Source organism: Poeciliopsis prolifica, unplaced genomic scaffold (assembly GCF_027474105.1).
Source record: "Poeciliopsis prolifica strain line A6 unplaced genomic scaffold, Auburn_PproV2 SCAFFOLD033, whole genome shotgun sequence".
NCBI lineage: Eukaryota > Metazoa > Chordata > Actinopteri > Cyprinodontiformes > Poeciliidae > Poeciliopsis > Poeciliopsis prolifica.
In genome coordinates, this window is record NW_026562408.1 from 5,186,380 (window position 1) to 5,316,528 (window position 130,149).

Consider the following 130,149-nt stretch of genomic DNA (forward strand, 5'->3'; position numbering starts at 1 on the left):
AATCATCATTTGATAACAATTTCTTTGTATTTATTCAGGTTGTCTTTGTCTGGTATCATATTTCATGATCAAAAACAGAAGAAATCTGTAAGGAAGCAAATAGTTTTTCTGTATGCTTGACTTTGTGATGGTTTCTCACGTAAAATCCTGAGAAAATACAATGAAGGAAAATAAAATGTGGAAAAGTTTCAAGGATAAGACACATTGCAACGCACTATGAATAAGTTTCTTCCTGCAAAGTTGCTGTAACTCCATAGTTGAAATGTTCTTTAGTCCCTGGATGAAACTCAGCCTGTGGAGAGGGTTAATGAGTTGTTTTGTTGTTGTTGCTTCTGCAGGGTGATGACACATCCTGAGGTAAACACAGTTTCCCTAACTGCACATGAAAGCCAAGGGAGAGAAGGGCTCACATTATGTAACTTAGCCAACAACAATTACTGTATTGCCCTGTGAAACAAGTAACTTTATTCCCTGAATATTTGCTGTTTGTGTGCCGTTAAAATGAAAGTCTAAGAAGAAGAATGTCAAAATCTCAAACTTTAGAGGATAAAAATGACAAACTTTGGTTTAAATATCCTCAGCATGCTCAGGTTTGAACACGACCGCAAATAATAAAGCAGTTTATGCCCTTCCTCACCTAACTCCCTGTTTCATTCATTTAATAAGAGAAAAGCATCTTATCTTATTTGATCTTGTCTCTGAGACTGGAAAATGCGTTTAATGGTCTGAAAAGCTAGACGTCAAAGCTACAGCTTCTCTTGTGCCTATAACAATTTCCAAACTGATCTCAATTGACTATTAGAGCTTCCAAGGTCAATCTGGTGCATCATGCAGAAATGTGCTATAATGCTATTGTTGCTTAATGAATTAATTGTTTGATGAAATTCCTTCATCGGGTACAAAATAAATGTTTTTCTTGTTCAAAACCTCTCCTTCTGTCTCCTGTTTAGTCCGGTTGAAATCCAATTTACAGGCATTATTCTTGACTGTTTAGTAAAATTTAGGTGGAAAAATATTTCTCTAATGTTATAATATTAAATTATTTGGTGAGATTTGAAAATAATGTTCAAACTATGCTTGGAGTATAGAAAAAAAAAAAAAAAATATATATATATATATATATATATATATATATATATATATATATGTATATATATATATATATATATGTATATATATATATATATATATATATATATATATATATATATATATATATATATATATATATATATATATATATATATATATATATATATATATATATATATATATATATATATATATATATATATATATATATATATATATATATATATATATATATATATATATATATATATATATATATATATCCTAACATTAATTTCCCATTCAGGACTTGAATAAATCTGAAATGAATCTATTGAAGGAGAAAACGTTTTCATCAGCAGCTCAGCTCATGCTGAACGACTAATCTTTTTTATTATTATTTAAGTTCTACTCATGTCAGTGCTGTAAGAAAGAGGTCATTTTCAATGTTTTTATTTGTTCAGTCACTCCAAACCAAGTCATCCCATCATTCTCAACCTGTGGATGCACCAACAAGCAGCTTTTGACTTTTCAAAAAGACGAAAAAAGTATTTGTTTCATAGAATCAGGCAAGAATCAGAGTGAGCTCTTTCTTTAACCTTTCTGTTGTTGATGTTCTGTGCAGGTTTTGCATAAAAACTCAGAGAAAAACTGCTAGTTATTTATTTTGTTGTTATTGTCTTTATAGTTAAAACCATTTCTTCTCCGGTTTTATGAAGGCCCAGTGGCTGAAGAGCCAAAGGCGGCCCTGTGAAATTGCATGTGGCCCAGTTTGCTGTGTCAAAAACCATGTCAGAGCTTATAAATCATGGCTCCTGAAGTCAAGCTGGTGTCACATCCACAGGGATTTTCTATTAGATTATTATTGAAAATTAATATAATTCCCTCTCCCGGTACAGGATGAGTATTTATCCCACAGGACATTCACTTCAAGGAATAAAGGAGAAGGACAAATTATTTTAACAAAGAAACATAAGAATGTGGAAATCAAGATGCAGTCTTGGTTATCCACCAAATTTAATGTGCTTTTGTTATTTTTCTGTAATTTAATTGTTTAATTAGATTTAAAAATATTTATCAACTGTGACTTTATGAAAATTTCCAAACACAAATTAGGTTAGCTTCATATCCGTCTGTCATGCTAAAGCCCAGAAAAAAATTGTTTTGTTAAAGAAAATTGTTTACCATTTCATTTCAGTATTATTATTAAATGGCACATTTTTTGTGAGATAATCTGTTTGCAAGTAGCTCAAATACTGTCTGACATTTTGAACAATCTGGATTATTAGAGATGTTCTGGAAAAAGACAGAAATTTTTTGATTGGACTTTCCAACTTTGTGGAGTCAAAGAAAGAGAGTCATTCGAGGTAACTTGTTGTTACTTTGCATGATCACTTATTTGAATTTTCCTCATCAGTGACACTTTTTTCGTTGCACCATAATGGAACAGTAACTTCACATTTGACCTCAGGAGAATGCTGATGTTTTTTTCCTCTTCCCACAAGCCTATTTCTTTCTCAAAGGACTGGAGTCTTACTTAAACTTGTTATGATAAACTTACTAATTGATCCTTGGAGGATATGAGTTGACATCTGCTACCTCCTTCCTGTTCTGAGATGAAAAACAGAAACCCATCCATCCTTTGTCTATACCTGATCGACCTTATGGGTTTGCATGGGGAGCTTTCCTCACATTGTCAATAATTGCATCTTTGGTCTTTGATTAGACCCAGCAGGCTGAGTTGGTTTTTAAACCAACAAATGCGCAAAAGTGTATTAAATAGTTGATGTCTGTAATCAAGAATTAGATCACAAATTGGTAAATAAATGGTATTGTGATGAAAATGGTTTAGTTTCTTATTGAGTTTTGAAACAAAAAAAACCATATGAAGAAAAAAATGATGTCTAATCAGACATTATTAAGAAACTTTAATGTGAACCAATTCAGCTTAGCAAATAAAAGGCAAATTATATATTCAGTCCAGTCAAAACACCAACAATCCCTTAATACCAGGGAATATTTTCACGATGATCCTGGGGCTGCACAGTGGCGCAGTTGGTAGCACTGCAAGAAGGTCCTGGGTTCGATTCCCGGCCCGCCGTCTTTCTGCATGTAGTTTGAATGTTCTCTGGGTACTCCGACTTCCTCCCACAGTCCAAAAACATGACTGTCAGGTTAATTGCTCTCTCTAAATTCTCCGTAGGTGTGAGTGGGTGTGTGCATGGTTGTTTGTCGTGTCTGTCTTCTCCAGATCAACTTCAAAGCCTCAATTCAGGCCTGAATTGCACAATTAAAGTACTCCCAGATCAGGAGGAAGATGTACAATTGTTTAATTTTGTTGTATTTATCTAGTTTTTGAGGCCATAGTCAGTGTTATACAATATTATTTTACTATCGAACCAATTTCTATTTCAAACTGTGGCAGAAGTTCAATGAGGTCTGAGCAGTATAGTTATCCTACATCACTCAAAATGGCAATCTGCCAAGAATGATAAAACTTCTTCCAGTTTATTCTATGAAACCAAGATTTGTGGCCCACTTTTTGGCTAAATGATTGTCCCATTAAAAGCCTAGGAAGCCACTCGATGACAATGTGTGCATGTACTTCTTTGGCTTTTTTTAGTCAATCAACTGCAGCCCTTATGTGTTAATGTTTAACACATTTTTAGCATTTCTTAAAAATATTGAATAATTATACAGGTTCTTTTGGTCAAACACATTATGTATCTTAAAAATCAGAAAAATATCTCTTAAGCACAATTTCTGCAAGAATTATTAAAATAGCGGACATGAGCTCAGTTTCTACCAGTTTGTTTATGTCACTTAAAGAATTAAAAATCTCTGTGAAAGAGTTTATGAAGGCCAAAGATTTTTTTTTTTGTTTCAGTCAGAACCTGGCAGATTAGATGGCCTCTGAAATGTTCTACCCATACTTGAGTCTGCTGAAAGTGTAGCATCTTAAAGTAGTTTCTAGGACTAAGTTGTCATTCAAAGTTTTCCTAGATAACTCCCGTCCATTCATCCAATAGTTACGTCCGTTTACCCTCACAGGGCCGCAGGGGGCCTGGTGTCTATCTCCTCCTAGACAACTTGAACGCGCTAATTATATTTTCTCTTCTGAGACAAAGTTGCATCGACACATTTCCTTTGCTGGAACATCGTAAATAAAACTCTGAGTCTTCTGGTTCTGCCCACCACACTGTTAAAACAATCACAGGGTGAGGTCTGCTCACATTTCCTGGATGTTATTCAGTTGAATACTAGTGTTGCTGTCAGACTGACAGTTTTCTCTCCCCACTCCGCTTGCAGCATGGCTCAAGTAGAAGAGAACTATACTGAAGTGTCAACGTTTATTATTGTGGGCTTTCCAGGTCTCCAGCTGGAGTATTTCCACATGATGGCGTGGTTTTTGTTCATCCTCTATGTGACCACAGTGGTGGGAAACCTGGTGTTAGTGGTGATATTTGCTCTGGAGCACAGTCTCCAGAAGCCCATGTACATCATCATGGTCAGCCTGGCTCTCTCAGACATTGGTGAATGTTGTATATTTTATATCAAACTGTATTTTGCATCTGAAATGGTTCTGATGTATGTTGTTGTTTTTCTTTAGGCTTTACCACAGTGGCTTTACCAAAACTTATTGCTCGCTATTGGTGGAATGATGCGAGTATTGGCTTTTACACATGCCATTTCCAAAGACACATGATCCACTATTTTGGGAGTCTGAACTCCCTGATTATGCTGACCATGGCTGTGGATCGGTATCTGGCCGTCATTTTTCCTCTCAGGTGGTAAAAAAACATCTGTACATTTTCCTACAAGAAAACTTTAATCATGTATATATATATTTTTCAGATATCCCATGCTGATGTCGGCCCCAACTATGACAATCCTGACAGTTTTCTCCTGGTTAGTGGCACACGTCTTCCCTAGTACTACCTCCTATGTCCTTACCCAGATATCTTTTTGTAGATCAGACCAAATCATACAGGCCTTTTGTGACACCATATCCCTTACTGCTCTGGCATGTGGGGATAAAAGTTATATTTCCAGTGCTTCATACATCTCTGCAATGTTTATTCTTCTTGTTCCTTTGGGCTTTGTGATATACTCCTACTTTTGCATCATAATCTCAGTCTTTCACATGACCAGCGGACAGGTGAGCTGCACCTTTTTGTAGTTTTTATTCTTGTTTCAGGATGACCTAACTGTGATTTGCTGCTCTCCACAGGGCAGAAGGAAGACCTTATCAACGTGTGCCACCCAGGGCTGCATCATTTCAATCTACTACGTACCACGGTTCTTCGTCTACTCCTCATCAAAGATTCCTAACATAAACATGACCCCGGGCAGCCAAATAGCCACAACCTTTTTCTACAGCTTCTTCCCTCCAGTCATAAACCCGTTTGTGTACTGTCTGAGAACCAAGGAGATCCAGGCAATATTGAGCCGCTGGGTTCAGAGATTACAGGTTTTTCAGCGCAAGTCCAACAAAACGGCCACTGTTCCCAAAGTAACATGAAAAAACTTTTATTTATTTAATGTATTTAGTGTATCTTTCCGTAATAATATATGGTTATTGTTGCCATCTTGGTTCCCCAGCATTCTATCACTTGTATCTAGAAAAGACGTTTCTTTGCTCATAATTTTTCAATTTTACAATTTTGAAAGGTGAATTCAAAGCTCAATAATCCACCCCGATTAAATGTTATCAAATAGATTGAAAAGCATTTATTTCTAATTTTAATTTCTCAAAAGTGGTTACGCTAATTGAATTTGGATGTTTAATTGTTTATATTTGAGTAAATTTATTATCCATCAATTATTCTGTCTGGATTTTCTCTTTTTTTTACTGAGACATTGTGTGTTTGGATGAAGCATGGACAGGAATATGCTTAGAAGTATGTTTAAAAAAATATCTGAAGGCATCTACAAGTACAGAAATAAATGTTTTGTGAAATTTGCACACATTGCAACGAGTCTGGTAAAATACCCATCCAATTTACAAAAAGCATATTGCAAAATCAGATTCATAAAATGTTTATTTTACCTCAGAAAAGACAAGCTTCGATGTACAAGTGCAGTTTAAAACCTTAAGCGTTTAAGGTTTCAAAGATGGTGTTAAGCCAGAAGATGGCAGCATCGTCAAACTGTTTAATCTGCAAATAAAACATAAGTGAGGTTTGTAGGATCTTAGAATGGGTATAAAGATGAACTGGTGTCTTTATTATGTGTGAGCATACTACATTATTCTTGGATAGAGACATTCTCCCAGTCTGAGTGACATGTCAGGACCAAAAGGCTTTCTTTATTTAACAATGTTGACATTGAGAACCCAGCAATGACATCAGCTGGTTTTAAAGGGTTTTTTCACAAAGCTCTTCCTTGGAGTTGCGGTTTCCACACCGAAGTTCCACCTCAGCCTCACATGCACGGCTCCTCCAGACTAGCAGCAGCACCAGTTAGCATGCACTTGCTGGAACTATGTGTCTACTGATCTCATCATACCTAGTCTTTCTCAGTCCAATGCTCCCAAGAAGGGTTATTAACGGGATAATGGAGAAACGTTTTCATGATGACATGTTAAAGGCAGAGTGTTGGAAAGAGCGGGAGCTTCTTAAAGATACAGATGCACAATTTACAAAGTGAAATTTATTTTAAATCATGTTTGATACACACTGGGTTTTTTAATTAAAACTAAAGGCAAAAGAGTCACTTGATTGTGCTATAAAATTACACTTGTATCTAGAAAATACATAATACCGCCCCTTTAACACAAACATGATCTTGACTGCTGTGTTTCTGTTACTCAAACTATATCCCAGTTTTCTCCAGTGAAGAGAGAATAGCGTCTTTCACATCTGGCACCTACTACAGCTTTGTGGACTCAGGAGGAGAGAGGGATGAGAGGAGGAAGGGAAAAGTCTACACAGGACATACAGTCATCACCTGTGAATGAATTAACCTTTGAAAGCTGCTCTCATTCTGTTTTGATACGTCAAAGATTTATTTATGGGAGCTTTGACTTTCATTTAAAACAACCCACACAGCAATGGAACCTTGTTTGTTCCCTGTGTCATTAACTTAGTACATGAGGCATTAAATGTTTGCAGAAAAGCCTGAGAGGAAGGCAGGCTGAGCTGGACCCTGTGTTCAACATAGCTCTGCTTGCTGAACCTTGACCTGCTCACTGCTGTCTAACCTGGATACACAACCTTACAGCAACACATCTGACTGATGCAACCAACATTATCTTTTTCTTGCAGTTGTACAAGATGAATTTACAGAAAAATGGGTGACGGAGTCAGTGCTCTCTTCCTCAAAAGCCTGCTGCTCATTGTCCCGTAATGGATTGGTCATAAAATGTTGTGTTCACATGACAAAGTTCAAACTTCGTCATGCCTAATGGAGATTCCAGGAATGTCAGTTCTCAAATAACTCTATAATGCACGACTGGGAATGTTACTCAAGTGTAGCATTGAAATTTTGTCAATTCATTCAACATCAAAAAGAAATGTAGAGAACAAACATTCTTTTTCTAGCATTTACAGTTTCACTACAACAAAACAAACACTTAGAAATTACTAAGTTTCAGCATCATATTTTTTGGTTTCAGCAAAAGAAAGTAACATTTTTAATAGCATTTTTATTTCTCAAAGAAGTTGCATAATGGAGTTTTGTACTATTTCCATATTCTTTCTAGCAGTCAAGCAAACAATCGCTTCTCACAGTGAATATGAATAATTTCCACAAGCAGAGGCACAAATACTTGGATGTAAATCAGGTTTCAAATCAACAGGTTTGCTGATAACAAAACACTTCCAGTTATTTTTTTATCCAAACTCATTTAATATTTTTACATAAACACGCTAATAAAATAGCAAAAGCAAAAACTGAGAATAACACATTTCCCTTTGAGGGCCTAACTAAAATATTTACACACTCGGTGGTTGATCAAAGCATCCTCTCTTGTAAATGCTGATTCTTGCAGGAGTTAATAATCTCAATGCAGACGATGTCTCTGGATTGTTTCATGGTCTTATCTGCAGTCTTCAATGTTTAAGTAGGTTAACTGTAAAGTCAAGGACAAAAGAAGCAGCAGTTTTTTCTTTTAGAATAATCTATTTAGGATTTTGATATGTCAAGAACTGCAACTTTGCAACAAAAGTTTAAAGTTTCTTCCTCTCACAGCCTTGTGACCAAGTTTGATTATTAGATAGAGGCAGTAGATTTATTTTATCTATTTCAGAAAATTATTTATTCCTTTTCTCATATTCTCCAGAACTAGAAGTTTTCAAAATACACATTTGTAAAATGTTTATTTGCAAACTTTAGTTTATTTTAGTGAGAACAAAGAAAATATCTCCTTACTTCCTCACCAAAATGACATCTGTTGTCATTATACAGATGTGTTTTCACAGTTGAACAGGGCACTCCCAACTGCAGTCTTTCTGCGTTTCCTGCATTCATTCATGATTATTTATCTAATTTTATAGCAGTTCTAAAGGTTTCCTTCCTGATTTGCGTCAGACTGACTTCTGCTGCTTATATGTCTTATTTGTCAGATGCATTACAAACTGATAAATCAGCTATAAGAGCTGAGTTATGGGTTTCCCATGTCTGGGATTTTAGAAACCCAGACACGGGAATGATGTTTCGTTACATTATTGAAATATTGAACACTGAGGAAGTATGATTGTTTTGCTTGATGTAGGAGAGCAATCAATTTAGCACCTGAACTGCAGGGAGACTTTGATATCTTTTTTCAGTGATGTCCGTCATCCAGTTTATCTCAGTTTCCATGGTAAACAGCTGTTTCACTGGACAATGGCAGAACGATTCAGTTTTTCTCGTGTTACTCATATAACTTGTTTTTTTTAGCGTTACTATTTCTGGAGATTGTGTTACCGGAGTTTTGGTTTTTGCGTCATCATCTAAAGTAAAAGTCCAAATATCATGTATATAAAAAAGACATTTCCACAGATGTCAGGAGTTAAAAGCAAAATCGGTAAGAAAAAACGAACAAACAACAAAAGGAACAATTGGGTGGATGGATGAGAAATGAAAGAAAGAATAAAGTCAGAAAATACAAATATTGTTTTAGACTACTTATCCAGATGTAAAATGAAATTTCAACAACTTTAATTCTTTTCCAGAATGAGAGGGACACCTGCGTATAACTAAGAGTTAATGGGCTGTGAAGAACGACAGAACGAAGTGCACTTCAATAACCTTTATTTAGTTTACAGATGTATTTTGAAGATTTGGAGGGGTGGGGAGAGGGAGCATTAGTGCTATTTACAACTGGTTTCAAAACATTTTTTCTCTGTACAGATTTGAACCCTGATCAATATAAACAATATTTTTAAGACCTAGTGCTGTTACAAAGCAATTCTTCAAAGCAAAAAGAAAAAAAAATTGGATTACATTAAATTACAAACAAATGAAAAAAGAGAAGAAAAGAGAATAAAAACCCATCAGTCCATGAACAATTAGGGAGGATTTGCTGCTGTTAAACACAAAGACATCGTCAGTGAGTGACTGTGAACTGGCTAGAAGCTAACCATACACACAATCATCGACTAAACACTAATATAATGGATATCACCAAGATCTAAAATCTCCATGTTCTAGATAAAGATTCATATTAAATATATTCAACAAGTGTTAACCTCAGTTTGGAACATTACTTCCATTGGAAACATAACATAAAACCCATTTCATACATTTGCTTTAATCTGATGAAAGAGCACATGCTTCTGTTGTGCAAAATAGACTCATTAATGCTGAAGGAGAGGTAAGAAGAGAGAAGTAAGACAAGGAGAGAGCATTTCCAAACTTAAGGTGACGTCTCAGAGATCCTTCACAACACTGATAGCAAAGTGATGAGATCAGGATGTCACAGGAGAAGGAGAAAAATTCACGTAATGCTTTAATAAATTACCAGTTTGATTGGTCAGTAATACTCATGGACTGCTAGAACCCAGTCTCCAAAGATGATGGACCGCCAACACTGGTTGGTTGTATACTTGTTTCTATCTGGCTAAAAACAGGATTATTTCTGCACAGCTTTGTTATTTCTGTCCTGCAACCTTTAAGGGCACAAATAGAGGAGGGCAGTTAAAAAGGACACAGATGTGTTCAGAGGGAGTGAGTCCTAGTTCGAGTTTTCTGATCAGGCACGTTTTACGCTTCCTGTGCTGCACTGAGGTGCTTTCAGACAAACACATAAGGTTTTACACCCAGCGTCACATTGAGGCTCTGATGAGCTTAGTAGTTAAAACTCTCAGCCGGTCTACATGAGAAAACAAGGCCACACACACAAACTTGGCCGCTGTGTTGCAACGAGAAGAAGCCGGAGCGAAGCTTCGGCCAGAAGTCGACTCCGCTGACCAGCTAAAGATGGCGATTAGGGGTGTGACAGTGTATGGCAGAAGGTTTAGGAAAGAAGCAAAGAGAAAGAAAAAAACACATGCAAATCCGGTTCCTTCTTCTACTTTTCAGTTAAAAACAACAAATCAAGTATAGCATAGGAATCAACTCTATTGTTAATCAACTTCCAGCTCCCCAATTCGGTCTTGGATCAGCCTGAGCCTGCTGACATCCTATTTAACCTGCAAATGTGTGAATGAAGGCGGTGAGTGGTGATAAGGAGGTGTGTATGTGTGCGTGCGTGTGTGTGTGTGTGTGTGTGTGTGTGGGGGTGGGGGTGTTTGGGGGTTAGTGGGTGCATCCGGGTGGCAGACAGGCTCCAGGACAGAGGACAAGCTCATCGGGTCCAGGACATTGACGGCATGAACGGACTAGCAGAACGGAGGGCTGGCAGCGCAGGTGTGTATTTACAGAATGACGCAGCAGTTACTCTCCCCAGTCTTCTCTCTATTCCTTTGACCTAAACACAAACACACACATAAAGCACCATCACACGGACAAACAATGACTCAGCAAAGTGTCTAATAAAAGGAATTGAGACTGCAGTTTAACTCTTTATGGTCTACTCAGGATGGCTTAATTTATCCAGGTGAGAAATGAGGCCAAATTAAATTTATGTGTTGCCTTTATCTTTGATTAATACACAACAATGTAATTTTGCATACTTAAAAATAGATTTAAATTATTTTAGAACCTGGCACATTAAAACCTGAGAGACAACAAACAATCATCTTAAATTAAACCGTTAAGTTCTACATTTCCCAACATTTTTTAATAAAGAAATATTTATAAACAAGAGTGGACAAAAATCTACTTGATTCCAACTAAAACCTGCATTTTAATTGATTTTTAAATGAGCTCAGTCATGAGTTATTGGAACCAATGTACAATAATCTACAGACAACCTGCCATCTTATGTGATTGATATCAGATCTATAATCTGCACAATAAGCTGTCGTCTTGGGAGCAAAACCTCTACCAATTATTTGTACTCCTGGCTCTTTCTCAAATAGAAACCATGTGTAGAAATAAATAATGACTGGGAGTGGAATATTTACAAGTTCTTCAGCTTTTGGAAAAGCCCTCTGAATGGAAACAGGGAAGATGGAGAGCGTATTACCTTGGGAATTTGGCTCAGGCAAAGTCTCTCTGGCAACTAAATGCATCACCGTGGTCCTCCCCGGGGCCAGCTTGAGGGCTGGTGAGAGGAAAGAAGAAGGATGTAAAGGTCATTTTCAGCCAGAGCAATGTCATCCAACATCAGTATCATTTCAGTCCTCAATAGTCTGCCAGAACTGAGAAGAAATTAAAACGAACTTGAAAGGGTTGTGCTGTATTGTGGAGAAAATTAAGCCATTTCAGGCAGGCGGGTCTGTGGCTGAATGATAAAGTCTTTCTGACTGAAAGTTACAGAAATGGATGCAATATTATAAAGACATATAACTAATAGTGCCACCTATTGACTAATTCATTTTCACTTTGGTTATTTAACTGCTCAGTTTCTTTAAAAAAGATTAACATTATTAAAAAAACACTAATAACATACAGAATTAAAAGTCATATTGAATTGATATGAGCTTTAAAGTAATATTTAAACATTTAGCATTTTTCAAAATTCTTGCCCAACTTAACCAAATCATTGGGAAACCACCAAAATGTGAAAATAAATGTTATATATTTATACATTTTCTCATTTAGTTAGTAGGCATTGTATGTCGAATCAGATTGAGACTTATCTCTGGAAAGTTTCTCATTTTAAATTACTGAGGATTTTTTTTTATTTTTATTGTACTTTAATTGGAACCTGAACACTTTCGACCTGTTTATAGCAGACTCACCAATACTTTCAAGCATTAAGCACATCTGGAAATGAGTCTGAATTTCCAATTCTCACAGCCATTGCAGGATGAAGCCAAAAGAACAATCAAATAAAAGGACAAGATGGGGGGTGGACACAAAAAAAAATGTCTAGGACAGTGAACCTGAAACTTGGATTTCAGTTAAATCCATAGTCAAGAAATGTAAGAGACATGGCAGATGTGTGACTCTGTCAAGACAGGACAGAGGACACCTCAAACAGCGTTGTAGGAGTTACGAGCTTCATCAGGGAGAGACTGAGCGTACTAAAACCATTTCCTTAGGATTTTCCGCCAGTCGAAGCTTTTTGGGAGAATTGTAATTAGAAAGCCACTGTTCATTACATTACGGCTCAACTAGAGTTTCATGTGGGAGACTCCATGGTCAAGTGGAAGAAAATTCTTTAGTCTGATGAGACCAAAGTGGAGCTTTTTGGGTATCGCGGAGGACAATTTGTTTCCATCTACTTCAGAGGACATTTATTTTACAGCAAAACAACAAGCCAAAGCATCCAGCCAAAGCTACACAGAAATGGTTTGAAGACTTTATAGTGGTATTTTTATTGGGGTAGATGTTCTGGAGACTGTGTGCTATGATTGCAACCAAAGGTGCATCTAGTAAATACTGACTTAAAGGGGGTGAATATTTATAAAGTCACTAGTTTTAGTCTTTAACCCTCCTGTTATATTGCGGGTCAAACTGACCTGTTTTAAAGTTTAAAAATGTTTAAAAAATAGTTGGAAGTATTTTTTATTTTTGCATGAAACTTTTTCTATTTGTCTTAATAGGCGCACTTTGCAAATAAACTGAAAATTAATTAATTACACATTTGTAATTCCTGCTGCATCTACTTTTTACAAAGATACAGTTTGGGTCAATTTGACCTGGCAGTCAAGTTGCAGTGCAAAAGAAGATTAAAAAATATCCAATTCTATATGTTTCCTTACAGCTATGGACCATATTTCACCACACAAACACATAAATGCACACATGAACCCACTTTCTCACTATTCTCTTTACTTAACTAGGAAGCTGCGAGAACGCAGGTGTTCACACAACTTTTGACGGGAAACTTTCCTGTTCCTGTGGGCAAACTCCACCCACACTGAGTGGACACTCAGCAGAAGTGGAGTGGAAACATAAATACTCTCTGCATGACTCATTTGTCTTGATCTTAATCAGTGGGTCAATTTGACCCTGAACAGTACGTGTCTCAAGTTCAACTATAAAGATCATAATAATAATATTTAAAAATCACAAAATAAATTATTGTTTTTTGTGTCTAGGTTGTTTTCAGATGAGTAAATGAAGAAATTGTCTTTATTGATACTTAATTTCTGAGAAATAAAAAAACAATAATACAACATTCTACAAATATTGATTGAAATGGTTAGTATTCAAGTTAATAAGATACAAAAATGTTTTGGAGGAATTTTTGGGTTTCTGACACTATTGCATGTTTCAACACTACCCACGAACATTATTGCTGTACCTCAGAAACGAACATAACAGGAGGGTTAACTGTCATTATGTTGTGTATGTAGGAAGCTGCATACACATTACAAAAAACATTATTTTTGTAATTGTTGGGACCAAAAAAAGACAGATTTTGTGGATGATGACTGACTTGTAAATGTAGTAAGAGAAAAAGCCATACCAATAAGGCACTGTATAAATGGACAACTATCTGTTTTTAATTTTTTTTAGTTATGCCCAGGAAAAGGCCCAATAAAAAAGGATGCTGGGTCCAGTATGGAGTCCCTGATTACATCAGTTGAGAATAAAAATCTTATTTTTGTTAGATATAAAAAAAACCTTGACTGAAGCCATCCCCTACACAAATGCCAACTAAATCTGTGTTTACATTTTAGAACCTCTAAATGATTTTGCTTGGAAGCAAGAGGATTTTCTATTGTCATCTTAACATCTCACACCAGCAATGAAACCAATGCGACTTCTAGGGAGAGTGTGAAAGTATTAAGGATGCTTTACTGGATTAAATTTTTTAAAATGAACAAAGGGCAGTCAAAAATAAGAAGCTTTAAGCTGAAGGGAAGCAAGGTGTGGCTGCTGCAGAAACAAGCATCCTATCTTTTTTTCTTTTCATTTTGAAGCCACCGTTTCCTCCCTCCTCCCTGTATCTTCTTTGTCCTTCCCAAGGTCTCCTCCAATGCCAGTCTACAGTGTTTTTTCAGATTTTTCTTGTTCACCGAGCTCCCCCTGCCCCTCCCTCCATCAAAGCAGGCTTGTCCAGAGCACTGAGGTACCTCTGTTCTGTGGCTCAGGAAAAAGATGAGAACAGCAAAGAAGTTTCCAGCAGCAAACTGCTGTGATTTCTGTGTGCATGTCTGTGAGCGCTCAGACGTTTTTCCCTGGGCGGCAGCAGCTCCGGTGTTTTCTCACCTCCTAGTGTTACGTTGCCGTGTAGAAAACGTCCCTGGTAGATCAGCCTCAGGATGTTTGGACTGCTGACTTGCTCCTCTTCCCAGTCTGACAGAAACAGAAGGAAACAGATGGGGGGGAAAAACGTTATAGAGACAGATGAAAGAAAATATTTGCCTGTGAGCTATATTTCTTCTCTAAATTTTTCAAAACTAAATGAAAAGTAAATGCATTTCATATCAGCTAAGATGTAAAGGTTCAGAGAACAAACCATGCAGTCAAAGGAAATCCAAAGTAAATGGAAACATGGTTTACATTGTTGTTCAGTCATGAAACAGTCCCAGGCAAAATATAATTTTACACACAAAAGTAAAATATTTGTCTTTGTGAGAGGTGCTGCAGGATTGTGGAAATAAATGCAGTAAAATAAGAACCAAAGGTGTGGATTTGAACAAGAAAAAAAAAAACTGCAAGAGAGAAAAACAGTGGAGGGAGTTTCACAGCAGCAGAGTCTGGCCACCAGATGTTTGTCTCTCGCTGAGTCGAGAGTGTTGTTGCTAACCGACTAATCTGTTGTCTGGGAGGAACATGGGGCGCTTCCCAAACAGAAGACTCTGGTTGTTGAGGAGAACTCAACATCATGTGGGAAATTTGTGGTATTTTTTCCCCTTTTTTGTATTTAGCGTTCTAGAAAAGCAGGACGCTCCCAGCTCCGTGGGAAAATGCCACATTTGGCTAAGTTCAGGATCAGGAGTATCAAATGCTTCTATCTCTGGCGCAGCAGCAGCATTTAAGAGGGTGGATGTTATTACTGAGAGCCCACATTCCTGGATGCAATGATAATCAAGGGAAAAGGAGTTCACTTCTGTTACTTAACACCAAAAATCTACATGGATTCTCACTTACCTAGAGACGGACATTTAAAAATAGTTTTTGCTTATACAACAGTGTACCTAATTGATAAAAATGACACTGCATTAGCAACTTGCAGGCTTTATGAAAACATCAGCATAAAGCCTAATTTCCGCAATAAAAACTTAGTTCTATGGTCTTCAAAAATATATCTGTGATATAAATGTGAGAACAGAAACTCATCATCAAACACTTCAATCATTCTTGACCTTTGCCTATTTGCAGAATATCTGTTATTTGAGGATTTCTTTTGTAGAGCATAATTTAAAATATTCAAAAGACAATGCGGCTTGTAAATTTTAAATACCCAGGTAGAATGCTACTTGACGTGTTATTAGCCAATCCAGGAGATTGGCTATAATCCCAAGAGCAGAGATGAGAAAAACCTAAAATTAGCTTCTGGAATAGCAGTAACAGAGTTTCCACGTTTTATTTAATGTGTATTATCATGTATTTGGTGTTTAAACAATTAAAATAAGAATAAGAAATATAGTTTTCCAAAGAAAAGACCAGAATATGTGAGGGAAGGTTATGTTTGGGAACAGCAAAGACAGATCAAAAGTAAGTACTGCCTGTATGCTTTTTAATTTTTTCATCTGCAACAAACAAGCTTCGGCTGTTTAAATGATTTCTAATGGTAGCAGAGGAACTCATGCAGGGTGTTGAACATTAAAAATATCAAAACATGCTAGATGAATGTAACCGTCTTCTCTGAAACCATGTAAAAGCAGGTGATTTCATCACAGCTCAGCCTGATGCTTCACATACACTGCAGTTTATTTCTTTATATTTTGGTTTGTTTGAACTGGGACCTTTAATTAAAAAAATTAGCAGTTCCTGCTTCAACACATCTGATTTAAATCATGGGTCGTTAACAGGCCTTTAGAGAACTTGCTGCCGTGATTAAGAGGTGATTCCCATGTTTAAATCTGGTATGTTGCAGCAGAGAAGCATCTCAAACACGCAGGACAAAGACACCTAAGGGCTGGAATTAAACACCACTCAGTTAAGATTTACTTCACAGAAATGGGAATTATAGTGATCTATAGTTTACTGTTTATTAAGAGGCTTTACTGTGGCATTTTAAGTCATTTTAAAATCCAGTTGTAATAACTAAGCATTTTTAAACCATTTTATTATTAAATGTATCAGTCAAGCAAAAAGTAACCAGATATACCAATCCAACACTATTAGCAACAACAGATATTATGGCAAGAAACCAATTTTACATGAGATTTTTTGCTAGTTTGTCCCTCACTGTCTGTTATAAAGTTGGTTCTTCTTTCTTTGCTTGTTTCCATATGAAGATAAAGGACAACCTAAATTTACAGGCATCAAAATGCTACTTTTGCATCATTGATGTAGAAGATGTCATATAAAGCTGCTGAAACATTGTTAGAAGAGATCAAACCAAAAGACAACAGAAATATCACATCTAAAAAAAAAAACAATTAAATGAATTTAATTAAATAAAATCAGTGATTAATAAATGGCTTCATAGTTCATAGTTAGAATTGAAGCAAGTGAAAAACTGAATATTGGCAGGGATGACCATTTAAAATATTATTTTTCTAGAACATTTATAGATGGTACAGTTTGCTGCTTCAAATATACTCTAAAGCCATAATAACAGAGTGAAATATATTATGTGGCAAATGTATCAATACAAAAATATAATTATGGTAATAAATAAAGGGAAAAGAAGGGGCTACTCACCCATCGGCCAGTGGTCATAAACATGTTTCGCAATGTCTGCAGCCGAGCTCATAGGAGAGAAGAGGAACTCTTTTGTCTTTCCACTGACCAGAATAAGCCGCAGATTTATCTGCAACACAGAGCAAAAGACACAACGTTTTAGAAATGAGTGTAGGGTTCAATAATGCAAATGTTAAAAATGAGCACCACAGTGGAAAACAGATATCTTATACTTAATGTTGAATCGGCAGGCATACAGGTTCAAGCAAAGTAATTTAATAGGAAACAGGAGGAGGATATGGAAACCCTGTGGAGCATCCTTCCGCTGAATCAACTCCAATCTGTCTCCCAAACTTCCTCCTCCCTACTGTAACTATATATATTTTTTATACTTTCGTTTCCCAGCTTTGTCTCTTACTGGCAGTTCAACAAGTTCCCACGAAAAGCAGGAATAAGAGGCCCTGCAATAACATGTCTGTTAGAAGATGAACATTAAAAAGTGCAGTAAGAATTTAGCATCATCTTAAGGTATTAAAGTTGCATTTATTTTGTTCTTTTAATGATTTCTTATCATTGGCGATCCAACTTCAGCGATTCCTATTACATACTTTTAAGCAAAAAACTGAATCCACAAAGTCTTAAACTCACATACAGGCTCAGATATCCAAGTACACAACCCCTTAATCTTTGGTTAAATGTATTTTAGCAAGTTGTATCAAGGCATCAACAAGCTGCTGATACTGCTTTAATTTTCAAGGCTACTAATACTGCAGTCCTTTTATAAAGAAAGGTTAGAGTTTCAAGTCAAATTCTGTGGAGCAACACTGGGTGTTTCATAGTGACCCATTGTGCAGTAGTCAGTACAATTTAGCTTTCTTAACAGAATTTTAAAATTATTTAGTCTGAATAACTTCACCATAAATATGCATAACCCAGTAAATATGCTAAAATGTCCCTAAATGCCTCATGCTTTCACATTTTTCATCAAAAATGCAGGTGTTAACTGGGATTTCTTATATTTTGCATCATTTATGTGCAGCATTGAAGCAGTATACAGCCGCAACAGGAGTATTATTCAGTGCTGTGTGTGCGTGTTTGCCCTTTGCTTATGTCTATATGTGCGTCTGGCCTGCGGTGCACACATGGAGAAAGCACGTGTGTCATTGTCGGCAGTGTGTTTCCATGTGCTGCGGCCTGGACGCCACACACCCCTGCCCGCTTCACGCACACACGTGTGCGTACAGAAATCATATACAACTTCTCCCGCACGGTGATGTAACAGGGCTAACACCAATGGATTGAAACCGAGATCTCGGTAAACACGTTGCCAAATCAGCTTATGAACTGAATCTCAGACGAGGCAAACAGACGTAAACAAACCCACGCACACACAAAACAGATTAAAACACAGCCTCTTACTCTCCATCTACACTCTGCAGTGGACAATCAACATATAGAGCCGCCACTGATTATCGTTTTTTGTCACTATCAAGAAATGAGCTTATCTTATAATGAAAATATATTTGAGATAATTCAACAAAGTCTGATTGGCTAATTATGAGAGAAAAGTGGAAGTTTGGGTTCAGACAGAAAATGAACAATAGAGTCCATTTAAGTTTGAAGCAAACAGCTTTTTTATGTATATGAGTAAAAACCTCATGCAGGCAAATATAGGCATTTAAGTAAACAGAGTTGCTCAAAAGCAACATGTGTAATGTACAGCCATCTTTAATTATCTCATTGGATTATCAGAAATAGCTGAAAAAGATTTTTTTTAAAAGATGCATTAACAATAAAAATACACCACTGTTCCTGCTATGGGAAATAAAACAACAAAAGGAAAGAAAAATCAACCAGAAAGATAAAGCAGGATATTTATAGTGCTAAAAAGTTGAAGGGGTATGAATAACTTGCACTTTGTTTGCCTACTAAGCTGTAAAAAGTCACTATGGTTATATTAAAAATTAGGCAAAATTAATAAACCCTCCTTTGCTCGATGCTGTAGTTTGTGAAGAAAAGCTTCAACTACTAAGATGACAAAGTCGATCTTCTAAGTAACAGCTGAATGTCTCAGTTGAACTATTGCCCACACTGGCACGCAGAACAAAGAAAGTCACTGAAGAAGCTCTTTCACACAAAGACGCGCTCGCTTCCTCCTGACAACACCTGGTCGTAACCATGGCATCACCATGGCGACAGTCAGTCGTGGGTGGCTTAACCTGATAACACCTACAAGATAGCTTCGCCAGCCCCCCGCCCCCAGGCCCAACACCCTCTGCTCACTTTCCTCGTCACATGGTTCTTGCTTCCTCTCCTCGCAGCGATCTTCGCATCCTTTCGCTCGCTCCGTCTCCCTGCTTCACTCTGAAACTCACTCTGCCTCACTCCGTCAGGCTCCGAGTCTGCACAGCGTACAGTAGGGCGATGTGCAAGACTAGAATATCAAGAGGCACAGAGCTGGGCTCAGACACTTTACTCTGTCCTCAAAGCAGACTGCACAGCACAAACATGTGTAACTAAGAATATCATCTTTGCTGTCAGTCATTCCTCAATGTTTTCTCTTCTAAACAGCCCGTTAAATAAAAACATAAATGTACGTAAAGGTTTAAATCGTAATAGTGAAGGAGGATGCGAGGAAGGTTTGGACTTCGGTTGCGTGGACACATGATGCAAACTGGGAGTCAGTTCTGCTGTTTTTTTCTAGATGTGATTTTTGTTTTCACCAGGTTGTGTCTGAAAGTGAGAGCTCCTCTCTTCCACATTTATTATTGTGTCCTGAACTGAATGTACCGACCTTTGTAAGGCAACATTTTAAACCTTTTACGTTATGACAGGTTACAGGCATAAACTTTATTGTATTTTATTAGGATTTTGTGTTATAGCCAGAGAATGGTAATATTACTTAATGTTTTGCATATTTTGACACTCTTGAGACTAAAAATGATTATGACTGCCTATTTTAATACTTAAAACACCAAAATATACTTTAATCTGCATTATAATGCACACTGGTAGAAACTAACATTGACCTTTTCCTTTTCTTGGCTCTTTGGGTTTTAGCCTTGCATCCAGGAAAATGAATGGTGCTCTGGATTAGCAAACACCAGTAGGTAGCGCGTCAAGTACCATTGTACCAGGATATTCCAGGTTCCCAAGCTGCTTTTTCTTTTGATTATTTTATTATTTGCTTGATGAAAAAAAAGAAAACTTTTGTCAGCAAATAATTTGTAGTCACTGGCGGCTCTCTGCTGCATTTCTATAAAAATTCAATAAACTACAGGTTTTAAGTTGTAACATGACAAAGTGAAGTGATCAGTGTATTAATACCTTTGCCTGGCATTGTGCTTCACTTAAGCTACTCTTCCTTTCCTTCCTCCAGCTCTCCCTCAGGGTCACTGCGCCTTCTTCCTGGATTCTCCTCAGTAAACGGGCCGGTAATGAGGTTTCAAAGCAGCCGAAGGAAGGATATTCAATTAGAATCTATTTTCTCCAACAAATATACAAGCTTCGAGTATTGGGTAGGGCACCACTTCATGCTTCAACACAAGCATATCTACAGACAAAATGCTAATTGCCCATGAATGCCAGGCATATGTCAAGTGCACGCTCCACTGCTTTGCAGAGTTCGTGGAGGGTTTTAAAGAAGGGGGAACAGAGTGTGTACTTCTCTGTTGCAATGTGAGGATGTGAAAGTTTCTGCAGCTGTAAAATGTCAGAATGCTGAAACTTTGTGTTGTTCTCCATTCTTGATTCTGAAACCATAAGACTAAAAAGACACGTAGTCTGCACCAGAAAAGCTGATGACGCGGCTCAAAAGATCTGCAGACCCCTCACTGTGTAGCATTTAGATACAACGCAACGATGTCTCAGGGAGCACCACACCGTGTGAACATGGAAAGCAAGCAAGCCCCTCTTCTGCTAAACACTGTTTGCAAAAAGAGGAGAGCAGGAAATTCAATGCTGCCTGTAATTATTGCAGCCCGACTACAGCTCTCAAGTCTTTCTCGAGGCAACAGATTGTGTGTATCTGTGAGCCTCTGTTTACAAGTGCATTAAGGAGTATTGCTGCTCTTTAGACACTCTGCAGCAGTCAACAAATTATAGAGTGGGAAGCCTTCCTGTGGGAATATATTAGAGCGGCCTAAGCAGTGAGCTTGGATGGCTAACTGTATGAATGAACTTAAGAGCGAAGGAGTTGTTATAAGTGAGTAGCTGGATTCACTTGCACATCAGATTTGGAGACTATTAGGCAGTAAACTTAAAAGCAGCATGATGTAGGTAAACCTGTGCATATAATTGGCACTTTTGTTGTCTGGCACTGACGTAAAACTGTTAGCACTGCTTAATAACAGTGCTAAATTAAGCTTAATTAAGCTGCTTATGTGACAAAGTGTGAACAAAATGTGTTGAAAGAAAAGAGCATCCAGGTTGGCATTCTGTATTTTGTAATAAGTTGCCACCATTCACGAGTAAAAGTGATGAAGGGAATCTTTTCTTTAATTAAAAACACATTAGAAGGCACATTATTATCTCAAAAGACTTATTGTAAAACCTCAGAATCAGCAGCCTCGCTTCCTCAGAAGTTAAAATTGTAAGCATCCTTAAGGGAAAAAGACTTTTGATTAGTTTTAATTAAATAATAGGCTCTTTTTTTGTTTATGTTCTCTTCCTTCTGCACACGTACGTACAGAGGAGTTATGCAACAGCAGCTGAATGATAAAATAGAAGAAACAAAGCTTCAGGCAAGGATTTGTACTCTCGGAGCCTCTCTGGGTAGGAGTGTGTGGGGAATGCGTTGCTCCATCAGTTTTTAAATTAGCTTCACAAGGCTCATCTTTGTTTCTCCATTAAAAATGATGCCTTTATTTGTTATTTGAGGTCTAAAACATGACTGAGTGCAGCTGAGGACACATATCAAACATTTATGATCTACACAGGGTCAAACCTGCCAAAAAACATTTGAAAGTATTGATTTATAAACTGCAAATTTTACCATAAGAATTCAAACAGCTCCTGTCCTGTTTTTAAGCATTTCTCTACAAGTTGCAACAGCTATAAAGTTGAGCTAAAACTTCTTCACAGCTGTCATAATGTTGAGTAAACTCTGAGCTGCCAAAAAATTTCACCATTTTCAATTTTACTTACAAAGAATATAACACAAAGACTAAAAACTATGCAGAAGCAAATTCGACTAGGTATTAGACTGAATCCAACAGAAATTCAAACCATATTTTGTCCTTAAGTGAATTTTATTACATTTTTAAAAAGAACAGCAAAGCAGATGCAATAATCTGATATATTTCTACACCATCAATAGTGGCAGTTCCCAAAAAGCAGAACTTGTACCAAACAATGGTGTCGAATCAGAGATTGTGATTCACAAACACATAAAGGTTTGAGACCACATTTTTTATTTCTTTTACATCATTAACTTCTTCAGCTTACATTTTAAGATTAATATTTGCTGCGACTTGACAAATATTCATTCTTCTATCACCATTCTAGCAAAAAAAGAAAGTAAAGTCAGAAATACCAATGCAGCACCAGCAGGTGGCAATAAAGCTGACATCACTAATATAAAAGTTCAAAAGAAGAGTAATCATCAACTTCTTCAGTGTATATTTTGAAGATTGGTAATGACAGTCAGGATAAAATAGGATAAATGTGGAGAAAAGTGACATGATCATTTCTCATTTTTTGGTTTTTCTCACCAAAATCTGTTTGCACACAGAGCACACAATTTCTCTTTCACAAATATCAAATCACAACCCTCATCCTATTAGCAACATGTTTATTGTCACAATCACAAAGGTCTGCTTGGACGCAGTTTTTATAAGGCTATCATATTTTAAGTGCTATGCGTTCACAGCCTGATTGCCAATATTATATCTGGCAACTTGAATGAACACCAACAGCTCTTGATGCCTACAAATGACTCAGATTTTGCTGAGGTGCAAAAATAGTGATAAATAGCATCTCTTCCTTATTGTGTTTTTTCCCACTAGAGAATGGATGAAATATAAACTCATCTGAACGATAAAGTGGAAACATGATGGGGAAAAGTGACTATTTTTAATGAATGTTGAAATGCTTGCTAAAAATGGTGTGACGAAGTCAAAAGTGAAGAGAGCAAAGCTGGAAGGATTATTAAAGCTATTTTGATACTGCACCAGCCTCATTGTAGTGTGAGGACAGGTGCATCTAACAGAGTCAGAACCTTGACCTACCTAGTTTGTTTATTTATAACTTCACTGTTTATAAGGTACGCATATGTGATGTACTTTCAAACTTTGAGTTCTTTTTTTTTTAACCAAAGTATAGTAGTTTCAAGAAATTCCAAAATGTTTTCTTCCAAATTTCAGCACTTTGAAACTTCACAAAAATTTTGAAAGTGGATTTTTCCATTTTGAAGCGCAGGAAAAACAGATTTTTCCTGCACTTTTGGTACCAAAATGAACCGTGAGATACTGAAATAGAAGAACCTAAAATGTGGCTATAGAAATAGCAATAAGTGATTGATCATTTTCATGAACTTAAAAAAATAAGTGCTTGACTTCGAGGAAATAAACTTTATATCTTTGAACAAACTGTAACTTTAAAACGGCACACGGTGAAAAGACGGATCCAGACAAACAGTCAGATCCAGGCTTTAGTTTTTCCTTCCAATACCGACAGTCATGCTCTGCTGGTGATAACCATGAAGCTAGTTAGTCATCTGTACCATTTTGTCCTGTTTTTCTCCATGCTCACTGTGTTCTGTCAGAACTCCTGGAAGCAGGAAAAGCAATTTTGCAACAAAAAATGTTTTGAACTGTGGCAAATTTGCTGATTCTTCATTTTCTGACTGTTGTTTGAGACTCTTGCACAAAATGCATCACAGAGACCAAGGGGCAAAAGTTTTAAATGTTTATCTTTAGAAATTTGTGATAACAGGTAAACAATTACACGACTTAGGCAAAGTAAGTGAGCTGTGGAAAAAAAATCTAATCTGAGCTCCATTTGTGGATTTGTCACTCCAATATGCTAATGGGATTTCTCTAAAGGTTATGCTGCAGCTGTCATTCAGAGCCACTCAAGCAAAACTTTTGTCCTCATATCTGCAGAAGCACGCTTGACTCCATTTTGATTTTCCTAGAAAAATTCAAACTAAGCGAAACCCATAACCAAATCATTTTCGAAGAATTTATATTAAGTGTTTAATAATCCATTTCAGGTTTGATCAATTAAAAGCTCCTGTCACAAGGTCATTTTGTTTTATAAGTTGGTGCTTTGAACAAGTTACTCAGATCTAAGTATGAGGAAGTAAAGTGGATTATCAAATAGTCTCATGGTAAAATTATTTTTGCCATTTTTGAAGTCCTCCTAGATTGAATGTTTTGTCAGAAGATTGAACAACAAAAAACAAACAAGTGAACTAAAATTTATGACATCTGCAACATTTTTATCTTCACCAGAATGATGTCATGTTGATCTGCATTACTCTGTACTTTCCTATTTCTTATGCGGTCAGTATTTTCTTCAGTGACCATAAAACACCAACCTGTCCTCCTGTTAAGCATTCTACCAGAGGTATTAATAATTAAAGAGATGATCTACTTCAAGAGTAATGGAAAAAAACAACACCACAGCGCTTTATCAGATGCTCTTTCTGAAGCTCCCTGAGTTTCCTGTTGCACAAGAAGCTAATAGCCACACTGCACTTCTAATAGTTTTAAATATGTTCTCTTATCTTCAGAAAGGTTTCAGATAATCTGAGGCATTTTAATTAAAGTAAAGAAACACTCCTCTAAAAGTTCATCTGTAAAGACTGAAATTTTTCAAATTATTTTGTAATGCTTCTCTTTCAGATGTTTTTGTGAAAGTGCCTGGCTTGCAAAGATCCAGGTTTTCATTTTAAACTTGTGGAAGAAACAATCAGGACTTGTCACAACTATCAACCTCATGTCTCATTATTTTGTTGCACCTCTCAGTTCTCCCTCCAGGCCCTTTTCTTTATACAGTCATTCAGATAGACACATCCTTTGATACAACATCCGCATCCCATCCAGCATCTCTTTCTGTCACAAACAGCATCAGCATCAGCTGCAGCTCTCTCGTCATCCTTCCCCTTCTACCTGTTAACATACCAATAACCCTTTAATCCATCAGCTGCTCCACCTCTCTCCACAGAGGCAAATAGTGATGCCAGTCATCTCTCTCCTTGAGGACTCACACGTCCATACGATGACTAGCGCAGACGCCAGGTAGCTGCCTTTGATCAGGCCTTCCACACACTGCTTCCTGCGAGTGATCACAGCTGTCAGAACGACTCGAGGCAGGTTCCCCTTCACAGCTGCCTCTTGCCTCATCCTCAATGTTCAGTTCAGATCGAGACTTCACACTTTAAAAAAGGCTTTTCAACCCCCATCGGGCCAAATGAATTAGCATGCCAAATGGGAGCTGAGCCATAACAAGAAAAGTCCTCTTTAAACCTTCGCACTAAAAGGACACAGAGTGTAGATGCAGAAAGATGAACTGGATCTCCATCTACTGTAAATTTGTGTTATTAACAGATGAAATGATGTGAAGATGATGGCGTTGGACAGCTCCAAACACTAATCTGTTTACAAATGTGAAAAATGATGGCAGCCTGAGAACTACTTCAATTAGAGCAGTTGTGTTTTATTTGCTCCGTCGGAGTCCATTTTGTTCTCTCTCCATTCACACAAACCTCCACACAGACTTTCCCAAGCGGCTAAATCTCTGCTGTTTATTTAATAAGGGGTGGGTTTGATAAGATAAGGCTGAACAGAAGAGTGCCACCAGGGCAATCTGTTCCCTGAACTGCTGCACATCTCGTTGCTCGAGTCGGTTGCTGCGTCTTTTCTTTTGCCTTTAGAAGCAGAGAGAACATTTTTATCACTCTAAGAGTTCAAATTGTATATTTTTTTTTTCCAAATCTTGACGTATTCACTTTCCTGTTGCTTGGGAGAAAAAAACTAAAAAGAAAATGTGATTCCTTACTAAATTTGTTGAACATTAAGGTGACTTTCTGTAATGATGCAGATATATGTGAATTAAAAATATTTTAGCATCCCTTTAATTCCTTTTATTGAAATCGCTTCACATAAAGTAAGTTTTTACTGCTTTCAACAAGAAGCCAATATCTATCTTGGACAGTTAACGTTCCAGTTGGCTAGTGCTGTCAATTGATTAAAAAATAAATCATATTTATCACACAGTAGCATTATGATTAATCGTGATTGATTACTATGCTTAACTTTGTAAGCTTGAAATAGAAGTATGCACACAGTTCTAGTTATTGCAGAAACCTTCTTCCCTTCACTCAATTTTCTTTTTTTTTGTAGCACAAAGTAAGTAATGTAGTCTCCCAATACTCAACAACCTCTAATGGTAACTTACTCAATTGCAAATGAAGACATGTAGTAGTAAACAACTGACAGATAAAATGCATTTTATTTTTTAGTTCTTGGGTGTCACCCCTTTCTAATGCCGCCCTGAGTAACTGCCCATATCTCCCATACCAAAACGACCACTGTATTCACATTTTCAAAAAGATGTTTAAGAAAATGTTTAATTGTCTCAAACCATCCATGTCTGGCAATTCCCAGTTTCCCAGAATTTTCAAGATGGTTCAATTCTGTTTTGACAAAAATACAAAATTTTAAAAAAGAAAATTAGTTTGGGTGACATCTGGCTACAACGCACCTCACCACCACATCCGTGAATGGCTGAATGACTGAATGCAGTGTGAAGAGCTTTAGGATTCTCCAGACAAAACAAGAGGATTCAGGATGTTACAAAGAGAAAACACAACCAAACACAACAACTTTTAGACACCAAATCCCAAGTCACTGAAAAATGATAGAAAAAAAAATCAACTGAGTGAAAATTGATGATAAAAAAGTGAAAACAAAACTGCAGAGTCCAACAATGACACCAAACTGCTGACACTGTTCAACTGCACACTGAAAACATTGCAAAGATGATGAGTTCTGATGTTTTGTAAGGACAGAGGAAACACAGACTACCGGAGGCGAGCAAGAGGGACCAGTGTAAAAAAAAAAAGAAAAAGCATGAAAGGAAACAGACTCAAAGAAGAACACAGCAAAGGTCAATGAGAGGCAAAAAAGAGGAAGGGTGACGTCAAAACAAGGCATTAAAATTCAGAAAGTCCTTATCTGTAATGTGCTGAGTAGTTGGTGTTTACATTCACACAAAATGAGAAAACAATTTTATTTTTTTGCTTGCTGGAGATTGCTGCTGAGGCTCTGTTTTTGAATCCATGGGCCAAGACGTGAAATTGCTTTTGTATGCTTCAATCGATTCCTTTCATCCTTTGTCAGCGTCTAGACTGTCCTTCTCTCCCTGCTAGTTTTAAAGCCAGAAATGAGACAAAGCATGAATACCAAGATGCTAATCAGTGGGATAGGCCGCATCAGTGACCATTAGTTGCAGCTAAGAATAAAACAATGGTGGAGAATAAAATAGATACTAAACGTTTGCTTTCCCTGCTTCACCATGAAGTCAGAAAGGTGACCTAAGAAAGCACATCTGGATCTGATCTGGATTTCTGTAAAACGTTAAACCTACATGGTCACTTAAAATGACCTCCCATTTATCACTTTTTCTCCAAGAGTTCCTGCTGTGAAACATTATGTATGGTGGTGATGTTAGGGGATAATGTTGCAACCTGTAGGTTAAGAAAATTTGAATTTTAAGTAATTTTAAAAGGCTATAAGACAAAGTTATAGAATACTAACTAGGGCTTTATATATATTTGTAATCAAACATTATCCCAGAAATGATCTGGTCAGATTTTCCACTTGTTCGACCCCATCTGGACCGAGCTGTCCAAAACACAAAACTTCAATATTTTTCAAATCAGTGAATGCAATCTATCCAAACTAAATGCTACCAGATCATGCTGACAACAGCACTCTTCAGTGTGAATGCTGTTACTGATGGACAAAGACAAAGACAACAATTTTGAGTGAAGCACAGAGACATAAATTGTAATTTAAATCATCCAACTAAGATATAACCTTTGGCAGTGTATTATACTTAAATTGCCTTTCATCGCTTTCATAATCAAACATGATAGATGTTATTAGTGGCTTTGATGGCAAATCTCATTGGTGGGGACAGTTTAATAAATATAAAGAATCTAGTCTGACTATATGGTCAATAATCAGCACTAATTTTGTAATTCTGTTTTCCTTCTTCCATGCAGCTGTACATCATAGCTATTTTCAGAAGGTATTTCCAAGTAAAGTTGCATTTTTATTTTTATTTTTTGCACAAAAAATAATTTTTAACATGTTTCAGCTCATGCAAATGTTAATTTTAATCCCTTGTTTTCTTTATCAAGGTAGGTATACCTCGTCTGAAGTACAAATTTCAGCCACTTCACAGTATTATTTAAGAACAGGAGAATGGGGAAAAAAATCACTACAGAATATGTCTTTGACATTATACTGAAGAAACACCAAGGCAGTTTCTCATTTACAGGAATAATATAGAGAATGTTGAAACTACTCCTGTGGTTGGCTGTTTGAACGTTTCCAAATTAATGAAACCAGTGTAGTGAACTCTTGTTTTGGTTTAAAAAAAAATAATAATCAAAAGTTCCACCTGATTGTTTGAGTCTGTTCAGTTAACCATCATAATGACAACCAGCCACTAGCAAAAACACAAACTCAAAGGCCACCATCCCACATAACAGCATGCTGCCAGTGTGAAGGGGCCACACAGAGGGTTGATGATCGCACTAAATAAAAGGCCCTCCTGTCCTTCCTCTCACCCGTCCTACCATTTGCTCCCTCCCTCCCCCATGTTACTCTCCTTCACTTCCATCATTGGGTGTCTCATCAATGTGACTTCCTCCTCTGTGCTTTCCTGCACCCCTGCTATGTGAAAACCCTGGAGTCATGTAAAGCATTCCCGTGCACAGTAACGGGTGACCTCTTCTCTCCCCTCACCACCCCATCCTTCTTCCCGCCGACGTTTCCAAAAACCCCCACGTGTCCTCTTTCCTAGGTGGTCTCTCCCCAGCAATCTGTAGTCAATTCCCCGCTGTCAGGATTAGCTTGTTTGTAACCTTTTAGGTTGTCCTTTTAAAGCACAAGATCATCTCCTTACCAAAGGTGAACAATTTTTGTCTCAGGGTTAATATTGCAGTTTATAGTTATTTTTATGGGGAAAGTCTTTTATAAAGAAGCTTGTTTTCAATAGATTTTAAAACTAGAAACTAAAACGTGCACCTTTAGGTCTTATTTTAACAAAATTTTGCAAAGTAACACGACAGAGGAGACATCTGTGATGAGGACAGGAATGGCTGCAAGACAGCAGTTATATCCACAACACTGCATTTTCCTTTCTCCTTCAGAAAAGAGCACTGCCCTGCAGTCACAACTCACGTGATGATGAGTGTGTGCAGAAAAGAGAAAATGTGTGTGTGTATACATGTGAGAGCATTATTGGATGTCAGATTGTGCAATACACACACACACAGATAACTGGCAAGCTAAATTGCCCTCAGTGCTGGAATTTACCAGATGGCACTGGACACAAACCAGGACTATTACTCATGAGCTCAAGCATAAGCAGAGGCGGAAAGCTAAATGGCCTACTGCTTTTTCAAGTTCAACCTGATACTTTACTATGTCTTTCAACATCTTATAACCAAACTAGTAAAAAACAATGAAAGAAATCATAAAACGTGACAGTGTCTGGTTCAGCCGGACGTTAGCTTGTGTCTGGTATCCGCCTGTTTCAGTGTGGTTCATGTGAGCTGAAAATTTCTCTGAACACATGGAAATATTTAACTGCAGCATACCTTTGCTCTACTTAGGCACCTGCTGTCCAAAGAGTATTTTTTTAGTAATATTATTATCCCTAACATTTACTCTAAGTGGTTTTTCAGGCCTGCTTAACTTGTTCCTCATGGTGATTAAGCTTAATGTTTAGTGATGTTTTCAAATCAGTAGAAGACAGACTTGAACATGTTAAAAATATATTTTTTTGACTCTCAGATTTCAGACATTACAGTATTTCAATAATTTGGAAAATCCAGAGGATGATGATGACACTCGAGAAGAAGAACATCTGTGAATGCTTCCTGGTGTGACATCATGAAAAAGCTATGATATCAGGAAGAAAAATTTGAGCCTCCACAAGTCCAAGTTATCATTCGGTGGGTAAAATTTATCCAAAAGTCAACTAAGAACAGGAGCATTTTATTATTATAGCAGTTATTATTCACAGTGAAATTCCTTTAGTGATGCAGCCTGAAAGGACTTTAAGAGCAAGAAGAAAATAACAGAACATTGTCTGTAAATACCCACAGCACCAAAGATCTTGCTGGCCCTAGCTGTGGTTTGATTAATCTAAAACAAAACTGCTAGGCAAAAATTACCATTGTTACATGGATGCAAGAGGGACTAGTGCACTTCCAATGAATAAAATAGATGGTGTCACGAGAAATCATTATGTTGAAATACTGGAGTGAAATCTGTCATAAGGCAGGAAATTAAATTTAAGGCACATATGAGTCACAAGCATATTGCCAAATTAGCAAATAAGTGGCTTAAGGACAACAAAGTCAATGTTTTCAAGCGAAAACCTAGCTTAGTCTTAGTTCTAAACTTTACCTTAGTCCTAAGATAAAGCTTGGTCCTAAGCTTTATCTTAGTCCTACGAAAAGTTGTGTGCAAATTTGTGAATGAGTAAAGTAGCCTATCACCCAAAATTTAACCAAACTATTGTGAGAGGCTTGTGGAAGGATGGTGTTAATGTTTCTCAACAGTTTGACATTTTAAAAAGAAAATAGCAAGGAAATGTACATAAACTTCTTAATCTTGAGAAAGTTAAAAGGAAAAAAAAAAACAAGTAAGAAAATATTTTGCTAAAATCTTGCTTGTAGTGATCCATTTTTTTTATCAGAATTAAATAATATGTGAAAAATATAAAGAAGGTAAAAGATCAATTGTTATCTTTATTTACACAGGAAATCTCACTAACACAGGACAATCCCTAATATCTACAAGCAGATGGTATGTTACACAAAGAACATTAGATGTATTATATGTAGAGACAGCCAAAATGTGATAAAGAAATAAAAAAAAATTTGCTGCTGCTACTTAAAAAACAATTTAGTATTTTATTTGCTGCAGGTCAAACTAATTCTTCACAGACATTAGGATTTTCTTCCCCATTTATTTTTGCGTGAAAACATGGAAAACAGGAATGCTTATAGGCTGAGGTTTGGTGTGTCTTACAGAATCTTAATATAAACCTTTAAGAGTTCCCTATTGGTTTTGAGTTTCTGGTAATCATGTATTGTACACTACAGGAAAAGGGAAGCTCTGTGTGGCTACAGTAGAGGCTTCAAGATAACGAGGCAACAACAGGAAGAATCAGAGCAGTGATGAAAGGGGGAGCAGAGCAGTGGAGCTCTGTGGTGGTGTTCCATTACAAGGCAGCTAAAAGTATGGAAACATACAGGATGAAATTAGCCTGGAGCTAAATCTGGTACAATGCATGTTCTGTGCATGTACTCTCAAATAAACAAATCCACCAGCCATGTTGTGTCCAGCATATGGAGGCTGTCTTTTACTTCTTGATAACTGAGGCATTTAAAAAGTATGCAAAAATATTGCACTCAGTATATAAAAATTAGAAACTGAACACAAGATATATGCAGAAATGTCTTTGCAGGTTTGCAGTTGTACTGTGCTCTTTCCATATTAATGATGATTTGAACTAGGCTTTGTACGTTACTTAAAGCTTAGGATATTGTTTGTTTGTTTTTTTCATCTAACTCTGTTTTAAACTTCTCTACATCTTTATCTCTGACCTGTCTGCTGTTAACTAACAAACATCTGAGGTTGCCACAGAACCACTGTATTAATACAGAGATTAAATTATCTCACTATCTGCTAATTAGGTGAAATCTGAAGGCATCTGGTTACATATAATCTTATTTGAAAGTACTTTGTGTGGGTCTAACCAATAAACTTGAAATAAAATGCACTATGGTTGTAATGGAATAAAAATGTAAATACTTCTGCAATGCACTGTCACCAAGGTTGGGTAAAATGTGCCAATTTTACTCACTCACAAGAATACATGGCCTAGAGTACCAATTTTAAAACCACGGAAAGTTGCTGTAACTTAATATTAGGCTAAATCAGATCTATCACTTATCTCAGTGGTTTACGTCTTTAGCCTAAGTTAAAATTCTGCTGCTTCCCTTTAGATAAACAAATGTTCCTCACTACAAGAAAATGAAAAACATGGGCAGTTTAAAAGCCCTCAATCATTCTAGTCCAAGGTCCGCTGCTTCATTACAGAAAGCTAGTTCAGATAAGGAGGAACACACACACACACACGCACACAGAAACAAGCCCTGTCGGGATCATTACAGATATTCAGTCAAAGTGCTTCATAGCATCCCACATGCAATGACAAATTTGTGCAAGACAGCATGAAGGCCAAATATACCCTCTGTCCATGTGCCCTGCTCTTCAACACACACACAGGCGCACGCGCGGGCACACCAACACACAGTGAGAGAGAGAAATGCCCTCTGCTCTAAACTCTCTTCAACTCTTCTGTGACCTCAGCTTCTCTGTTCCTACTGTGTTTACCAAAATCTCTGTTTTTAACGTCCTGAAATCAAAATGTGTCACACCAGGAAGCCAAAATGGAGCAAAAACACTGAAATTGGACAAAAGCAGAAAAATAAACATAAATTATCTGATTCAATTTAGTGTAATAACCTCAAACTGATGTGTAAAAAATAGTTTATTTAAGATTAGTGATTTGCACAACACAGTGCCAGGTAAAAATTATTCATGTTCCTTGACACCACAGTTTTCTGTGACATACTTAGCATATGTCACAAGTGGGATTTCATGCGGCAGACCAACAAAAAATAGCAGATAAGTAAGGTTTAGTTTTACTTTAGAAATAACAGAATACATTTGTGAATTTGTATCCAAACCCTTTTTACTCTGATACAACTAAATAAAATCAGAATGCAAACCAACAATGACAAAAATGACTTTGGACAAATTTAAGTCAATTTAACATTAACATAAGACACCAGCTTAAACAAGCCTTAAGTTTTAAGAAAACAATGTAACTACAGAAGAAAATGTTTTGCCTTTGGAAAAAATACTTCACACTGACAACATGTAGGAAGCTTGATTTTTTTCCTGTGCTGCATTTCAAATCACTAAACCCCATTGCACATTTATGCAATATTCAATATTTTTTAGACGTACTTGTTTACCAATACAGCAGTAAAAGTCAATCCAAGTTTTGCTTTACATTGCAGCTTCACTGTTTGTTTTTTGTGCATCAAAAAACTATTTTCATGACTGACAAATGCAGCAGAGTAACAATCAAGGTAAAGATAGACTATTGGTGACGTGCGATAGGTCAGTTATGCTTTACCATTACTAGAATATTTTAATAATTTACATCTGTCATGTTTCTGAGTACCTCTATTTCTGTCATTACACAAGTACAGGACGTTCAAATTTCAAGACATATTTTAAGTACCAATTGAGAAGTAGCAACTTGTACCAAAAAACGGTCCGAAAGGGACATTTGATTCATGCTTGCTGGCTGTTCTGACGCAAAACACACATTCACAGCGTGTGCAAGCAGAGTAGAGCTTTAATAAAAATGTCCCCTCAGCTGGAAATTGTTTCCAGTGCAGCTGAAAGGCCCCTTTTATTGAGCTGGTAGTACACCAACCCCTTCCCATCCTCTACTTTTCCTCCATACATACACACTAGGACAGTTCTCTATTCAGTAATCAAAATTGTTCATTTCTAAATTCAACTTTCAAATTATTACAGCTTTAAATGTACATTTAAAGTCTGACTTTAAAGTTGTCACTTTGTGACCTTTTCATTTTCACAAGCCCAGTTTCATTTCCCCTTTTTACTTTCAAATCAAAGTATCAATCATCTTTTCAAATCATCTCCAAAAACAACTTTCTTGACTAATAAATATTTTGCCATCTTTTTCCAATGAAACTCCCAGTTTGCTCATTTTATTTTTCCTGTTTATAGACCATACCTAGGACAGTACTTGAGGAGATACATTACATTATATTTTTAGGTATTTTCAATTTAACAAGGATCAAATATTACAGTTACAGGATCAGAGACACATGTGGTCCCTTACATCAGGGTTCCAAAACAACTGTGAAATTACATCTGATTTCAAATGTTTTGATGTTTTGTTTTGTTTACATCACATTTTGGACATTTAAGCACAAATGTTTAGTTTAATTTGCAGGTTGTTTTAGCTACATATATACCACAGACCATGAAAAAGCAACACTAAAATTGATTTGGCATTGCGAATTCACAGCTTATTTGGCATCTGAACATGTTTAGATCAGTTCCATTTCAAAATCTATAATGTAAGGACATATGCTGATGCAGATTCTGAGTCATCCAAGACTAAGCAATAAAAAGAGCTTAAGGGGAAGGGACCTGGACTTTTTAACCTTGGGAAACAAAAGAAGGCCAGTTGACCTTCACACTTAGAATAAAAAAATGTGGAATGGAGTGTCTGGAGATGCATTTGTATATATATATATATATATATATATATATATATATATATATATATATATATATATATATATATATATATATATATATATATATATATATATATATATATATATATATATATATATATATATATATATATATATATATATATATATATATTTTTTTTTTCCAGGAAAATGACACTTTTCCAGGCTTGTTCCATCCAAACTCTTGGATGCAATTGAGCTTGTACAATGATGTGGAGCAACAGCGAACCAGTGTGGGTGTTTTCACAGCCGGCGATGCCGACAGCAAACACGTCACACTCAACAGGAAGGACAGGTTGTGCTTTGGCTGTTTTCATGCAAATATGAACATGCATAATTGTGTAGACAAAACCCATACACACAGGCAGATCAGAACAGGCCGCAGGCCTAAAGGGTTTAGTAAGCAGGAGTGGGCGTGTTAGAGAACGCCTGTATATTACTCACACCCACTCCCACTCATGTATGTCACGTTCAAACTCTAAAATCTTTGACATAAAAACCGAACTACGGTCTCACTTTTCTCTCTTCCATTGTTTTTTCAGGGAGACTACAAACACAAGACATTGGATCATTCACAGTGACACATTTTATACCTGTTGCATTTGAAAAGAATTAATACGTACCAGGTAAATAAACCGTCAAAAGTTAAGTTAGGAGAAGAATTCAGAAAAAAGAACCAAATGTTTTCTCTTGAAAGCTTTTTCTCCCTAAATTCAACATATTCCTCAACCTTGGCAAAGATATTAATGCCAATATTTTTTTACTGCCTAATGAAACAAGGAGATTTTCAAGAGGAATATGACTTATTCGAACATTTACACATTACACCATGTTCCAAATTATTATGCAAATTGATTTTTTTGTTCTGCTATTAAATTTATAGATCTACTTAAGAAGGATGTTCCACATTATTAAGCGGGCCACAGGTTTCAAGCAATATGGGAAAGAGAAAAGATCTCTGCTGACGAAAATCATCGGATTGTGTAGTGCCGTATGACAAGATATGAAAACATTAGATATTTAACAAAAACTGAAGAAGACTGTGAAGAGATTTGTGGCTGATCAAGAACAACGATGGGTTTGTACAGATAAAGGTATCATGAAGAAGGTTTCTGTTAGACAAAAAAATCTGATTAAGAGAGCAGCTGTTAAAATGCCTTTACAAAGCAGCAAACAGTTATTTGAAGCTGCTGGTGCCTCTGGAACCTGAAGGTGGAGGATCGTCCTGAACCTACTATTGGGCCACCCCTAACCAGCTCACAAGCAGAAACGGTCGCAGTGGGCCCAGCCATACATGAAGATTAATTTTCAAACAGACTTGTTCAGATGGATGCAGTGGTGGATTGGTGGTGGATGGCTACCACGTCCCAACCCGGCTGTGACGTCAGCAAGGAGGTGGCGGAGTCATTTTTGGGCCAAAATCATGGGGAGAGAGAGAGCTGGTCGGCCCCTTCAGAGTCCCCAAAGGTGTGAAAATGACCTCAGCAAAGTATGTGGCTTTCTCACTGATCATTTTCTTTCATGGTTCAAAATCATCTTCATGCATGACAAGGCACCATACCACTGTGTCATTGGCTGCTATGTGCATATAAGGGGAGAAACTCATGGTGTGGGTTTCGTCTTTGGAGTTTCCTCAAGCAGAAGATCTGAGGGTGGAATTCAGTTCAAATCAATACAGCAGCTCTGGGAAGGTTTTCTGACACCCTGCAAAGAAATTCAAGCAGAAACTATCCACAAACTCACAAGTTCAATGGATGCAAGAATTGTTCAGGTGATATCAAAGAAGGGGTTCCTATGTTAACATGTAACTCGGTCTGTTAAGATGTTTTTGATTGAAATAGCTTTTGAGTTTAGTACATGTGACCACTTAATGCCGCACATTCAAAGAATTACCGTTTGCAGTTCTTTATAATCCATAAAATGTTTAGAAAATCTCCTGTGCATAATTATGTGGAACTGTTCATTTTGAGTTTTTTAGTTTTGAAAAAAAAAGAAAAAATACTGTTCTCATGGGGAGCTTTGTTCAGTAAAATTTGATTTATGCTTTAACAGTTCATGACTTGAAAATTATACTGACCATCATTTGCATTGACCATCTAAGAAAATCTGAGAAAATATCACAGCATAATAATTTGGAACATGGTGTAATCTTCCTTAGGAACAATCTGATTGGGTCGCAGAGGTATTCAGCTTTCAATCTGTGTTGATCAGAAATGTAAGCTAACAACAAATAAAATGTCTGACTAACTTGTAAGTCCAAGGAATGAGATTTAATCTTGGTGAACATCAATGGCTTGCTTTGGGAAGTCGGCAAATTCAAATGCAGTCTAAATTATCATGAGAACAAGAGCTTAAAACTTTAACTTGATCATCTTTGGAAGGAAACCAATTTAGCACATTGAACTCATCAGCTGATAAACCCCAATATACGCCAAAGAAAGGCATCTAACAGTCTCTAGTGAACAGGGGAGCATCAAATTTGGAGAGAAAATGATTTCTGGAAAACGAAAGACAAACAGGCCTTTTAAATGCCGTTGAAAAGTGAGAGTTATTAATCAGACTCAGACCGACTGTTAGACCCTGGACTCAGGAGAAGCATTTGGCCTCTTTCCAAGTTGTGGAACAGTGGATCAGATCTTTACTCATGCGGAACTGCTTGAGGCAATGTGGGAGCTTGGTTATCTGGTTTGCATGTGTTTTGTATCAAACTAAAGCAAGAGCCATGCCTGTTCATGGCAGGAAGTCAAGCTGGTTCATAGTGCAGGTTCCACTATGTCATGGATGTCGCTGGTCTCTGACCCCGTCTGTGCTGTTTTTGGATTTGATCTCCATGTACACTAATTGAGAGGATGAGGTTTAGTTTGACCTTACACATGCACTAGAGCTACTAGCAGTCAGAACTCAGTTCCCTTTAAGCTGAGGTCACGGTTTGTAATGAGAAGGTGAGCTACTGCCTCTGGTTAGGGGTCAGGCTCTGCCTAAAGCTAAAAAGCTGGAGTATCTTGGTGTGACATTTACCAGTGATGGTTGGATAGAGTACAAGACAAACTGATGGATTGGAGCCTCTTCTATCGTAATGCATGTGCTTCTCCAGTCTGTCATATTAAAGACAGAACTGAGCCCGAAAGGCATAGCTCTCAATTTAATGGAAATTCTACTTTCTGACCCTTCCTTATAGTCATGAAATATGGATGATGAACTAAAGAAGAAAAGATTTGTTATAAGTCATTGAAATTAGTTTCCTCCATAGGATGTTTGAACTCAGTCTTAGTGATAGGGTGATAGAGTCGCTGAAATGAGTTGGACATATGCTCAGGATGCTTTCTGGAAGCATTCCTGGTCTTGTCCCACAAGGAGGAGACTTAGAACTCTCAAGAGGGACTATAAATCCCATGTGGGTTGTTGAATGCCTTGGGGTCCTGCAGGAATGATCTGGACAGTGTTACAGGGGAAAGAAATGCCCAGTTTCCCAACTGAACCTCTGATCACTGCATCACTTAATCGTAAATAATGTGTCTCACCTAAGTTTAAATCAATCAAAAATCAAGGTTAACAAAGTTAAGAGAAACAAAGCTCTTTCATAGGAAACATTATAAAAAAAATTATAATACTGAAGGGTATGTAATAATACGCAGGAAGGCTTTAATTATCTTGAAGAAGGTAAGACAGAATATACATGCTGCAGCACATGCTGAATTGACCATCTCAAGGGCAAGCATATGTCAAAAGAACTATTCCTAAAGTAGTCGATAGTCCAGAGCGTCTACATGAGACTCCCTGCTGGTGCTGGGGACACATCAATACGAGACTGAATCAACTCAGAACAATTAAAAGGGACTGCTGGACAGCATATCGCCCCAAAAGTCTGACAAATATGCTGACAAAAGATCTGTTAATACCAGGCACTGTCAATACAAAAATCTAATGTAATTAAATCATCCTGGAAATATGAAGAACGACCTCAGCCACCAAAAAATTGACAAAATTTCATAGATGTCTTTTTTTCCATTCACATTAATTAAAATAAATCCTTAATGTTGAACTGTTAAGTTGAACTATTGTTTTATCTACCACCTGGCCCCATCTGTCAGCGTTTCAACAAATTTTCTAACACATTTTTAATTAATATGAATCAGCGCAACTCCTGCCCCTTCAGAGCTGCCAACAAGACTATCCGTGGCTCTGTGAGGTCTACATGTGACAGTGTCAGAGTCGATATATCAGCTGCGCCACCAGGACAGCATGACGTAATCCTGATGTGTGACTCAGACTGCCAACACATGGCATCAGTAATACAAGCACATCCACCAACATGCTTCGTCCAACTGGCACTCTCGTGACTCTGTGGATCTCCAACCCCCATCCGTCTTTAAATGTGTCAATCAAAGTCCGGTTAGAAACGCCAACCCGAGGCTGAAGACCTCTTTCTATCTCTAGCTGCTCTGTGTCGCACATGCTGAGTTAAGCTGAAGTTGCCATTCAGGACACGGAGAGCTGTTTTCAGCAGCAAGGATTCCCCGTCCCATTGTTCTGTCAGCGGAGACCAACACACTGCTCACCTCTGACCCTGACCTCTGGCCTCTTTGTGTGTGTCTGTTTAGCTTGGGGGGGTCAATGTGGGAATAGACTGTGAACCACACACAGAGAACCTTCTAGCCTCACACTGATAGTAATCGATAGTTATGTTTTTATGCGCAATAGATTTAGTGTGCATTAAACTATTTCCAAGTAAAAGTTTACACTAAGTTTAAAGCTAAAACTACAAAAATTAACATAAAACAGAAAATCATGCTGACAAGTGGAAACAAATGTAACTTTTCAAAATTATTTCAGGATACATGTTTCATATTACAACAATGTGAAAAACAATATTCAGAGCCTTATCCAGAAATGTTCAATGTTATCAATGTTTAACCCTCTCCAGGCAGATGTTGCAGATTTGCAACAGCTAAATGCTACTTAGCTAGTCTTTGCAAGTAATTTGAGCCTGAGAGGGTTCATCTTAATTTTTAGACATCTCAGGAAAAGAAAATGATTTCATAGAACCCTGCCAAAAGATTAGCTTAGCTAAAATAACTTTAGTGAAAAGCTTCTTGTAGCCATCGGCCAGACTCTGATTTCTATCTGGTGACAGTTTGCCGCACTCCTCACTCTCAGCTGTGAGATGTTTTAGAGTTTTCTTGTATCTATAGCCCATTTTAAGTCTCTTCAAATAATCTCATTGAGGTTAAAATCTAGTCTTTGACTCAGACCAGGACTTTCCATTTCTAATTTCAAGCCAGTTCTTGGTGGATTTACTGTTATGTTTTGAGTCACTTTCAGGTTGCAGGGTCAAGTTATACTTGTGCTTAATCATTTCTTTAGAAATGACCTCACAATTTCCAAAAGCACCCTCCTTTATATGCCATGGTGGACTCCATGATGATGAACTGCCCTTGTCCTGCTGAAGCAAACATCCCAAAACTTTGACACTTCTAGCCCAGTGCTTCCTGTGTATATGAAGTGATGTTCATTGAATGCAGTATTTGGGGTACATGTCCTCTTTTGTGCTGTCCAAATATTTCAATTTCAGACTCGTCAAGAACATTAGTCTAGCAGTTCATCTTCTCTCCGGCTGACTTAAGTCTAGTCTTTATCTAATTCTTTGAAAGCATCAGTGTTTTTTTTGTGCACGTTTATGAAAAAGACTGGTGCAGACTCTTTCTGATTATTCAGGCGTGCATTTTCACATCAGCAGCAGGAGTCTGCTATGGGTCCCATGACGACGTTTGAGAGTCTTTTTTTTTTTCCCAACACTTATTTTAGTGCCTTGCGGCCTGCTGGCAGATTGAAGTTGTTTGGATGGTTAGAACTGTGCATGTTGCCAGTTTGTTGAATTTTCTCCATGGCCAGATTAATTTCTGGGCAATGAAAAGGGTGATTTCAACATCTTTGAACCCTTTAATCTTCTTTCTGAAGGAACCAGATAGCTCTTTGCATCTCATGAAGATGTTCACACTTGCTTCAGCAGTCAAGAGCAAATCAAACTTTCCAAGCAAAGCTTCAAAATGCTGAGCAATAACGTTCTCATCATATGAACCAGATTTGATCACTGTGGGTATTTTTAACCGTTCTAAGAAGGAGCAAAAAATAAAGAAAAGGGTCTCTTTGCTTATTTATTGTCAGCTTTTTTTTTCAATACAAAACTCACTGTATGTTCAAAAGGCTGCCTTAGTGTGTCCAAACTTTATCACAACTGCAAAGAATCCAACTCATTGGTCTAAAAGAAAAAGTCCTTTATTTTGTGAGCTTTGTTGGAAGAGTTAAAAAGAACAAACTTAATTTGCCAAGAATTAATAGAATTAAATTAGAAACAAAAAGTGATTAAAAAACAAGTCTGCAGTTCTGACAAACCTCTATTGAAGAAGGTTTTCAGTGAAGTGACTGAGGCGGGATTAAACAAAGGATGTAAAGCGTTTTGGCTCTCAGTCATTGCACACTCAGTGGGTAGTAGTTAGACACTGTCATTTGGGCAGTGTGAAAACATGTTAATTTGTGTTAGTGGCGACACTGACAGCCCTGACTCATTCGGACCAGGAGGTACGACAGAACATTTCAGCCCCTCAAACACAAGGCAGCAGTCTTTCCAATGCCAAATATCATATATGTAATAAATAAATATTGTGTTACTGTTTTACTCTGGTTTTGTGGTTGACAACTTCTCCATCAAATTTAAGATAAACAGAACCCCAGCATCCTTCTTATCCTTGACAGATTTAGATTTATGGTAAAATTTTAATTTTATTAATAAGTTTTTTTCTTTCAGGAACTAATAATTTTTTAAAAGTTGAATCTGACGGAGAAACTGCACAGCAAGTAAAATATTAACAGGATGGCAAGGAGGCTTTTCCAACTACAAAAACTTAGAGGTCACAACGAAAACAATCAAAATACCAATGTAAGCATGTAAAAGGCAGGTCAGCAATTATAAAAACAGATTGATTACAGTTATACCAATAAATACTTTTCCAGTATTTATTGTAAAGGCTATAAATAATTTTCAACATGCCATTTTTGTGAAAATGGCATGAAAATGGCATACACTGAGAAATTGTCATTTGAAAAATCGTATCCTTTTAGCATTGCTTTAGCTGTCATGTGCGGTCGAAATAAACATTGTAGTTCAACAGAAAACAGGAGCACACCTAAATATGCCAGAGAATAAATCATTTGGCTTTAACTGTAAATGAGTTGACTTTAAATCAAATTGTAGAAAAGGAATTATCATCCATGTCACTCTGTGTGGGGGTTTATGTCTACTGTGGAATAGCATGTCTCCTGTTGGTTCGTTCAGCAGGTTCTATTCAAACCAAAGGTGCTTTATTGCTCTAATGTGTCTGCACTAGCCCTGATCTTTCCTCTCATACTTGCCACATACCTGCAGTGCCTCCTCTACATATTTGCCTTCAGACCTGCGGTCCAGGCAACCCCCTGTTGCCATGGGGAGCACTTCGACCTTGTCAGCACTTCTAGGGTGTATCTCCCCCCTCCTCTTATTCTTCACAGTTTTTGTATCCTTTCACCCCTCCCTCTTTTCACTCTGTTGGAACCCATCCTCCATTCTTGAGGGAAATGACTGTTCCTTCTTCTTTTCTTTCTCTCAGATTCATTCACCCACAGTGTTTGGCACCAGCAGTCTCCTCTCCTCCTACTCCAACTCCTACTCCATAGAGTCTTTCTAAGAATGTGTATACTACCGGGTTTTTCTACTGACTAAGGGAGTTGGAGGAAATTGAAAGAGAATGTGCATCTGCTGCCGATTTCAGCTGCACAGGATCAGTGAGATTCTGATAGTTGATATTTCCCTCAGTTTCCTTGGGGAACACAAGGAGCTCATTTGATATATAGACAGAGCTCCACCATGGAGGGAAGTAATTGTTCTGGAGATTAGGAAGCCTTAAATGTCTTACTAATGTGCAGAACTTGACCTTTATGTTTCTGCCGTGGGCAAAATCACAGCACGAACCAGGTACAGGATGGCCTGGAGTGAATAAAATCTATTATGAACAATGTTTGAAACTTGGAAGCTAGTGAACTCTGGAATTTACCATCAAATAAATGAACTTTACCCTGGGGTTGATGTCAAATTATGTAATAGTAAAGTGATACTTCCCCTTATAGGAGAGAATCTCAGACTAAAATCCAAGCTAGAGCTGTAAAACCAGCGAGTAAGAGATTTAGAGTGATGTTTAATGGCACACTAGAGGCTCAACTCAAAGCACATCTCCTGGTCATCACCTAACTGTGGATAAACAGAAGAATAATACAGCGACCATATGCACATTTTTTAAAATAAGCAGATTTCCTACACCACAAATCTTCACAAATTCAATAGTAAAGTTTTTCTATGAATCATAGGCTTTTATTTCTACAGAGGTTGGGAAGGGATTGATCCACGGACGAAACAGATACTGCGTCTCTGCCTTATCACACTTGAATCAAATAATAAAGCCACTAGTAGGACTCAGGTAAGTTCAGCTAAATTGGATGAGACGTAAGAAAAAAATATTACTGAATGGGACGGTGGCTCACAAGGACTAGATTTGAACATTTTATAAGCAGATATTTCTCCAATCTCAACTGGAAATACTCAAATCTATACTTTTCCACAGAGCACAAAACAGAACCTTCTAATAATGTTCTTGTGGAGTCGTTCGGATTAGACCATCAGTGAGTAAGGACCAGAAAATGAAAGATTCAGCTCATAATCTGTGGAAATTTCACATGCTTTGCTATTAGATGCCTTTGCAGCGACTGGACCATGTCTACACCGAGGTCAGCTCTCGGATATGGCGACAAAATGAACCTGCTGTTCAGTGGGAGGTGGTGGGAGGGATGTGGGGGCGGTCAGCTGAGTGTGGACGGGCAACAACACATGCACAGCTGGGATAGCTGATCTTGACATAGGGGCACATTACGCAGTTTATCCTTTCTAAACATAGACCTGGCAGTATTCTTAGTGCCAAACGTCTGCTAGAAGCAAAGATGACAGACATGCAACTCCCAGATTGGAATTAGTTTACCTTAATCCAGCTGGATGCATTTTATGACTGTAACCTGGTACATTTCTTACCCACGTGAGCCTGACATAAATCTTTATGAGAGCTCATAAAACTAACCACTGTTGGAGAGCTAGTGTGACGCAAGTTAATATGTCACATGAAGATGGACATTAAGCGTCTGAAGAGTCTTCTTAGGTCAGATGATGATGACCATGGTCTGAAGAGGTCAGCATGTAACTCAGCATAACATCACTACAGCTAAGTTGTAACATGACAGCTAAGATTCAATTACCATTCATTCAAAAGTAAGGGGAGAAAAAAAGCCCCAACCCATCTGGAGGTTAAGCTCTTCTGAGACTAAATGTTACATTAATTTAATAAAAACTAAACCATGACGTGGAAGAGATGTGTGAAAAATAAAAACAAGGAAAAACAAGCTGAACTGAAACCCAGTGCTGCATGCTTTAACACAATGTCAAGGTGAAAAGATGACAGCCATGATTAGAGAAGCAATTGTTTATTCGTTTTGGTGGGAGTTAAAAGGTCAATGCTACGTGGGCTGGACGTGCATATTTTCTCCATGAATAAACATTATATATTGCAATGCTGAGAAAAAAGTCATAGAAGTCTATTTCAGATTCAATAGGTCTCCAATTTGAAATGTTAAAGCTCATGGTAGTACAATTGGGAAAAAATTGAGCAGGAAAATTACTCAAACTGTTTATCAAATATTACTATGCAATCCATTTTGTGATATCAAAACCACCAGTAATACTTCTTCATTTGTTTTTAGGGAGCTTGTTATACTTTTATTGAACTTATCTGGTAAACACCACCTTCTTTTTCTGATGTAGCAGAGATGTCACTGTCATAATCCTCAAAGTAACTTTTCAAAAAGTCACTTATTTATCTTCCTCAATTAATAATTTACCCAATAAAACATAGGAAAATGTCCAAGATAAACCATTACAACAGAAGTTAAAAGGCAGCGAGTTTAGGAGCTGAACAGTTCATAAGTCACAGATCTTGCATAAGTGTTCATTTTCCTTGAACCTTCCCACATTATAAACACAAATAACAAGGCATTTTATGAGGAAGTTTATGCAATAGATGAACACAATGTTGATCTAGAACTCAATAGATCTGAACTGTAAGGAAAATTAGAAAACGTTCAAATCTGAATAGTGTGGCATTCATTTGTTTTCAGCCCCAATCTGCATACTTACTAGAACTGTTTTTCACAACAGCTGCATGTCTCAAGATACTTCTGTAAATGTTTTGTTCATTAACCAACAGAAAGGTAAAGACTTTTGCCCTTTTGGCTGCAACATAGCTCAACTTCTCTCATATTGTTTAGAGAGCATTTATGAACTTCAATTTTCAAGCATTACCACATATTCTAAGTTGGACTTTCTCTGGATTTTGAATGGACTACTCAAACTCATGAAAATGGCCAGTTTTATACCCAATCAAGTGATCAGAAAGCATCCTTGCAGCATGACATTGCAATCCCCGGTGTATGTAGGGTAATGATCACTGTGAGCTTTTCCTACACAAACAGTCTGTTCCATGGAAGCCAAAAAGGTCCGTCTCATTCTCATCTGACTATACCACATTCTTCCGTATGTTTGATGTGTCACCTACATTGTGGTAAACTACAAAAAGGGCTTATGCGTTTATTTCAACTGTGACTTTTTTCCTGGCAGATTTGTGGCGTCTACAACTAGTGGTCATGTCAACAAATTCTCCCACACGAGCTGTGAGCCTCTGCAGCCCCTCCAGAACGACCAGGGGCCCTTTTGGCTGTTTATTCCAATTAAAGGTCTCAACTTAACTCGTTTTTAAACTTTGTCACAACTTCATACTAATGTTTTCTAAAAGATAGATTGGGCCGTCACAAAACAACTACAACTACAGGGAAATTAAATTACACACAAAGAAAGCTCTATTGTGACTAAATACATGATCTCTGCAGCAATCAGATGCAATTGACTGTTTTAAAGGATATAATAACATAATAATAAAAATTTAAAGATGGATTTTAATGCTTGTATAATTTTCCTTCAACTTTCCACTATTTTTGCTTTGATCTACCATATAAAATCTACACAAAATACAGAGACGTTTGAGGTTTTAATGTCAATGAGAAAAAAATGTTAAAAAAGTATAAATACTTTCAGAAGGCACTGCATATTCAATATGCAGCTGTTTTAAACAGAGAAGTGAAAACCAATAGTTTGAGGAACTGTTTATTTTTCATATGGACGTGTGCATCCTGCAATCTTTTCTGACAGGATAAAGTCCAACCAAAGGTCTATTTCAACATCATGAATAAAATAACAGGAGACTTGTGGAGTGCCTTGCAACTGGAATCAATGGCTTCTTTAAACTGTTCCTGGTCGCTGTTGTTATTATGAATATCCACAGTATTCCCTCCGCATTGGTCAAGTTGTGAAAGTTATGTTTCGGTAATAAGGAACCAGATAAAACAAGACTAATTCAAACTTTGAGCCTAACAAGGAAGTGCAGTTGGAAATCCCAGTAATAAAACCAGACCCATGAGCTTTTAGTCAGGAACCCCAGTGGAAATGATTGGCTTCATCTGACAGAACTGACATGCAGTCATTTATCTCACCATGTCCGCTGAGGTGCTGCCCGACATCCTTAAGGTTTTGCTGGTGTCCTCACGTTCATACACCCCGCTCTCACACAGCAAATGCCGCCTCTTTTCCTCCTCGTTGTTTGCAGAAGAAAAGCGTCCTCTGTGGGATTTACGGCAGGAGACAGACACAATGTATTATTCCTGCTGACTTCTGCTGTCTCTCTTTCTTCCTCCAGTCACAACACTGAGGCAGTCAAGACAGGATACCAAACCTTCTTCCTCAATATGATTGCACAATCATTTCGTTCATTAATCCTTCAGTAGGTGCCTATCGAGGAGAAGTTAACGTTACTGGTGTTAGCTGTCGACCCGAGGGTCTCCTTCGACCCTCCAATCATCAACAATATTCCGTTGAAGGATAGGTGTCTACGCCATGCGAAAAAGACCAATACTGCTGGTACATCCGGATCTTTTCCTCCCTCTCTCTCTCTTGCTCTCTCTCTGTCGGCAAAGGAGGAGAATATAAATATCCTCAAGAATGACGGCTGCTGTCCTCCGTTTCACTCTGAAACGTCCAGGCGGAGGCGGAAAAAGAGCGTGAAAGGCTTAAATGTTGTCGGTCCTTGTTTTTAAAGTGCGTGGATAATTGTCGGTGGTGTTACGGACCGCAATGCTGCACCTTTACAACCCTATCAGCTGTCATTCTGCCTTGAACCCAACGTAAAGCCGTTTACGTTAAGACAGGCAGAGCACTTCCGGTACGGACTTTCAAAATAAGGTTTTTATTATTTTTCTAATAACATTTTCGTCCGTCGTGTTGGATTCTAGTAACACAGAATTATATGAAATTAAACAAAACCAAAAACATAATTTATTTTAGTTTTTGTTTTATTAAATCCGTTGCATTTACCCATTTTGGAATTTATTTCTGCTAATTTTGATGATTATAAACCCAAAATTGTTCTAACTGAAAAATTAGATATTATTATGACTGAAAGCAATTTTTCCATTGGAGGTACAGAATTTGCCTGACTGAGTTCCTTTTGCATGGACTTTTGCTTCCTCGTGATTATGTAGGTCATATGAATCTATTTTCTTTTTGAATAAACGAATCTAAATTAATTTCATGTGGCAAGTAATTTCTCCTCCTTTCGTGGTTAAAATACACCTTGACACTCCACAGCAACCAGGCCTGCCAGACCAACAAGCTAAGCTGCAAGAAAATAAAACAAGTAAGAAGAAAAAAAGCTTTGGTATTTTATTTGGTTGTTTTTAGGGTAACTTATAGTTACCACATTTAGATTTCATATAATTGAAATATTTATTTTCAAATTTGTTGGGTAGGCTATGTTATGTAATATTAGGGAAAAAGAGGTTTGAAAAAAAATGGCTTTCTATTTTATTGTTTCTTTGCATTCAAATGTTATATAATTTTCAAATCCTTCATTGATATTTTTTAAATATATCTACGAAATTTGAACGCTGTCGTCTCCACAGTTAAGAAGGTATTTTATTTTGAATTCAAGACGTCTCTGCATCCTTGCTCGGTGTTTCTCTTTGTGCTGCTTTACCTCGTCCTGCTCAAGAACATGGCGACACTCCACCAAAGTGGAGTCTGAACAGAATTGAAGATAGTACCTTTTATTGTTATTGCGAAGGGACCAGAGAATAAGTTAGATGAGAGGAAAGAGGTTTTCTCCGTGTATTATCAAATGTTTACAGGGAAAAGGGTTTTGATTTGGATACAAGATGGATTTTGTTTTTCCAAAATCCCAAGACTAAGGAAGCTTTTTTGGTTTATGTTAAAAGTTCAATTTAATTAACATTTTGTTAAGCTTTTTTTTCAGTGACAAAGATTATAAATCTTATTAATAACTAAATGATTTTTTCATTTATCCTGGGTGGAAAGTTCCATAACATAACGATATATTTTTTATATAGCTGAATAAGAGGTAGACAGTCAATGTGTAAAGATTGCCTCTTGTGAATCAAAGACAAAATCAATAAATGAGCCAGTGCTCTGGCAGAATGAGTGAAGAATTTCTTACAGAAATGAAATGAGACTTTGTTAAGCTGTGTGATCAGAGCCAGTTTTTAATCAGTATATTCCAAAATTCAAATTTATTACAATTAGTTTCTGAGAAGAGGCGTTTTTAAGAAATGATAATCAGTATATTTATGGGTCAGATATAGCAGGATTTTAATATAATCTTGATAAAGAACTGGTGTTTGTCTACGGCTCTGTGTGTGGTTCTGTGTTTGTTATTGCCAGTGTGTGTATAGGGGGTCAGGATGCCTATCAACAGCAGGTCCGTCCTCTCCCCAGTGGACTGATTGAAATCTATTGTGGCATCAGGAGAGGCTTTTTCTATGAGGTCTACTGGATTAACGACCTAATCTCCACACCATAAAGGGAGAGTGGAAAGGGGGCTAGTGAGTCTGACATACACAGACAGGCTCCTGAGCACGCACACACACCTAACAGAACGGGCCTGCAAAAACAGGGTGAGGTGTGAAAGTGATTTTATTGCTCGGCTCACCAAATTAAGGTCAGTGATGAACAAAGCAGGGCAGTGACTGACTGTGACTGTCCATTTTTGAAGACAAAGGATGATTTTATTTCTTAGAAGGAGAAAATTTTTCAGGCAAATCGCCTATTTGTTTAATAATGAATTCACTGTGATGAACCCCATTTTTTAGAAAAATGGGTTCAATTTTATGAACCACACCCAGGTCTGAATACTGCCAGACTGTATAGAGCCAATAAATCCCTTTAAAAGAACCTGTCTGACAACATGAAGGTTTCGTAGCATCACATTATATGACTCAATCTAAATAGATTCAATGACACAAGAGAAAGACAGGTAATGACATTCGACACTGAAAAAGGGTACAAAGCCATTTCTTGGTCTTTTGGGGTCTGGTGAACTTGAAACACATTACAAGTCATTTAAAGTCCAAATTGGATCCCTATTTTGTATCCTGGCGTTGACACTTACTTAAACAGCGGATTATGACCTCTGATTGAACTGAAATAATCCCTGAGCCACCTGCAAAGACAACAAAACATAGTAGATATACTGGGTGTTTGGCTGTATTTTACAGAAAAGTCAGACTAGAGGTAGCTGTTGAAGTAATGATTCAAATTGTCTTAAATGAGAAATTGTTTTAATTTTCTGCACTATATTTTGAAATGAAGTTTTAAACTCTTTTCTTAGCTTTGAATATAACTACAACAGACAAAACAAATTAAACTGGTTAGCTGAGATGTAAAACAAGATTTTTTGCAATTTCCTGTGACTTGGCTGCATACGTTTGAATTTTGTACATTAAGCAGGATGAGGTGCAGGTATTCATTTATCATGAGATTTCCTCCGACTCCCATTTCATCAAAAATGCATGTGTACAACTCGGTACTGATATTTCTTCTACACTTTCTTGCCATAAATGTATTCAGGTTTCAGCGTTTGCATGTGTTCAGAGTCTATGTGTCTGTGTGGGCAGCCGATGTTTCCCTCCTCAGCACTTGTCTGTTCTTGTTTGACAGTGCTGCTCTGTGTAATGTGAACTCCCAGGTCACCTTTACTACAGTTTCCTAGTTCCTCTCAGTAAGGTCTGCTGATCAAATATAAATGTTACATTTAGAGTTGAGACAATATGCCTCTCAGTCCCTCTGAGGCGGCTGACTGTGTTCCTGTTTGGATTTTCGCTGGAGCACCTGCCATCTGCACAGACGTGTTGTTGACATGTAGCACATACGCAGAAGCTGTAGGTTGTTTGCTGCAAAGGTCAAAGGATATGATTAGCGTTGAAGCATTATCCCCTTTCAGAGAAGCACGAATATTGTTGTCAGTGTAACTACAAAACAGTTGCGGCTTTTTGGCTTTGAAGGGGCGGCACAGTCACTGCTCCACATATAAACACAGGCTACAAGCACAGCAGCAAAACACCCAGAGTGACGTGTCATGCTCTTGGTCGGACAGGGCCATCCGGTTTAGCTCTCCCAGAAGAGGCGTGAGCAAATACTTCTACACCAAAACAACAGAGTGAACTATTGTGATTCTTATATGCTTGTTTGTTGTAGCCTCCCCTTTAGCAAAATAATTTACCGCTACATGTTTTTTTTTTCCTTTCGAAAGAGTACATTTCCCCTAGCAAAACCCAAAACCCAACTAATGAAATAAGATTATAACTCTTTAAAAAATCTCTTAATAAAATCTTAAAACTTAAAAATCTTGAATCACAAAGTAGTGTATAATTGCAAAGTGGAAGGTAATTGGTACATAGTTTTCTAAATCTGAGCAGATTTTCATGTCTGATGAGACACTCCCACAGTCTGATTCTGCCACCACAATGTGTCATGTTATTTTTTTTATTTTTTATTTGTTACCAACTGACCAGAAAACCTCCTCAAAGCAGGATTCATCCTGTCTTGTGAAGAGGGGGTAAAATGGTGCATAGTTTTCTAAATTTTTTGTAAATAAAATCTTAAAATGGTGACATTTAGCAGCTTTTTATTTTTAAATTTGTATTCGTGAAAGCAATTGAAAAGCATGATTCACTTTATTTTAATTTCACAATGATTAATTTCATTGTTTTGATCTGTCACATAAAGTCAAAGTCAAATATGATGAAATTTATAGCTGCGGTGTGACACACCCCAGAACAGTATGTGGCGTGTTCAATCGCCCACATTTCAAACGCTTTCTCAACGTATCATAGTCAGAAAGGAGTTGTTATCCAGTCTCTCAGAAGAACTGCTTTCATTCACAGGTCCAGATCCTTCAGGTCTAAATATGAGTTGGATTTGGCTCAGATTTACCAAGAGACACTTTAAGCCAGAGCTTATCTCTGGTTAACCATTGTTCTGTAGATCAGGAGGAGGTGGGCACTTCTCTAATCTGCCCACCTTTCTAACACACTCATTCACAGAGGGATTTGTCTTGGGGTTTCTCTAACATTCCTTCACCCAGAGACTAAAATTTCAGGTGCAGGTGTTTTCTATGGTGCGGAGAGCAGAAGCACACACACAGTAAATACTATTCTTTTGCTGAAAAACATTTGTAATCTTCATTCCAAATCAGTTGTTGTTTTACACCATTTTGCTCCCCTTCGATTGTTTTTCAAGTGGAATCTGCTCATCTAACTCAAGCTACCTGTTTGAATGTCTAACTCTATATAATATTGCTAAGATTGGAGCTTTTCTTAGAAACTGTTGCTTCCAGAAGTTACTGCTGTTAAAGATGGTTAACTATTCACTTTTCAGATTTTTACTAACACAGATCAATTTCTTTTCTGTTTTACATAATTATGTGCTACTTTGTTGAACCCTAACACAGAAATTCCCAACATTTTTTAAAAGTTTGAGGTTGTTTTTAATTCTACCTTGCCTTTCCTTATTTACCGCCTAGTAATACACATTACACTGCATGTGCAGGCACATACGCATTAACAGACTATGTTATGTTTCACCAGGGTGGGGCTGCACAGCAGTGACTTCAGAACAAATACCAGGCGGCGCAGTATTCCCTGAGTCAGCTTCCACTTCTTGTCTTTCACTCCTTCTTTTCATTCGTCTCTCGGGATTCAGGAGATTTAGAGTAAAGGATTAGGTGTCCTTATCAGCAGTCTCTGAAAGGTGTTGCTGCTCGAATGTGGACATGAAGAAATTATCATTGTACATTGGATGAGTCATGATCCTCCATTCACACTCAAGACAAAAGCAGCTATGAGACAGGATCCTCTCCAGGGGGATACTTTAGTCACATAACAGAAAAGTAGATTATGTCACAAGAATAGAGGATCATCTGCCTCATTCTGTCGCCATTTAATGAACACATGTAACTTTGCTGAGCAAATAACAGGATTACGGGTTATTTTTGCTCCATTGTTTTCTAGGTGGTGACTGGTTTGTTTGTGGATGAGAGAAGACTGAACGATTCCAAGACTGACTTCCTGATGAAACTCTAACAAGAAAATGTGGGTGGAATGAACAATATCAACAAAAGTCTTGTTCAAATCTTTTACTAAATGTATTACCGACACTCAAAAATATACATATTTGTTGCAAGTCCACTATAGGAGAGAATTTTGGAGCATATAAGATTTCTGTTAAAGCAAATATATTAGTTTGTTTGTAAAACATAAGCATTTTGATAAATTTTTTCTGAGTCAGTAGACTAATATTCATATTTGTCATCCCATTCAGAGGATGATAAGGTGGATAGGCTTGTGTGACTTGGATTATGAATGAATGTAACAACTTCAAGAGACACTGACAGTAAAATGTTTCTCTGCTGAAACCAAAAATGTCAGTTTTTGTCCAAGTTCATCTAGTTTAGTGGCAGCGCTGAAGCAAAAGTCAAACTTATTAACAAGCTGAGGCTCTTAATCCTAAACTTTGGTGAATTTGTAATGCTTTAATCACAAAGTAGTTATCTTGTTTTGTGGCTTACCATCGAAATAAGTTTATTAAAATTAAGATGCAGTTTTCTATTGCTTTTTTCTTCTAAGATAAATAATCTTAATTGGATGAATGATTTAAAAGTATACATAAGTGAAAGTACAACTGTGAAAATTGCATTGCTTTCATGATGTAGGTGACATTAGCTCAGTGTACTCACTCTGACCATGATGCCTTTTAAAAAATGTTCAGTCAAGTTGAAATTTTTCAATCAACTTGATGATTTTAATGAATTTTAATCCATTAATGAATGTGCGTGCCTGAGTCTGCTATAATCCAACAGATTAATGATGTTGTGACCTGCTGACATACTGGATTAGAATAACCTTTTCAAAGAGCAATCCTTATTTTTCCTCCCAACTGTGTAGGTTGCTTTTCTGAAAACAAGATACAGATAAATCTTAATATTGAAACATGATTTCAAGAAAGAAATGCTGTCAGTATAACTGATCTATTAATAACCCAATTTCAGCCAAGCTTCATTTGTCAGACAGATGTATCAACATTTGATTCTGGAATAATTTGATTAACAGAGGAGTTTATGTTTGACTCAACAATGACAACATGCACATTTCCTGTTGCTGCAAAACACTCCTCCACCACTGTACATAACAGTTGGTAAGTGGTGCAAAACGTGGGCATGCACTATATATTACACATAGGGGAACTGTGCTATAGAACTGTATGGGGAACCAGAGTGATGGCTGAACAATTCTTTATTATTTGTTGTTGGCATTTAACAGCTGTTTGTGCACATATAAAGCTGAGGTGTGTTTCTGGATATTGAAAATTAGATATAAATAATTTTGTAACCTGGAATAGACCAGACGCAATAGAAGAAGAATTGAAAGAGTATTTCTTTTTCTCCCAGCAATTTTTATTGCTTTTATTTTTTAAATGGGTGGGTTGTACTGAAAGATGCTGAGAGACTCTTGATGAGATAAGTACCCAGCCAATGTCAGATGCAAGATGTCATCTCACCTCACCCATGAACAGACTCTGTACAGGAGGAGTAACAGCAGCTGAGCTCTGAGTAGAGACACGTCTGCCGCTCCAGGAAGTAGTGACGAGTGTCTTTGGTGGGAGCTGAATGTTGCTCTGCGGGGAACACCAGATGATGACTCGCAGTGAAGATCACACTCTGGACAGACTGGACAGAGTGGTTGAATGCAAACTCGTCTGGGGCTATGAAGTCAGGAAGAGGGGCTTCAGTCTGAGCTATACCAATCTGACAACGGCTGAGAAAAATCGATGGAAGGATGTTAGTTTCTCCAAAAAATAACAAAAACTAAATTCTACATGAGGTTTACTTCACTAAACTCCTCAAAGATAAATCCTTCCTTAAATTGCTCCCAGCAGAATGGAGGATTTGTTGTGATGAACACAATTGAAACACAAGAAGAAACCAAAAAAGAAGCTGCCACACAGGCAAAACTGAAACAAATAAATTTACTAAATATTAAATACACAAAGAATACTTAATAACTGAGGTGGAAGTTAAAAAAAGAAATGTGTCATATTTCAAGAAAAGCATCAAACAGACTCAAACAGGATTTACTGTCTAATTTCTTCTGCCTGTAGTGCAGGTCAGGTGACATCAATGGTTCATTGGACATTTTTTATCTGAGTAAAGGTTAAAGTAAAAGTTAAAGATTTATTAAAGTTTATTGGGTTTGCCATTTTGCAAATGTTGTCATTAAATGTTTTGCTAAAGTATTCATTCCCCTTCAGCTTCACAACACAACCATAAACCACAACATGACCATAAACTTCAACAACACAACCATAAACTTCAATGCATTCTATTGAGATATTTTGTGATTGGCATAAAGGCAATTTTGCTAAGACTTGAAAATGAACGCTTGCAGATTCTCTTCACCCAACCTCTCTATTTTGTAAAGAGCAATAGGCAAAAACCTTCTGCAACTTCCCCACTTAGCTGCTCTAGACTAGCAGCAGCAGCAATTAGCAAACACTTGGTGAGACTGCTGAGCTCATCTTAGGAGCTACTTCTCAATCCAACGCACATAAGAATAGTTGTAAACGGCATCATGGAGATGCATTGTTCTGATGACATAGGATCATCACAACAACTAAATTCAAAGCCATGATACAAAATCAAATTTCTTTTAAGTTACTTTTGAAAAAGTATTTTCATAACAACTGAAGATATCGCAAAAGACTTTGACGGCTCTACAAAATATTGTCTGAAAAGAGGTTAAATACTAATACTTCATATTTTCAAAAATAATAAAAAAGTAAATGTGTTGCAATTTTACACATTTACAGTATTCTGGTTACTACAGCTGCCTTACTGAGTCTAAAACTATTATACTATGCAGTGGTAATGAATGTTGCGGTCTGAAATACTCTCTTAAACATTTCAAACAGGCTTTCTGCATTTTCATTCATGTGAACATCCCCTGCTGTCTTTTCTGAATGCGATAAGGTACCCATTGCTTCCTCTAATGACTTGTTTATTCAGCCTTTAAATGCAGGGAGCCATAGGGATGGGTCATTTTTCTAATTAACAAAGCATCAAGTGCTTAACTGCAGAAACAGCTCATTTACTCCTCCCAGATGAGAAATATTTGCATACGAGCACCATGATTAAAATACCATCAGTGTAAATCAATTCTATTGGTCAATGCTATCTGTTGGTGTTAAGAGGTCTTCTGTCTAAACATGTTCCACAGAATGAGGCAGAGGGAAAGCTACAGGCTTTTATACATCAATGCAGGCAGCGTAAATAGACACGTTGTTTCCATATCAGCTCATTTTCTTCTGGTAATGTCGTCTATGGTTACTCCCCAAGAATTAAATCAAGATGCTGCTCGCTCGCTCCTTTGACATTTCAATTTCAAGCTTGATTTGTTTGTCTGAACAAAAATGCCTCTCAATAAAACACAAACTGATGGAGGAGATGAGAATTCAGAAATTCAACCTGAGTTCATGTTGCAAGATTAATAGTACAGTAAAAGAAAATTCTGCTTCTTTCATGTTTTCCTAAATTCATTTTCTCCCTCGACCAAACACAAGGTAGAGGGACCCTCTATTGGATAGAAATCATTATGATCCAACTTGAGTTCTGTTTTTTTGGTTATGGTCATGGCATGTGTCTAAAGTAAAACCAAAACTGAATCCTAATATATAAATACTTCTAAAATGCATTTGTTGGAGCAGAAGGTCCACAAGTGAAACAAATTAGAAAGTGAAAACTTTTTTAAATTAATTTACAAACAGAACTATGGGAACAAAAAGATGATTACCTCCAATTAAGACTTGTTTGAAGTCAAGATATAGCAGTAGCACACAAATTTCAACTTAAACAGAGAAAAAAACAGTAATAAATTTACTAGCAACAAAGGATGTTATATTGTTACATAGGTAAAAATGATTGCTGTTTAAAAATAAATAAATAGCTTGATATGCATTAGCTTCTGTTGCATAGGGGGACTTTTAAAATACTTAAATCTGCATGTGAAAGCTTCAGAAAAAGACTCACACAGGTGCCTCAAGTACTGCAATCAAAATCAGTTGCAGAGAAAACAGGAAAAAGAAGAGAGAGGAGGCAGACGTGGAAGTGAAGCCAAGGTGTCCTTTCCGTTACATTAACTGATTATTTTGCATGCATTCCTCCAGGGACCTGGAAATCAATCTACAGTTAACTCAACCAGACCAGGCTGGTATATAGAAGAGCTTGTAGTGCAAGTAAACTGAGCCTTTTTCAAGATGTGAAACATGTATTTTGTGTTTTCTGTCATTAAAATCTTCTGAGAGGCATAGTGAAACAAATGATTTCTCATTTAACTGGTCTTATCCTTGCTGCTAGGAGCAAAGAATCAAAGAAGGAAAGTGCATGTGGAAAATAAGGAGAAATGTCAGCATGGTCAAATGTTGAAAAAGTTTTTTCTCATGAAAAACAGTGGTTATAAAACCAGACATCTATTTGTTGACAGCTGTTCTAAATCAGAGAGAAAGAATATTTAGAGAACAGTAGTTATACTGTAGAATATCAGATTATTTATTCCCCTAAATTACAAGTATTAATTTGGCTTAGTTTAGGCCGACTTCTAACAGCTGGACCTAGTTGTCAGAGACAATTAAGGAAGAATATAAAATGAAAAATATTCCTGATGGAGCAGATTTTTGAGTCTGTGGCTGCATCACTTTCTTGTGCACATTAAGTTCCTTGTGTACTTAATGTACACAAGGAACCACTTTTCACAGTAATCTACTTTTACTTTTAGGGAATAAACATAAAAAACAACTGAAGAAATCTGCATAATCCACAACAAATGACTTGTAGTCTGGAAAGCCAGGTTTTAAATAATCCCCCACCACTTTAGGGATAACTCAAACCCCTAAACATGTTACTGCACTTGCCTTGAACTCTGCAGTAAACCTCTGGGCCTTTATGAGAGGATGAAAGCTTGCTGTTTGGGTAAAAACCGACGCAGTGTCAGTGTTTACTACAGTGATAGTTGCTCATAGTGACAAGCTTACTTAAAGAGATACACGAGGTTACCTCAACGCAACTGCATGAAATTACATTTCAGAAGTATTTTTATTCCTCTGTGTCAGTATTCCGAATATATACTGACACAGAATGATATCCACAAGAGTATTTACCGTTTAAGGTCTAAAATAAGTTATCAAAAACACTTAAACATAGTCATGGAAACTCACAGAGGTGACTAATGCAACAGAGCATGAGGTGCAAGATGACAAATCATTTCACAATAACTGAGCTTTTGTTTCACAACCTGCTCAACTATTTGAAGACTTTAAAAGGAAGAGAAATAAAATTCACTCTAATGCTACTAGTACAATACACACATAAGTACATTGTCATGTAGAACCACTAAAATACCTTTTTGATCAAATAAACAATTTTTAAAGCACATAAATCTTAATAATATTAATCTTTCAAGCATTAATTTTTACTATTTGCACAAATAGTTAAAAAAAATTCTGTTAACTTCAAAACACTTAACACAGTGGAAGGATTATGGTGAAACCATATCAATGTGTCAGAATTGTCCATTTAAAGGCCAAAATCCATTCAGTTCAGAATCTGGAGTAAGACTTGTAAATTGATGTATATAGTCGGTTTCCATCCAATCTGACTGACCTTCAGCTATTTTCCCAAGGATCAAGTTTGTTCTTTAAACTCTTATCAGCTTTTCATGATAAACAACTATGCAAGAGGTTTTTTTTTCAATTGCTAAAGATGTAGATGACATCCTTACTTTAGTGTTTTAAGAGAAGTAACCCAAACATCAGATATGTATTATTTCACAGCAAACATTTCACCTCTTGTGGTGTAAAAAGAGGTGAAGCTGAAGAACTTGTGTGAGGTCTTCTGCTTCACCTCTTCCAGAAAAATACTATTTATGCATGTGATATGGGTTTCCTTTTGCAATAGCGCCACTCAGTGGAATTGATACATTTCAACCTCGTTTTAAAGTTGCATCTATTAAAATTTGATCATTTTTGATATAATATAGTATATTTAATATATATAATGTTTGAATCAACACAAGCGTGCATTTGGGAATATGCCTCTCTGCAAACACATAAGAATAAATAACATTATTAGCAATCAGTTCAACACGGCATTCAATTGTATTGAAAGCAATTATCATGTTTGCTCTGCAAAAACTTAACTTGATAAAAGTGAAAATAAAAGCAAGTGCTTTCATTTTAAATAAGTTGCAAAAGCGAAACAAACACCATTTTTATGTCAGGCTATGAGCAGGAAAGAAAGTTTTGTTCTTAAAATAGTAGATTAAAAACAAATTTAGAATAAAGTTTATTTTAAGGACATTCACATACAATGCGTCTGGAAAGTTGCATGTTACATCCCTATTTGAAATTACATTAAATTAAACTCTTTCCTCAAAATTTTACACACGAATACCCCATTATGATCATGTGGGGAAAGGCGGAATTAATGTTTTGTAAATTTGTTAAAAATGAAAAGCCAAGAAATCCCATTTGGGTGAGTATTACAGCCTTTCCATTGATTGTCCTTCAGATGTTTCAACAGCTTGAACTGAGTCCAGTTAGGGTGAATTTAGTCTATTGGACTTAATTCTGAAAAGTACCAAGATGCCTGGAAAAGGTTCCACAGTTGATGGTCAAAGATCAGCAACCAGGCATGGAAACAAAGAAATCATAGGTAGGCATTTGAGACAAAATTGCCATGAGACACAAACCTGAAGAAGGTTTGTTCAGAAAAACTTCTGCTGTTTTGAGGTCCTGATAAACTCAGTGGCCTCCATCATTCATATGTGGATAGAAGTTTGGCGATCGAGGGAGAAGGGCCTCGTAAGTGATGGGACCAAGAGCCAAAAGTCATTCTTCAGGAGCTCCAAGGTCCCTCTGTCAAGAAAGAAGAAAAATCTAGAAGGACTTACGTTTTGCTGCAATCCACCAATGAGGCCTGTATGGTAGAGTGGTAGTTGAGAGCCACTCCTTGTCTGGAGTTTGCCAAAAGGAACCTGAAGGATTTTCAAAACAAACAAGATTTTCTGCTCTCATGAGGCAAAGATTGAACTCTTTGGTGTGAATTCCAGGTGTCATGTTTGGAGGAATCCAGGCAGGGCAATATAGTCCTGACAGTGAAGCATGGTGGTGGCAGCATCATAGTATGGGGATATTTTACAGCAGAAGAAACTGACAGACTAGTCAGGATAAACAGAAAGATTAATGCAGCAATAAACTGAGACATCAGACTTTATGATCAAAGATCACAGAAGAATTTTATTTCATTCACTTCTTGTATGTCTATATTATTAATTATAATTTCCATTTCACTATTTCTCCTTTAACTTCTAAAGAAACTAAAAAGGCTTCTTCAAATTTAAAGAAAATCTTGTGATTTTTCAAACTAGTGTTTTTTTTTATTATTATTGTTGTTGTTTTTTTGCAATCTCATCCATAAACTGCTGCAATTCCATACCAGAACTGGAAATATTTATATCATCTGCAAATATCAATTTTAAAATGTTTTGTAAAAGTTGGCTTTCCATTTTTCTGGTTATTGTGCCATTCAGTTGACAAAAGGGTCGCGCTGTATTGCAGAATATGACCAGTAGGTGTCACCATGAGACCACTTATTGCGATTCAGTGGACTCTTCTAGCTGGGATTAAGAGGTAGCAGTAGCTAAACCTGCCTGGTTCACAGTTTGCCTGCTTTTCCTCCTGAATAGGTCCGCACAGAAACGGATCAGCAGCTGCATAAAGGCACAAGGCATGATAGTATTTCTATTTAAACCCGCCTCTCTTCCAGTAATACGTTGTTATCAGTTACTACAATATAGGAAGTGCAATGTGTGGGCTGTTTGGAGTGTAAACAACATCGACTTCACTCAGTCTCTAACTTTAGACACATTGCTAACAAAGAAGGGGGGTGATAACCAGCAGGGACGGTAGCCTGCAGCTGCCAAATGTTTGGAAACTGTGTTTGCCTCAAGTTGGCTTTGAGGAACAATATCAGACACTGTAAAGACAACAAATCTAATCCACTGGACAGAAATTAGGGGATTTCTCCATGACTGTGTTTATTGGTTAGTTTCTATATTTTAAAAAATGGGAGACGTAATCAGGGCAGGGAAAAGAAGCGTCACCTTCAGGGTCACACAAGGTTTTATCAAAGCAGGTCTGAGGTCAGCTGCTGCCATGTGTGCTTGTCCCTTTGCCTACTTTGCTATCAAGCCCCTGTTGAAGAGCCAAGGACGATCTTAGAAAGAGAGAGAGAGAGAAAAAAAAAGCAGAAGACCTTTGTATTTTATAGGAGAGATAAAACATTTATAAAATGTACGGATATAGATATTTTTCTTTTGTTAATGTGGCTTACAGGGTTTGGTTTGTAGTGGCTTGCACAGACGTGTCATATACTTATGTCACTGGGATTTCAAAGCACGTAATCCTTCTTATATAAATGGCTTTTTTTATTTTTTATTTTTTTATCCTGGACGGGACCTGGAGAGCAGATGAGAGATGAAGTGGCTGCAACTAAATAAAACAGCAAGCTGGCGATGCTTCCTGGCATGCAAGTACGCTGCAACTTTCATTACCCTTCAACCAACCACCCAGTATGGTAGGGAAGAGTGGTGAAGCTGCATGTTTGCATACAACCACACTGAGCTAAAACACAGGATACAGACAGTTGTGGCGATGAGTCATGCTTTATAGGAGCAGTTTATCAAGGCCTAGGTCGTTAGACATTTCCAGCTCTCTTTAATCTTCCCCAGGCTTTAGGATGTCAGACCAATTTTTCTTCATTTAGCAGTCCATAGTAAAAGTTAAGATACATAGGGAATAAAAATTCATGAATATTTACAGTGCAGAATAGTCTTATAACTTCATATTTCCAAACCAGGAAAGAATGTTTGGTATCCAAGTTGAAACTTAAAGCTGCACAATGAATTCATTTCATTCTTTATAGCACAGACTCAACAAGGTATCAGAAACATTCCCTGGGGATTTTGATTCTTAATAGCATAATTGCAGCTGCTGGAAACATGTCAGCAGCACACCCACTGGAGTACAGTGAGCAAACTCATTGTGATGCAAGCATGGGGTAAACATGGTGCTAAAACCCTCTACAGAGATAGTTATGGAGTACATCAGGGCTTGATGCTTAGCCTTTTCTCTTGGTTACACAGAATTTGAGATTGTAGACACCCTAAATTTCACTGTATGACATCAGAACTGGAAATGATAGGATGGATACACATTTTGAGTGTCAGTTAAAATGCATTAAAATTCTGCAACACAAGTTGCCAAGTCGGATGAGGGAAGTTTAGGGGAGGGTGTCAATTGCAACTTTGTCATTCTACACTTTTATACCTTTTGTTGTTTCATACTCAACTTTCTTGAGGTAAATTCTGGTTTCTTACTGATCACATTTCAGTGCAGGATGTTTCATACCTGCTTTTATAGCCAATGATTTAAGGATATGTTCCACAGCCTACTGAAAGAGAATGTGGTTTTGTGACTCAAATAAATAACATCTTCATGCCTCGGTTGCTTCGGTTGCATTGGGGTTCATAATCTTTCAAGTATTTCATCAGTTTGTACCATGAAAATTTTTTTCTGATCAGTGAGTTATTGATCTACTCAATGTACAATTAAGAAATGTTTATATGACTATGAAGAAATATTTGACAGGAGGTGGTGGTTTAAGGTTAATGTGGCTTGATAAGTCAGCATAACCTGTTCTATTTATTTATGTATATTATATATATGCATAAAAGGGTGAGGGCGAGGGTATATATAAACCCTAAAATATGCAGAAGGTCAACAAACAGTACACTTGAATTGGAATCTAAGAGATCTGTGAATTTTAGCTGCCATTTATCTCTACAAATCATGAAAATGCTTACAAAGAAAACAATAGAAATCACTTCTATGGCACATTTAAAAACAAAAGTTGAACAATGTGCTTTACATAAACAAAACAAAATATATTAATCAGCAATAAAATAACCCCTAAGAAAACTAAACTTAGGGTCTCATACATTCGTCAAAACTAAAGTTTATTGATGAATATCCAAAAGCTCACACAATGGACTGCTGAGGTGAACTAATAGTCATGTATCTTTTTTTTAGCTATATATTAAAAAATATTAGTGTAACTTTTCAAAATATTATGTCGTTCCAAGTTCATTTTAACTTTATGCTCATACTGGATAAGATTTTTTCAACACACACTACAAATCAATTTTATTTAAAAAAAAGTTTATTGACATCAGAAGCAATTTAAAGTTCAACAATAAACAATGCTTTTTTTTAATCATTTTCTTCTTTTTAGGATTACAGTGGTACATAAAGATCAGTAAAACAACTGTGATACGTCAATTCTGATAACATGTTGTTTGAAATAAAAACACACGTAAAGGAAAATAAAATTGAAGGAAACACTCAGATCTAACTCCGACGTTTTTACGTGCTGTGCACTGCTAGCTAAGGGAAATACTGTAAGCCCACCCTTTTAGTGTACCAGGTGGGTTATTGGTCTAGAAAAAAAACTACCACAGAAAATAAGACTGGCAGAAGGATACAGACACCATACTTGTGTAGTGTTAACTATACAAAAAAGGGAAAAAAAAACTGTACAGCATAAAAACAACTGATATACACAGCCTTTATGTTGGCATTATTTTTTTTTGTTTTATTTATTTTGTTGTTTTTTTTTACCCCTTTGTTACTATCGTATTTTCTTTTAGCAAGTGAAGTGTGGACAAGGGGGTTAAATGCTTTATAAACAAGAAAATGACCACTATATATTGCCCGCCGTTCTAATCATCATCCTCATCATCGTCGTCCTCTTCCTCCTCGTCGTCGTCCTCGTCGTCGTCGTCATCATCCTTCTCGGCCTTGGCGGGGGCCTTTGCCGGTGCGCTGCCGATTTTTCGGTAAGCAGCGATGTCCTGTGAAAGAACAAAACACATCCGGATGATAAAATCAGGCATGGACTTCAGCTAGAAGATCACATTGAAACAGGAGACTTTTGTTTATTTACCTTCTTATACTTCTCCTTCAGTTTATCTGCCTTCTTCTCATAGGGCTGCTTGTCCTCTGGAGAAGTGCTGTTCCACATCTCACCCAGCCTCTTGGCGACATCTCCAATGGAGAGACCCGGGTTCTCGCCTTTCACCTTAGGGCGGAACTCTGAGCAAAAGATGAAGAAAGCAGATCTGTGGAAGACAAGGAAAAAACAACTTAGATTGAGCATGTTATTTAAACAAAGAACTGCTTAAGCAAGGTGGCAGAGTTAAACTTTAACAAGCGGTACGTACGGGGGTCTCTTGGGAGCATTGGGGTCCTTGAACTTCTTCTTCTTGCCACCTCTGGCTGGCACGTAGCTCAACATTTCCCTCTCATAGCGAGCCTTGTCTTGCTTCGCCAGGTCTTCAAATTTGCCCTTTTCCTTGGCAGACATCGTCTGAAAGCAGAAAAATGACTTCATGACTGACCCCCATCTGCAACTAATTTCTTATGTTTTCCTTAAGTTATTTTATTTAAATGCAATCAGAAACACAGGTCATATGAACTTGTACTACCTTCCATCGCTCAGAGCACTTCTTGGAGAACTCCGCAAAGTTCACTGATGCATCAGGGTGTTTCTTCTTATGCTCCTCTCTGCAGGTCTGGACGAAGTAGGCATAGGAGGACATCTTCCCCCTCGGTTTAGTTGGATCTTTCCCCATCTTGATGGCAGTATCTAGTAAACAAATGCCCGAGTTTCAAATTACCTGTATATCTTCAAATGCCAAAGATGCACCTGTTTTTTTCTCATTAGAACACAAAAAATGTTCATCAATGCATATATAAGCTACTAAATACTCTTATTTTTGATGCATTAATGGATTAAAGTTAAAAAAAATTTAAACTAGTTAATCTGTCGATCAAAAAAAAGGAAAGGCATGCTAGAATGTGCTCCAAATTTGTTTTGATTTTTTTCATCTTAAATTGAATCATTTTAATTAATAAATCGAAATGTGTTTTTGTTTACACTGCCATCAGTCTCTAAAACGCCCTACTATAAAAAGAGCATCAACGGAAGCCCCCCCCCCCCCCCCCACGGCCCCCTCTGCTGTCAAACCGAGTTAGGTCCACTTAACGCAGTCCACTAAAATAAACCGCCCAGCAATGACGGAGCTGATGCGATGAAAATGACTTTATTTATTGACGCAATCTGCACGGTGGCCCCAAACATAAAACTCACTGGCCCGCACTCTTGTTATAGCGGCTACAAAGTGCCTTGCAGACGTCAATCACTCAGAATATCCCGTAAATGTTTTTAAAGGAACTGACTTTCTGGCCAGTAAAAAGTTTTCCCAAGTTCAGCTGAGAAGCATTAACCCTCTAACTCTATGTTAAATGTAGTGTGAATTTGAAAAAAAAAAGACTAAAAAGAACCCCTCCTTGACATGACTTTATGTTTTTATTTGATAAAATAAGTTCGACAAAAAGTGATATTTTTAAATAAAATGTGTTTATTCAACCTATTATTCTAAAAAAATGCATTGTTATGTGATAAAACAGTTCTCCTTTAAAAGCCCGAATTTTTTCCTTTTCTTTAAATAAGCTTAAAATTCTGTTAAAATGTGTCGTTTTCCGTCTATTAAAAGCTGCTGTGAGTCCCAACTAAGCTGTGTCGAGCGGAGTAGTAATGGCGCATATAAGGCTCTCGTTGAGGAAAAGGAGGTCAACAACGACGGCAATATTTCTTCTTCCATTTTGTGAGAATGCCTTCTTCATGAAAGAAAGTCCCCCTCAAATGTCTCCTCCCGCCTCCCAGTTCGCTTTGCAACGCGACAAACACGCTCAAAAAGCCGGCGATCCTGACAAAATATTTCCCCCGATTGATTCCTATTGCACTAGCCGCCTTGTATAGTAATACATTGGGTCTGTGCTGTGTCTATGAGCGGGCTGTGCTACTGACTGGGTTTCTATGAGCTCCTAATGGCCGCTCGTCTTCATCCACTAACATGGAGAATATGGCTCCTTCTCTTTGTGTCAGTGCTCAGCCATTACACTGCGTGCAATAGAGGGCAGAGCGACCGCGGCGACTACTTCGTTTCAAGCCCCGATTTAAAGCATTTACCAACGTCGGAAAAATACCCCGGTGGCGTCATTCGATTCACGAAAGACTGAACTTTATTTTGCCGCGGTTAAATTTAATAGTTGTCGGTTTATTTCTCGAGAAAAACCGGGCAGAAAAAGTTGAAGCGAACTGCGCCTCTGTCCCTGGCTTCCCATTTGCCTCGCTGCCTTGTTTCCTATGCGAATACAGTCAGCCATTACAGTAAAGCGCAGATCGTGAGGTAATTTTTTCACTATCTTCTCGGGTGAAGTTTTACAAGCAAATAATCATCCGAACATATTTTGAGATGGTCTTCATTTTTCTTGTGCTTTTATGATTTTTTATGGCTTCATTTCGGATCTGTACTCTTTCTCAGTCTTCACATGACAGGCGTTCAGCTTCGCAATGCACTGCAATGGCTAGCTAACGGTGAGTCTTCTACCATTGTCGCCTATCGTGTTGTCCGCTAGACATTCTTGAATTTTTACACGATAACTACAACTTGTTTCGACTTCATTTCTTTAAAGCAGGACGACTGTAATATACAAAATTATTCGCATTTACCAAAATACGCAATTTTTGTCGAATTTAACCCAGGTTTATTTTTATTTCTTCCTTTTTTAAACAGTGCGTCTGCCCTACAATCTCAAGCAGAGCAATGTGATGTTACCCAATTAAAGCCGGCTATTTTGCTGCTTTTTTAAAAGCTTTCTTTCAATATATATATATTTAAAAACCACAAGATCGTTTCATGTTTGATCAAAGCAAACACATAAGTAAGATGTTTAGGATTGTTATCTCCATCTTCATCATTTGAAACACTTAAAATTTCCGTGTGTACAATACTTACCAACTGACTATCGCTGGATCTCAATGCTCTGCAATGGCTGTCTATGAGGGAACACAGGCGATACGCAGTGTCTTCAGTCTTCAGCTCGCTCAACATTACTCTCGACGGCGCTTCTACGCCATTGGCCAGCGCCCGCTTTGCGGCTCCTCGGATTGGTCAGAGGCTTTTCATTGTCCTAATAGAAGACGAGGTCCCATTGGCCCTCTTTTGTGAAACGTCACCGAAGTTTTGCGAGGCGGGTGGATACAAAAACATTAGAGTTCCGAGCATGCTGCTGAAGCTGGTAGTAGTGTAGTGTGTTTGCCATAGTATTGAATTCACTACGTTGAGCACAGTGTACAGTAGGCGAGTTAAATGAATGAGAGAACGCGGAGCGCTTATGGCCGATGAACTGGGCGACTGCTAAATGTTGCGCGGTCGTGTTGGAAGGGTTTTACTCCTCTCAAGCTAACGACTCCACGGTGCATTCCATTCAATGCACCTGAGCTTATTTGCAAATTATGCTATTAAAAATGCCTAAAAGGATCAATGCGGTTTTTAATCTAAAGGTTACCATTAAGTAGTTAGTCTTCCTCTATGTGATAAGCATCCACTTGATAAAAAACAATGAAGTGATTTTTGTTCTAAAATGAAAACTTAATCTTTCAGTATATATGCCTGAATACCCCGATGTTCTTGATTTATAGACCATCATATAGGGACTCTTAGCACAGCCACTGAACTTTACAGCAGTTTCTTGCCCTCTCTTAAGCAAATACAACATATTTTACTATCAGAACACATATTTTGCCTTTGGCCATCTTTGACATATAACCATATATTCAAATTAATTCAAATATATAACAGCACCTATCAAATAGTGATAAATATATTCAGAGGGCAAACATTCTCAAAATAATTTTTTCTCATTGCAAAATAGATTTTGTTTGACATTTTGATCATGCCTTGAAAAAGTATTCATACCCCTTGAATGTTTTTTACATTTTATCATGTTACAACTACAAGCCTCAATACATTTTATGACATAATTTAGTTTATGTGTCAGATTAATAAAATAGGTGTCACAATTTCGAAAGGGGAATAAAACTATTTTTAAAAATCTGAAAATCTGTGGCATGCATTTGTATTCACCCCCTTTTGCTGTAGTTTCAAGGCCTTTAGAGTATGGACACTTTTATGTGCTTTCCAATTCTTTTTAGCAAACTGTAGTCACATTGAGTGGAACAAAGCTGTGAAAATCAGTTTCCAAGTCTTGCCACAGGTCCTTATTTGGGTTTAGATTTGGACTTTGACTGGTCTTTAAAACACATACTTTAATCTAAACTATTCTATTGACTCTGGATGTATATTGTTGTCCTAGTGGAAAGGAAATATTTGGCCTTTTTTTCACTTCCAGGATTGTTTTGTATTTAACTCCATCCATCCTCTTATATTTTGACTCAGGCAACCCCACAGCATGATGTTTCACCCACCATGTTTCACTCTGGTGTGTTTTGGGTGCGGCGCAGTGTTATGTTTTAGCTACATATTGCACTTTGCATGTTGTCTGAAAAGTTCATTTTTGGTCTCATCAGACCAGAATAATTCCATCACAAGTTTTCTGTGTCCACTATTGCTTGATAGCTAAAGGGGCTGAAAACATTTACATGCCATGCTTTTCAAAGTTTTATTTGAAAAGTATTGAATACCACATGTCACTTTCTGTTCAATTATGAACTAATTAAGTTTGGTTTGTCACATAAAAATTTAAATAAATACAATGAAGTTTTGATGTAGGTCAACAAAAGGTGCTAAAGTTAAAATCTTTTGCAAGGCACTGTTCAGTAGGTCACCGACAGATAACAGAATACTTATTCTTGATAAAGACAGGTCTAGATACTGAAGCGTCAATAAGAAGTAAATCAGTAAAACTGAATCTGACTAAATCTCACTTGAAAGAAATCATTTTTATGCAGCAGCATGTTTATTTTGGATGCCATTGTTTTTGTTTATGTCATTACCTAAATATGTTTAATTGAAAGTCAAAATTATTCATACAACTAGCAGATTTAGTTTTAAAGTGATATTTTAAATTTACCAACAACTAGAAGTCATATGTTTTTGTTTCTGAATGAATAGTAGAGTACTAACTTGAATCTGATTGAGATTATTGAGGGAGTGAAAAATTAGGTTGGCAGCAAGAAAAACTTCCAACCTAAGAGAATCAGGTTAAAATGCCAGTGGAAACAATGAATTTTCAAAAGAGTTTGATTATTATACAAAGAAAGATTTTTCCACTGAATATTGAAACATGTGTATAAATCTAATTATTATTTTTTTCTGAATTAGTTTCATTTTCTTATTGCTGTATTATATTTTGGAAAATGACTTTGTGACTTTGGTTTGTGGAAATTTAAAGATTACCTTTTTATCCTGAAAAAAAGTATTCACTTTGTTATATTTATGTGGCAGTGATTGTATTTTCGCGCTTCTGAAACTTAGGGAGGAATTATATCTAAGGATGATATTTTCAAGGTGTCAGAGGTCTTGTTAACAACAAGGACTTACAAAGCTGCTGATCTGAGTCAGAAATGTTGAAACCAAGACCCCTTTTGAGAAATCGCAAATATAAGACAACAGTGACTCTCTGTCTAGTTTCAATAAATCATACTGCACAGGATATGAGCATGTACCAGTATATGTCTGCTTGGTTATTTGTGCTCTTATGAATTGAAGTGCTAATTTAGTGAAAATTGCTGATCTCTGCTTGATAACCAAGATTGACAGTAAATGATTGACAGTCATTTTTTCTTTTTTATGTTTTTTTTCCCCATCACTTATTATCAGAAAGCAAACTTCTCAGTTTTTTCAGCTTTTCCCTTAAATCTACATCTGGGTTTGAACAATGTGGGGTTTAGATCATATACTTCTCACATCCCTGTGTCAATGATCCCTGAGCACTTCAGAGTATATGTTTGTGCATTAAAATTTGTATATAAAATGTAGCAATAGCTTTATTTTCCTTTCTTTTCACTTGAGTGAATGTATCCAAAATAGGTTGGGTGTAGTTTTTTGCGCCATGATTCATGGATGATTAGGAGATTTAACCACTGACCTATCAGTTGGAGGACACCTCACGTATGCTAAACCAGCATATGTGATTACATAAAATCCACTTTAATAAGCTATTGAAATCCAATAAATTAAGGCATGAGCTAGTAAAACAGATTGTAAGTTTAAATGTATTTGAATTTATTGTGATTCATGTGTAGGAATTATTTAATAACAACAGAACTCTTGCATGGTTTGATATTTTTGCCTCAATCCTGTAATATATTATGTATAGTTGATAGGGGTTCATGTTTTTATTATTCTAAATGTGACTGTTGCATTTTTTTGTTCAAAACAACTTCACATCAGAAATTGACATACTGCTGTTACACTTGCTGAATTAATTGCATAATCAAGAAATACTAAAAAGGTCATGATTCTGTATTTGCTGTTGAGATAAGCAGACATCAAAAGCAACACTTTCTAATCCACAAATTATGCAGTTTGAGCTTTGCTTTATTTAAAAACTTCGAAAAACTAACAACTCTTATCATGTTACAATCAAGATCAACAAAATGTTGCTTTTCTTGGTGTAACTTTGACTGGATGCTCAAGATTGCTGTCTTGCTGGAAAATAAATGTTTTCTGAAGCTCTTGTAGTTGAAAATCAATTGTTCTTTGGGGTTTCCTATATTTTTTGCTGAATTCATCTTATCTTCTACCTTAAAAGCCTTCCAGGGCTTGCTGCTGTCACCACTGTGTGTCACGGTGAGTGTGGTGTGTTTGTGGTTATGTGCAGTTTTTGGTGACCCCCAAACTTAGGATCTTGTTTGATGCCAATCTCGAGTCGAGCCTTAATATGAGTTTTTTTTCAATTGTGGCTTCTTTATTGCCACTTTCTTATAAAGTTTTGACTGGTAAAAACCCAGACAACAGCTGCTGTATGCAGTTTCTTCCATCTCAGCTGATGAGGCTTGTAAACTCCTTCAACATAGTCAGAGGTGTCCTGGTGGCCTTTCTCGCTTGTCTCCTTCTTGCATATTCTCTCTGTTTGTCAGAACAGCCTGATCTGCACAGATTTACAAATGTGCCATATCCATTAGAATTTCTTGAAGATGTATTTAACTGAACTCCCAGGGATGTTCAGAGCCAAAGTGTGTTGATCATGTTTGATTTGTAAAAGCAATAAATGGGTAAAACATCCAAAGGGATGAATTCTTTTTTCTTTTTTTTAGGTTATATAAAAACAAAATTGAAGTCATTAATTTTGGTCTGAAGAAGGAAGGACCAGGAGTCAGCAAACAGCTTCAGTTTTCACAGTTAAACTAATGATCAGGTCAGAAACCTGAGAATGAGCAGTTCTGAAATTTCAGATGATTGCAGACAATTCACAAAAGGACAATTGCAAGATTAGCCTGTTATTACCTGAAGAACATTTCTAGAATTTAAGGACTAAAATCACAGCAAAATATTCCAAAACTCTTCATTCAAATTCCTGCCATGGTAGACAGAGAATCAATAGTGAATTTTCGGAATAAAAAATAGGCTTTTTTATTTTTTATTTATAACATAGGTTGGTTCCTGACTCTGAATTAGGTTAAAACTCCAAAACATTTGGTGCTGGATGGTACACCAAGTGGCAGGCACCACTGAAGTTTCATTTGCACAAATCTAATATCAGACTTTGCTCTTTAGATCCGAAATCAAATATGTGAATTTTTTTACATATGAAAACATTTGTTAAACTTTTCACAAATGAACTATTAGAGCTCACTGCAATATTTTATAGTTGCTTAGCCTTCTTGGATATAATGTGAGAGGTTTCTCTGCTCCTTTAAACAAGGAAGGGAGTTGGTCATGATTTTCTAAATATAGGCAAATGTTATTTTTGTAATTGGTGCTTATCCCTTATATTTGTATGCATTGCAACAAACTAATTCAAATTGATATTATTCTTTCTAATAACATATTTAGAAACAAAGAAAAATGGCTGACAAAGACTTTATTCACATCCTTGAATTAAAAATGAGAAGGATGAACTGATTCCAAATGCCAATCACAACCCAGACTCAGGCCACATGTCTTCCTGCGATGCTGCCTGTCTGTGCCTCACTTTGCATCAGGAGATGCCACGGCAGAAAGCTATAGCCTCATGTTTATGCATTCTAATGAGCACTCCCTGGGAAAAATATGCAAATTCATTTTGTCATCAAGAGGAAAATAGAGGACAGGAGAGCTGCAGATACAGGAGGGGCTTAAGGGAGGAGGGCGAGTGCAAGAGGCGGGATTGGGTTAAGGGAGGTGTTTGTGTGTGCATGTCTGTGAGTGCCTTGTAAATGTGTGATGGGGGAGTTAAGGCACAATGGAAGTAGACAGATAGTGAGCGACATATGTACACCCCGTCCCACCCCCACCTATCCGTTCTTAAACAGATGACATCTATAAACATAGATTTTTCTCCATTTGTTTATATATATAATAAATATTTTTTATTATATATATATTATATAATATATATATATATATATATATATATATATATATATATATATATATATATATATATATATATATATATATATAGATAGATAGATAGATAGATAGATAGATAGATAGATAGATAGATAGATAGATAGATAGATAGATAGAGAGAGAGAGAGAGAGAGAGAGAGAGAGAGAGAGAGAGAGAGAGAGTACACCTAGTTCCACTGCAAGGTTAAGGTGAATTTTTGTTTCTAGAATTCATTACTTTATGCTGTACAGTCACTGTCATTTGCAAAGCGAGGAACAGAGTGTATATGGAGAGATTTTATCTGTCTATAATAAAGTTAAAAAGCATTTGAGTAGTTTCTTCCATTCAGACCATTGGTTCTAATCTACATTAACAAGATCTGATTGTGGAACAAAATTTATTTTACTTTCAAAGTTAGCAAACTTGTAAAATAATTATCATTATTTTGCAAAGGATTTTTTGGGGGATAAAATGCTAGTTTACTTTTCTATTTTACATTAAGAAGTGTAAAAACATATAACATTCTTTTATAAACCAGGAAGTCAAGTAATCATTTTACAGTAGCAATAAACGTCATTTAACGTGGTGGAGCTTTTTAATTCAGCCCAACCGGTTGGGGCTGGTTTAATACGCTGTGCAGTGTTAAGTTGATATGAACAATAAGTTGAGCTCTTGCAGTTGCACCGATCCACCAGGTGGAGTCCAGCTGACGCCGTCATTCAGCGAAGGGGGAAGACAAATGCAGACGCACAGCACCGGCGGAAGCAGAACGTCTCTGTTACGAGTTTGTCAGGAGATGCACATGGAGTCTCTGCACCGACGGGCAGAAAAAGTTAAAAGCTGCGTAGATGGATGTATTTGGTAAACATCACCGAATTAAACCCAATTCAACGCGGGTCCGGGTATGTATAGCTTTGAATAATGGGAGAGAAAAACGTGCATGCGGCTAATCTAACAAAGCTAGTTGGTTAGCATCGTGTTATCCGTCAAAACTGCATGGTCCAAGATTTGTTTCTAGAAATCATTATTTTCTGCTGTAGAGTTTAGTTAAGCTCTACAGCATAAAGAGTCGAAACAAGTGTAAAAAGATCTTGTAGTGTACCACTGTCTCGTGCTGTTATATAGTTGAAGTCTTAGACTTAGGACAGGTGACAAAGTAATGGCGCGGATTTTCCACTCTATCCTACAAAGAAGTAACACTACAGATAGTGTGGGTTGTAAGAAATTATTAATTAAATAAGTCGTCTTGTTCTTATTTCCAGCTGCTACATTAACTGCTTTTCTTGTAGTCTGAACAGTGAGTTGAGCAAATAGAGCAGTTGTTCCAGGTATAAAGAAAGTTATGTTGATGTGCTCAGACACTAAATGATTCTGAAAATGGAACCTGCTTAGTTTTTATTGTACTCTACAGTTTATAACTTGACGTTATTGCTTTTCCTGTAGAATCATGGCATAAGCCACTTACATATGCTGTGTCTGAATCACAACAGTTTAATGGTCGCAGAAGATCCTCATGGTGCATTCAGGTGCACTTTGTACACGAGCTATCTAAAATAACCAACATATTTATGTCGGTGTGCATGACATATTATTTAACACTTTAAAAGTAATTCAGTACCTTTCAATTTTAACGTTATTTGTCTGTTTGATGTGATTTTAGTTGATTAAAGCAAAGCGTTCCTAAATAATAGTGATGTCTTTATATGTTAATTGACATGTTATACTACTGTGGCCTCCTAGAATAGTATTTTGTATTATTTTTTTAAATAAATGAATGATGTTAAGCTGACAGTCCAGTGTCATGGACAGCAGGAAACTGGATTTGTAGTGTTTTTAATGAACCATTATTGTTCACAAGTTGTATGTCCACTCATTTACTCTTAGATTTTTTAAAACCTCATCCCTCTCCTGCGACTCTGCAAGTATTAATCAGGCCTAGAAAATTGAATGGTTGGTGAATAAATGATACCTGTTGTTTGTATTACACTTTATTGTCATTGCACTAAACAAAACTATTAGTGCTACAGCATGTAAGGTGTGTAACAAACTCATTATAGGCCCTAAACAATGCACACACTCATTAGTAAATGATGGATAACTTGCAGCACCAACTCTCTAAAATATTTGTAGCCAAACCATCTACAAATAATGGCACAGTTATTTGAGAATGGATAGAACATTCAAGAACCAATGTTAGTTAATTATAGAAAAATAGTCTTACCAATTTGGAGTTTTTTCAATGGAGATAGGCATGTACTTGTTAATTTGATTACATCATGCAGATAACTAATGTGTAGAGGTTCAACATTTTTGAAACATGTCTTGGCACAAAACATCAGGCCAACACCAGTATGAAGGTATATCAATAATTTTAAATGTTTATCAAACATGTTTTTTGTTGTTCTTTTCCTCATACTTTTACTCAAGTTTAAAACTGTTTCAATCAGATGCCATAGCTATCTGAGTTTTTACTGTGTAGCTAGAGATCAAAGTAATACATTGATGCCCCTTTCTTATCTTTAGGGGCGTATTCCTTATATGCTTTGGGTTGATTATATTAAAGCACCGATTCACAACAAATCTCATCTTTAGTTTTGTTTTACAGAAACACCATCATATTCATTCATTTTATTCAAGGAAAGCCAGCCATCTGCATTAAGTCACAGATTTTGCAGCAACCACTTTTCCTGAATAAACATGTGGCTTGTTGACTGCATTGTGTTGTTAACTTTGCAGCAATTCCTTTTGCTAAACAAGCAGCTATAGCCCAGACTAAGGCGTTTGGAGGAGACAGATTAGATGCACACACACAAAATGTAGAGGCACTGACTCTGGAGTACGAAATGAAAAAGTTAATCAAGTGTAGCTTCTTCAGTGGCTTCATGTAGGAGAGAGATGCAGCTAAACACAAACACCATGCTGCAGCTGCAAAAAAAAATCTCTGCAATAATGGATAAACAAACCAAGACGCATCAATTGCTTCTTCAGTTCCTTTATGTACGAGATGAGGTCAGAAAGACAGGACCAATTATTCAAGAAATAAAAAAAGCTTCTTGTACCTTTCATCTTTCTAAACTAACTTCTGTCCCATGCATTTTCATAAGTTTTTAACCTGTGCTCTGTGCTTATTTGTATCCTCCCCCTCAGCTCCTCTGACCATGAGCAGGGCCGTTGTGACATGGTGATATGTTCTGAGCAGCACCGGGCAGCCGTCGAACCAAGGAGTGACAGCAGTTTACCAATGACTGGTGAAGGCATTGGTTTGGAGGCTTTGGCCTCACCACAGGCGGGGTATTTGGGAAAAGTCAGTGGAACTCAGTTTCCTCTCATTGTTGTCACTTGCGCAAAGCTGAATTGTATTTGAGAGAGACACTGTGACTGGACAGTCCCAATCCAAATTAATTGAAGAAACAAAGAATGAAAAATGAAATTAAGCATAACTGGAAATCTGATGGTAAAAGGCGAAAGTTTTGTTTGTTTGAAATATGTGGCAAATGTCTCACTTTCTCTTTTCTTTGTTTACTTTTCTGTTCTTACATACATGAACTATTGCTATCTATTAAAACTTTCAAAGTGTAAACCAAAAAATAAAACAATTTTCCACCTTTCAATCTACTTACCCTGACATCTTTGCTTACCTGTGAGATTGTGACTGTTTGATTTTTGTTTTGTAGGTTCAGGAAAGAGCTGCTTCACTGGAGGACTGTCCTTGGTGTAACTGCAAAGGGTTGACCTTTGCCCTACGCTCCTACCGGATCAATCTCAAGGAATCCATAACCCTCTGCACAAACCCACAGGTAAATCACAATACTGTTTACACACAAACACATGTTTGTTGGCATTCTGGTAAACATGAGTAAGAAGCCTTAAAATCAAAATAATCTGTTACTGCAGTAATGTAATCTGACATTGAAAAATCAAGACTTTTGTGTAAAACACAATTAAATGTTAGGAAATAGTTTTAACAAAGTTATATCTTTAACCAATCCTCTCACATAATATTTCACTTGATAATTTATTAACTTTATATTGAGTTTCTAGGAACTTCAGTTAGTAAAACCTGACTATATTTCCCAGAAGTTCAAATATGTTGACACTATTTTATTTTTGCCACCAGTCACAAGATTGGATAAGGATCCATATTTATCTCGTCACCACACTCAATGAGCAAGGATGATAATTGAGCCAAAAATAACTCCAAAGCTCACTGCTAAGGGTTGTAGCTAAGAGTAAAAGAGGACATGAAAATTGAAAATTAAACCAAAGTCAAGTTGATCTTGCATGAAATTCCAAATATGCTGCATTTATCTGGAAAAGTGAGCATTCAGCTGTGTTTTAGCTGTCTCTGCCTCAGCAAGTAAACAGAGCAAATTCACCTCATGCTCCACAAAATGTACTTTTTTTTTCAAACTTTGTATGGACCTACATATGTTTTTCTCTAAAGTTGAAGAGTTGTGTTTGGTTTGTAGAAAAAAATGTGAATGTGTATGAGGAACATAAACATATTTAAATTATTCAATTTAGATAGAAGACTTTACTCAACTTTGGTTACTCAGGTATCCCTACTGTTCATGTTACCACTTGTCAACTTGTGTTTTATACTTTCCATAAAGGGAGCATGATATATATTTATAAATTTTTTGGCTTGTGGAATTAAGTTTTTGATAAGCTAATGAACTGCCGGTATGAGTCTAAATGCTTTTCATTATTTGCGTAATCTGTTTTATCTATTGCTCCTGTTATATAAAACTGTTTCTTCTTTTTTCATTTTAAAGCTCATATTATAACCAGAACAACATATGAATACTTATCATTTCTTTGCTAGTCTCACAGTTCTGGTCAGGTGTGTATGATGGGACGGGAGCACTAATATTTCCAAATTAGGATTTTTTCCTTAGAGTGAGATTATTTTACTGCAACAGCACATTAATTTTCAGATTTTTATAATCTTTACAATAAAATTCATCCAGTCTGTGTCATACATGTGTTTGTTTTCCTGACTGTAATTAATAAATGTCTATATATTCCCATATAGTGTCTTTTTCCACTGGTTCCTCGGCCCCTGGAGGATGTTTTGGCGAGCCTGCGTCCTGTGGAGCCTACGGTTGGGAACAAAAGGAAAAACACCTTGGCTGTGGAAGACGTGATTGAATCTCCGCTCAAACGGCAGCGGCTAAGCGAACATGGCAATTTTCGACCACAGAATGTTTCTTACGTGCCTGTCAGCTCTCTAGAGCATTTCTCTCTAAACTCTGTGAGAAATGGCCACAGTGGAAACCCAAACACTGGAAGTGAAATGGTGAATGGATATCACAAGCAAAGTCCAGATGTCAAGACAGCAGAGTGGGACGATGAAGACATTCATGACAGGGATGATCCTGCTCCCCCTGCATGCTCCAGTTCTGTTGGATCGTCTTCAGACGTTTTGTTGGCTAGTAATGGAGTCGAGCCCCTTTCTTTCTCTCCTCACCTTGTCTACCCAGATGCAGCAAAGCAGAACAATGTTCCAGCATTGAACACATGCAGCAGATCCAATTCCAGTCAGGTCATTTATCCACATAATATCAAAACCTCTTCGCCTCTGTGCAATGAACCGACAACAAAGGAATCCCTCAAGGCGGATGTCTTCACGTGTCGACATATTAGCAGTTTCCATTCAGAGAGTCGGGATTCGTTGGACAAATTAGTCTCTGTTCCAAAACAGTTTCTGTGGAGAAACAGCAACAACCTGTGCTGGCTGGACTCTCTGCTGGCTGTGTTGGTAAACTGTAAGAGCTTGAGAAAACTTCGACCTGAACATCAGCCTCAGTGCTCGTCTGTGTGGCAGCTGCTGAGAAAACATGAAGACATCTGTGCTGCAGTCCAGGAACATCAGCAAACTGACAAAGGTAATTTTATTTAATGCATTTACAGCATGGAAGTGTGAGAATTACATGTTATGTTTTTAATATGTTTTCAACATAGATGTCAAAACTCTCATCATGTCCTGACACAAAGTCTGTGAAAAAATCTGTCCTTTGCCTCTTTGTGGTCCTACTGCCATATGCAGAAAAAACATAGCAGGTTGTTTCTGGTTGTTTCAGGAACAACCAATCAGAGCCAGAAGGAGGCGCTGTCATCAGGGTTATAACAGTTGTGTTTTTCATCATAGTTAAGTTTTATTTTGTTGTGACTTTAGGTAGATTTAATTAGCTTTTAGTGTGTTTGCTAGTTGTTATTTGTTAAAGATTGTAGGTTCGTCTTTCTTCGTTATGGTAGTAGTTTAACTTTTTATGCTTCAGTTAATTTGTACACACAGAATTCACAAAGGTCATAGTATTGTGGTTATGTATGCTTCGATTGGGTAATTAATACTCTACAGAACATAGCATTTCAAAAAATGTATTTTATTATTGTTAAACAACTAAATGACTCTGTTGTTTTGCCCCAACGTTTGGTGTCACCATTTTGTGGATTAGCATAAGTGCTGTAATTTGCCAACATCTGATGTTAACTGCTTGTGTTGAGGGGGGATTAATAAATAGATTCATAAATACAAAAATGAAATATTACATTTATTAATTCACTATTTTTCAGTTTTAAAAACACATGGTGTAGTACCAATTAGTCATAGTTTTCCCCTATTAATTGTCACTTTTTTTTCAGTTAATGAAAGCATTTCCTCAGTTTCAGTTTTCATCATTTACTTAATTTTATTAACAATAACCATGGGAACCAGCAAAGGAGCTTGATTTGTTTTCCCTTCTGGTTTATCTCATGTTATACTGTCCGAATGTAGTGAAAGTTTTAACAAATATGTAAAAATACATTTGTTATCAACTAATAGTATGTTGCTTGTTGCGTAATTTAAAGACCGTTTTAAATGTTACTGTTTTCATTTGCAGAACTGAAATGCAAAAGTGACTGTTCATTTTATTGCTTAGATTGCATTTTTCTTCTTTGGGAGATGTTCCAGTTGATCAGAGTGTGTTATAAAACCATAATGCAGGATCTGATTGTGTTTGTTTTGACTGATTTTTGTTTCTGGCTAGATGGTGTTCCCTGGGTGCCGAATCACGTGCTGCAAAAAGCTCATGTTGACCTGCAGAATCTCAGAATGTCTGTTTTCAAGCTACTGCAACCCAAACTGCACTGCAAGCTGGGTAAGATCATGTTAGATTTCTCCATTTGTATTATGTTACTGTTTTGGCCGAGCTTTAATTTTCTGCCTGATGTCTTCAGATGTTCCTTCAGTATTTCCACATAATCTTCTTTCTTCACAAATTTATGAAGTGCACCAGTTACGCATACAGTGGAAGAGTCCCACAGCATGATGCAGCCATCTATTTGCTTTACAAGTGAGATAGTGTTTCCAGACATAGAAGAGGGACGGTGGTTATTATGGCCAAACAGTTTGATTTTTAGTTTAATCAGACCACAGAGCATGTCTCCAGAAATGAAGGTCTTTGTCCCTGTGTGCATTTTCCTTTGAAGTAAAGTTTTTTATTCCTTCAAAGGCCTTTCAGCCCAAGTCAGTCTGTCTGGGGTCATTCTGGGGTCAATCTGCACATTTAAGACCAAAACTTGTTCACCTCTGGGTTGCAGAACTCGTCTTCTCCCTGAGTGGTATGATTGGAAATCCCCATCATGTCTATACTTGCAAACGTGACACCTTTAAGAATCTGGACATTTTTCTCAAGAATGAGCCAGACTTGAACAGCTATTATGATCCACATTTTAAAATGTTGTAACAGCTTAAGCCAGATCCTTTTTTTCTACTTCAGTCAATCGTCTTTGACAGTTAAAATCACTCATCACATTGTACCAATGTAAAAGGCTGAATTTGAGCTTTTAAAGCAGCTATTATGAAACATGACACATCTTGCCCTGTTTGAGGGTGGAAGCATTTTTTTCTTGAATAAAGGTAAAGGAAAATAAAAACATGCTGATACAGACAGGAGAGGTTCACTCTTTGTATTTGGCTTTAAGACATTGAGGCTGTTGACATTTGGTTGTTTAAACATATTCAGAAATTTTGTGTTGCTACAGTTTAAATTAGAGCTTAGACATGTAATCTTTCTCTGAGCTATGCGTGTGTTTGTGTGTTTCAGGTCAGAGGGAAACTCCTGTTTTTGCCATGCCTCTTCTGCTCAAGTTGGACTCCTGGGTGGAGCGTCTCTTCCAAGCAACTTTTCACTGGGAGTTTCAGTGCAGCGCATGCAAAGTTATCACAAAAGAAAGGTGGGTGATGGTTTTTTATGTGCAATAACTCAAACAGAAGCCTAAGAAGGAAACATCCTTAAGCTTGAAACTCTTAGCTCTTTTAAAATTTTCATCTAAAACCATATTAAATTAGAATATTAATTTATTCTTCTAAAGTATTAATGTTTAGCGTAATTTTGAGAATGATTTCCCTCACAGTTCTCATGGTACATTACGTGTTATAACGAATGCTGGTACTAAGTTGGATTGTGGCTGATAAATATTATAAATCTTTCTGCTTCAAAGTCTTTCAGTTTAACAAATTCTCTACTGATTTTTGTCTCTGTAAATGACAGGATTATTCCATTTGTTTTGTCTTTTGTTTGGTTTTCCTCTTCAGGGTTGAAAAAACTCTCCCAACTTTCACAAATATTGTGCCTGATTGGACTCCTCTCAATGCAGCTCATTCAGCTCCTTGTATTGCATGCTGCAAGAAGAACGAGAGAAGGACGATGTTACTGGAGAGGTAAAGTTCCATATATATATAAAATATATGCATTTTGCATTTGAGATAAAAACAGCTTCAGTGAAAAATGTTTATCTTCCTATTTAACACCATGTGCTTATTTATTTGCATTTTTTAATGTATTTCTAAAATGGTACAAAACTGCTTAAGTAGTCAAATGAAAATTGCATAGAATGTACCATTTTATTTTATCTGACTGTCAGAATAGATAAACTGATTGTTAAAGTAATCGCTAAACATCTTATCAAACGTGTCTAAGAGTCAATAGCTGCTGAAGCAGCTGATACAATTCAACATAAAGGTCATAGATAACATCATCACCATCCCCACATCATGATGCTGCCATTATCTAACTGTGGTAATGGAGTTTTCTGTACTGAATACAAATTCATGATATTTTATACACATTTCTAAAAAGAAAATTTCTGGACACCTGTCAGGTTTTTAGTAACTTGATTCAGTCTCAGACTTTTTTGTCCTTGTGTCTTTTTGCAGTGTACCTCCAGTGTTTGCACTGCACTTCGTGGAGGGGCTTCCTCACAACAACGTCAGGAACTACGCCTTCAGCTTCAAGTGGAAACGCTACTCAGTGACTGCCGTTATCCAGTACAGCCAACAACTCAAGCACTTCATCACCTGGATTCACAATGAGGATGGTTGGTGTTAAAGATTAGTGGTTGTCTAGAAATCTGAAGGTTGCGAGTTGGATTCCAACTCACATTTGTGATTCTTATATTGTCTTTGTATTTCTACATGCATCTAGTTGTCCACCTAGTGAGTCTCTCATGTTGTTTATCCATTTGCCCTTTAATTCCATCATTCATCTATTTTATCAGTCATTGATCTGTCTATCTGTTGATTCATTCATTCATTCCCCCATCTGGCCTTTGGTCCTTGTATCCACTAATTTTGTTTTTTGTTTTTAAATTCAGTTCTTTTACACTCTAGATTTCTGTTGTTGATGTAGTATTTTAAATGCAACATCTCCAGAGAGAGGCTGTTCTTGCTGTGTGCTTCCTGTCAGCTGGTTGAAAGAAACCTACACATTTCCCGACCTAAAAATATCCTCCAAATTCAACTGTTTGTAATTACTTGGTGTTGCAAAAAAAAGAAAGAAAAAAAAAAACCCTGATTTCTCTTATTACACAAACACTAATTTACAGCGAAGGTTGGCGAGCTTCGAGTGGCTGACTGCAGGTCGACCACCCACCCAACTAATTTAAATGCTACTGGCTTATTACGCTCCCAGATACTCCGTAAAGAGCAGAACAAGGAACTGGTATAATAGTGTGCACAATAACAAAAGTTTAATTGAAACTTTGGTTCAGTTTTGTGGCTCTTTCTTTGCACTTTTTGCGTAAGTCTGTATCAGTTTAATACATTATCAACCACATGGCTTTTGTTAATTCAGTCTTTTTCAGTTCTGGTCCTCAGGCCCCTCTGCCCTACATGTTTTAGGTGTTTCTCTTCTGCCACACACCTGGATTGAATCTGGTTGATTAGCAGCCTTCTGCAGTACTTGTAATCATTTGGATCATCAGCTGTTCTGGAATAAAGACACATCTAAAACATGGAGAGCTGAAATTGAGAAGCACTGCGTTAATTTAACCTGACCCATGTCTAATTGTCATGTTTGTTCCTTCAGGATCATGGCTGGAGTATGATGATTTAAAACATGCTTGTGAGACCCACCAGCAACTGCAGATCCCTGCTCAGGAGATCCATGTTGTCTTCTGGGAGGAGGAAGAGGAGACGCTGTCATCCTGCTCTCTGTCCAACGTGTTGCTAGAACCGCCTTCAGTTGATATTGAAGCGGTTCCCAGTTTGAAAGACTTGAGCTCAGAAGAACTACCAACCCAGACTCTGGATCAGTCTTTTCTTACCTCTCACAACGACACCGATATCGTCTGCGCTCTGTCAGGAGACTGCGGCGCCACAGCTGATGTCAACACATCGATAGGTGCCTCCACCCTGCTTGACACCTTTGAGGGCCTTACACACGATGATTTAATCACACTCACCCTGGTGGAGTTCCAGCCTGATTTGCTTAAATCTGAGGTGCAACCTGTAAAGGAAACCCAACAAGCAGAAGACCAGAGTAGTCCTGTGACAACTGAAAATGTAATTTCTTCTTTACCGGACAGCTCCGTCCCTGCGGCAGGGGGCAACAATGATGCCCAGTCTGGTCCCAGTGAGTCAGAGTCGTTGGACAACTTGGTGAGTGATCCCACGTTTGTACCCAATGCAAAAAAACGACGAGGTAGACCACCGAAACTTAGGAAAACTGTCGGGAGGCAGAAAGGTAAAAAAGCAGCTTTCTCCAAAGATCCTCCGCCTGAATCCTCTGAGACACCCGAACCTTTGGAGCCACCCGAATCCGTTTGCCCTCCTCAAAGTGACACAGCTGCTGTTCCAGAGCAGACATCCTCGGTGTCTTCTATTAACAACTCCCCTCTGCTCTTGACTCAGAAAGATCGCTGGTCTTACATTCTAAGCAGACACCCTGCTAATCAATCTTATAAAAACATTTCACATCCTCCTCCCACACAAAATGGCGTAATATCTGAAGTGAAGCCACCTCATCCTGTTCACTCCACTCCCAACCCGGTGAAGAAGCCCCCGGTTCCTGCCAGAGTCCCCAGACATCCGCTCAGTACAGAAGAACGTACGGGTCTCCCACCAAAAGCTGCAGAGATGTACGGTGGTTTTGGTGCAAAAAATCCCAACCCTGTCATTCCTCTTCCATCCTCGTTACCTCCAGCTATCCCGTCTAACCATGTGACAGCACCTGTCACATGGACGTCTAGTCCGTCTCCTCAGCTCACTGAAATATCTTCATTTAAAACACCGGGAAGCTCAAAGGTTTCTTCAGGTCTGAGTGACACTGAAACCCTGAGATACAAACTCTTGAAGAAGCTTAAAGCTAAGAAAAAGAAGCTGGCAAAGCTGAACCAGCTGCTGGAAACTAGAGGAGGGGCCCACCTCAGACCGGACAGCACCAACCTCAACTCTCCAAGCACCGTGAGCTCCAGCATCTGTGACGGCTCTGACCTGTTGTCCCCGGCCACGACAGCCAGCAGCTTTTCCCCGGACAGCACTGGTTTCCTGGAGATGTTGGTTGGCGAGCAGAACGGGGCGAACCAGCTGGACTGTGTGGTCAGCGGTGTCGGAGCTGTGACTCCCACCAACTATCAAACAACTCAGCATGAAGATCACAACTTCCTGGAGGAGTTTGAGTTTTTCTCACATTTCTTAAGCTGACCGACAGAGATTGAAGACGTTGGTGCACTTTAGCTTTTTACTTTTCATTACACTGAATGCTACAAGCACAGTTAACTGTGAAAACATAAGATGGTTTTGTACGCTGACTCGCCTGTTCATTTACGTAGGAGTCCTTATGTTTGTCTATGACTACAATTTTACAGCAAATAAACTCGATCACAATTTTTTTTTTCTGTAATTTGTATTTTTTTCCTTTACCTTTTTCGAACATTGTGCTTTGTTGTTCTTGTGTATTGTATGCAAAAAGATCACAGAAGTCTGGTTAAAGGTTGAAACATTTTTTATTTTTTTTTACAAGTGACTTGAAGCTGAGAGGTTTTTAATGCCATTAAAAAAATTCCAACTTGTTCATTTGAAAATGACTAACCTTTGGCCAACTGTTAATGTAATAAAGTATTTATACTGCTTTTGATTTGAGTTGCATTTACTTTATAATCCAGTATACATACAGTGTTCATGAACGAGTTAAACATTCAGAAGTCTCTGACGGTAAGAGACCACTTTTGTGCCACTTTTGATTCAAGTTGATATGAAATCTGCAGAATAAAAAGCGGACAGTAAAAATGTCAAGTTCCCATACCGGGAGTCGAACCCGGGCCGCCTGGGTGAAAACCAGGAATCCTAACCGCTAGACCATATGGGACCTGGTTGAACACCATCACAAGGAAAATCTTCATATATTCTGGGGTCCATTTTTCCACTGCACCAAGAGTAGTATTTTCAATGCGACAGGTCAGGAGTAGGTCGTCGGTTTTCGCCTTTTAGATTTCATTTCGGTCCGGGCTTCTTTGTCAGTCTTATCCAGACACTTCCCTTCATGTGGTGGGATTTATAATATAATAGGTATTCATTCAAGAAGAATTTGCAATTGTGTATGAAACTTAAATTTATGTTGAAAAATGATGAGATGCGTTCATTACACAGTAGACAATGACAAGGCTGTTTAAAAACAGGAAGAACAAAGGAAGCCGTTTTTCCACACGCAGGCGCTGTTTGACTAAAATTAAAGCTAAATCATCTTACTGACGCAGCTCACTTCTTCATTACTTTTGTATGAATTACATTTCGATATGTAGTCAATATGACATTCACAAATGTTCAAATTATTCTGGCTCTGCAACCACGCTGCCTTGAAAAGTCAACTAATTAACTTTTAAAGCCTCACAGGGTTGTTAGAGAATATTTGTGAAGAAACGGAACACACCACACAGGTAAAGCTTTTAAATCGTGGTTAGGTTACAAAATAACTTCCAACATTTCACAGTGCACTCATCAAACCGTCATCTCAAATTAGAAAGACCATGGCATAACTTCCTGGGACATGGCAGTCCACCTAACCTGACGAGCTGGGAAAGGATGATTTTAATAAGACAAACAAGCACCATACAACTCAAGTTTAAGAAACTATTAGACATGCAGAGTGGAGGAAAAGTTGATGAAATCCTTATTTTCCTAAGCCAGCCATGTAGGAGGCATCTCAAGCAAGGGAATTTATTTGCATCTTTTACTTCTATTTCACAAAGTATTTTTGAATTGAATTTAATTTCCAAAATAATTTCCTTTTCTGTCTTGGTTGACCAGATGTAGAGAAACTACCTGTAGTTCCTCTACATATAGTAAAGGAACGAAATAGACATAAAACCAACGGACCCAACATGACTCCTGCCAAGTAAATATAATCACTATTCTCCAGAAATTTCACCAAAAATAAACATTATCTCCCATGATGGGAACAAAATTTGCAAAGGATGAATAATAAGCATGAACTTCTGACACAGGAACACAAACATACAAGCAGACACACAGACCTTTGTGTTGAGCCAGAACATCATTTACATAAAGAGGAAGGAAGAATCTTTGTGTGTTTGTTGGAGGTGCAATAGTAGCAATAAGAGAAGCATCTGTGTGTCTGAATTCAAATAAACGTTCCTGAATGTGAAAGAGCAGCGTTGTTCTCCCCAGCTTCAGAGACCATCCAGCTCTTACGATTTTGTCATGGAGTCCAGCAAAGTGGTGGAAAATATCTACCTGCTGGTCATCGTCACACTCATCAGTGTTCTTCAGAATGGTGAGATAAAGACAATGGTTTTTAAGAAATTTTAAAAACAATTTTCCAAACTGCGTAACAGTTTTCTGTTTGTGTTTTCAGTGTTTTTTGCTCAAAAGGTTGAAAGAGAATGCAAGAATCGTAACACGAGCACGTCTGCTTTTGAGCGAGTGTCTTGTGCAAAGTGAGTGCCCTTTTCTTATCTCTTAATTTCTCTGAAGACTGAAACCAGAAGTACAGTAAAATGTCCCTTGGTCAGTTTTAAATTTAATTCAAATTACTCCAAATATTACCCAACACTGGAAGACTGTTCCTAGTTTCCTAAACTAAATGATGTAAAAAAAAAAAAAAAAAATGCCAGTAAATAGCTTGTAAATAGCCAGTAATTTACAAACAACCTTTATTACTTTGCTTTTTATGAAAATAAATAATATTTTTGTTTAAAAAGTACTCATGCAATATGCTTAGTTTAAAACTTGTTTTGGCTTTGGTTCAAAAAACTTAATTTGCATTCTCAAATATCTAATTTATGATAAGAGCTTAATTAAAAAGAAGTTTATAACATTAACAAAACTTGAACTAGATGAAAATCCTGTTTAGGAGATTATTATTTTTTCTTTTTTCTGTTGCTTAGTGTTTGAATCTACTGTTTGGGAGTGAGTTACATCACAGACTTTTCTCTGGTTACTCCATTCGTCCACAGGCAGCAACTCTCTTCCTGTTTTAACAGAAAATGTTCAAGCCATATCCTCTCTTTTGTTTGCTAGGCAGAATAAAAAAAATTCTGATCTTCTGAACTGCTTTCTACATTTTAAAGAGTCGTTTTTCAGGAAACATTCATACAAAGCAGCTCAGGAGTTTACAATCACTCACAGGTATTATGTAAGATTAGGATTTGAACAGTTTTGATCAAGACTAAAGACCCATTTGGTTAAAATTGTCCTTTGATTAAACAAACCTGTCGTTGTTTTCTCTTACTTTGCCACTGCAATGTCATGTTGTTGTATGAATCATATGATCGCTCAAAAGTTCAGTCAACTCTGCACTGAACTGATTGAGAAAGCGTGTCTAGCTGTTTGATAGGTGGGGCATGTTATACAAACCTTTGATTCACAGATCAATGTTTTGTTTCATTGCTTTGTTCTCATGATTCATTCAAGTTTAAATTCATGACTCAATCTGAACATCTGAACAATCTTTCACTTTAGGATTGACCACATCAACTATTAGAACAGCAGAAAACTTGAGGGGAGTGGGGGTTCAAAATCTAATTCAACGAATTCTAAACTAAATCTAATTCAGTTTTTCTTGTGTGCAGCTTTAGACTCTATGACAACTATGTTTCCGAGTTACTACAACTGAGCATTTAAAAAGCTTAACCCCACAGCCATTAACTCATTTTTATTGCTGCAACTTTCTGCAACCCTTTAGCAATTTCTTCAGCCCATCATTGCAAATTATTTCCCTTTAGTTAATTACAGCTGTTACCGATTATGTGTTCTTTGATGGTTGCAACTTGTCCAGTCTTAACATATTTATTGTTTGTCTTGTCTTGGGCAGTATAGGTAGAGAGATTTTTGTATTTCTATCATTTTATTTTTCTTACAATTGTATTTCTACTTAACAAATACAATTTGCTTAATCGTAGCCGGAACTGCATGGACGCCTACCCCACTTTTCTGGCAGTGATGTGGTGTGCAGGAGTTTGTCTCAGTCAAGGTAATGATTAAACTTAGTCAACAGGCATGCTTTTGTCCTTCATTTTTACAGCCATGGGGGTCTGACTCATTTGAGAGGAGTTATTTTAACAAGGAATACTTCTTATGTTTACTGGAATCATGTAATTCAACATTTCCAGCTGCAGTGAAACAGAGTGTACCCATTTTTTTAGGATGCGACACTTACACTTAACTGTAAAACAACATGGACTATAGTCAAACATATCATTTGACAATCTTTTTTGGCATAACGAATTTAAAAAAATCTCGATATCTGGATGCATACTTAATGCAACCAGATTAGCAGATCAAATGATTGGCAATAGTCTCAGTGGCACAAACAAGGTGTAGCTGTTCGAGACAATAGCCACTTTTTAAATTTGTTTTTTTTTAAAGCATGATTATAAGTGGGGAAAGGACAAGCTTGAAGGGTTTATGTATTGATTAATATACAAAGGTTTATGAAATGCTGGACTCTACTCAAATGATTCTAGAATTTTAATTTTCATTACAGCAGCATGCTGTAATGAGGGATTATGTAAGAGGCTTAAACTTTGTAATATTTGTGGCCCCCATCTGTTGCCCCATACAAATATTTCTTATTATTATTTCTTATTATATATTATATATATATCTTATTGTTATACTTAAGAGCTTCTAAAATATGCATTAAAAAAATTCAAGAATGTTTCAGACTTAATAGATTTACTTGGCTCTCAAAGTGTACACTTGTCATTACATCTATGCTATAGTAGGTCATGCAAGTGTAAAAAAATGTTTGTACGAGTTATCAAATCCAACTTCTTTGCCCTATCGCTTCCTCAAGCCCCTGCAGCCTTCGCTGGGATCATCTACCTTTTTGTCAGACAGAAGTACTTCATTGGATATCTGGGACAGAGCTCTCAAAGGTAAGCCAGTTTATCCAGTGAGATATCTACTATGTATATAGAAATCATTTTTGACTAGTTATTTTATTGCACAGCACTCCTGGATACCTGTTTGGAAAACGCATCATCTCCTTCCTGTCCCTGATGTGCATTGTAGGCGTCTTCAACTACCTGCTGTGGAGCTATTATGGCAGCGACTACAAGGAATACGTAGAAACTATCACAAACGCTGCATCTGCTCTCCTGCTCCTCCCGTAGCTCAGTGTCACATATAGGGAGGAACATAAGTACTGAACATGCCATTGAATTTTTCTTATCGCTAATGGGGCTATTGACATGTAACACAAATAATTCACACACACGCATAATACAAAAAAATAAGTCTATAATTTCAGCTAGTTGTAATAAAGCATAATGGCAAAGGAAATAGCAACTGAGCACAACAAAAACTAGCTTTAAAGAAGGCATAGATAGCTAAGAACGCCACGGAAATATATCAGCACTTAAAAAGCAACAGTACTCCCTATCAGCAACAAATTCCTATTAAAACCTATAAAGGAGATTACTTCCAGCATGCAAGAAGTGGGAATCAAGAAATGCAACCTCATTGTTCCAGAACCTACTGAAGGAATTAATTACAGATGTGTTTCTAAACTGCTGAATGTTCCAGTAAACAGAGATTACTGGAACGACCTCGGGGTGGAAAGAATTTTACCATAAACCAGCCACAACTAAGTACTCGTCACAAGATTTTCAGCAGAATAGTTAAAATAATCTGGAAAGTTGTCCAAGAGTCAACGACCACCAAACGCGGCACGAGCTGGTCCTGTTGGTTCATGAGAACAGAGAGCAATTTGGTGGAGAAATGTAACTCCACATCACTAAAACAGAATTATAAAGTTTGATGGTGGGAACATACATAAATCAAATTAGGGTGGATTTTAGCTAATGGTCTCAGAAAACAAAGCAAACAGATAATTGAATGGGCTAGACTAAAATTAAGCTGAACAGGCAGAAATGGAAATCAAACAGATGAAGATTAAATTCTTCCTAACCAACGTAAGGTACTAGTTTCTTTCAAGGGATAAATTGTCAAATATTTTTATTTTAGTTCTTGCTTTATTTCTCCAAGTAGTTTTTCTAATCCTCCCAGAATGTTCCACTTTAAATTGTAGACCAAGTTGTTGTGTTGATTTTGTCGTGTAGTACTACTTGGATTATTACTATTATCTGTTCATGTAAATAGCGTCATTACATAAGTTCAATGCTTTTATCATATCCCACATTCAAGGTAAAATAATTAAAAGGCTTTAATCACATGTCAAAAGTTTCATTTCATTTTATTATGTAAAAATATTGTACAAATTTAAGAAAAATAACCCCAAATAAAACAGAAATATTCCAAACATGTTCAATCAATGTACAGCACATACAACTGTGGAATGCAGTTGGAGAAAAAGAAAAGCAAAAAAAAAAAAAAACCAAAACAATATATGTACATGTTACATTTTGTTTATTTACATGTATAATATGACTAATCTCAACTGCATCCCACATTTTCTTTTCAGTCTTTGCTGGTGCTTTTCCTCCCACTGAACAGCAGATGAATCCCAAGCCAGTAGCTCAAATACCAAACTCCTGACAAAGCAGCAGAGTTCAACTGATCGGCTTCTCATTCACTGATGAGAACACTCCTCTTCATTTTTCTTAAAATGTGCAGCAACAGATGCTGGAAAACTTAGCAGATACAATCCTTATGGTCTCCCTCATGTGTTTCTTATCAGTCTCAGCTGTAAAAATAAAGCACAGGGTTAAATAAAAAACACTTAAATGTACATTTTATGATCAGGAGAGCATAAGAACAGTTGACTTGCCTGAAATGATCTTTTGCTGCGGCCCAACCAGTGAGGGAAGTCAAATAGGGCATCAGAGTAGTACTTAAGGGTGAAGGAGGCATCCTTCCACGTTGGATTATATTTCATCAGGTTCTCAGCAATGAGGCCTTCAGCAGCCAAACTCTGCAAGATTTCACTCAAGTCAATCTGAAATGGAAGAAGAGCCACATTGAGTTATCAAAAAATTATTTGCAGCAGCAGTAAATTAAGAATAAACACAGAACAAATAAAAACAGTTGAGTTTACCTCCACCCTGTAGCTCTCTCCCGCCACAGAGGAGATGGTCCAGTTCAGGCCTTTCTCCATCTGCCACTTCATCATCTGATCCCCACCATTGATGGACAACATGTACTCCTGCAGAACTATAAAATATGGAAGACAGTTTAAATAGGGACAAGTAGGAGTTTGTAGTTATACACACAAAAAAATGTCCAAGTGACCTCAATTCTGTGCTGCCTTTATGCCAATTACTCCACCCAGCTGCAAGTTGCCCAACATGAGTCATTTAAACCGGTGGATGCAACCAAATGAAAAACACTGAAACTCGCGGAGCTGCAGGATAAAAGGGACATTTACCTCTGGGCTTCATGGGCCCCTTCTTAATGGTTTCTAGCATGTTTTGATCACAGAGAGAAACCAACACATAGATCCTCTTGGACAGCAGACTTTTCCTCATGCTGGTGTACTCCCACAAATTGTGCATTTTAAACTTCCTATAAGAGAGGAGGAAACGACATTCAATGAGTCTCACAGATTTATTGAATACTTTATTCTGTGTGATGAGTGTGCCTGTCACTCACCTTCCTAGTGAGTTCTGGAAAACTACATCAAAATCCCCGGAGTGAAACTTATCGATGAAAACCAGGTTCTCTTCTCCACACTGGACCTGGTATTCCGAGCCCACGGCCTTCACGGTGAAACCCTCCGGTGGGTTTTTCAGGAACTGACCCAGTTCTGTCACCGTGGTCCCGTTGGGTAGAGTGTTTATCGTCATGGTGTCCCGCTGCCTGTCTCTGAGCTTCTCTTTCAGGAGCCGCGACAACTGTTTACAGGATAACTGAGTCAGCTACAGCGCGAAGAACTGTTATGTAGTTGCAACCAAGCATGACGCAACTTCCGGATTCTGCCTACCAAAATAAAAACTCACAGCCTGGATTTGGTCACGGACATAATAAAGTACAGAAAAGAAGAAGAAGCATTTAGTCATTAGAAAAAAAGGAAATCAAACAGTTGACTACTTCATTAAAATGGTCTGAGTGAAAAAAACAGAAAGAAAACGTTGTTGGAAAAGTAGAAGATCAGAAAAGGTACAGCACAAAAGTATTGAAAGTTTTTACCAATGAACGTTCTTGAGGGGAGGAATGGTCACTTCACCAGGGTGGCATAAAAAACAGGAAACTCCAATACAAAGCAGTGTATAAAGAAGAAGAAAAATCTCAGTTTTTAACAAAACAAAAAATGTATCCAGCTGCATTTACTCTGATATTGAAATTACAGCTATGAGCATCATTAAGGAAGAAAAACAAAATAACTTTGGCAACAAAGCTTGCTGTCGAATTTAAATATCACTGTATTTACAGTATTAATGTAGAATTTAAGTTATTTAAATTGTAAATGCAAATGTTTTGTTTTCTAAACTGCTTTCGAGGTTGTGATAGTAGACCGACATTATCTTAAATATGTTTTATCTTATCAAATTCAATTAACCTCAGAATCTTACTAATTTTGAATTTGTGGCAGGATAAAGCCTTCTATTCTATGAAAATAATAAATCTTGAAACACTTTCAGCATATGCAATACGACAACACGGCCATTATTACTTCAAATTATTTCATTACAGTTCTATATCTTCAAAAGTGTATTCATTCAGTTGAATGCACGGCACTTCCAATAATTACTTTATTAACATGCACCATGTGTGATCATACTTTTATTAGGTGCCTCTTTTTTTGCACTTCTTTCTTCATTATGCAGTTCCCAGAACAATTGCAAATTCTTAAACAAAGATGAACAAGTAGAGTAAACTCTCTCCTGCATTAACACGAACATGTCCCTTATCTTTTATGTGAACAATCTGTTCCGTGAAATGTGGCTGTGCTGTTGCAATGCTTTGATTCATGATTTGTGTACTCTGTTTGAATAGTTTCATGACTTTAGCAATGCTGCCACTATTAAAAATAGAACCCTCCTACAAAGCAAACTAAAGAGGCATATATTCTTAAGTGGAGAAATCCACTTAAACATAAACTCCAACTTTTGCTTATTTTGTGAAACCTATGGGAAAATTTAAATTGTGTAAAAGTTTTCGATTGTATATCAGGTCACATGGGCTTTAGAAATCCAGTAGAAGTATTTGTGCAGCTTTTTTAACTATCAGTGCAGGGTGCGACTTGCAGGAGTTTTTTAAATAAATAATATAAAATGTAATATTTAAATAAACTGTTTTGGGTGTTTATTGATGTAAAACATTTAAGTGTGAAAGAAAAGAGAAACTATGGATGAAATCTGTAAGGATAATTCTTTTTACAGTATTTTTATAACCATAGATTTATTCCCACTTGTGGTTTAAGTGACAGCTCACCCTTTCATCTTCCAGCTTTACCCTTTGCAAACAATCTTGTTTTTTGCAGCCCTTCCTCTTCCTGTAAGATCCTCAGAGAAACATTATTCTGTTTTGACCCAAATACTTTTGTGTCTGCATTCGACTTTAATGCTGGTATTGTTTGACAAACCACCTGTTTGTTTTAGAGCTTGTCCTTGTGTACACGCTTCAGAATTTTTCATTACTTATTCACATGCATGATTTACACACATAGACCAAATTGTTGGTACCAATCTATTAACAAGGGATTGGTTTCAGTGACAATAAAACCAATTTTAAAATAACTTGAAACTGACAAAAATAATTCTATTCTCATCATACTTACACTAATTGTAGGCAGGATGTTAAAACTTATATTTTCTATCTAATTTAACATCTTACCTCAGCCTGCCGGTTTTCTTCCATTCGCCATTGTTTCCTATATTACTTGATTCTCTTCTCCCTTTGTTCCCATTTACCTCTGATTCACTATTCTGGTTTGCTTTGTCATTTCTACTTCTTCTCAGCATTTAAACTCCAGAATTTTCATTTGCTGTTATTGGATACTTTTGTTATTTGCTTCCCAAGTTCCAAGACCTGTTCAGCCTGCATGATTTGGAAGTGTGACCACCATGGACTGAATGGTTTTGTTCACTTCCTTCACTGCCATAGCTAAAGCTACAGAGACACTACAATTCTAAACCAGCGGAGAAAATTGATATCAATTACAACTTCTGTCAAATTCTACCTGGGCAAGCCATGTAAATGGGAGAAAACCCGGACTGTCTGTGAAGTGAGATTTTAATCTAGTGGAATAGCACAGGAAGGTAAAGGAAAACCTACTCATTTCCAACCTAGTTCTGTTTATCAAATATTATGCATTTTGCTCTGAAACTAAACCAGTTCTAAGCAAGTGAAGCCTATTCTTTTGCCAGAATTTTTTTTCCAGTCACCTTGATTTTTGTATACACTGAAATAAATAAATATGTTGCGCTTTTATAAAGAAAATTAATTCATGTTTGCTGTAAACATCTGAAGATAAAATTTAGTACGGAGTCATCTTAACATAATTCCACAATTTTGTGTGTTTTATGTGTGAAACCTCGCTAGGTTTTATTTCCAATCTTGTTCTTGACACCCTTCTAGAAAAATGATAGGGTTTTATTTTTGAATATTTATTGGCTTTAAGAACATTATACTTTTCCAGCCTGATTTTATTGTCACTCCTATTTATTTGTTAGCTTTGCTGCATGCTACACCATGCCTTTGTACACACATCTCTCATTTCTTTATAGGGTACTTTAACTGATTTATGCAAAATATGTACGACTCAAAGCTGTGTTTTTCATCTAATATTCTGTTTGCGCCTCTGGTGAACATTTTGCCACCTCTTTTGTGCCAAGAATCTTTTGATATAAGAAATTTATGTTAGAGAGTTACATTTTGATTTACGTATGAGTAGACAGTGCAAAGACTAATTGTCCTTAGTTGGATTTTAATTGACTTGTTTTCCATTCTGTTGCATAGATCATCAAAAACTAGGCTCACACTATGTGGTTGAATGTGCAAAGAATGTAAAAAAATATTAAGATGTTATTATTGGATGTTTCAGGCTGCAAATCATAAAAATTCTTCAAATTAGATAAAAGTATCCTCAGATGAAACACATGCTGCTCTGTTATAGTATGTTTGGTGATAAAATAAGAATGCAGACACAATCAGTAAATATAGATACACCCAATCATTAATGATTCACTAGGTAGACCAAACCTTTTCCAGTAATAACTGGAAACTGACTGTCCTTTCTATGACCTCATTGGTCTTTTTCATTGCAACTGACCTAACACTGTCTTTGCATAATGTTGTATCAGTCCATCAGGTCCCAGGCTTTGGACTAAGCACAACTCTGAGGTCAAGCTCATATCTGGATTTTGACTGCACCATTGCATTTCTTTCACAGTTTAAAATTTCAGCCATTCTCTGGAAAATTGGCGACTTGATTTTGACATAGTTGTTCTGTGTTCCTACATGGTCAAAGAGCAAGGTCAGATGTTGGACATATGTTTTTTTTTTTTTTACATGTTTTTACATTTGTCTTTAGATAATCTAGAGTTTATGTTAATTTCATTGTCTAATAATAAGCACAGGTAAATTCCAATCCCTCAATGTATTTGACACAAATGTTTGTTTTGGTAAGATCTATTTGCTTTACAGCAAGTTCAACGCTGAATGTCATAGTCAAACATCTCAGCTTTTGTCTCTCTCAGACAAAGAAAATTGCTGCACTAACCATGCCATTCAGCATGTTTTTAAAACTGCCTCTGTCAGTGATTTAAGGTAATCATCGCCAGTAGGTTAGTAATTTTCCTTCCCAAGATGTTTGTTTCAAAGTGCATAATTGCAAAACGCCTAAAAGGGAAAAACCAAGTCCAGCTCCTGCTTGATGCCTTTTCCAGTTTAACCTATATACTTTACTCATTTCAAGTCATCTGTCTCACATATCCAGAAATATGCAAATTGTTCCCAAATGAGAAGTATCTTTAATCCTTGTAATGGCAGCAGACTTAAAAGCATGGGCAGGCTTCAAAGTGAAAATACAGGGATGTTATATGAAAACTAGAAGCCAAAACAGCATTTCTGGAGTTTTATGCTGTCAAGAGACTGAAGCTGAATTATGTTAAACACCTTGTTTATTAAAGCAGGTGTGTGATGGTGCATTTAATTCCAAACCAATGTGATAATCTCATTGCAGTCTGTCCTGAAAGTTGATTTTTAAAGGGGCCAAGACCTTGCAGGAATTTTAGAACATGTGAAGATAGGATGGCAGGTCAGATGTCCTCCAAAGCACAGGAACTTGGTCAGGCCAAAGTTTTATAAGTGCTGCAAAATTCTACATTTATCACTGCAGTAGAATAACGTGACACATTGAATAGAGAAACGTTTCCTCTATGTATTCAAGTCAGAACGCCTGACTTAGAACAGGCTTAATGATTTTCTTTTACAATTACTCTTTTTCACTTTCTGTACATTACGCCTGAATGCACCTGAAATCAATCACCGTTGAAGTGAAAAACTTCGGACGCTTCATTGGCATTCATACAATGTACACTAGAGGCCGCTACAACTTCGCAGTAACTAACAGTCGCTTTCCAGGCAAGTGTCCTGGCAGCTCCACACAACTGTCAGCTCAGGAATGATGTAAGCCTGTCCCCGCTCGGTAAAGCAGCAGCCACGGCTATCATGTCTCAGCATAATGCGGTTAATGGCTGTGAACTGGTCGCTGTGTTTTTTCTTTTGCTCGGTAAGTGCAGTAAATGCTGTAGTTGCACTCAGTCAGCGTTAGCTAACTCGCTACATCAAGCTGGAAACACTTCGCTAGTCTGTCGGCTAACGAGCGGAAGTGGCGTTGATATGAACTTCAAAGGTAAAGTCGGAATTAAAGTAAAATAAATATACGGCGGTTGTAATTTTAATTAGGACGCCTGGAACATATTTTTGGGCATATTCTTGTTAGTTTAAAACATTCAAAAGGTTCGCTGTATTGTTGATTGAATTGTATTTTTTTCTTTAATTTTACTATGATATAAGAAAAGGAAATTATTCCTCTGTCGTGTTTGAAAACTTAACGCCACACTTTGCAGATTTATAAATATATATTTGGATTTTTTCCCTTTATATCACTATAAATGTATGAAAAAAATCAATCAGTATACATTTTAAACATTTTAATAGCTTTTACAATATTTTTTAAAACCTTTTTAACAGATTGAAAATATTTATTTTGCTGTCAAGAATTTCCGAGATGTATATTTTAAAACCATAGATTTAAAGATTATTGCTGATGGGGTTTTTACCCATTCGAGGCTTTGACTGTAGTCAATATCCTGTTACTAAATTTTAATAGACTTTCTTTTTAAAGCATTATTTTAAAACTGATGATGATACAGTGTCTCACAAAACCATTAATTCCTGATTTTTTGCACTTTTTAAACACATAAAATGTGAGAAGTATGCTCAACATATGTATTATTGCTAGTACTCTGATACTAGCAAAACAAAAAGAAAAAAAAGCCAGTCCCCTTGGTAAGTAGAGTGAGATTAGCTGAAAACTACTATGATGGGTGTCAGTTGAAAATATTTCCACTGATAAGGCTTAATGTTATTTCCCTTATTAGCAGAAGTTAAAAGCATGGTGCTCTAAAACTACACCGACTTTTAGGTATGTAGTACATTGTAAGTTGAAAGTTATTTGAATTGAAATTAAATAGATAGCTGTCATTATTAGTTTCTAGTGTTTTTTTGTAGTTGTTTATTGAAGTGCAGTTATTTTGGTGCTAATTGCATCCTAATATAAGAAACAGAAATATTTATTTTTTTAAGTTTATGATGAAGGTAGTTCATCCTCCTGCCAGATTTTGGAATAATAAAACTGTTTATGATACAAATTCATTTCCAGACATTAATTTAGTAAAAGTAACTTACCAATACATACATTTTTTAACACTGTAGTTTGTGTCCCACCTAATGTGTTTCCTTGTGTCTCCTTGCAGGCTTCAAATCATGAGGATCAGCCTGCACAGGGCTCTGCTGGTGAGTGTGGAGTTTAGTTCCAAGTGATTTGATGCTTTGTAGTAAACAGTCATTTAGAAAATGAAATGAGTTTCACAGAGAGCACTGGCAACATTTTAATTTCCTCCTGAAGTTTTGTTGCTGTAGATTTCTATTTTCCCAGGGTGGCAGAGTCTAAATGAAAATCTCTGTGCCATAAGTTTGAAACTTGGAAATCAAAGACTAGCTTGAGGATTTAAAGAATAGGCTGATAGTTCTTGTTGCTGAAAGTTAGATTGGACTTCATAAAATACTCCTTATATATCACATTGCATTACATTTTTGAAAAAGTAATCTGACTCTGTTGCACATCTTTTGGATCGTCAGTCTGATATTTCTATTTCTAATAACTGCACAGTATTTTTTATGTCACAGCTTGTACTGTATATTATTACTATGATTGTTGCTATTGTTAAAGCTGATTCTATTCTATGTCTGCATGCTATATTTAAAGGCCTAAATATGCGTCAGAGTAAGCCTGGAGTTTAATATTTTTAATTTTTGTTTCCTGGATTTCACTTTTTCCGGACAGTGCTGGAGGGATTGGTAATAGTGATTCAGAGTCAGAGGAACTCCTACCATGCCCAACGTGGTCACCAGAGAAGGAAAAGATTCTGCAGGATGCAGCTAATCTCGGGGAGGTAATATTTTTTGAGCAATTAAGGACTCAGAGTTTAGAACTTGATGTTTGCTTGAGATGTTTATATATCCCTCCTACACCATACAGTAAGGTCTCGTTAATTCTTCTTAATTCAAAATTACATTGCTTAAGAATAATTTAGTCGATCTGCTGCACAATGTTTTTGACAAAAATATGACAAATTTATGGCTTTAGATTTAATGACTTAAAAAAAAGCGCTATCAGCTTTCACTAGTTTAGGGGATGGAATCTGAAATATTTTTTCATAATTTCTTGCAGTTCCTTTGTCATTAGAAAAGTGTATTTTATCGTAGCCAACATCTTAAAACATGGTTTTAAGATGTTGGCTAACAGTTGTGAAGTTAATTTCATTGCGTTAATGGGTAAAACATAACAGAGGTGCACAAGGCATTTGAAGAACCATGCCTCTAATAATTTGAATTAACACATCGCTCACCTGTACTTGTGTACGGGATCCACGTGCTGCAACATGCTGATCTATGTTCTCCTTTCAGAAAGACTTTCAAGTTGAGTAACCTAATTGAAAAAGCCCTGAGTCACATGGCATTTCACTTCTGTTAGACATAAATCATTAACTAGTTTATTGGTTTGATTTTTTTTTTTGTAATTTGCATAGGGCTTAACGTTCTAAATCTTACATTTCACTTCTGAAACTTGAACAAACTCTTCTTCTAACCTCTTGGTGGGGTGGCGTCATCTACAATCACTTCAGCTTGTAAACAATAAATGTGGTTTGTCAGCTGGAAACCCTTCAGCCACAAATGGTGTGTTTGTAAGAACATCAAAGAACTGTTCCACGGCAACGTACTGGGAGCAGCGATTGACTTTGACAACCCTGAGATTTTTGTTTTCAAGAACCATATGTTTTTGATGATTTACACACCAACTTCATCCTGAAACAGAATGTGTGGATTATGAGAAACAGGACTTGAACTTCAGTGATCGCGAGGACCAAGCATCACCTTGATGTCAATGCAGCCACTCTTTAAAGTACGGTGCAGTTTACATAAAAAGCTCTATAACATGATGAACTTCCATCATAATAAATTAATTTAAATAAGTTGCTAAGAGATCATTAGCGAAATGTCAAAATTGCAAAAATTATGTCAATATAGAAAGACATTTCTGTAATAACTTTTTCAATGCTAAAACGTTTCCATTTTAACATTTTGTGCTTCTCTCTATTTGAATTTAGTTCAATTTATTTGTCCTTGTATCACAATAATTCACAAAAATGTAATATTAAGAACATTTTTTTGTACAGACATTCATTATCAAATCAGACCAATCATATCGACAGACTCAAATTCAATTTGTCTTTATGCAACATGATGCAAACAAGAAATTCATTTGTAGTGACTTCTAATATTTGAAGAAAAGAAAATGTGGCAAACCATCAGGGTCCAGGTCAGAAATGTATTTTTAAAGGTGTAACAAGCATTGTATCACAATGCTGCTGTATCACACCAGCAGAAGGATGACTCTAAAATCATATCTGCAGGGTGAAAAGATAAAATAGACAGCCTCAATATGACATCACTACCCCCTAGCGGCAGCAATTTCGCAAAACACTTGATCCTTTGTGGATAAATATATCAAAGAATGCTCACATGACACCACAGTGTATTTTTAAAACCTAATACTAAAACATTATCCAAGGAAGTCCTGTAATCTCTCATTCTGAAGCATTTGGTGGAAAATAACAACTCTTTGTTTACAGGAATCCCTGTTACAGAAACCGGCTCATTCAGCGCGGCCATCTGCTGCTCAGTATCAGTGAATTGGGGGTCTGGGAAGGATTAGCAGAAATCCAAAGCAAAGAAACACAATAAAAAGGAGCTAAAATGTAAGAAATATGATCTAATTCTCAACAGAACTCATACTCTAACTTTTTGGAGAAGCTGAAGACGCTCACTTTGGCTTCCTGCTAATGAAGATTAGCATCACTCAGTTGTAGCATACAGATTGGCAATATTGCATAGACAAAAGAAGGCTGTCCAAAAAACCTATTTAATGTGGTATTTAAAGGAAACATCCTTGTCAAAGATAAAGGCAAAGCTTTTTGCATTAGTGCTGGAGGCTGAACTAGAGGCAGCGAGAATCTGACTGACTGAGCAGTTTGCTTTTAAAAAAGCTCTGCACAACAATCAAATGCTTCCCCATGCTGTTTAATAACTTTACCAGGTGGAAGTGTGTGTAAATAAAGAGTGGAAGGTGTTAGAAAAAGATTTTCTTGCCTGGAGGAATATTTTTTCATGCAAAAAATGGGGAAACCTTTAATTTTCTCCTACAGAGTTGTTTGCAGTGGTAATGGGTGCTACATCTCCTAGAAGTGCTCAGAGACATGCTGAGAATCTCACGACTAGCACATCTGATGCGAACATGTTGCCGTGACAGACTGTGTCGCTTTTCCAAGATGTAATACCTACCTCTGCTTGATGGGCCCTCCATTGTAGAGGAGGTTTTGCATTGTGTTCATTTACTGACAAATTTAACTGGATGTTATAAGGAAACAAAGATCTCACTGATTTATAACGAGATTATTTATGCCTTGCCAGCTGTAATTAAATGTTATAGGTCTGCATCTCTTCAGCTGCATCATTTAGTCGTCACGTGTTTGTTAAAACCTTTTTGTGCACTCATAAACCAAGTTATGTAAATTGAAAAATATGAACCGTTATTCCTTCTGAATGCATTTCTCATACTTTTCTTACTTGTTCAGTTGGAACATTATAAAACCTTTGCACCAAAAGCAAAGTAAAATTTTCTTCTTTTTTTTAAATAAAATGGTCTATCAGGTAACTTGTTTTCACTCAAATCAATGCAAAGTTACAAACAGATGTTTGCTGCTTGTCAAGAGTACAAAGAGGAGGGCGACACCTGGGGTTAACATAGCTGCTTAAATGTTGAATTTTACTAATGGTCACATAATCTCTTCATTCTCGTCCAGTGTGTTAGATAATCTGATCAGAGCTTGGCTGCTTCAAATGCAATGTGTTTATGGAAATATACAGAGAAAAGTAGAGCACATGCTATAATCTGCTTCATTGGATTCTTCCAGTTTTTATAGCCACGTAACCAGATGTACTCGCTGGTGTTGTTTTGTTTTGTCATATGTTGGCAATCTCTGGAGCCTGAAAACTTTCCTCTTTTTTTTTGCAAATCCAAGTCTTGGAGTGAATAATCATCTGTGGCTTAGATTAAGTGAAAGATATCAGACAGGAAAGCAATGTTCAGTCATTTATTAGATCCATATTTAGCTGCATATGCATTATTCTATCAGATTCTGATAAAAATTAGGCCTATAAATGGGTACTGGGGACAGATTTGTGAGATTTTCCACATTAGTCATTTTATAAGGAAAGCGATCAAATATAGTAGCTTCGGTCCAAATGACAGCATAGCTGGCTCAAAGCTCCACATCAGAAGTAGTCTGTAAAGATGTTCTTAATTAGGAAATTGCTGAGAAAGGATATTAAGTGCTGTGTGGGTCAATTTAGAAGACAATATCTCAGCTTCAGCTCGGTTCATGTAATTCAATCCAACATGTCATTTTTTTTCTCATTCTTTCTACTTTGGACTGGGAGTTTAGACTACTGGCTTATATTTGAATAGCTCCACTCCAACTGTCGTGCACTTTAGTTCACTTCTAGGTGTAATTCACTCAGACTTGACAACAAGCCTCATTGTTAAAGGCTGTGGATTAGTTTCGAAAGTCTTTCTTTTATTCCTTTTTAAAGCTGGAAACTAAAAGTAAACCCACAAAATCTCTTCTTAGGCTATAAACTTTACAAAGATAATCCAAAGATGTAGGGTGAAGGGAAAGAAAAACATGTTATTTTTCACAGATGAGTTCAATATTATTTATACCTCAGGTAGACTTGGGTATATATATTTATTAACGTTAAACTAGGAAGTTTGTTTTTAAAAGAAAACAAGATGGGTGTCTCAAAGGACAACTGAACAATATGAAATAAGTTTTAATTAAAAAAAATGTATCTACATTAAATTTTTTAAAGGTATGTGAAATATTACTTACCCTCATCATTATTCAATGGAAAAAATTAGAAGGGTAAGTTTAGAGCTACTAAATCCTTTACCTAGTTGCTGAGTAGCTTTTTTTTTTTTTAAATCTTTTCACTGATATGATGATGTATTTTTGTGAAGAGCTCCAACTCTTTAAAGTCTATTATATTCAAGCCTGGACTCTGGCTGGGCTTCCTCAATATGTTAGTATTGTGGTACTTCTAGTGAGTGCAAATATGTTGCTAAAGTTAAAAGATTAATTTTAACCTAAATCTGCCAGGGGAAGAGTGCTGCAATTATTTCTGTGCCTTTTGTTTATTTTTGTCACATTTTAGCTGCACTCATTTTTCATATAATTTTATTGCTTTTCTCTCAGTTTGTCAACTCTATACCTCTTTTTCTGTATATTTCTGATTAATTGCATCATTATTGGATTATTTCATGCTTGAATGTGCTCATTTTTAAAATTTTCTCTGTGGCCATTTCATTTAATTTAGTATTCTGTCTGTCTGTGCATAATTTTTTCTTTCTGTGATATATAGTCAGTTGTACAGGAATACACCAGAGGCTTCTTTGCGTGCTTCGGACCTCAGCATTTTCAGATTGCCTTTCCATGTGTATTTTTTTTCCTGGAACGTAATAGTAATAGCATTACTGATGGAAAAAATGAATGATAACCTGTTTTTGAAAAAAAAAAATGGATGCACTATTTTGTTGTATAGGTCATCTTTAAATATTAATAAATTCGTTGAAAGGTTAATCTATAATAATTTAGATTCCAAATAATGTAAATTAATTAATGATCAAAAGATTTAATATTAATACACTTTATATTTTAAGTACATTCAATCATTTTTCAGCACTACGATCTGTTTATTCTAATCCACATAGGGGCTTCCAGTGGTTCTCCTCCTGCATGAGCTGTCAACTTATGAAGGAAACTGGAGCATTCTTCCTCTTCTTCCACTGTGAGTGTTTAATGCACCGATTGCGACGTTAAACAAGTCAGAAAATTGTAAATGTTTTATTGTACAGACTTTTGTTGTAAATATTCCTGTGTGGGAAATATAGGGAATAACTTAATAAGTTCCTGGACATATTTCCAGTCTCTCTGCTATTTATGGGGAATCGGCATCCTGGTTTTTGTTTATAGAAGAGGAAACGATGGTTATTTTGGATGTTCTGCAGAAAGTTCTTAAAAGATATTCCGTCCAAGAGGTGAGACTTTTATTTTATTGTTTATCGATGAAAGACTAGATGTGTATTACAGACAGTATTTTTGAAAACCAACTGAGAAAATCTTTTTCCCATTTTCTTATTTACAGGAATGGTTTTTGGGTCATCGTCTCCATGACAACAGGCCCTCCATTGTTCACCACTACGCCTTTTCTGAAGACCCCGCTTCTTTTGGTTACCCTGACCCAGCAGCTGGTTGGGCTTTAAGTGCTGCGCTGCACCAAAGGTGTGTGAGATAGTCTGTCGTGTCTGGAAATGTGTGAAAATTACCTGTTTCAGTCCTTTCCTCCAGTCTTTTTCCCCACATTAAGCTCTTCATTTTATTTTTCTCTAAAATTAACGACCTTATGAGTATCAATTAGAGTCCCTTCTCTAATAAAGTCAGTGCTCATAAATTCTTCACATTACTCTTCAAAACCACTATTAGATTATTGATTAGATCACTTACTTACTGGATGCAGTCTAAACCTTCAGATTTGCTGAAAGCTAACCCCCTCCAAAAACTAATTTCTCCTTTATTTTGTGTGCCTTTCACTGCCTGGTTTCAGCTTCCACGAGCAGTAAAGCTTACATAATCTCTTTTGTGTTTCAGACTGGCTGAGCGGATTCAGTCTGAGAATCTGAAGTCGGATTTTACCATTGACTTGACCCACGAGGTACTCGAAGCCACTTCTATAGGTTTGATGGAGGTTTTGTCAACCTCTATGTTTTCATGACGCATGTTAAAACTTATCTGCCACAAAACAGATAAGTTTTCATGTGTCATCATTGTCTGGCGTAATTGAGGAGCCTGTATATTCAGAAAATATTTTAATAGTATTGTAAACAAAACAAAAAATAAACATGTAGGGATGGTTTCCTGTTGCAAAAGTATTTTCACCCCTTAAAATGCTATGCAGTTGTAATAGCCAGACACCTTAAGGAAGTTTTTACACCCTTTTAAAAAAAAATTTTAAATATTTTTTACGTGAACTTATGTACAGCTTTTGGATTTTAATGTGTATGAAATTTCAATCACATTTCAAGTAAAAATTAAAAACTTTACTTTCTTGATTTCCAGACTAGCTGGAGACATTATTTCTTGCATGTAGCAAACTGTGCTGGAAAAATCTTATTGAAATGTGGGGCATCCTTTTTAAAAATGTTCTGCATTTGGAAGTCTTCTTAAATTTGAAAATCTCTAATGACCTAAAGATGACTCAGAGAAAGTAAATGAATGTGCATGTGTGAGGAAGAAAACATATTTTTCCAACTTCTGCAAATTTCAACATTTGCTACCATTAGATGACGTGAAAATCTACTCTCACTGTTTCAACTAATTATCCAAATATCCAACATTTGTCTTTCATTTTGTCACATTTTTTTTCCTTTTAATAGATTGCTTTGTTTATCTGGGAGGAAGGAAGAGGACCAAAGCTGACCACAGTTCCACAGTTTTGTACAGAGACAAGAGACAACTGTGCAACCAAATTCACAAACTACCTGCCCAACTGTGTATGTGCAACTCTTGTTTTGATTATAAACAAATATGTTGATATAAGAGGATACAACAAATAAATAAATACATTTGGTTAAGTAGTTAAGGGCTTATTGGGCTAAGCCTCCTGAAGATGAATAATTCAAAATATTCTTGGCAACCAAATTATTGAAACATATTGAAGGTAATCAAACAAACAACATAAATGGCAGTAATACTTGTTTTGAATGGGACGAAGGCCATTGATTTAAGTTTTATTTCTGCAGAATATTTTTTAGCTGCTTCCTCTAATGGAAACACTTTCAGCTCCCCAAGCACACTATGTACTAAGCATTTAGTAAATAACAAAACCTAGTAGGGCTGCAAAGGTTAGCTGATTTAGGACAGAGGTAAAAAAAAAACAACAACATTTATTGGACCAAAAAATTATTGTAGTCTTATGATGTTTGGGACTTAAAAGGAAAACAGACATATTAGGAACCGCTAAACTGTAAACCATGAATGATTTATAAAATCCTCAAAAACGTGATTTTGTTTGTGATTATACAAACTAAATGTCTGCATCAACAGGATATGCCAGGATAGGTTTGTTAGGACGCAACAAAATATGGATGTTTTCATATTTTCTCACATTACTATTGCAAACTTCAAAAACTTTAATGAGATTTTATGTGTTAGACCAACATTAAGTATCTCATAATTTCTTACTAATGTTTCCTGATAAAGCTTTCCCTGAACAGCTGCATCATTTTGAAATTAAATTACAGAAAAGGAAGAATTTTTTATTTCCAAACTGTCTCAAATGCCCCTCATTATTTGCTGTCCATTAAACATTTATTTGCTACTTTGTGTCAGTCTGTCTTTGTAAAATAGTTTAATGAGACAAATCTCTAGAAGTCCAAGTGGTATGAATGTGTTTGAGATTATGTTTGGCACAGTTTTTTTTCCAATATCATTATGTTTGATATTTTTTGGTTGTGACTTATTGGACACAGTGAAAGCATAGGTCCTGCTCACCCCGTTGCCAATGTCATGCTACTTTTTATTTTGTTTTTTAAAATTAAATTATGCTTAATTGTCTCCCGTTTCCTCAGATAACAAATATGTTAAAACTGTATGCAGTGATGCAAATTTCTCTCAACAGTTCTTTTCTGTCCAGTTGGAGAGCAAAGATAAACTGGAGGCTTTTTAAAAAAAATCACTGAATGCCTACAGTTTGTAAACATATGTATATTTTTTCAGAATTTTGTTTGTTGCTAAAACACAGTCTTTCTGTTTCTGTTCCAGGGGAATCCTGTATCAAAGAATAATATATTTGTTGCTGTGAAAACTTGTGAAAAGTATCATTCAGTGCGAGGTGAGTATTAAATCTGTGACGATGTCTTCTGTTGGACAATGTGTCATTGTGTACTTCTGACTACTTCTCAGTGACTGTTGTAAAAGCTTCTTTGTATGTATTCCACTAATGCCTGCTGGTGCATATTTTACACATACCACATATCATATTGTACCTTTGTCAGCATCTAGTGGTCTGACACCTAACTGGGCCAATTTGTTTACTAAATATCTGCATTTATGTCTATCATCTGTGGTATGTTTAAACGAGCTCTGCTTAATTTACCATCTAGAGTTGAAATATTTTCTAAGTTGAGTTTTCAAAGTGTGATAAATTTAAGCCCTGAGTGATTTTTGGATGTAATAATGGCTCGGTCATTTTTTTTTTTCAAGGCTAGGGTTTCCTTTCACTTGTTGCTAACCATTCACAGACAATTCCAGTTAAATTAATCAAACTTTAAGGTTGAAATGTTGCTAAAGTACGAAACTGATTTTACCTGGTACTATATTTAATATTTTAAGTTTCAGATACAGTTCTGTTTTCTTTAAAGATGGTTACAGGTGAATGGCTTCTAATGACGTAAATTTGGTCTCTTCTATTTCACTTGTTAATTCAGTACCTGTTGCTCAGCGGTTCAGTCAGGTAAAAGCTGCCTATTGAAATTTACATCCTCATCTAAAATTTCTGCTTAAATTTGATCTGTTTGTGTAATCATCCAAAACATTGGTGTCTTTTTTTTTTTTTTTTTTTTTTCGGGTTAAAATGAGCCGACTGGCTATTTTACAGCAATTAACATAATCAGAAGCAGAGTGGAGAGATTTGCTTTTTTGTGCGATGGTTTGAGCTCAGCTTATTAGAATTGCATAGTAGAAAGTCACAGTGTCCTCTCCACATTTTGATAATACAGAGACGTGTTTAGGAATAAATGAATACAAAATTGGTCCCTCTTGTAATGGATCAAAATTTAGTTTGTTTGATTTAACTCTAAATGAAAGTCATCATCTTGTTGCTTTCATCATATAGATAATACTCTTATCCAAATTAATATGCAGTGCAGAGCATTATCCTTTATTTCCCTTAATTAAAAGCAGTCTTCTATGATTTAAGGATACAAGCCTTTCGAGGAGCCACTTTGACAAATTTAGTTTTTAAGTGGCATCCATTAATCTGGTTTCAGTCACTAAAGAGTCAGGGTTTCTTCCAGCGTATTGCAATCCTCGCGGACCGCCAATCTTTATTGATCCCCCGAAGAGATAAGTGTCGATTGTTTTGAAATAGGTTTTGTAAAACGCTAGTAAAATCTGTAAATTCTCCCTAGGTGTGAGTGTGAGTGTGCCTGGTTGTTTGTCATGTCTGTCTCTGTGTTGCCCTGCGACAGACTGGTGACCTGTCCAGGATGACCCTGCCTCTCGACCGGAACGTTAGCCGGAGATGGGCGCCAGCACTTCTCGACCCCACTAGGGACAAGGGTGTTAGAAAATGGATGCATGGATAGATGAAATACATTAGTAATAGTAAAAGCATAGACGGATTAAACTAGGTTTATAGTTGATGCATTGAACTGTGTTGGGGGGGGACACACACCAATCGCTCTGTCTTTGTGAGCAAAGACTGATGGATGGCGTGTGCATTTACACATTGTTGTTCAACATCTGTTCTGGCATGCGCTTGGCTCTCTGTCTGCACTTGCAATTGATGATGCTTATTCCATTTATTTCAAAAACACTTTGACCCCAAGGGGAAATTAAATGTTGTAACTCATATTATCCAAGGTTCAAAAGCGTACAAGAAATTAAGCTCCTCTGCCTTCTCCCAGTTCTCCCAGGACTAACTGCAGAAATACACCACCGAGTCAGAAACAACCAATCATGGTCTGTTTCAAAATCCACTGGCTGATTACTTCATTAATATATATACATATATATATGTATTTTTTTGATTGTTGTTCTTAAAGTATTGTCAATAATATCTTTCAATAACATAACTATCTAGTCATGTTTTAACACATAACACAGTGGGCTACTGGCTGGCACCCCCAGTGCCCTTTCCATCACTTAGCAGATTTTCTAGGGGAAACCCTGAAAGAGGTTTGTTTGACTCTGTAGTTCCAAAAGGTTGATGTCTTGAATTTAATGGTGATCTTTTGCTTCTCTTCTCTGCTTCCTCACAGTACCAGTAGTGAAGTCCACCTGGGAAAAACACGCTGTTTATTTAGAGTACTACAGCGATGTCACTGATGCCTCCATACCCACTATCAACCTTGGAGTGCCCAATACTGAGAGAGGTGAACTTATTCACTGCATTCATTGTTTACTGTAAACAAAGATGAACATGAGAGTTCTATCATAATTTTTTTTACCACCTTCTCTTTTTCAGTTGTGCCTACTCATGAGTTACAGGCACATACTGAGTTTGAAACAGTACAATTTTGTCTTTTCTGCTGTTTGCACTGTTACTGATACCCACAGGCATCAGGCCTCACAATAACCATGTCATCAAAATAACTTTTTAAAAAATATATAGCCTTGACTTTCAACTTATTAGACTTGTTGACCCTCATCATTAGGACATTGTGTCCAGAGTTTGATAGATGTTTACCTGCTGCAGAACACTAGGAATGGGTTATTAGCCTCTGAAGGACTTGATGGCATGCTGAGCAGGTAATGCAATTATTTGTCTGGGTCAGGGACACTTTTAAAACATGCTGCCAGTGGGACCTGAGAATAAATGTCAGGGATCACCGCATTTAGACACAGAATTACAACATTAGCAACTGAATGAAAGTAGCAATAAAAAAACAAATGTTGGATTGTTGTTTTAGAAAAAAACGGAAATTGCCTGACAAAGTCATTACACAGAGCTTACATATATATAAATAATAGTCAACAGCAAGAACACATGTGGAAGAGTTATTTCATGCAAGACAAATTCGTCTGCTTTGCTGTCGGACACAATGAGGTTGACATGGACATTCAAAATGCAGACCTACAAAATACTTATTCAATAATGTCTGGCAGAGAAGCCAATGGACCTGTATGTTTCCAGTAACTATTGCAAGCAAGGAAAGCGACATAAAAAGGAAAATAGTCGGTTCTGATTGGTTAAAGAGCTGGAAAAATAATAACGGGAAAATGTAACTCACTGAAAAATTACTACTGTGTTTTTCAAAACCTGTGGACAGCTCAGTGAGGTGCAAAAGTACAAACCTGCAGGGACTGGGTAGTATCAAGTGCAAACTGAAGTTCAAGTTTTATCATCTGCTTTTCATCCCTTTTTATGTTACATTTTGTGTCTGTCTGGTGTTCAAAGTGTTGCATTCAGAAAACCTTTTGCCACTGATCACCAGTAGCTCCTTTAACACCTATTGTCACCTTCACATTTTGTAACAACCTTTACATTTAATTATTTTGGTTTGGGAATTACCTCCTTAATACAGGAAATGCTTAGTTTTTGTTTTGTTTACAAAGGTGTATCCATGGAACATCCAACTTCTCAGACCACATCTGTTCAAGTTTAAACAATAGTCATATTGAATGAATGTGAAGTAAATTAATAATTATGTACAAAAAGACACGCAATGTTTATGGAATTTCAATGCACTAGGTACTCCATCCAGAATTTATGGTTGAAAGCAGCCACACGGAGAAAAATAGAGAAACATTTTTTTACTGATTGTAGTTTCTACCATTCTTCTGAGGATTAGTCCCTTCATACAGAAGGAAAGAAATTAGGTGATGGCTGCTGTTTACCTCTTTTTTGTAATCTTGCCCTTTTAGTTTTTTCTTTTATTTCCTCACAATCTGTTTTTTACGATCTGTGGCTCTGTTCACCAGCTTGAATGAGCTGTTCACAAACGAACCAGTTTACTCAACCGAGATTTAATACGTACACACTATAAAAGCACTGGAATGTAACTGCTGTCTCCACTTTTGCGACGTCTCAGCCACAGGGTCTTTTTCAGCAGTTTGCATGTGTACCAAATTTTTATTTTATTTTTAAATTTCCTCTCCTGTTTTTAATTTGCACGGACAGGAAGTATCTAATTAGTCACTTGAGACTTACAAAGTGGTAGCAACAAACTAAAAAACTGAAGTGAGCGTTGCATGTTTTCACAAAGGATTTCAAACTAGCCACAGCACATTTTCACTTTAAGTTGTTCAGATTCACACTGTTCAGTCTCACCTAAATAAAATAGTTATATATATTTCTGTTAAACCATACGGCATTTCTACCTTACAGTGACATGTGAATACATACAAATGATATTTCATAATTTCCTCTGATACTTTATTCTGATCTACAACGTCTCAGACCCACAACATCCAGAGTTGAGGTCTGCAGCACATCCTCTCCACTATAAAGAGATTTGGTGCTGCACCGCTTCCCCCTCCCGAGACGCCGGTCCAGAATTGCCTCGAAGCCGTGCGGAAGTCCTTCTCTGTGGCCTCTTCAAACTTCTCCCATGCGCGAGTTTTTTGCCTCATCAACCACTCGAACCACATCCCGCTTCGCCCGCTGGTACCCGTCGGCTGCTTCTGGAGTCCCACAGGCCAAAAAGGCCCGATAGGACTCCTTCCTCAGCCTGACAGCATCCCACACCGAAGGTGTTCGAGGCTCAACATTATGACTAGGGCCAAAAAGCAATGGCTAGACATTTGCACACATTTCGGGTTTTATGGGGTGTTCCCATCGGATAAAACGCAGTCCCAGGATGGATCTGTGTTAAAATGGCAACAGTCAGAATACATGGCTCAGGGATGGTTTGAGGAGCACAGCAAGATTTTTCTGGCCTATAAAATTTTAAGATCTTAATCCATTTGTGAGAAGTTGATGTCAAGCAAAAGGAGAATTTACAGATTATTAGGCAGGCGGCCATAATGTTATGCCTGATCAGTTGTAAGATGATAAATGGCTTTACAGAAGCTTCATGGCTGAAACTCATTCAAACTTATCTCTGTGTTGCATAGACCAGTTTTATAATGACTTCACCTGCACCTGCACCAGCAGGTGCAGGTGAAAAAGAGAGAATCCATCCAATTTGCATATTCATAGATCTATGCTAGGAAAAGTTGTAGAGTTATATTCTAGATCACTGTAAAGGATGGCAGGGATATTCAGTTGAAAAATAAAACACACATTGTTGTTTTAATGAGAGATTTATGTGTGTAACTAGTTTCAGGAGATGGTTGTTAGCATGATGAATATATGAGGTTTTTAAATCAATATCTAATGCTTTGGATTAAATCACAATGTACTGACCTAATTTTAAAATACAGCAGATGCAGTGTGACTAAAGTCACCGCACACTGTAAAATTTTATCTTCATTAAATCATCACATGCCCCTTCTTCTCACTTGTCACCAGCTTGAATTCTTGTCACAATCATCTCATGTGACACACCGATGTGTGTGCATAATATTGAAATAAAACATGACAACTTCTGTTCTCAAACTTTCTGTCTGCTTGTTCTTTAAAAGGACACTGTGGGAAGACGTTTGCAATCATGAGGCGTTTTCTGAGTGAAGCTGCGCCGAAGGTTGATTGGCTTGTCATTGTTGATGATGATACTCTTATCAGGTAACACAGATGAGTTTTTATCACCAGACACCAAGAAGTTAGCCATATTCCAAGAAATGTCAAATTAATAAAATGACTTCTCTGCTGAACAGCTAAAATGACTTTTAATGTCTACCAGTCATTGCCTTTGCTATTTTTTCTGGAGAATTATTTTATCACCAATCCAAATTAAAATTTGCCCGTCATATGTCTTAAAGACATTTTGAATTTGTTGCTTTATCTTAATGTTTCAAGCAATTGATCGTAATTAATATTCATGGTTCTTTTTTTCTTTTGTGACAAAAAAATTAAAACTGCTTCTGCTGATAACCAGAAAGCGTCTTATTTCACTTGATTAAAATGGTTATATCATCATATTTACCACTATTTTTTTTTCTTTTAGATATAGAATAAATAAAAATGCAGACTTCCTTCACATTGAGACATTATTATTCCAATATCACAACTTAAATAAGAAAGAAACTGATTCCAACTGAATCCAATAAGTTCAGTAGGAGTCAGTTTATGATTTTCAACATTTTTGCATGATTTACATAAACTGATTTACATGCAAAAACATAAAATCTTACCAAGTAATTGTGGGTTAGTTCGCAGTGCAAATATCTTATTACACTTAAAAGTAACTTTTCAGCAACTGATAGAGGTTTGTTTTTAGTAAATACTTCCTTAATATTGAGAAAAATGTTCCTGTTCTGTTGGCAGATAAATTAAATTACAACATGAGAAAATGTCTTGTTAAAAGTGAAATATTTTGCCAATGGAACAAGAACCTTTTCTAGACGTCCAAAAACAGTAAGTTTAGTTTTGTTCTTGCTCAGCTGGAGGGAGCATCTATCTGTTCAGAGCATGGATGGGTTCAGAGTTACATGGTTTCCATGTATCATCTGTGTAGTTTTGGTAACTAGTCATATTTTTTGTTATAAGTTGAGCTAATAGGAGCATGAAGATTTCGAATGAGAGTGGTCCCAGAATTGAGTTTTGTGGTACCCCACATGTTACACCTGTCTTCTTCAATCAGAAGTTACCTACTAACACAAAGATATCCTTCAACCAACTGAGTTCTGGACCGGAGAGTCAACAGTGTCATATTCTGTGCAGAGGTCCAAGAGAACCAGCACTGTGGTTCTGTTTATGAGGTTTATGAGTTTTTACTAATCCCAGCAGTTTATCAAGAAAAACATAAAAATGTTCTGTGTGAATTAATTATTTCTATGTGTTCTTTTGAATGTTTTCAGGGCATGCATGAGGTTTGTTTTGTTTCCATCAGGATGTTTGTTATTGTTTATTTTTAGTTTGTCGCGGCTGCGGCGACTGTTGCGATGCTACAACCCAAAGGAAGCAGTGAGCCTGGGAGAAAGATATGGGTATGGCCTGATGCAGAACGGATACAGCTACACAACAGGAGGAGGAGGGTATGTGAAGATGTTATTCTAAGTCATATCGCTACATTAACTTGACCAATATAATCCTCATCTGAAGGGATCGTATCATGCATGTTTTTTAAGTCACTTGTTTAGCTAAGTCATAAACTTGCCCAAGAAAAATCTGTTCTCAGAGATTTTCTGCTGCAGGGTGAGTTCATTTACTTTATATGAATAAATTTTTTCTGCCTTGGTAAATAAAAGTCAACAAAAAAAACAAACAATTACTCTAACCACCCGATTACTTTCTTGAAGACCTATTTAATAATTTAATAGCGGTGTCGACTCTCTGGGAAGAACAAAGAGGCAGTGATCAGGGGTTTTGCAGAGCTCTAAGCTGTCAATACAGATTTCTCATTAACAACTAATGAGAACCGCAAAATACAGGTGAGAAAGCTCAACTGTTTCAACAATAAAACATTTTCTGACTGAAAGTAACATTAAAGTTTTGGACTGACTAAGTCAGTGTCCTGAAAAGGTTATGATGGACAATCTCTGCAGGAAACAAAACAAGTTGAAGGCAAATTGCCCTTCCTTCCTCAAAAACCAGGAGCAAAGACGAAATTTCAAAATACTGGTAGAAACATGGGGAATAGCTAAGATGTATTTATTTTATTTTTTTGTAAAATCAGAAACTTCTGTGTTGAATGATAAATTGTTTTACATCCAACTCTTTCAGGGTTATAAATCAGTTTTGACTATAAATAAAAGTTCAGTTAAAAACAAGACAAAATAGCAATGATTTCCACTTACTTGCTTTATTAAATTTATTAGAGCTCTGTAACTTTGAAAATATTTAAATAATACTTTTTCTGTATTACCATCTCAAAAATATCAGCTTGTCTACATGTTATTTAGGTAGAAGAGAAACTGACATGCTGATATGTTAGAGTGTTTAAACATTTCTTCCTTTGTTATTGGTCTAGGTGCATTATTTTTATTTAGATTAGAGGTAGACGGACACTATGTGGGTGAAAGAGGGTAATTGGTGTTTAAAAATGTAAAATATTACTACAAAGTTTTGATACATACAATTCACATAATTGCTGTGAATTAGAAAGTCTTTAAAACTCTTGTTCTTGCAGGAACTATGGAAAAACCACAACAGTAAAAACTGATTTATGCCATTTTATATAGTTGAGCTTACCTTATGTTAACATAACTATATTAAAGCTAATCTGTGTTAAGTGTACATATTTTCCTTGTGTATGTGTGGATTTAAAAAAAAAAATCTAAACAGGGAGGAACGATTAAAGATAAACCAACCCATCAGACTTTAGGTCTGTGTAACTCGTCTTCTTACAGATTGTATGTTCGTGTGCAGGATGGTACTGAGCAGGACAGCGGTGTCCATCCTGCTCTCCAGTGGCTGCAGCTGCTACAGTGATGATGCTCCTGATGATATGGTCTTGGGGAGATGCTTCACTTCCATTGGGGTTCCCATCACACACAGTCCGCTTTTCCACCAGGTACAAACCACGACATGCTGTTTACTTCTTCCTTTATTACCAGTTCATACAACAAAATCAAGATTATAAGGGCATTTAGTTCCCTGAAAGATTCAATAATAGCGTAGATCCTCAATGAACAATGAGTATTATTTATGGGAGGAAAAAACATAAAGTTGTGAAGCGGAATATCTTTAAATGTGAAAGTCCCATCAGCTGATTCTCTGCATGACCCTAATTTCATAACTTTTTCTACTAATAAGTGGTCATTTTCAGGATTAACTCAAAACCTTGTGACTTCAAAACAATCACTGCAACAGTATTGTGATGAACTGGCTATCAAGCAATTTAAACATTTATTAGTCATGAGAATCCCCAAACAGGAACCATTTTGCATCCACTGGGAGACTAACAGAGGAAACCACTTTTCTTTTTTTCTTTTTTTTTTTTTGCTCTAGGCCCAACCAGATGACTACACAGGAACAAGGATTACCCCGCAGCACTCCATCTCCTTCCACAAGCACTGGAGTGTAGATCCTGTTGCCGTCTACACAAACTGGTTGCAGGACTCGCACCCAAAAGATGAACTGTGATAAAAATTCTCATGAGGATATTTGCTGTGAAGCTCTATTGTGTCTGTCAGACGTTCTAAAAAATAGCAATGCTCTTTCAAGATCTGAACTTTTTTCACACTTTTATTTTAGACCAACACAGAACGAGAACAGTGGTGAAGTGGAAGGAAAATGGTTCATTGTTTTCATATTTTCCCAGAAGTTTTTATTTCCATCCATTCTTTTCAGATACTTTTTGTCTCCTGTTTTTATTTCATACATTTTGGTCTCATTATGCAAATGAGGAGTAGTGACATCTATAATGTGTCAACTTCTGCCTATTTATTGGTGAGCATGGCGCTGCAGAGCTCAAATCTTCATGCTACCGGCCCCAACAGGAGCAGACTTTTAGTAGTTGTTTTTTTTTTTGACAACAGTGATTTTGGCCTCAAATAAATTAATGTTTTCATCTTATTTAATCTTGAACACTGACCTTAACTGAAGCAAGTGTAACCAGCTTGTTTTGCATGTTATTGTGTGTTCCTACATGATGTAGGTCTCACCATAATTAGATTTTTGTTTGATTGCTGAAAATGAACCAAAATGTGGTTTATCACATTTAGTTCTTAATTTATAAGGCAATTATATCTTATACAGATCCAGGTTTCCCCCTTGTTAATTCATGACTTTAAAACTACTTTTTGCATTTACTCAAATAAGCTTTGTCCAACATGAGAATCGTTTTGCTCCGAGACTTAAGTGAAGGCAGAAGAGATCCCAAAAGCAGCATTTTATTTTACAGCACAAAGCTGTGTTTCTATATGATTTAAAGTAGGCACTAAAAACTTTTGGCATTCTTGATAAATGCTAGCTTTTGTGAAGCAGATGGGAACATTTTTTAGCTCAAGGGATTGGTTCAAAAATTGTAATAAAAGCAAGACCTACTTTATTAAAGTTTGCTTTACAAAACTGCAAAATGTTGCAGAGTATCTGATTGTGAGGCTTAACACTCACACATTTGCAGTCTGTTTTCTATGAATCCCTTCCCACCTTTTTTATTGTGTTTGCTGGCTAGGGGTGAACTGGCTAAACAAAACCCAGAAATATGGTTTGAAATGGTCTGAACGAACAAGCTGAGCGTGTGGGAAGGTTGTGTGGATGCCAGACATGCGGTGGGAAAAACCTGCTGTGGGTATTCTAGGCTTTGGGTGGCAGTGATAACACTGCAGGAATAAATCTACCATATGGCAAATCATACTTCAAAGTTACACCTAAAGTATGTGATCCTACACCAATTTATAACAACTTGCAGCGTCTTGGTTAGGTTTTTCAAATTATTATGTTGCCTTAAAAGTGTTATTGATGTGTTCCAGTATTCAGTGATAAGCAGAGGAGCTAATTCAATCATTAAAACCCTGGACAAATGCCTCATGGTTGAAACCAAAGAATAATTTCAGAAGAATAACCACTAACTTCGATCAGAGGTTTCCAAGCTTTGTCTTGTTTTCCCCACCAACAAAAATGCTGAGTCCATCATCTACTTTATGCAGGCACAGATGTAGCTGAACACCATAAAAATCTTGCTAGTTTACCATTTCTATGTTTGAAGAGCGTTCCAAAAATTTTATTTTTCTCTAAAATTACAGCCATATTGATCTTTCATCCTGTCTGTCCTAGAATCCAATTGAAGGATGTAACAGGTGTTGTTTGTTATTAGTTGGTTAAAAAAAGGAGCTAAATTCTATTGCTTTAACATATTTAATGAAAAAAAAAATTAGCAGTCTAGGCTCATTGGGTTGTCCTTTGATGGTCATTTTATTCTTCATGCCTCAATAAGTTTTCTCTCTCTCTCTGAATTACCTTGAAAACAGGAGCATTCATCACAGCTGAGTTTGTTTTATGTCCTCAGTTCACTTACTTTGCTCAACAATAAAAAAAGACTTTATTCCATCACATTTTTTTATTAAAAATTAGGCACACTGTGCCATTTTATTGCACAATTAAGTGACTCTGTTACTTCAGTTGTTTAAAGTCTGAAGTAGTCCATTGTCTCTTTAAGAAGCTCCTGCTCTTCCCGACACTCTGCCTTCATCACAGCAATGCACCTCCATTATGCTGTTTACAGCAGTTCTTAGGAGCATGAGTTTGTATAATGTGTCAGCAGAGGTGCAGTTCCACCTGGTGTTTGCGATCTGTGACGTGGAGCTTTGAGAGAAGAAATGCGTTCAGGCACCACCAAATGGTTACCAAGGGAGATACATGCATAAAACAATACTCCAGGTATTTTTTTATTTTTCATGAGGGAATAACATTATTGCATGATGTGAAGCTAAAATAAATTATTAGGCATAAGGCTCCCCTTTAAAATCATGATGGCTCTCTGGGTTGCACAGCAGCATAACTGTTAGCGCTGTTGCCTTGAATGTTCTCACTGCATTCTCTAGGTGGGTCAAAAGACACTGTAGCTGATTTGCTTTTCTAAACTGATGCTTTTCATCTAGACATTAATTCTGTGCATGGGTAGTTCTTTGTTCTGTTAATTTCTGCATTCTCATGTGATGGACTGTTCACCTGCGCAGGATGTACTTGTGTCTCGCTCAGTAGTCTCTGAAGATGGGAAGCAACGCAGACACATGCCTATTCTGCCAAATCCTCTTTGTCTATGAAAACCTGCTGCTTAAGCATGATGTTTAAATTAAAACATTGCATTTACAACTTGGTTTCAGTATAAACTTTGATTTATCACAGTGAGGAATGCTGCTTTGATCTCATCTGCTACTTGTTTGACCAACCAAACAGTTTGATGACAGCTCAAAAATGTACTCATCTCTTGGCAAAGTTCATATGTTTTTGGGGATTTTTCCAGTACTTTCCTTAATCCTTCCCAGCATTGCTCAAGGGTGGGGTGTAAATACCTCAACTAGGACATTTATCATTTTATTTAGCAAACACAATAAGAATGTTTAAGCTGAAGTTCGTTCTGTATTTTCCTCTATCACATCAGAAAAGGGAGATAGAGCCATACAACAAGTTTCTATATTAGTTTGATTGACTTTACATAAATCAGCTCTATCTGAGATTAAGCAGTACAGAAATAGCTGTTTTACTCTCCTGTCCCTGAGTTGGGAAAGTAAATCTTTGGTTTTGAATCAAGATTCAGCTGCAGGCATAGCATTCAACTCCACACCTTTTATGTCTTCCTGTAGCCTTACAAACCTCATGAAAAGATGGTTCAGTGTGTTCCTCAACCATTATTACTGCAGCAAGGCTTCAAAGACACTTCGGTGCTTTCTGTCATTGTCAGCCACAGTGATAGCTCTGCAGTTTGTCAAGAAAGCAGTTAGGGAGTTAATGCTTGAGCTGTAACTGCTCAGAGCTGCTCCTCCTCCTGTGTGCCCCTTCTTTTCCCAGTTTTGTCAATGGTCTCTAAATAACTGAGTCTGAGTTTTATTTCTGCTTTTATTAACAACTCAGGAAGAAAAAAATTGTGCCATCATGAGAGAGTTGAAAGACTTGCCACACCTTATGTTATAATCAATATTCTCCTTTTAGACTTAAATGATTACATTTATAATGAAGCTTTAATCTTTGCCCTGATAAACCGATAAAATGCCAAACATTATAATCTGCTTTTCTTACTGGAATTTATCATCTATCAAGTAGAAAGAGCAAAAAGTTAATAAATGAAAATGTCGTGGTGGCAGATTGCTTAAATTACAGAACAAACTCTTTATGACAACTATACCACATTTCAGTTCAGATAAAACCCAGATGTGTGTGTGTGTGTGTGTGTATGTGTGTGTGTGTGGGTGGGGGGGTCTATTTATGGGTAGTTTGTTATGGATCTGTCAGAGAGATCTATATGGGTCAGAGGCAGGAGGATTCCAGTATCCCACTCATCTGACTAACCTTACAAATAAATCTTCAAGCGATGTATTTTGTGCAGCTATATTTATTGTTAGCGTTAGCTTTGATAAGAGCAAAACTAAATGGAAAATGTCTCTGAAAGAAAAATGACTCCTTCCCCAAATTAAGACAAACTCCTCTTCATTAGTGTTTTTTTAAGTTCATCATGAATAATTAAGCTCAGTTTGAATTATAAAAAAAAAAGTCAAGAAAAAAAAGTTAGGAGATTCTTTGAACTACATTGCAAAAAAGTCTTAAATAAATTATTTTTTAAATCATAAGTAAAAGGATTATTAGCCAAATTTATTGTATTTACAGCAAATACTTGAAAGAATAATACAAAAAACCTAAATAGAAAGTAGATTTCCTATTACAGCTAAGACTAAAAGCCCTTCTAGCAACTGTAGCTTTTTTTATATGCAACATTATGTTAGGTGGTTAAATAAACTCTAACTAAATAAAATTAACATCAGTTTCATTTCACTACTGCACCTGTACAAGCAATTTATTTAAGTAATTTTCTTTTCACATTTTTAGAAAACATCATATGAGCCCAGACAATTTGCTTTTCACCTCATAGTTTCAGTGTCCAGAAAATATTCAAGGTATTTAAAAAAACATGTTGGTATGTCTGTAATTAATACTATGTATGTCAGAATTAGAATCTATGATAAAATATCTGTTTAGTGTTTGCATCGCATGTAATCTATTGCTTTTCTTCCAACACTATGATCAATAATTGAACAACTTAAATAACTTTATCGAATAACATTTTTAAAGCTATTCCAATAGTTTAATTTTAGAAACATGCACTTTTTACGTTTATATTTTTTTCCATTGTTTTTCATTTCCATGATTTACTTCTTTCAGATTTCTATAATTCTTAACCTTCCTCCAGGCACAAATGCTGCAAATCATTATTCTTGGTACAAATGTCATAATACTGGAATGTCCTTTTATCGTACTTGTCCTTGGATGAACTAGAAAAAGAAGAAAATATTCAAGTTTTGTTCCATTTCATTTCAAGCCAGAGTCAGAGTATTCATGCAACACTCGCAAATCAATTTAATTTGTTTTATTCATCTTTTATGTCCTTAACTACTCAAGTAGTGCATCTATTTCTAACATGTTTGCTGTTTACTGCATTTTCCAAAAGAATAGTTAAAAGAATTTTTTATTGCAGAACATAAATGGTTGAACTGAACATGCCAAATCTGTTGTTTGTCTCCCTGTTGTACTCAAATTCAGTGTCAATTAAGATTTTCACAACTTCCCATGGAAAGACTGACTTTCAGTTCCGAGACTGAAAGTCTGACTTCAATCGAAGTCTGATCATTTCTTGACTCATATAGGGGTTCAGTTGCAAAAATGGAAAAATATGAGAAGATCAATAAAAGAACACCATATCCACAGTGAAATATGGCGGTGGCAGCATCCTGTTCTGGGACTGCGTTTCTTCAAATCCAGCTTAAGACGTTTTCAAGGTGGATGACATAGAGAAACAATCCTAAATGCAAAACTCTTGAAAACAATGAGACTTTATGTCTTAGGTATTTCACTACTTCACCACACCTGGCGGCATTATTTATTGTCCAAATCAAATACTTCTGCACCAAAAATACCTCCATATAAGAGACAGAGGAAATACACATCCAAAAAGCATTAGTGAGAGGAATGGTCCAGGTCAGAGAAGGGAGGCGGGAGAGGCAGAATAAACCCAAAGTCTTTACCGAAGCAATCAGAATCCTGAGTCATAAGCGGGGTTTCAAAGTCAAAAACAGAATCACTCAAGGTATAAGAGGCATGGCCATGGTCCACTGAGAGGCTGAGACAAGAAAAAAAACAGTTAAACTCACACTGTGGAGAGAGCAAGAGATTATATGGTAGCAGTACAGCTGAGAGCCATCAGCAATCAGGAGGAGCATCGACACACATGAGAGCAATGAGCTAATCAGCAGGTAAAGGAGGGGCAGCGAGCTGAGGAGCAGCATAAATCACAGCAGGAAGCAGGAAAATCGTGACAGGTGTTTACTAGAAAGAAAGCCTTAGAGATTTCATATTCCTGCTTCCATCCAAAGCAGCAAACGAACTATAGGCTACAGGTAATCCACACCTGGTGGATTCTCCTCCTTTATAACTAAAAGATAAAACACTTTTAGTTTTATCTACTCAAGTTTTTAATATTTTTTTTTCTTTTTGTTTTACTCAGGAACACCTGATGCTTGGGTACAATATTTGAACAACACTGAAATTGCATTCACAAAGGTACAAGTACACAGAGTTACAGCCATACATTGTGAATATAATCTAATGAGGATTTGTCTTCTTTCTGAAGGAACTCTTTTGTGACAACACGGTCGATTATCTTATACTTGGCTCAGTTTGGGAGGTTTCTCAGAAGAAAGTTGCATCAAAAATTCATTAAGTGCTGAAACTGCAAAGGAGATATTTTAGGAGATTCTTTGAACTACATTGAACAATGGGAACAGAAGTTTAAAAAAAACTGATCCTTTTATACTGCTGAAGGCTTTGAAGTATATCAGACGAATAATTCATGGCACTCGAAGCGTGAACAGATATACTCAGAGATACTCTTTTTTTATTTATTTTTTTGTCAGGCGGATCCCATTGAGCCATTTAATTTTCATCTAAGTTTTATGACTGTGGGGCACAGCTGCTGAATGGATGCTTAGTGTAACCTATTACTTGTTAATAGATGTAACATTGCCTTAGGGTGAAAAGTAGGGTTAAAGCTGAATAAAGTTACACTTTTCATTTAAATATAATTCTGTGTGTGTTTGGTTGTCATATTCACAAACAGGCAAAAAGTACGTTGGTATAAGCCTAAAGTGGAACCAGCTACACTTTTAATAATTTTGATTTGCTTGTATTTAGTTTGCTTTTGGCAAAGTTTGTCTGGAAGAGGCCATGTTTGAAATAAAACCTCCAAACTGCACAACTGTCCTGCAGCATCATCCTGAAAAACATAATAAATATCTTGAATTTGATCTTCATATCTACAATATATTTTATTTTATTTTTTTTTTTTGATGTGGTGCGAGTCTAAATTGGAACTGTGACAAATTTGCTTGTGCTGCTTCTTATTTTCATTCTTTGCTGCGGGGCCTGTTGCATTCTCTTGGAGTATTTTGCTCAGTGACGCTTGAAAAGCACAGTAGATGCTGACAACAGAAATTGCAAGGGAAAGAAGTCTGTAAAAAGGCTGTAAGGAAAAAGGTCAAGAGATGCAGACAGAAATGTAAAACTGGTACCTTCAAGAAAATGCTAATGATGCTGAGCTCTAACGCAGAATTAAAAATCGAATGCATCTTTTTAATGACAAAACGGATAACCTGTAAGAAAAAAAGCTATTCATGGAGTAAGCAAAATTAGTTTCACATGATCCAACTAACTTTTAAGTAAGCTATTGAGGGAGTTTTCCATGAGGGGCCGTTTAGGACAAAAACTATGTTTTGTCTCACACACTACTAAAAACTCACACACACCAAAATATCACATGTGCATATAATATTTTATTCTGACACACAAAAAAGCCTGAAATGGACATATAAACTAATAAAATATTGCATGTACATGCATTTTTTTCTCTCTCTCGAACACACACACGTCTAAAATTGCACATATACTCTACTAAAATATCACGCACACATACACAGTTCACTCACAGTAAGTAAGTGAACCTCCAAGCGCTTGAGGAGGTAGCAGTTGAGAACGGCTGGCCGAAATTAGCGTTAAAAAATCGGATCAATCTTGAGCTAAACGCCGCTGACAGCATGGAATCCAACTTGAAGTAACTTCACTGTGGTATCAAGGCATGCATGATCTGATCTCCAAATTATGCCCTGCCTTTTCGTGACAACTCTCACACACAAAAAAATTATTCTCTCTCACACATACAAAAGATTAGTCTTTCATATAGACAAACAAGTCTCATCATTCATTCATTCAGCCTAATGTTAGTTCACACACATGCATTTTTGATTTATCTTTCAGAATAGTGTCTGTGTGCTTTGTGTGTGTGACATTTTTGTATTTTATGTTTGTGTGTGAGAGAAAAATTGTATGTGTGACATTTTAAAAGTACATATATGCAATTTTAATATTTTGTGAGTGTGCATGAGTCTTTAGTAGTGTGCGAGAGTCAAAACAGTTTTTGTCCAAAACGGCCCCTCATGGTTTTCTGATGCTTTCTTACAACCACTGATGTAACAAAGAAAAAGTTTTGTCTATGTAAACATGCATCAATTAGCGGCATGTTTCAGATCTAGAGTATTTCACTGCCTCTGTTCCAGCTCTGCTCCTGGCTGTGGTGCATAAAAATGACAGTCCCCTCTGATTTCCAGGGACAATCTGTTGCTTCATGCCACAAAAAAGAAGCAAATGAGAGATTCTCTATTTTGGGAAACAAAGCACCTGGCACTGCCTCGTCTTATATTTCAGCTTTTGGAAACTGATTGAAAGCCCTGGACATGGACAGCCTCACATATAAACAGTGCTAATAAATTGTTTCCCCAACCTGCCATGTTTGATTACTGGAGGGGCTGCTTTGTGGTTCAACAGCAATGGATCATCTGAATTGCTTTTTGGAAATAAATCAAGTTGACTCTTATTAACAGTAAACAGTATTGTCTCCTGTCAAACATTAGCTTATTTTTTTCCCCCATCAGTCTCTTTATTGAACTTGAAACTTTGGGGTTAATTTATTAATGGAAATGCCACAATTGTGATTTTTTTCCCCCCCGACATCAGCAGAAAATAAACAGAGAAATGGAAATGGAAACAGTAGGAATTGCCTCATACAAGGCAGTGTTTGCATCTCGTATTAGCCTCACTCAAATTCAGATTTTCCTCAAGTCATTTAAATGAGTGCAGTGAAGGAAGGAATCTGATCAATAAGTGAAACCATCAAACCCTTTGGAGTAGGTGCAGCCTTCAAAGGGAGTCGTTGGATGGCAAAGAAGGAAACGGAGGAACCCTATTTGCAAAAGAAACTACAGATCTGCAGGTATCTCAAAAATCAAATGATGCAAACATTTGAAAGATAAAGAAGCACTGAAACTGGTTTCAAATGTTATTGTCTTCTTTACAATCCCATATTTTTCCATAACTTTTGAGAGAGGACTTGAGGGGTGAATGAACTAAAGAGAGTCAGGCTTACAGGACTCTTGTTCAGGAAGCTTGTTCCATGATTAACCAGACAAATGAGGGGAAATTGAGAGCCAGTAGGCAAAATGTAATTATTTTACAATTGGCTGATTGGATAGAGTCCTAACGCTTAAGTTCTTTGATCTCTACATATTTTTGGAGTCTCAATAAAATCCACAATATTATTCAACCTACAGAAAAAGGTTTGTGTCAGAAAAAATTGGAACACTCTGAAACCAATAAAATAAATATTCACCTTGATGCAATTAATCTGACTAGCTGATGTCAAATTAATGTCCTTAATTTGCGAATGGCTGCAAGTGGCTCAATCACCATAGCAAATAAGAGGGGCTTATAGAGCAGTAATAAGGAGGAAAATAAGAGGAGTGATTATTAGTTCTTACTAAGAGAGTGATGTGTATAAAAACTTCACTCAAGAAATTAAAATTATCCCAAAGCCAAATTTCTCCAAAGTATAAAATAAATATGCCCATTCAATGTAGTCAAAGTCTTTCTAAGCATCCAAAGATGTAACTGCTTGAGGTAAAATTGTTACTGGGAAATTATAGATAGTGTTAAAGAGCCGTCAAGTTAAAAAAACACAAGTATTTTTAATGAATACCTTTTGGTTAGTAGAAATTATGTCTAATTATTTCCAGAGAAAGGACAAACATCTTGGTGAAAAGTTCAAAGTCTACATCTATTAGGCCAATGGGTCTGTAAGATGAGCAGCTAAACGGTTCTTATTTGTTTTAGAATAAGAGCGATCAATACATGGTTTAATGATGGTGACAGTTTACCGACCATAAAAGATTTATTGAACATCTCGATAAGAACTGGGGCGAGTTTGTTTTGAAAGCACCTATAAAACTCTACCGGAAAGCCATCTGGTCCTGGATATTTGCCAGATTGTATTGCTTTAAGGGCAGTAAAAAAGTTCTGTGGTAGTGATTTGGGTTTCTAATTCTTTGGCCATATTTTAGTTGACTTGAGGAATTTTCAACCAGGAGTAAAAGCTATCGACGTTCTCCTTCCCTGAATTTTCTTCTAATGAATAGAAGTAATAGTAATTCTTAATTAGATCTTTTCTGGGTCTATCGTAGTGCCTGAGGATGAGGTGATTTTCAATGAGACAGTCTGCCGTAGTTGGTGTGCCAACAGTTCACCAGCTTTGTCACCATGTTTGAAGTGTAAACTGTTTGTTTCAAGCTGCAGCTCGACTGCCTGATTTCTTTTTATATATATCGGAAGTTAGAAAAATAGATTGTATCCAATTGAGCAAGACTTTTGGATAGAGTTGTTAATCTTAGCTTTTTCCTCTCTTTTTTCATGACTTGCATAGGAAATAATTTGATATTTTATAAGCCTTTAATATTTCCCATGAATCTGATACAGAAGTTATGTTTTGACACAAAAATTTATCCGTTTGGTTAGAGCTCATACAAACTCATCTGAAAGCGGGACAGTCTGGGAGGAGAAGTGGTCCAGATTCATATTAAACCAACTATTTAGTTTGGAGAAGGGAGGACATCTTAAAAACCCTGCATCATCCCAGATGGGGGCCATATAATCAATTGACTGCCACACAAGTTACCAATAACTATCGTCTGCAACATGTAGGAAACTGAGTCCTTTCCAGGTGCTTCTTAAATCTTTATGTTTCCCCTGACTCGGCCCGGCTCAATAAGCAACAAATCAATTAATTGCATGATAAATTAAAATGAGCTCACTAATTTCCATTTTCATGATTTATCATTTTCCCCTTTTCTCTGTCTCTCTACTAAAAATTGTATGACAAAAGCCTTGAGTTCGATCCATTAGTCTCAACTTGGGTGCAGTCTGCACAGAGGGAAATGCAGGCAACGACGATCAACACGACAATAAACTAATAAGCTATCGTGGACGTAAATTGGAGTCAAAGCCTCCAAAATATGTCTACAAACTAGTTAGTACTGGCTTGCAGGTAGTCAGTAGAAAAATCAGCTGCAGGTGTGCAGAGAAGCACAGAGGAGGAAGTTGAACCCTTGGGCCGAACATGGAGAAGATCTGACCAGACGAGAAAGAAACTAAGATAGAAGAAAAACAGCAGGGAGGGAATCAGGGAGGTTGAGATAGAAAACGGAGAACAAAATAAAAAACTAGATTAAGAAATCATTCAGACCTCAACACTCAATAGGTATTTATTAATTAACCAGAACATTGGCTTGAAAATGTTTGACAGACTACATAAAATCCATCAAGCTCTGAATCATTCAGTCGTGGAATGCTGGATGAAAACATCTTGTTCTTTAACTCCAGACCTCTGGAAAATCAGTGTGGTCAGACTCTGAGATGGTGGGCAACGATGGACTCCAAATAATTCAGGTCAATCAGGTTTGCACAGAACAAAAACGATTTAAACGGGCACAGGCTTGTGCACAAGAGCATTTAGTTTTAAAATTTAAAGATCACGATAGTTAATTTACAAACTGTTTTGACAAAAACAAAACAGAAGGCCACCTGCTGGTTTATTTACTTCAATCTGTGGTTGTATTAAATCTGAAATGTCTTGTCCTTTTCCTGCTTCTGCAGCAGCATATATTGATTTACACAGACTGGATAAATTACTGCTGCAAAGGGCGGATGGCTATGTCTGAATAAAAAACAGTAAGAACTTCCAGCTTTCCCAAGCAAAATCACATTTTCTTCCACTATGTCATGTTTATCCTGGATGATTTATTTCATTTCTTCATGTATTAAAGTTTCAACCCCTCATAAATCTTCACCACAGAATAAACATACACTGTCGTCCTTTTTGAAAAGTGGCATTTTGCACACAGCTTATTTGATCTTTCTTTTAAATATCTCTTTGGAATTGCACTACTGAGCAAAAATTGCAAACAAAATTCTAAAAACATTTCAGATTTGGAGGTATGGATCTTCATCCTGGTGTCTGTACATTCAGCTGCAAAGTGTTTCGGTGAAAACTGAAGTTCAGGGTCTGATGAAGCAAATAGGAACATGTGCTGTAAAAAAAAAAAAAAAAAGTTTAAATTCTTCTCACAGCCTGGTTAGCCAGTTTTCTATCCCTGCAATTCAACCCAGGGTTAGAGTTGAACTCACAACCTTCTTTACTGACTGAGACAGTGTCTGCTTGCCTGCTGATCAAATTATAGACATTAAAATCAAATTCAAGCGACATGTACATTTTGCTTTTGTAAGTAAATTGATTTGTCTTATTCATATTTATTCATTCTGTCTTAGAAACACTATTATTTCTTTTAACTGGATTTAATCTCTTCTTATATCCTACAATTCACTCTGGCAGTGCTGCATTAAAAAAGCTGAGAAGTGACTATGGTGCAGCTTTACTTATCAGAATTCCTCTCGAACAACACTGCACATCATGCAAAAATGGGAATATGTCACAATATCAAAAATATACGAAAAGAATCCAGCAAAAGCAGAAGTAGGTCCTTTTAATGTTGCATATTCTTCTTCTTTGGGAGACAGAGCTCATGAATTTCAAACATGGCTCTGGCTCCCTGCAGCAGTTTATGTGAATTTCCCAAAGAGGGGTGAGAAGTGGATTTGAGAAGTTTAGATTTTGACATGCAGAAAGCTTTCCAGTGCGTGGAACAACCATGCACTGGTTTTCAAGATGGTTTTCATTGTCTTTGCACACTTTGTGGCTGCAGAGTAGCTTTATTTTATGTAGTGAAAGGTGTTTTTCATTTTGAGTTGATTTCGCTCTTTGTGGATTAGGTGATGTGACATTTGGGAAACCAGAAGTTTACATACATCGTAGAAAAAGTCAAAACACATTAAGTCTGGTTGGCTACTATTACCAGAATATGTTATATTTGCTACATTCCAGAATATTGAGCAGGCTATTTTTTTCCCTCTAAATTAAGAACCTCACATAAATGTCCTTAGTATTTGTTAGAAATGACATGATGCCATGGCAAGACCTTTCTGCACATGCAGAAGTGTAACTCAGGTAAAGGAAACCTCCAACTTGCACGAGACATTTGATGACACATTTTTGTCTCATCAACCAACCTAACAGCAAAGAGGATTGGCAATAAAAAATAAAATTCAAACAACTCATATATCAGGTCTGGGAAACCCGGGAGAAATTGACATTAAAGCCCAAGGACCCGATCTTCGAAGATTACAAATAAGGAAAAATGAATGTAGATAATACGAGACCGTAAAGGGCATTTGAGGAGGGAGCAGGTAGGACAATATTTTTATTTATTTTATCTTCAATATCCCTCTGCCTGTGTGATGGGTTTCTGCTCTCTTATTCTCAGCTGCACTGGTTTGTCTGAGGCTGATATCTTTTGCTTGCACAGTTTATGGAAGATTCAGTGAAAAAAATGATCTGCACCTCATTTCATGAGCTTCAGAGTCAGAGCAGGGAATCCAGACAAAACAGTGTAACTTACATGTTACAGTATATGTGAATTTGTTCTACATACCTGAAAAGTTGCTGATGTAGCCAGTGCACACATGCATTGTTTTGGACCAAACTTTATGCATTAATCTTAGATTTAACCATGAAGCATACAGTGAAATGATGACAAAAATTTTCAATTTACTTGTAACTACATTCATACAAACGTATGGTAGTGCTTGTTGATCACTGTTTCATTGAGCTGCTTATAAGATTGGCCACAGGCATGAAACTTTTTATACACTTTTTCAGTCTTCATTTGGATTTTATAATAGTATCAGATATTTCCCAACTCTAATACTGTAGGAGGAAAACCATGAGCTTTAGAAGTTTCTCCTCTAAAGCTCAGGAAACTTCAAAAACCTCAAAAATTTGAAGTTTTTGCTGATGTTCAGCAAAAACCTCAAATGTTTTTGCTGTGTTCGTCTAGAACCGTCTCACAGTAGTTTGAATGACTTTTGACCAATTGCACCTGACAGCACTAGTGTAACTAAATCAGGTTTATGCTTACTCACCTTTTCAGCTCTGCCCAGAAACTTCCTTTGGTCTTTCAACCATTCCTGCGCACTAAAACACTATTTGAGTTTCATCAGACAGGACAAGTCTCCAAAAAGAAGCTTATTGTCCCTGAAGTCAAACTGCAGTCCAGCTTTTTTGTGATGCTTTGGGAGTGATGGTTTCTTCTTCTTTAAGTTTAGTTTGGTACAGGACTCTTGTCAGTTACATCCAACTTTCTGACTGAATGACTACTGCTATTATTCTGGGGTTAAATCAGACACAAGACGTTCTTCTGGTGTCTTGGAGTTATACTTGTGCGGTCTAATTCCTTTGCTCTAATATCCTGTTTGATTTATTATAATTTTTTGACAACTAGTGTATCTAAATAAGAAAAACATTTTCTGTTACTATTCTGGCATTTAATAAATGTACAAAATATTGATAATCTCTACTGCATGTACTGCATGTTTCCTTTTTGCCGTCCTCCTAATTGAAATAAATGGGTCTTCACCAGCTATCTGGTATGTTGAGGAGGCAATGCAATCATTTGAATTATGTATGCTAAAGCTGGGATATAATCCAAACCATGAAGGATTGTGGGTCCTAAG

General features: G+C 36.8%; 7 protein-coding genes and 1 non-coding gene across 8 annotated transcripts; 4 read left to right on the forward strand and 4 right to left on the reverse strand.

The window, feature by feature from the left end:
• The first annotated feature begins 4,381 nt into the window (after nt 1-4,381).
• Nucleotides 4,382-5,593, forward strand: or30bu1 (odorant receptor, family 30, subfamily BU, member 1). Its single transcript, XM_055051271.1, has 4 exons — nt 4,382-4,604; nt 4,682-4,859; nt 4,927-5,230; nt 5,303-5,593. Exons 1-4 carry the CDS (start codon nt 4,382-4,384, stop codon nt 5,591-5,593), a joined length of 996 nt encoding a protein of 331 aa, XP_054907246.1.
• A 3,696-nt stretch (nt 5,594-9,289) lies between these two features.
• On the reverse strand, nt 9,290-47,349 carry ubl3a (ubiquitin-like 3a). The gene is made up of 5 exons (XM_055051529.1): nt 46,652-47,349; nt 17,371-17,479; nt 14,764-14,850; nt 11,624-11,701; nt 9,290-10,963 (listed from the first exon to the last, which is right to left on the reverse strand). Exons 1-5 carry the CDS (start codon nt 46,676-46,678, stop codon nt 10,911-10,913), a joined length of 354 nt encoding a protein of 117 aa, XP_054907504.1. The 5' UTR covers nt 46,679-47,349; the 3' UTR covers nt 9,290-10,910.
• Nucleotides 47,350-62,814: 15,465 nt separating this feature from the next.
• LOC129373633 (high mobility group-T protein-like) lies at nt 62,815-66,650 on the reverse strand. The gene is made up of 5 exons (XM_055051670.1): nt 66,533-66,650; nt 64,157-64,317; nt 63,893-64,038; nt 63,616-63,790; nt 62,815-63,523 (listed from the first exon to the last, which is right to left on the reverse strand). The coding sequence occupies exons 2-5, from the start codon at nt 64,301-64,303 to the stop codon at nt 63,392-63,394; spliced, it is 600 nt and encodes a 199-aa protein (XP_054907645.1). The 5' UTR covers nt 64,304-64,317; nt 66,533-66,650; the 3' UTR covers nt 62,815-63,391.
• A 6,164-nt stretch (nt 66,651-72,814) lies between these two features.
• uspl1 (ubiquitin specific peptidase like 1) lies at nt 72,815-84,475 on the forward strand. Its single transcript, XM_055051522.1, has 9 exons — nt 72,815-72,976; nt 75,222-75,378; nt 75,749-75,871; nt 77,110-77,962; nt 79,106-79,216; nt 80,165-80,294; nt 80,656-80,781; nt 81,277-81,437; nt 82,427-84,475. The coding sequence occupies exons 1-9, from the start codon at nt 72,927-72,929 to the stop codon at nt 84,040-84,042; spliced, it is 3,327 nt and encodes a 1,108-aa protein (XP_054907497.1). The 5' UTR covers nt 72,815-72,926; the 3' UTR covers nt 84,043-84,475.
• Nucleotides 84,476-84,634: 159 nt separating this feature from the next.
• Nucleotides 84,635-84,706, reverse strand: trnae-uuc (transfer RNA glutamic acid (anticodon UUC)). The gene has a single exon. It is a non-coding gene; the product is annotated as a tRNA-Glu (tRNA).
• A 1,241-nt stretch (nt 84,707-85,947) lies between these two features.
• alox5ap (arachidonate 5-lipoxygenase-activating protein) lies at nt 85,948-90,034 on the forward strand. The gene is made up of 5 exons (XM_055051434.1): nt 85,948-86,131; nt 86,213-86,294; nt 87,759-87,829; nt 88,655-88,736; nt 88,811-90,034. The coding sequence occupies exons 1-5, from the start codon at nt 86,059-86,061 to the stop codon at nt 88,971-88,973; spliced, it is 471 nt and encodes a 156-aa protein (XP_054907409.1). The 5' UTR covers nt 85,948-86,058; the 3' UTR covers nt 88,974-90,034.
• Nucleotides 90,035-90,038: 4 nt separating this feature from the next.
• On the reverse strand, nt 90,039-91,711 carry LOC129373479 (mesenteric estrogen-dependent adipogenesis protein-like). The gene is made up of 5 exons (XM_055051433.1): nt 91,411-91,711; nt 91,187-91,323; nt 90,857-90,972; nt 90,590-90,757; nt 90,039-90,505 (listed from the first exon to the last, which is right to left on the reverse strand). Exons 1-5 carry the CDS (start codon nt 91,602-91,604, stop codon nt 90,482-90,484), a joined length of 639 nt encoding a protein of 212 aa, XP_054907408.1. The 5' UTR covers nt 91,605-91,711; the 3' UTR covers nt 90,039-90,481.
• A 4,629-nt stretch (nt 91,712-96,340) lies between these two features.
• Nucleotides 96,341-118,280, forward strand: b3glctb (beta 3-glucosyltransferase b). The gene is given in 15 exon segments (XM_055051432.1): nt 96,341-96,493; nt 97,743-97,782; nt 98,333-98,398; nt 98,401-98,441; nt 103,379-103,455; nt 103,594-103,705; nt 103,813-103,949; nt 104,316-104,379; nt 105,101-105,217; nt 106,488-106,557; nt 108,707-108,820; nt 112,014-112,113; nt 113,406-113,525; nt 114,859-115,003; nt 115,441-118,280. Coding segments are annotated over 15 exon segments (1,386 nt in total). The 5' UTR covers nt 96,341-96,445; the 3' UTR covers nt 115,576-118,280.
• The last annotated feature ends 11,869 nt before the right edge of the window (nt 118,281-130,149 follow it).

Bases quoted from the DNA above. Each gene is read 5' to 3' on its own strand.
- LOC129373479 (XM_055051433.1), bottom strand. From the start codon at position 91,604: ATGACGATAAACACTCTACCCAACGGGACCACGGTGACAGAACTGGGT. The intron at 91,324-91,410 runs GTGAGTGACAGG...CCTCTCTTATAG, and splicing joins TTCCAGAACTCACTAGGAAG to GAAGTTTAAAATGCACAATT. The intron at 90,973-91,186 runs GTAAATGTCCCT...CATATTTTATAG, and splicing joins GGGGCCCATGAAGCCCAGAG to TTCTGCAGGAGTACATGTTG.
- alox5ap (XM_055051434.1), top strand. From the start codon at position 86,059: ATGGAGTCCAGCAAAGTGGTGGAAAATATCTACCTGCTGGTCATCGTC. The intron at 86,132-86,212 runs GTGAGATAAAGA...TTGTGTTTTCAG, and splicing joins CATCAGTGTTCTTCAGAATG to TGTTTTTTGCTCAAAAGGTT. The intron at 87,830-88,654 runs GTAATGATTAAA...CGCTTCCTCAAG, and splicing joins AGGAGTTTGTCTCAGTCAAG to CCCCTGCAGCCTTCGCTGGG.
- or30bu1 (XM_055051271.1), top strand. From the start codon at position 4,382: ATGGCTCAAGTAGAAGAGAACTATACTGAAGTGTCAACGTTTATTATT. The intron at 4,605-4,681 runs GTGAATGTTGTA...GTTTTTCTTTAG, and splicing joins CCTGGCTCTCTCAGACATTG to GCTTTACCACAGTGGCTTTA. The intron at 4,860-4,926 runs GTGGTAAAAAAA...TATATTTTTCAG, and splicing joins GCCGTCATTTTTCCTCTCAG to ATATCCCATGCTGATGTCGG.
- uspl1 (XM_055051522.1), top strand. From the start codon at position 72,927: ATGTATTTGGTAAACATCACCGAATTAAACCCAATTCAACGCGGGTCC. The intron at 77,963-79,105 runs GTAATTTTATTT...GTTTCTGGCTAG, and splicing joins ACATCAGCAAACTGACAAAG to ATGGTGTTCCCTGGGTGCCG. The intron at 79,217-80,164 runs GTAAGATCATGT...TGTGTGTTTCAG, and splicing joins CAAACTGCACTGCAAGCTGG to GTCAGAGGGAAACTCCTGTT.
- ubl3a (XM_055051529.1), bottom strand. From the start codon at position 46,678: ATGTCGGGCAGCACCTCAGCGGACATG. The intron at 14,851-17,370 runs GTGAGTAGCCCC...TGTTTCTGTCAG, and splicing joins TTATGACCACTGGCCGATGG to ACTGGGAAGAGGAGCAAGTC. The intron at 10,964-11,623 runs GTAATACGCTCT...GTTTGTGTTTAG, and splicing joins GCCTGAGCCAAATTCCCAAG to GTCAAAGGAATAGAGAGAAG.
- LOC129373633 (XM_055051670.1), bottom strand. From the start codon at position 64,303: ATGGGGAAAGATCCAACTAAACCGAGGGGGAAGATGTCCTCCTATGCC. The intron at 63,791-63,892 runs GTACGTACCGCT...TGTCTTCCACAG, and splicing joins AATGCTCCCAAGAGACCCCC to ATCTGCTTTCTTCATCTTTT. The intron at 63,524-63,615 runs GTAAATAAACAA...GTTCTTTCACAG, and splicing joins TGAAGGAGAAGTATAAGAAG to GACATCGCTGCTTACCGAAA.